Raw genomic sequence first — 144,179 nt, 5'->3', positions numbered from 1 at the left:
TTATTTCTAAGAGTGTAAGGTGGAAATTTTTAATGAATGACTTCAGATTATACTGAAGTTAAGGATGATGACTTTATAAGCTTGTGATTATTACATGCTTTAACTCATCATTCGTTCACAAAGGAAGAATAAATAGAGGGCTTGTGCAGGTGTCGGTTCTTGCCATTCTGGATAGGAGACTCAGTAGCAGCATGCAACCATTTTTTGGTCATATTTTTCTGACAGTTCAGAGCGGATGCTTTTTGCCTTTAATTTCAAATGGGATGCAATCCCCTTGGATCGCCCCTCAAATCGATCCCAGAGCTTACTTGCAAATAACATCATTTTAATAGTATTAAGTGAGTATTATCATGATTTATCATCATTATTTGTTGTTACATACTGTACCATATCCCCTGTCAATAGTTTTGGCTTTATCTTAGACATGAAGGAATGTTGCTGTCTGGCTGCATAGATAGAGAAACAAAGTGTGCTCACCAAATCTATTAAATCACTGGTCTGCCTTTAGCTTATTATTTTTTAAAGGTCAGGTCCGGTAGAACCTCTGTAGCTTCTTAAAGTAACAACTGAACATTTTTGTCAATGTGCAGATGGATACATTTTAGCTTTAAGATGATTTCACATTTAAAACACTGAGGTGAAAACCAAGCAATACGGTTAATCTATTATGATCAGAGAAACAGCCAGAAACATTCATCTGGAAACGATATCTTTAAAATCATTCAACTGCTATCATGTTCATCTTATGGTCTTGTGCATAAGTACATGTTACGAAAAAGGTAAGAAAGAATGTGAAACCAGTAATTTTTGAACTAAGACTCAACCCTGCTCTTTGTGTTGTTACTAGCAGTAAGTTTTACATGCTTAAAAAAACAAGTTTTTCGAGTTCCAATTGTTACAAAAATGCTCAAGAAACGCCGTAACACATAATTTAAAATCACGTGAACTCTCTCAAAAGGGAGATGCTACTATCACAGTCATGTTCTCGAGCAAGAATAAACACAAACACAGAAGGGAGGTAATAAATATTAGTCGTGTTTGATTTGTCAGTGATAAATTAACTCTAGGATGGTTGCGATGAGAAGCAAATGTTGGTCAGTGAGAAACTGACAGATGAATATTTACCAGAGGCAAGGTAAGACCGCCATTGAATTGATTTTGTCTATTAATTGTGAATAGAAATCCAGAATTGTACTTTAAACTCGGCTGGATGTGCATACTGTTAATTCTTTGGCCATAATTATGACACTTTGTTTTGTTAAGTTTGCTGTAAAACATGCAATTGCATTTTAGTTTATATACTGTACATGACCACTGCTTTACAAAAAACTTTCCTTTGATCATGAATACAGCTTTATTATGCACAACTGTGTTTATTATTGACATAAAAAAACAACATAGAAGCATAATTGGTCCGTTTGCTGTAATGATAACTGTAAATAACCTCTTATTACTGTATATTAGGGTCATGCTGTTTATGCCTATTTATGTATATTTCACAAAAAAGCTATTTTATTTTCATTTATAATTAATGTGAGATTTTTCCAATTTACAGATACAGTGAATACGGATACATATGTAGAAGTACACTTAAGGAAAAGAAGTACACTTTAACAGAAAAAAATGGCCGGTGGAGGTACAATATTTCTATATTGCATGTTGCTGTATGTTTAGTTCTGTATGAATTCTGCAGCAATTTTTAGGCACAAGTCGTTGGTCAGTTTAATGACATTTTTCTATTTGATTTCTGGTGTTGTCCAGTGATACAGTAGGAAACGTCCTTGTCCACTTTATCAGAAAAATTAGCTCAGAATCATTTTTGTCACTCTTTGACCTAGATTAAACACACATGTAAAGAGAAATATGTTTTTCAGTATTGCCTTTTCACATGTGACTCATGTTTGTAGACAGCTATATTTTTTATCAGAGCAAATATTTTCTTTGTCTAAAATGATTTGATGGTAACAATGTCTTGTTTCTTCATTTCTCAGAAACGCGCATAATATTAGGTTTACTGGGATTCTCCATAATCCTGCTTGTCTATGTAAGATTGATTTACAATGTTTTATCATTTATAACACACATAAACATACTGTAGAGTACAGTAGTTTGTAACCATAACCAAATCGCATTATCACTTTACATGCTAAATTGTTATATAATATTCATAATAATTATAATAGTGTGTTTGTGATGAATAAATTCTGTCTGTTCTTTTATTGAAATAATAAAATCTTATAATAAAACGTATTGTTTTTATTTTATTCCAGTTAAACACCAGAGGTGAACCACTGACACATAACAAACGTGCAGGTCTGTTTTCATCTCTACTTATACAAACTGTCTTTAATAATACTTTGAGATTATTCACTTTATGAAATTAAAACAGGTGAAGGATATTTTTATATCATTTTTAGAAACCAAACAAAACTCATGCTACATCACTCCACTCGGAATTAACTTATATTTGCATTGTGTGTTTTTTTTTTAATGACCACAGTGATCTTTCATTTCTTTTATTTTATTAAAGACTGTATGTATCCTTTAAATTCAGATAAACTAAAAATGTAAAAAATATTTAACTAAATGTTGCACAGACAGTAAGACATTTGTTTTAAGTAGATCACCGAGAACAAGTCAACTTCAGGGGAAAATATTACGTAAAATCTTAAAAATGTAAAGATCCTTAACATATTTATGACAGCACCAACAAGTGTGTACTATTTAGCAAAATCAGATGTATTCTTACTCTGTAAAAAGTGAAAGCTGCTCTATACTACAACTTACTTTAAGTGGTAACACCTAAAACGTTGTTTTATAAACTTACAATTTCTCACTTAAGTGTAAAACTTAAGGTCAAAAATATTTAAAAATTTTCAACTTAACTTTTTTTTCACTGAAGCATTAACAGTTGAAGTTTTATTTTTTATTTTTTTGATCCAGCTTTTACTTTTTACAGTGTACAAACACAAATAGTCCGTTATGTTTCATTATATATCAAATAAAAAGATTTAAGCCAAATCTTTGGGTTGGCTGAACAAATATGAAGTGAAATGCTTGTATCCTCCGCAAGGAAATACATCTTGCAAAAACACATTTAAACTCTTTAGTTGTATTGATTGTGAAGTTTCTTTTAATTGCTTTCAGTTGGCATTGAATGTCTCAACTCATCTTTGGTTTGTGGGCCAAATGCATATTGTTACAATAACAGTGGAAACTACTCCTGCTCTTGTATGAGTGGATATAATGTTACAAAGATGAATGAATCTATCAACAACAATAACCCATGCACTGGTACGTGTTTAAATCATTTATCAATGTTCGCTAGTAATTTATTGAATATTTGATTAAAGGTGTCAGAGGTATTGAGGTTTTCTGTTAGGAAATGTTTTCGAATGTTTGTTTTTTAATTTTATGTGTCATTCCTGTTACAGATGTGGATGATTGTCAGCGGATTCCATCTGTTTGTGGTTCAAACTCCATCTGCACAAATACAAATGCAGGTTACAGTTGCTCATGTTTAGATGGGTTTATTTTTCCACCTCTCACCATCACCTACAGTATCACATGCATAGGTGGGTTTTGTGTGTTATCTGATCATGAATAATAAAACAAGAATCAGAATTCTGTTTGTGGGCCAAATTCCCCCTGCACAAATGTAAATGGGAGTAATAATTGCTCATGTTTGAAAGGATTTAATGTAACAACCCCAAATCAAGTTATGAAAAAAAAACGTGGCTAATAGACCGAAAATGCGGTATCTTAAAAATATAACATCTTATATATACAACGAAGTTTCTTTGTCTTTCTTCTCCGAGCTCTCCTCCACTTTCTTTGTCGAAGACAGGTCTGCAGATCACGCGTCAGAGTGTAATGTATCTTTTACTTTGTTCTATCTAATACATGCATTAATCTTTCTACTCTAAGTAAAATAATCTAAAATCACACACATGTCTTCTCTTATTTTAAAACATGCAATTTAAGAGTTGTCATGCATATATTTCCAACTCAGTGATTACAATACTTTGCATGAAAGCAACATTAGGAGTATAAAACATTATAGGGAATATAAAAGAATACAGATCTATAACAGCATAAGGAGTATAAAAGAATACAGATTTTTAACAGCATAATGGGTATAAAAGAACCCAACAACAGGTGTTGGTCATATAATTAGAATATCATCCAAAAGTTGATTTATTTCACTAATTCCATTCAAAAAGGGAAATTCGTATATTATATGCATTCATTCATTACACACAGACTGATATATTTCAAATGTTTAATTATTTTACTTTTAATGATTATAACAGACAACTAAGGAAAATCCTAAATCAGTATCTCAGAAAAGTAGAATATTGTGAAAAGGTTTAATATTGAAGACCCCTGGTGCCCCACTCTAATCAGCTAATTAATTCAAAACACCTGCAAAGGCCTTTAAATTGTCTCTCAGTCTAGTTCTGTAGGCTACACAATCATGGGGAAGACTGCTGGCTTGACAGTTGTCCAAAGAGGACCATTGACACCTTGCACAAGGAGGGCAAGACACAAAAGGTCATTGCAAAAGAGGCTGGTAGTTCACAGAGCTCTGTGTTCAAGCACACTAATAGAGAGGCGAAGGGAAGGAAAAGATGTGGTAGAAAAAAGTGCACAAGCAATAGGGATAACCGCACCCTGGAGAGGATTGTGAAACAAAACCCATTCAAAAATGTGGGGGAGATTCACAAAGAGTGGAGTGCAGTTGGAGTCAGTGCTTCAAGAACCACTTCGCACAGACAGTGGGTTTCAGCTGTTGCATTCCTTGTGTCAAGCCACTCTTGAACAACCAACATGATCTCACAAAGTTCCGTGGGATAGTCACGGAATTTTGTGCTCATTTTTCCGTGGCATTCTCACGGATCTCCGCATTTTTCCGTGGCCCTGCTACGGACTGTCTTTTTCCGTGGCATTCTCACGGATTGGTTACTCAACTGCTTTTTCCTATTTTCAAACCATTTTCGCTTCGGTTTAGGGTTAGATTTGGTGTTTGCGTTAGTATGTCACTTTAACTATTGGTTTATACTATTTTTTCTGATTTATTCTTTTATATTTTTATAACTTTAAACAGTTGTCGCCTGGTGTTGGGGTTAGAGTTGGGTTTGGGTAGGGATGTCATTTCATGTAAATCTAACCCTAAACCGAAGCGAAAATGGTAAGAAAATAGGACAAAACAGTTGAGTAACCAATCCGTGAGAATGCCACGGAAAAAGACAGTCCGTAGCAGGGCCACGGAAAAATGCGGAGATCCGTGAGAATGCCACGGAAAAATGAGCACAAAATTCTGTGACTATGCCACGGAAATTCGTGAGATCAGGTTGTGAACAACAGACAGCGTCAGAAGCGTCTGGACTGCTGCTGAGTGGTCTAAAGTTATGTTCTCTGATAAGGGCAGTCAACGAATATTCTAAATTTGAATATATATTCGAATAGTTAAAAAAAACGAATTTCGAATGTGAAAATTTATATATATATTAGGGGTGTGACGAGACACTTAATCCACGAGACGAGACGAAACACGAGATTGGGTTCACGAGAACGAGACGAGACGATATTTTTACACTTTTTAAGAAACCCTCAATGATAAAATAAATGAATAAGAAACTGAAATCACATTATTTTTAAATGTTTAAACTAATCAAGGACTGGCCCTAACAATTATTTTGCTAACTGATAATGAAGTAATTTGTTATTTTGGGGTAATAAAAATAGACCCAAGTGAGCAGTAGCATTTAAAATTACATAATAACGAAGATGCAATAATAATTGGTTCAAATAAAGTGTTAAAACCAAGTTACATTAAACAACATTTTGTGGCCTATAAATAAAAAGCATTATGTATGTATTATAACAAATGCCTGCAGGGGGCGATAGAGGACTCGTCTCGCAGACGCTGTCTTCACTTTCACTTTCACTTTAGACGGAGAGAAATGCTTATTTTAGTCAAACAATGTTTAAATCCATATTAATATTTAATATATGTCCATTTCTTTACAATAGAAATGATACAGACACTGTCATGTTTTGAGCAAGAACATGCAGACATTAAATCATGTAAACTCTGAGTGAGGGCTTAATCTGCTGAGACACATCTGACACTGATCAACAGACAAACACAACGAGTCTCAGACTTCACACAAGCTCCCAAACGAACATTATTAGAAACCCAAACAAAAAAGCAAACGCAGTAAAAGACAAATATAATGCATCCACTGTAAAAGTATCAAACAGAAAGCTGCATCCTTCGGAGGTCGCATATGCAGGCTGCATACGTCATCAAGGTTTATTTCAGATCATTAACTGAGCATTACATTCACAAGTCGTGAGCATATTACAACAAGTTGCGATTAACTAAATAATTATTAAACTTTATAATTGTTAATAGTCTCTAATAAGACAGTAATGAAGTAAATGCAGTTAGACCTCCGAAGGATGCAGTCTTTTATTTGAGAAACGGCCAGCACCTGCACAAGAAATCTCGCGAGACACATGTAATCTCGCAAAACACATTTAATCTCGCGAGATCTCGTCGCACGAGATCTCGTCACACCCCTAATATATATATATATATATATATATATATATATATATATATATATATATTTTTTTTTTTTTTAGAAAAAACGCCCGCTATAGTAGAGGCATGGCTGTCTGCTTTGTAAGTGGGCGCGAGAGATAAAGTTGTTAGCATACCATTCGACCCCTAGCAACATGATGTCACATCTCGAAAATGTGCATCCAAATGAGCATGGCATCCTGTACACTTCAACTTTTAATGCTTAATCCTGTTCTGTACACACACAGTTCAGTAATTTACGGAACTGAAAATCTAAGATCGGACGCAACCCGCCGCTTTTTTGGGGTACAATGAAATAAGGGCTGTAAAGCCCTGACTTCATCTCGGCTGGAGGGACTTGCTCGATCGTGTGCTTCGCCAATAGGACAGTAATCTCTGCATGCAGTACTTGCGCATCGGCAGCCTTCACCGTGGTGAAACGAATGGCTAATTATTTGGGAGGTAGCCCGGCAATTTGAATGCATAACCAAGACGGATCGTGCATAAAAGCAAACGCGACCGGCTGGGAAGCTCTTCCCAGGCCCCCAGATACCGAGGGAGAGGAAATTAATGGCATGATATGTGTACCCGTGGCGAGCGGAGATGGGGAACTCAACGAGGTGTGCTCTTTGGCCGCATTGTGAGACGTTGTGTGTAATGAAACACTCACCCGACACCGCTGATGAATGCAGAGCAAAGGGGTCTCCTTTGTAGATGTCCCGGGACGCTCGACACATCCGCTGGCGAATGAGGAAGAGGAGAACGTAGGGTTTTGAGCCCATCTGAAACTCCTACATGCCTCCGGACACCTGAAGAAGGAAGAGGAATTCGTTCTTTGAGGTTTAGTGGGTGCCGACTGAAGCCGGCAGAACAGACAAAATGAAACCAAGGATTCCCCACCCGGCCCTCCTTCAGGTCGCCCGACTCAGAGCCGCTAGGTTTCATTTTCCACCTCTGTAGCGGGCTGAGTGGGCGGGGTGAACTGCTTAGAAAGGTTCCTCAGAGCTGCCGGGATGGAGGAACGAAAAAAGCCGTGGCAGGACACCCTCGGCAAAAAGCAGACCAATATACTGACGTAACGGAGGGGGCAGCTAGGCTCTGACGTGGCACGTTGCCTCAGTCTGCTCTAGAGTGGCCGAGAATTGTTGGACGCTCTCAGCCGCGTCGCCGAAATGGCTGGTCTAAAATGGAGCATTAGGAGACGATTATTAACAACCTACTTAATGCCCGCAAGACACAACCAGAGATGGCGTTCCTGGATGGCCATAGCACGTCCGACGGCATGTGCGGTGAACCTAAGTTGCTTGTAGCACCAGTTCAGAGCCACCCAGGGTTCTTTAGCCGCCGGACCGTGACCCCGCCTGTGCAGATCCTTCAGTGCCTTAGCCTGGCGGACCTGCAGCAACGTCATGGTGAGCACGGAGGAGGCAGCCTCCCACAAGCCCGTGGGTATGTGAGGGAAGGGTAGCTGGTCGCTTGGAGCAGTGTAACCCTTAGCGGCCCCGTGGGCAGGAGAGGTGAGAGGTGATAACTCAACGGCCCGTTCCGGGAGGAAAAAAGTTTAAACGACATGCACCTCGGGAAATAAAGGCACAGAAGGTTGGGGCTGTTCTTACAGTCCCGAAGTACCAATTATCTAGGCGGGACGGTGTGGGTGGGGGAGGAGTTCTCCACTCCACACAGACCGTCTCCGCGGCCTGAGCGTACATGGCCGCCACTCGGGCGAGCATGGGAGCCCCTACCCTACCCGAAGGCGGGAGTGGGTCCGAGTCTGCTGTGACAGACATAGAATCCTTGTGAGGACTGAAAGAGGACGAGAGCGCGTAGAACACGCACCACCCGTCTCTAACGGCACCTTTGGCTATGGGTGGGGGTGCTGAGAGTCACTGGACGAACCAGCTAACCGATTCAGCACCATATATACGGAGATAAGAATTCCAGAGTTTTGCCACCGCACCTTAAATTTGCCGCATTTAGAAACACGGACGGAAAGACATCTTTAAAAAGATGCTCCTGCCTCAGTGCGAGTGAATGCTGTCTTTAAAAAGACGCAAAACACCGCAATACTCTTTTAGTGGAAACACTCTTTTAATGTGCTGATGTTGATGAAGCAGACAGGGAAACGGCTACGCACACACTCAACTAAGACAAAAGTCAAAAAATTTAACACGCAGAGTTCTCCAAAGAGCAGACGTGAGCAGATTACTCCCAGCTTTCGAAGCGAAAGAGCTAATGATATTGCACCTGATCCTCGTTTAAATACCCGAACGCGGGGCGGCGCCGTCAGATGCAAATATCTGCATGCCAAGTTCATTGGTGTGTTAGTAGTTTCTCGAAGTAGATTGGTCCCGCGAGGCGCGTTCCCAATTCGTCTGTCATGATTTGACGTTGTAGTGAACAACTAAAAGGGAACTCTGATTACACATGAGATTAAGCAAGTATATGGCAAATGTGGGCGTCACTTTTATCATAAACCCTTAAAACGCATTTGCAGCAGGCACTTATTTTGACAAGACGCATTATGCACGAGGTTCACATGATGCGCCGAACACACATTTTGACATGAGGAAACACACTCATGGTGGGCTAAATACATGTTGTGACAAGCTTTGCAACCTTCCCCCCTTGAAAAAGAAGTCATCGGCCGCTGTGATGTGAATTAATGTGTTGAGATTTCTGAGATTTGTGGTCCAAACTCAATCTGCACCAACACTGCTGGGAGTTATATTTGCTCGTGTTTGAGTGGATATAGACCTAAACCTCCCTATAAATATCAGTAACCCATGCACAGGTATGAGTGACAGCTGAAGTGTTTTTTACTATCATGGCTAGGTTTTAAGAAAATGACAAATTTCTGTAAAGGTTTAGTTTTTCTTCGAGATTTATTTTGTTATATTTAGGACCAGATTTACTAAATGGGGCAAATTAGCGCAAGAGCGCAATTCCAAAAAGCGCAGATGGGAGTGGTATATCTGCGGGATATTTATTAGAAAGGTGCAAATTAGCTGATTTTCATAATGACCAACGCAATCTACTAGGAGAAGTGCGAATTAGTTAAGGGTCGCAAATAAGCAGAGCTAATAAGTTGCTGGTGATCTACTAATGCCTGATGTGCTTGAGTTCAGCACCACGGACATCCCAGCTAACAAAGCCATAGTACACTGAATAGAACTAAAGAAAACAAATTAAGGTATACAAGAAGTTTTGAAACACCTGGCATTGTGTGACTTCTCCTAGTGACTCCTCTTTTATTTCCTCCAGCAAATAAAAAAGAACATGGCTTGGCAAACCATGTTTTTGAATAAAATGTTCCTCTAACATTTCAAATAAACTGTTACGTGTGGAAAAATCCTCTGCCTTGTACCATGCACTTTCTGATGTCTGCCAAGCCTTCTCCTATCAGTTACAATTTCTGTGATTTCAGGCACAAAATAATTTAAGATTTTAAATTCAAATTTTTTCGGCGTTAAATAATGGCTCAAATACCAGTCATAACACACTTGCAAACATTAGTAAAAAGTGTTGCGTGAATCATTTAAATATTCTCCTCCCATACATTTTGCATCTGAAAGGGAAACTCATATAAATACATATGCAATAAGGTTGGTCGCAAAAATAACTAGACCACACCTTTTTAGCGTTATATCCACTGCGTGTCTTTAGTAAAACCCGACAGTCTGCAGAGCCGGCGCCAGACCATAACTAACAGGGGGCACTTGGCTTCCAACGGGGGGGGGGGCACGCAATAGCAACAATAACTTGCAAAAACAAGACATTAAAACAAAAAATACAGCAAGCACACACTCATACAACTGGTACAGACTGTCAGCTCATTTCCCGTATAAAGTGCAAAAGACCACAAAATATGCGCAAAACTATTGAACTTCGACCGCGGCGTGAGCGCAAGCTGAGCTCGGCTGCTCGCGCTTTGCTCAACGCAACAACAAGTCGCCCTCGCGCGGCGCAAGCCATAGCGCAGCGCACACCGCGTCCTAGCTTTAAAAGAGCCGCTTTACCATAATCACGTCGTAATGTTGTTACGGTTTATAGCCACACTTCACATTTAAGCTTATGTAATTTAAAACAACGCTAACTTACCTTTAAAATAGCTGAAGACGGCGTGTACGAACATTAAACTTCCTTAAAACAGTGTCCTGTAGATTTGTATATTCCACCTCGACCTCTAATCTCTGAGTTTGAGCCAGTCTGTGTTTGCATGAAGTCAGATGAAGCAGGCGGTGCTGGTTCGTTCTAAATGTTCTAATATCCATATTTTACACAATCCATAAAATGCCGCGAAAAAACACGTTGCTAGTATTAAGTCACAAATATGCTAAAGACGTAAGACGGGTGAGACGAGGCAATACATCCAATCAGAGAAACTGGTCTATTTTAATTAAAGAAAACATATATCAACTATATTTTCCTCATTTGATTATATTAAAAGTCATGAAACATTCAATGTTTAATTTATTTTAATTATTCTTGATATATATATATTAAATTAATATAAAACTTTTTAGGGGTGGCACAACAACCTGTTTGGGGGGCATTGCCCGCGAATGCCTCCCCTTGATGCCGGCCCTGAGTCTGTATTAAAAGCCAAAATGATGGTTTGCACTGTCGCAGTCTATTAGTAAATCTGGCCCTTAAAGTGTCTACTTGGTATAGATTTGGTAAAATTATTAAAGGAAACTGTTTGTGAATTAAGTTAATTAAGTGCACTGTATATTCTGTAGGCACCAAGAAAAAAAACATTCATCTAAAATTGTTTCATGTGTATTTGTGTGATTTATGTGATGTGTGATTGACAGTTGAAGCTCTGACTTTTTGCTACTGTCACTCCAAGGTATTGTTAAATTAAACATTTTAAGTTTTTATAGTTTTTTTCTTTCAAATTTTTTTTCTCATTTTAAGTGTCTTCTTGAAAAAGTTTTTGATCTTATTTAAAATAATTTTGAGCATACAAAAAGTCTTTATGAGTTGTGCTGTATATTTTTTAGATGCCAACAGCAAACTATTTATCTAATATTTTTCTTTTTCTGTAATATAGATGTGAATGAATGTGATGAGATGGAGATCTGTGGTCCAAACTCAATCTGCATCAACACTGCTGGGAGTTACAATTGATCGTGTATGAGTGGATATAATGTAATAGACCTGAACCTCCCTATAAAGATCAGTAACCCATGCAAAGGTACAGTATGACTGACAGCTGAAGCTTTGGATATTCTTTGAACTGCCTGAATCATTTGTAAACATTAACTTATACATTTTCCAATTTTTTTTTTTTTTTCAGATATTAATGAATGTCTTGACCCATCATCAGTGTGTGGGCCGAACGCTTACTGTCACAATTACAATGGAAGTTACTGGTGCTCTTGTTGGGAAGGATATAACATCACTGATGTATCTCAAAATATAAGCAACAGTAACCCATGCATATGTATGTTTTTTAATAGGGTTTCATGATTTCAGGCTTTGTTTTGTGTAAATCATTCACAAACTTGTGATGTTTAGCGTTTTGCATTATTGTTAAATGTCATTAATATCTTTAATTTTTTTCTACCTTGTTTTTGAAGATGTGAATGAATGTGATAAGATACCTGAGGTCTGTGGTCCAAACTCAATCTGCATCAACACTGCTGGGAGTTACAATTGCTCGTGTATGAGTGGATATAATGTAAAAGACCTGAACCTCCATATAAACATCAGTAACCCATGCAAAGGTACACTATGATTTACAGCTGAAGCTTTGGATATTCTTTGAACTGCCTGAATCATTTGTAAACATTAACTTATACATTTTCCAATTTTTTTTTTTTTTCAGATATTAATGAATGTCTTGACCCATCATCAGTGTGTGGGCCGAACGCTTACTGTCACAATTACAATGGAAGTGACTCTTGCTCTTGTTGGGAAGGATATAACATCACTGATGTATCTCAAAATATCAGTAAAAGTAACCCATGCACTGGTATGTTTTTTGATAGGGTTTCATGATTTCAGGCTTTGTTTTGTGGAAACATTTAAAAATGTGTCTTGTTTAGCTTGTTGCATTATTGTTTATTATACCACGGGTCTGTTGAATGCTGCATTCTGATTGGCTGAGAAATGTTCCGTGGGTATGCATTAATTTCTGATAACCGCACACCTAACTTGTAAAGTGTCTTAAAAATAGGCAACAGAGCAATGTTTGTGGTAATCGTGGTATAAGAGGAATAATTGACTCCGGTCCTTTGAATTATAAGAAAATAATGCACACCCGCTTTGCGTCGTGCCGCATTGCACATTGGGTGTGCATTATTTTCTTATAATTCAATGGCCCGTCGTCAATTATTCCTTACATATCCTAAATTTTTCACTCTTTCTTTCTACTTTGTTTTTGAAGATGTGAATGAATGTGTTGAGATTCATGCAGTCTGTGGTCCAAACTCAATCTGCAACAACACTGATGGGAGTTACAATTGCTCGTGTATGAGTGGATATAATGTAACAGACCCAAACCTCCCTATAAACATCAGTAACCCATGCACAGGTATGATTGACAGCTAAAGCTCTACACAGTTTATTATTGTCAATCCTAGGTTTAGCAAAATGAAACATTTGAATATATATATTTTTTTCTTTCAGATTTCTTGTGTCTCATTCACTCTAAAAAAGGCAAGGTTATTTTTAACCCATGCTGTGTAAATATTGGACATAACACACCACTGAGTTAAAATTGACCCAATGTTGGGTTGTTTTAACCAAACTGCCGGGTTATTTTAACCCATGGTTGCATAACAACAACTCAACATTGGGTATTTTTAACTCAGCATGTCTTCTATCTAATATTTGCCAGAATGGGTTAAAAATATCCTAAACATGTTATAGTGTTCAAAGTGTCTTGATAACGTTTTTAACTTCATTTAAAATAATTTTTAACATACATTTAAAGTCTTTGTGAATTGTGTTAGTGTGCTGTATGTAGATGGCAACAGCAAACTATTTTCTTATTTCTGTAATAAAGATGTGAATGAATGTGATGAGATTCCTGAGGTCTGTGGTCCAAACTCAATCTGCAACAACACTGATGGGAGTTACAATTGCTGGTGTATGAGTGGAAATAATGTAACAGACCTGAACCTCCATATAAACATCAGTAACCCATGCACAGGTATGATTGACAGCTGAAGTGCTGGAGAATTTTTACTGTCAGTTCTAGGTTTAGCATAATTAAAAAAATAATAATTCTTTTATGTTTACTTTTTAGTACAAGATGTATTTTTTTTGTACTTCTGCATGCATGCTTTTTTATTCGTGTTAGTTTGCTGAATTTTAGATAAGAAAAGCAAACAGTTTTTCTAACATCTTTGTCCTTTCTGTTTTGAAGATGTGAATGAATGTGTTGAAATTCCTGAGGTCTGTGGTCCAAACTCAATCTGCAACAACACTGCTGGGAGTTACAATTGCTCGTGTATGAGTGGATATAAAGTAACAAACCTGAACCTCCCTATAAACATAAGCAACCCATGCACAGGTATGAGCTGACAGCTGAAGTGCTGGACAATTTTTATTGTCCGTTCTAGGTTTAACATAAGTAAAAACAAATCTTTTATGTTTACTTTTTAGTTCAAGGTGTATTTTTTGTACTTCTGCATGCATGCTTTTTTATTCGTGTTAGTTTGCTGAATTTTAGATTAGAAAAGCAAACAGTTCTTCTAACATTATTGTCCTTTCTGTTATGAAGATGTGAATGAATGTGATGAGATACCTGAGATCTGTGGTCCAAACTCAATCTGCAACAACACTGCTGGGAGTTACAATTGCTCGTGTATGAGTGGATATAATGTAACAGACCTGAACCTCCCTATAAAGATCAGTAACCCATGCAAAGGTACAGTATGACTGACAGCTGAAGCTTTGGATATTCTTTGAACTGCCTGAATCATTTGTAAACATTAACTTATACATTTTCCAATTTTTTTTTTTTTTTTCAGATATTAATGAATGTCTTGACCCATCATCAGTGTGTGGGCCGAACGCTTACTGTCACAATTACAATGGAAGTTACTGGTGCTCTTGTTGGGAAGGATATAACATCACTGATGTATCTCAAAATATAAGCAACAGTAACCCATGCATATGTATGTTTTTTAATAGGGTTTCATGATTTCAGGCTTTGTTTTGTGTAAATCATTCACAAACTTGTGATGTTTAGCGTTTTGCATTATTGTTAAATGTCATTAATATCTTTAATTTTTTTCTACCTTGTTTTTGAAGATGTGAATGAATGTGATAAGATACCTGAGGTCTGTGGTCAAAACTCAATCTGCAACAACACTGCTGGGAGTTACAATTGCTTGTGCATGAGTGGATATAATGTAACAGACCTGAACCTCCCTATAAACATCAGTAACCCCTGCACAGGTATGATTGACAGCTAAAGCTCTACACAGTTTATTATTGTCAATCCAAGGTTTACCAAAATGAATCATTTAAAATATTTACAGTTTTTTCTTTCAGATTTCTTGTGTCTCATTCACTCTAAAAAATGGCTAGGTTATTTTTATTCTATGCTGTGTAAATATTGAACAGAATACACTGCTGGGTTATTATAACCCATGGTTGCATAACAATAACTCAACATTGGGTAATGTTTATTGCAGCATTGGGTCATTTTTAACCCAACATGTCTTCTGTCCAATATCTACCCAGCATGGGTTAAAAAATAACCCAGCCATTTTTAGAGTGTTCAAAGTGTCTTGATAAAGTTTTTGATCTAATTTAAAATAATTTTAAGCATACATAAAAGTCTTTGTAAAATATGTTTGTGCTGTATGTTTGTAGAAGCCAAAAACAAACTATTTATCTAATTTTTTTAATTTCTGCAATGAAGATGTGAATGAATGTGATGAGATTCCTGAGGTCTGTGGTCCAAACTCAATCTGCAACAACACTGCTGGGAGTTACACTTGCTCGTGTATGAGTGGATATAAAGTAACCAACCCGAACCTCCCTATAAACATCAGTAACCCATGCAGAGGTATGACTGACACCTGACATGCTGAACAGTTTATCTTTTATAGATGGTTTCATTGGATGCAAGCACTTTGTTGCGGTTACGTGCCTGAATCAAAGTGAACTTCTGGTCTTGTATTTATTTATCAGTCTGATATTTCTGAAACAAATACCTTGGGGAAAATAAAATGTTTTTGTTTGCTAAAGATGAGGGGAGACGACGAGCATGAATCACCCCTAAGCTGAGAAGTTTGGCAGCTAGGCAATAACCTAAGGATCACCTAACATTGTATACATTAATGTTACACAGTAACATTAGCTTAGTGTAGTAGTTTATTCGTTTTAGATATGATATATGAAAAAAGGTAATTTACTTGTCATTTATTTCCATTATAAGAAAAAACTACTGTAAAAGGACTCTGTTGTCATTGATTCTCCGTAGAAGTACCGGAAGTTGCATTTAGTCCACAAAAGCCTGAAATCGTCTTTACTGCCTAAAAATATAGTTAACTGTAACTTGGGCTATACTCCTGCTTCCTGCTTCGCTACTGTTCGGACGCTTTAACTTGCGCTCTGTGCTTTGCGCTTTTGCTTTTTTGCTTTTATCTTTTGATTCAACTACCAGCAGTTCAGCACAGTGCTCAAACTAAACAATTGGGCACTCACACTAAAACTACAAATTCCTACTAAAACTTTATCGATATTTGGAATGTTCAACAACTTGGGGAATCTGTCATAGCGGTCTACCAGTCTGCTATTGCCGGCAGTTGACAATCCTAAAACAGGACAACACAGCTGCCCACAATCAAACAGAAGAAACTGTTTGAAAGATTGGAAAGATTGGATCTCAATCCACCTGCTGCTCAAACTGCCACAGACTTTTACAAAAGATGGCAGTTCTCGAAACAAAGTAACCTGTGGTGCTGCCGACCCTGCCAGAACATACAGCAGAGCTTCATCGTGGTCCCTCTCAACCTAATGCTGTTGAGTCCTGTGAACTTAATGCTTTTTCAATTCAATTCAATTTTATTTATATAGCGCTTTTCACAATTGTTAATTGTTGCAAAGCAGCTTTACATGAGTAGATGTAGAGGAGAACATTGAAAATCAATACATAGTATAAGAAGTAGAATATAGCGGCTAAGGATAAAAAACCGTGTAAGCGAGCATATTAATAATGTAACGTATACAGTAAAGTGCTAAGTTAAGCCAAAGTTGGCTGACTATCCCTGGGACTAAAAAACCCCCTAGGAGAAAACCCAATGGGAAAAAATCCTAGAAGGACAAAAAACCCTAGGGAGAGATTAATATTTATATTTATAATATATAGACACGGTAGGGATAGGAAGCGTGTAAGCGGATTAAACTGGTTCAGCCGGTGGCCGTTGGTCGCGCATCGGTTGGGCGTCACGTTGAAGGACAGCCAGTTGATTAGTGGTGCGATGACCTTCACAGCAACAGGAACTGGGTCTGTTTGTCTCATTGTCCTCAGAGTCGAGGACGAGACAGGGAGACAAAAACAGAATTCTATTAGCGTAGGGGCCGTTCGCATGTAATGCAAGTGTCATACATTATAGTGGTTTAATTCAGCTCGGTTCCAGACAGGCTAACTATTGCGGCAAGAGTAAATTACCCGTATGAGGTATGTGAGTGCTTTGTTCTAGACAAAATAACTACTGCGGGAAAAGTACATTTACTGGACATTCTATGTGAATGCTTTGTTAAAGAAGAATGTCTTAAGTTTAGATTTAAATTGTTCGACTGTGTCTGATACTCAAACATTATTTGGTAAATCATTCCAGAGCTTAGGGGCTAAGTAGGAAAAGGATCTACCACCTTTAGACACTTTTGATATTCTAGGGATAATTAAGTAACCCGAATTTTGTGATCGCAGTTTACGTGGTGGATTGTATTCTGATAGTAGTTCTTTTATATATGAGGGCGCTAGGCCATTTAAGGCTTTGTAGGTGATTAGTAATATTTTAAATTGTATGCGATATTTAACTGGTAGCCAGTGTAAAGATGCCAGAATTGGACTAATGTGGTCATACTTTTTAGATCGAGTAAGCACTCTTGCGGCGGCGTTTTGAACCAGCTGTAGCTTGTTTACCTGATTTGCATGGCATCCCCCGAGTAACGAGTTACAATAGTCTAATCTAGAGGTCATAAAAGCATGGATAAGCATTTCTGCATCTGATGCAGACAGCATATGGCGTATTTTTGAGATATTTCTAAGATGGAAAAATGCTGTGCGGCAGACGTTGGAGATATGACTATCGAAAGATAGATTGCTGTCAAACATTACGCCTAAATTCTTAACCGTGGAAGATGGCACCACCGTGCAGCCATCTATGGGCAACTTGTAATCTGACATATTATGTTTGGAGCGATTTGGTTCAATAATAAGTATCTCTGTCTTATTGGAGTTTAGCATAAGAAAGTTATGTGCCATCCAGTCCCTAATATCACTAATGCAGTCTGTTAGCTTAGCAAACTGGTGGGTTTCGCTAGGATGTGACGAGATGTAAAGCTGGGTATCATCCGCATAGCAGTGAAAACTTATGTTATGTTTCCTGATAATGTCTCCTAGAGGTAACATATATAACGAGAATAGGATAGGGCCTAGAACTGATCCCTGAGGTACGCCGTATTTAACGGGGGAGTGATGTGACTCTTCCTCATTTACATAAACAAAGTGATATCGATTGGTTAGATACGATCTAAACCAGGCTAACGCCTGACCACTGATGCCAACATAGTTTTCTAGTCTATTGAGTAGGATTCTGTGATCTATTGTGTCAAAGGCTGCACTAAGGTCTAGTAATATAAGGATTGAGATTTCACCACGATCGGATGTTAATAGGAGGTCATTTGTAACTCTAAGCAGCGCTGTTTCTGTGCTATGGTGGGGCCTGAATCCTGATTGGAACTTTTCATATGTATTATTATTCGCTATGAATGTGCGTAGCTGGCTTGCCACTATTTTTTCTAATATTTTAGAAAGAAAAGGTAGATTTGAGATTGGTCTAAAGTTATTAAGATCTCCCTGGTCAAGGTTTGGTTTTTTAATGAGCGGTCTAATAACTGCTAGTTTGAAAGCTGTTGGAACGTATCCTAATTCTAGCGATGAGTTAAAGATATTTAGTACCGAGTCGGACACTACATGAAATACCTCTTTTAGTAATTTTGTGGGAATGGGGTCTAATATACAGGACGATGATTTAGATGACGTTACTAATTTAGAGAGCTCTTCTATTGTAGTAGGTTTAAATGACTCAAGATGTTCGTATGATAATCTAGTGGTAAATGTACTATTGGGTTGAGTGGTGGCTGCTTGCGTAGTTTCTATGTTTTCCCTAATAGAAATAATTTTGTTAGTAAAGAAGTTCATGAAGTCGTTACTATTGTGTTGGAATTTACTATTGGTTTCTGTTTGTTCTTTGTTTCTAGTCAGTTTCGCAACTGTGCTAAAGAGGAAACGAGGGTTGTTATGATTTTCTTTAATAAGCGTACTGAGATAGGTAGATGTGGCGGTTTTAATAGCCTGTCTGTAGTGTTGAACACTCTCTTTCCATGCTGAACGCCATACTTCTAACTTTGTGTTTCGGTAGTTTCTTTCCATTTTTCTAGCTACTTTTTTAAGGGCTGCAGTATGATGGTCATACCATGGAGCTGGCGTTTTTCCTTTGATTCTCTTTTTTCGTATGGGAGCAACGGCATCCATCGTGCTAGAGCAAACGTTGTTCAGGTTTTCTATTATAATATCCAGATCTTCACGGTTATCTGCTACAGGTTTCATTTGAGACAGGTCTGGAAGAGTGCTAATAAAGCTATCTTTAGTGGTGGAAATTATTGTTCTGGCTAATCTGTAGCATGTTGTAGACTGAACGGTCCTATCTAGAAGTATTGTGTATGACACAAGGCAATGGTCTGAAACGGCATCGCTCTGGGGTGATATTTCGATGTCATTAATATTGAGTCCGAGTGACAGAATTAAGTCTAATGTGTGCTTACGAGTATGCGTGGGTCCAGACACGTTTTGTTTAATACCGAGAGAATTTAGAACATCCATAAACGCACGTCCTAATGCATCTTTTGAGTTATCCACATGGATGTTAAAATCACCAACGATAAGAGCTTTGTCTACAGTGACTGTAAGCTCAGATAGGAAGTCTGCTATTTCTTTAAGAAAATCTGTGTGGTGGCCCGGAGGCCTATATATGGTAGCTAAAATGAACGAAAGCTGTTTGTTGTTACGATCAGTTATTTCCATGTTTAACAGTATTATTTCAAACGAATTAAATTTTAGTTCTGATTTATGGTTTACTTTGAACATTTTGTTGTATATTGTAGCTACACCACCCCCTCTCCCTTTTAGGCGAGGAACGTGTTTATAATAATAGTCTTGTGGGGTGGATTCGTTTAAACTGATGTAATCGTCTGCTTTAAGCCAGGTCTCTGTTAAACAGAGTGCATCTAAGTTTTGGTCAGTAATTATTTCATTGATAATAGGTTCTTTATTGGTAAGCGATCTAATGTTAAGAAGGCCGAATTTTAACATTTGAGTTTCATCTTTTAGTGTATTGTGTTCTAATTTTATGTTAATAAGATTTGTACGAGACGAGGTAGACGGTGCTCTGTATTTATTTGTTCGAGGAACAGACACAGTCGAGATGTGTTGGTACTCTGGTAAAAAAGGCTCTATGTGCTGGGATATATGTGATCTTGACATGTCAAGGCAGCTAACAGACTGATGGGTAGGCCGATCTGTCTGTTTCCTGACCTGGGCCCTGGATAGTCAGACTATATCAAAAGTAAGACTATTGGTCAGATTTCTAGAGAGCATAGCACTACCTTCCGGAGACGGATGGAGGCCATCTCTCTTTAGCAGGTCAGGTCTTCCCCGGAAATGCTTCCAATTGTCTATAAACCCTACGTTATGCTGAGGGCACCACTTTGACATCCAGCCATGAAGAGACACTAATCTACTGTAAGTTTCATCCCCCCGGTAGGCGGGGAGGGGACCAGAGCAAATTACATTGTCTGACATTGTTTTTGCAATTTCACACACCTCTTTAATAGTATCTTTGGTGATCTCCGACTGGCGGAGTCTGGTGTCATTCGTGCCGGCGTGAATAACAATCTTAGAAAACTTACGTTTAGCATTAGCCAGCACTTTTAATTTGGATCTAATGTCAGACGCTCTGGCTCCCGGTATACAATCGACTATGGTGGCTGGTGCCTCAATGTCAACGTTCCTGAGTATAGAATCTCCAATAACCAGGGCACTTTTAACAGACGTCTCAGCCGGTGTATTGCTGAGTGGAGAAAATCTGTTTGATATTAAAACAGGAGCGTGATTTGGGTGCCGAATGTGACTATGCCGCCTGACAGTCACCCAGTTAGTCAGCCGCCTTGACTCTGAAGTCGGAACCGAGCCATGTGTATTACGCTTAACACTAGGCGCACCCGAAACAGTGTTTGTAACAATAACATTAGCGGTCTTACTGTCCTCAACTAGCGTTCGGATGCGCGCTTCTAGTTCAGCAACCTTCTCCGTCAGCCTTACTACTTCAATACACTTAGCACATGTAAACCCCTCTATGCTGACGGAAGAAGCTAAACTGTACATGTGGCAAGTAGTGCAGGTTACAATGACAAGCGGAGTCTTACCGTTTTCATGCTGGGCGATGGCGTCTCCGTTCACCTGAACGCGGTCCGTGAAGCTGCATCGAGACGGGTGCTGGCTCGCAGTACGCCTCGGCCGCCTACGAGTGTCTGTGGTCAGGGTGATGTGAGGCATGCTGACTCTGCGAAGGCCGGGCAGCACCTCCTTCACAGCTTCCCGATCTGGTGTGGACAGATCAGAAAAGCATACCTCGGATGAATCCGCCATTAGATCGCCAAAGAAGGCAGGTTTAAGTAAACAGACGGTAAGAAATGCTAGAGGGCTATATGCTAAAACTGGGTGTTACAAGTGATAAAATCGTTTCGCTTAGTAATACAATTCAGTAATCGTCAAGGTAAAGTATTCCTAAGATAAACTAATAAGTTATATTATATAGATAGGAATAAGATAGTGAAAAAAATAGGATTTAGCTGATAAGCTCAACGGAGCTTCGGGCTTGCGACTCCTCTCTTCGTCTTTCTCTCAGCGTCTCTCTCTGCTTTTAAACAGGTCATAGTGAGCTCAGAGAAACCTTAAGTAATTGAGGACACAAATCGATGGCATAAACAGGGTGCGAGACCCAAAAGTGCTCAAGACATGTCACAAGTGTCACAAATTGCTGCATTAGCATCATCTACCCCAAATATGGATACAACTCGAATAGCCAATATTGGTATTCTACCACCCTCTGTACGGCTTGAAAATAGATTTGAAGCACTAATGAGTTTGGGTGAAGAATCTCCAAATGTTAATGGACACTGATCACATCAGCCAGTAGCTTGCAGAGCTAACAGATGCTTAATATCATACAGGCAGCGACACTCCGCTCATACAGCAGCCGAGCCAAACACGCTGATAGTGGGTGACTCTTTTATCAGAAACACTGAAAGCAAGGCTACCCGTACATACTGTTTTCCTCGGGCAAAGGTTTCTGATGTTAACAAGGAACGTCTCGGTTACGGATGTAACCCTCGTTCCCTGAAGGAGGGAACGGAGACGTCACGTCGTGACCGACGAATTGGGAACTCGCTTAGAGAGACCAATCTGCTTCGTATACTACTAAAACGCCAATGAACTTGGCATTGAGATATTTGCATAATGCTGGCGCCGCCCCGCCAGGTGCCTTTATAAGCAGCAGGTGCAAATAGGGAAATTAGCTTCTTTTCGCTGAGAAAGCCGGGAGAAAGTGACCGGTCGATAAACAGCAGGGAGCAGCCCTGTGGCGACGGGACGTGACGTCTCCGTTCCCTCCTTCAGGGAACGAGGGTTACATCCGTAACCGAGACGTTCCCTTTCAGTCGGTCACTACGACGTCACGTCGTGACCGACGAATTGGGAATCCCTACCAAAACGCCACTAGGGGCTGACCTCTTCCAGTGTCTGCGTAAAGCCCTCCGGTTCCACTTAAGGAGGAGGAGATAGGTTTTAAGGCAGAAGGCCGGGCACTAGATGTTCCTTTAACCCCACAGAAGTGCCAGCGACTGGGAAGCGCCCTACCTGAGCGGGATAGGAACGCTGCGGAAGCCACCGCCCGTCTTAAGGGCTAATGGTGGGCGAAGTCAACCGTAGTTGAGGAATAAAGACAACCGTGGCTGTGTAAGCAAAGCAGTGCTCTGCTAAGGGAAACGTGGGCTGGTAGGATTAACCCCACGGAAAAATACTCACAAAGGAACCCGGTGGGACACAATGTGGAGCCCGAGCCAGACACGTAGGTTCGCGAGGATACAGCTAGTGAAAGGCTGACAGCCAATGCTCCGCAACAAAGGCTGCCAAGGCAGCGGAGGAAGAACAATTCAAACCATTACGCATTTTTGTTCTGAAGGCCTTCCATACTGACACAGTTATGAAGCATCAGTTGGAGGCTGCAAGCCGACCTGCGAGACTGCTCTCCGTGCTCCCCCTGGTGAGGAAAGAACACGAGAGGATACAGGCTCGATACGAACACTGTAAAATCTAGTGAACGTATTAGGTGTCGCCCAACCAGCAGCTCTACAGATGTCTGTTAGCGAGGAACCACGAGCTAAAGCCCAAGATGAGGCAACACTCCGTGTGGAGTGCGCTCTCAAATTAAAGGGGCAAGGAATACCCTGAAGATTATAAGCCAGGGCGATAGTATCAACTATCCAATGAGACATCCTCTGCTTAGTGACAGCTTTCCCTTTCTGCTGGCCACCATAACAAACAAAGAGCTGGTCTGAGGTCCTGAGGCTTTGCGTGCGATCCACGTAGAGTCGCAGTGCGCGTACGGGGCACAACAAAGCCATGGTTGGGTCTGCGTCCTCCGGGGGCAGCGCTTGCAAGCTCACCACCTTATCTCTGAAGGGAGTGGTGGGAACTTTGGGCACGTAGCCTGGTCTGGGTCTCAGTGAGACAGCAGGACCAAACTAAAAGCACGAATCGTCAACAGAGAATGCATGTAAATCCCCTACTCTCTTCATGGAGGCCAATGCTATCAGGGTCAGAGTTTTCATTGATAAAAACATCAGACTCGTAGACTGCAAAGGCTCAAAAGGGAGACCTGAAGGCTTCAGCACCATGGACAGGTCTCAGGAGGAAAGAGTGAGGGCGCGAGGGGTTTAGCCTGCGAGCGCCTCTTAAAATGTAATAATTAAATCATGCTGGCCAACTGATCTGCCGTTGATAAGAGAGTGATGAGCAGAAATAGCGGCGATATCAACTTTAATGGCGGAGGGACAGCCTAACATCTAACCTATGTTAAAGATATAAAAGATATCCTCGTCCTGCCTGACTTTGCACAGTGTCTGCGCAATAAAGCTCACTGGAAGGAATGCGTATTTACGCACCCCCCGCGGCCAGCTGTGTGCCAACGCATCCACGCCGAGGCTGCCCTCGGTTAGTGAATAAAATAGGCGACAGTGGGTATCGTCCGGCGACGCAAACAGATCTATCTACGCACAACCGAACTTCTTCCAAATTAGCTGGACCGTCTGGAGGTGGAGTCGCCATTCGCCGGGGGCGCAGCTCGGGAAGCGCGTCTGCCGCTGTATTGAGCGAACCCGGGATGTAAATGGCATGAAGGGACCTCAGATGCTTCTGACTCCAAAGGAGGAGATGACGAGCAAGATGCGACAGGTGACGAGAGCGCAAAACCGCCTTAACGGTAAATAACGCAACAGTCGCAATGTTATTGGTGTCGGCTAATACATCCTTCCCTCGCATCTCCATAGCGGAGCGTACAAGTCCCAGATATACAGCGCACCGCTCGCGGAAGTTGGGGTGCTATGCACACCCCTGAGACTGCAAGCCCGTCATACGTGGCTGATCATCCCGTGCTGAGGGCATTGCAATATACAGAATGCCAGGAGACCCCTCAGGGGCATATCTTCTATCGGAAATGCCGGGTCTACCACAGGGAAAAATTTAAATGACACGCAGGTGCAATGTTTACACGGTGTATGTCGGTGTGCCACGCTCTCCTCGAGACTCGATCGTAAGCCAATGCTGAAGCGGTCTCATATGAAGCAGCCCGGGCGGCGTCACAGCCGCAGCATGCTGTCATATGTCCAGGAGCTTCTGAAATTGTTTCAGAAGGACCGCGTACTTCCCTCGAATTAAACCGAGGCAAGTCAGAACTGACTGGTTGCGCGCTCTTGTTAAACACGCCAATTAGTCGATCGAGTCTTATTTCCATACTGAGAAAAAGGATCCTCTGCACGGGGCAAAGTTGCTCTTTCCCAGTCGACCTGAAGACTTAAACGAGCGAGATGCCGAAGCATTAACTCTCTGTGTTCGCGCACGTCTGCCAAGAACGGGCTATTATAAGTCGACGTAGAAAAAGCAGAATGCGAACAACGCTCTCTCTCTGACATTTTAATGCCGTGACTACACATGGAGACACGGAGAGAGAGAGAGAGACAGCTTGAATGGTGTACTTAGTATTAATATGCCCACCCCACGACGCAGAGCGAAAAACGGTCTAAAGCGAGGGGAGATGGACACATAAAGTACATGTCTTACAGGTCTAAGGCTGCAAACAGATCTGAATATTGAAATACGAGCCTCGGCGTTATCATCCAAAAAGAACACCTTCGTAGAGCCGGTGCGTAAATCAAATCGATCGTAACCCGCCGCGTATTTTGGGTACTATGAGATAAAGGCTGGAAAAACCCTATCATCATCATCTCGGTAAGAGGGACCGGCTCGAACATCCTTCGCCAACAGGATATCGACTTTTGCACGCAGTACATGTGCATCGGACGCTTTCACTACAGTGAAACGAAAGCCCGAATTTTGGGGTGTGCCGGATTCGTAACCGAGGCGGATCGTGCGTAAAACCCAACGAAACAGGCTGGGAACTGAAGCCAAGCACCCAGGCACCGTACGAGGAGAAATAACGACACTATCGAAGTACCCGCGATGGGGCAGCGAAGCGAGACAGGTGGGACTGCCGGTGCGTCTGCTGTGACAGCATAAACATCTACAGTATGTGTGTGTGACACTGACCTGAGCCCGCTGAGGGTAACGGTCGTCTGGTCTCCTCTACGGAGAGCGCAGACTCCGATGAGGGTGCTGGTGGTCCGGTCTCCTCAGCGGAGAGCTCGGACTCCTCAGGTCACCCGCTGGCGATAGAGGAGAGGTAGGGGAGCTGGTGTGTACCCGCTCACGGCTCTTTCGATCCTCCGGAGACCTAGAGAGGGAAGAGGAATCTGGTGTGGACAGATCAGAAAAGTGTGGTTAAGTGGGTACCGGCCGAACAGCCGGTGGAACATATGCAAACCAAGGATTTTCCACCCGACCCTCTATCGGGGGAAGGAGCTCCATCTCCTGAAGAGTGATCCTCTGCCAATCCGGGTCGCCCTTCACTGGCCACTTAAACTCCCGAATTTCACGGGAAGCGGCTAAGCGGGCGGGGCGAGCCTCTGACGACCGGTTCCCCTGCGCTGCCGAGATGGGGTCCGAGGAGGGGAACGGAGGTGGTCGCCGCAGGACGCCGACGGCGAGAGGCAGACTGAGGAGCCGGCGTGGTGGACCAAGGGCAGCTCTCTTCCGCCGGGGCATGACCTAGGAGATCGCCTCAGTCTGCGCAGCGGAGCTGTACGACTCCCCTGGCTCGCCGAAGAGGCCGGTCTGTGAGACAGGAGCATTCAAGTTGTTCTCGTCTGCGTCCGTCATGTCAGCCAGACACAGCCAAAGGTGGCGATCTTGAACCACTGTGGTGGACATCGCACGACTGAAGGTCGCGGCCTCCCTCGTAAATCCTTGGTGAGCCTGCAGCAACGTTATTGCGTGCAGGGCCGAAGCCGCCTCTCCGGCATGCCTGATGGGCAGCGTCCGTAACCGGACGACTGTCTACAAACACGGGAGGGAAGGGTTGGGTGGTCCCTCCAGGAACACATCCCGCTCCACTGAAGGGGTCCCCGCCTTTAGCGGCTCCGTTGGTGAGGGAGGTGAGGGGTGAAAGCTGAACGGCCGGATGGCCGCAAATCACGTCAGCTCTTCGTGCCGTCGGGAAAGAAAGGCACAGGAGGAGAGGACCGAGAGGCCCGAGCAGCTCCGAAGTACCAATCCTGTGGGCGGGACGGTTCGGGCGGAGAGGGGTTAACCTTTCCAACTCTACTGTCTCCGCCGCTCGAGCGGGCACGGCCGCCATCTCCGGAACGACTCTGCCTCGGAGGAAAAATGGACACCCCTCTGATGCTGCAGAAGTGACGGGACCAGAAGGAGGTCCAATGGATTCGGCAGACATCGTAGAACACGACTCTGCAGTCTCCACCGGAGCCTCAACCGGCTGAGGATGAGAAGGCCGGTAGGTGGAGGACGCATCCTCCGTCCTACTCAGCGTAGTGACGCGAAGGGCGCCCTGCGAGCGCTTGACAGCCGCACCATGGCGGCGTCAGCACTGCAAAGGCGCGGACAGCGTTCCCGTAGAAACGACAGTCGTCTCCGCAATCCAAGAGGGTTATGCTCTTACAGAGAGAACAGAAACTCTCCACGAACACAGCCCCGGAGTGCTCGATGCCTGAGCACGAAGACAGCGCTCGTGACCGTCACTGGAACCCTTATACTTCTCGCATCCAAGATCGCACGGGCGAAAAGCTATCCTGAAAAGGACGCTGATCTCCGCATATACGAGAGAGTGGCTGCCTTTAACAAGGCACAAAGCTCTCTCGTATCACTCTTTTAGGGAAATTCACTCAGATGCTTAGTTGATGAGCGCACAGGAAGGCAACGCACACACTAAACTCAAAACAATAAACAGATGTAGAGCCGTGGAATAAGCGAAGCGTCCGCTGTGATACTGCTAGTTCAACCAACTTCAGCAATCAAATCCCAACAGAGTAAAGTAGCTTCTCAGTAGCAGATAAAGCCGGCTTTCGAAGCGAAAAAGCTAATTTCCATATTTGCACCTGCTGCTTATAAAGGCACCTGGCGGGGCGGCGCCAGCATTATGCAAATATCTCAATGCCAAGTTCATTGGCGTTTTAGTAGTATACGAAGCAGATTGGTCTCTCTAAGCGAGTTCCCAATTCGTCGGTCACGACGTGACGTCGTATTGACCGACTGAAAGGGAACTTTGCAACATTCTGATGAAACATAAGTCTGTCAGTCGAATTGTCATACATGTGAGAAAGAATGATATTCGGAAAGAGCAGTCTGAGCTCCTTAAGGGAGATTTCAATTAATTTTTTGAAACAATTGCAAGAATAGTTAAATCATTCATCAGTGGACATCCAAGGATAACACTCTGCAGTCACAAAAACTCTTCACAGACACAGCTCAGGCTGATTCCTGCCCACAGACCTTGCTTAAGCTGATTTTGAATCAACACCCAAGGACGTTTCTGTGGATAAAGACCAGGGAAGGCATGATAACACTCCCCAGCCTTCAGGAATCCCAGAATCACAGCTGATGCCATCACACTCTCTCTCTCTCCCTCTCTCCAACATCACCACTTCTGTGCTTTTCAGAGAAAATGGAGAAACTGGTATTTGTTGGAACAAAGCTCTCCTACTCTATTGCTGCGAGTCCCCAAATATTAACCAAGAAACGCCGTGCTCACCAACCACCCAAACCTTTGGGCCCAGCCCGCCCTCCCCCTCCATCTTAGAGAGCACTCCGACCTCTGCCTCAACGTCAGGGATCACACCAGCCCTCATCTGCAAACAGATATGTGTTGCTACGACAGCAGTAACAATCGTAAATGTTTTCACAACAAGCGGTAGCCCAATGTCCCCTTAGCTTTCCCTATCTCTGTCCTGATATGTGATAGAAAGACGAAGGCCCTCTCTAGCCGCACAGCAATTCTATCTAATCTACTGCCTATTATACGTCATTCTGAGATTGATACAGTGCCAAAACCAGTTACTGTTAAGATAGCACTTCTGCACATCCGTTCACTAAAAAACAAATTATTTTTAGTTACTGATCTTATTACCACTAACAACCTGAACTTTATGTTTCTAAATTAAACCTGGTTAGATGACAGCTGCAGTGCTACAGTCCTCAATGAATCAGCCCCACCAAATTCTACTTTTATAAGTGTCTGTAGAGCTGTTAGAAGAGGTGGAGGAATAGCTGTTTTGTTCAAAGATGCCTTTCAATGCAAGCGTTACTTGGTGATTACCAGTCTTTTGAATTTGTGTATTACTCTAAAAAGGACACCACGCATTATGTTTACAATTATTTATAGGCCTCCCAAATACACCTCAGCATATGTTGATGAATTTACAGAATTTTTATCAACAATTTCCTCTGAATTTAATTATTTTATTATTGCTGGAGATTAGTGTTGCTTTCGTCAACTAAAAGTATGACAAAATATAGTCGTCAACGAACCTTATTTCACGTGACGAAAACGAGACGAGATGCAACGAAAATGCTGGTCATGTGACGATGACTATAATAAAATGTATAATGCAATATTGTTGACGAATAAAACGAGACTAAGAGCGTTTTCACATTAGCACTTTTGGTGCGCACCCGGGTTCGATTGACATCAGAGTTCGGTACATTTGGATGATGTGAACGCTGTCTTCCGAACTCGGGTGCGCACCCGCGAAACGTACTCGAGTCCGCTTAAAAAGGGTGGTCTGGGGTCCGGTTCATGTGAACTCCAGATCGGTTCGCTACTAATGTGAGCGCAATCGTACCAAATCGCGGAAGTGAACCACTGTTAATTACGTATTATATGGAATGTCCCACCAAAACAGACGTGTGTGTTTGTGTGCGTGCACTTACCTTGACAACAAAATGCATAGAATGCTTGCTTGACTTTTGTTCTTATTTTTTTAAACCTTTGGTTTTGTTTTCAAAGAAATAATACAGAAACGCACTTGCGTCTGTCTGCCCCAAACATACTAAAGTCGTTTCGATGACAACGGTCTGTCCGCCGACGTCAATTTTTGCAGAGGCATTCAGAAATCATCTCTCTGCTTGCAGTTCGTCAAACACGCTTGTCGTCTTCTCATTTACAGCGGTTGCCAAGCAACATGAGAACACGCCGGCTGCAGCTTGATGATGCAAGCGTACCGCGGTTCGGATGCAAAAATAATATGTGAACACAGTCCATGGGGGGCATGGGGAGGGGGGAGCAATCGATCTCGGGTTCGGACCAGGCAATCGCACCAAATGTGAAACCGTCCTAAAAGTGGTTTACAAAATAAAAACTAAGCTAAAATGTCTCTTTATTTTCTTTGACCAAAACGAGACGAGACGAAATGTTATAACAAAACATAATTAGCTGAATACTTGAGTATTAAATCAATCAGACACCTGTAGCCTACTATTGAGAACATAACCATACAACTTTGCTTTTCTTAATAGACAACTGCTGTTTTCTTAAAGCTGACTTTTAATTTACTTACAAGAAAAACATTTAGTAATTCTCCAAAATTGCTTGGATTTATACTGACATTTAAGATTAGATTAAGCCAAAGTCCATTAGCTACACTGATACAGATGCAGAATTATAAACTATAATATATAATTGAATATTTGTATGATTATAGTTTGTGCTTGTGTGTGTGTGTGTGTGTGTGTGCGTCAGGGCCGCCTTAACCTAATGTGAGGCCCCGGGGCTAAGAGGTTTTGTAGGCCCCCCTTCCCCTAGATTTATAGTTACAATTTTTTTTTAAAGTGTAATATCTAGGTAATCTACATCACAAAATGCATTAGTTTCTTTCGAGACATACAACAGTGAGTTTTCCCTCTTTGACCCAGAAAACACCATAATATCATTATTAACATATATCACTGAGCCCACTTGAGCATAAACACAAGACACTTCATTTAACAACCACACACAGCAACATGTGGTGATAATAAAACCAAAATGTGTGAGAGTATATATGTTTATAAGCTTTATAGTTTTTGGAATATACAAATTTGCAGAAAATTGCCACTCATTACTAAATGCTCACCACAGTTTTAAAAATATAAGAAGTTAAAGTTAGTTTTAAAGTGAAAATGCATTAATGTTAACAAAAGATAAGTCTTTATAGACAGAATTTTGTTAAATGCATTAATGATAACAAAAGATAAGTCTTTATAGACAGAATCTTGTTTTTTAATCAGTTATTTATTTTGTAGGCTATTGAAGATATAGTATGCATTTTAGTATTTATGCATACTACGCATGTAAAACGACCAAGTATGAATATGCACAAAACAGACAGGGAACATACCTGTATATAAGATCTTTAGATAATGAGATTATAATGGTGCTATCAGGGGATGATCATTTGAGATGGTCTTGTCGCTCTTTACTTTCTTAGACTTGCACCTTTACCGTTGCGTCTCTTTCTCGTCTTTCTAAACCAACAGATGTATGTACTGTGAGCTAACGTCGCGTCAAACATCGCTCCAGCTGCGCACGCGTCACTGATATAAACGCGAGTAAACTTAAAACTTTATAACAACTAACAGCATTATGTGCGGGAACTCCTTTCTTAATTTAGCGGCACAGTATCTTGTGCACGTTTGAAGAGACTTCTGCATGCCAGAGACTCAGACAGCTGCACGAGCACAGGAGAGCGAACGAGCGAGCGCGCGCACGAAAGAGAGAGAAACCTGCACCTCACTAGTGCTTATTATGAAATTTCAGAAATTACTCTTTCATTTGTTGGTGGATTATTTCCTGTTTCTCTGTCATACTCAGTCTAACGTGCAGGAATGTCAAGATGACAACGCGCAATTAATTACATTACGCGGAATAAAAAATATGTTACGTCTAACATTTTATTTAACATTAAGTTACAACGGACCAATCAGCAGCCATGTAACGTGCAATTAGAGTGATTGACAGAAAACCTGACAAGTTACAAAACAATATGACCTTTTCAGCTCAACATGAACGCAAACTTGGGAGGCCCTTGAACTTGGGAGGCCCCTGGGCTTCAGCCCAGGTAAGCCCGTGCATTAAGGCGGCCTTGGTGTGCGTGTGTGTGTGTGTGTGTTTGCTTAGAGTACTTCTGTTTTGATTATGTAGACTTTTATGTAGACTCTTACGAACAGTCAAGTCACTCACTCAGAGGATAGTAAAATAAATATCTATTCAAATCAGAGCATCTTCCATGTCTGGAATGGATGTATTCTTGAGTCTATAAGGTAACAATAATATAACTTTTTGTTTGAAATGGGTTTGGCTAAAAGACAATATTGTTTTGCCTATACTACTACTAGGTCATTATATTATATTATATGGGTTAAATAGAATTGCATTACTAAAAAGACACTAAAATACAATTTCACTGACTAAAACTATACTAAAATGTCATCAGTTTTCGTTGACAAAAACTAGACAAAAATAGTCATGGATAAGTCTGACTAAAATAAGACTAAAATGCCCAGACTTTTAGTCGACTAAAACTTGACTAGACTAAAAGAGTATGAATGTGACTAAAACTAATAAAAACTAAAAAACCAGCTTGACACAAAGACTAGACTAAAACTAAAATTAAAACAACACTACTGGAGATTTCAATATTCATATAGACAATGCAGTAAACAATATAATGCGATATAATGCGATTGAACTGTTTTAAACACTTATATAAAAAACCTTGGAAGAAACAGTACAACATCTTAAAGCATCAACTTGCTGCCTTGACACGCTCCCCACATGTTTTCTCAAAAAGGTACTTAACTGCTAAGAAACTGACCTTTTAAAAATGGTAAATACCTCTCTGATCACAGGCACTTTTCCAGAGTCATTAAAAACAGCAGTTGTAAAGCCTCTCCTAAAAAAGAGTAACCTAGACAAAACCATACTTAGCAACTACAGACCAATCTCAAATCTTCCGTTTATAAGCAAGATCATTGAAAAGGTTGTTTTCAATCAGCTGAACAAATTCTTATACTCCAATGGCTCTTTGGACAATTTTCAATCTGGTTTCCGTCAACATCACAGCACAGAGACAGTGCTGATAAAGATAATAAATGATATTCAATAAAACTCTGATTCAGGTAAAATGTCAGTGCTGGTGCTACTAGATCTTAGTGCTGCCTTTGACACAGTAGATCACACCATACCCTTACATAGACTGGAAAACTGGGTAGGGCTCTCTGGGATGGTCCTCAAATGGTTTAAATCATACCTAAAAGGGAGAGGTTACTATGTGAACATAGGTAACCATAAATCTGAGTGGACATCCATGACATGTGGAGTGTCACAGGGTTCAACTCTTGCACCACTTCTGTTTAATTTGTATATGCTCCCACTTGGTCATATAATGAAAAAGAACCAAATTGCTTCCCACAGCTATGCAGATGACACCCAGATATACTTAGCCCTGTCACCCAATGACTACAGCCCCATTGACTCTCTATGTAAGTGCATTGAGGAAATTAACTGTTGGATGCGTCAAAACTTCCTCCAGTTAAACAAAGACAAAACTGAAGTCATTGTATTTGGAAATAAAGATGAAACTCTCAAGGTTAATACTTACCTCAACTCTAGGGCTCTAAAGACACAAAATAAAGTTAGAAATCTTGGTGTAATTTTGGAGTGTGACCTTAATTTCAGTAGTCACGTGAAAGCAATACGCAAAGCAGCTTACTACCATCTCAGAAATATTGCCAGAATTAGTTGTTTTGTCTCAAGACAGGACTTAGAGAAACTTGTTCATGCTTTCATCACCAGCAGGGTGGATTACTGCAATGGATTCCTTACTGGGATCCCCAAAAAGACCATTAGACAGCTGCAGCTCATACAAAACACTGCTGCCAGAATTCTGACCAGAACCAAAAAATCTAAGCACATTACTCCAGTCCTCAGGTCCTTACACTGGCTTCCGGTTACATTTAGAATAGATTTTAAAGTATTGTTACTCGTTTATAAATCACTTAATGGCTTAGGACCCAAATACATGACAGATATGCTAATTTAATATAAACCCAACAGATTACTCAGATCATTAGGATCCGGTCAGTTATCAATATCAAGGACACAATGACATTATATAGAAAAAAAAACAAGGGGGGAACTGCTGATGGGAGAAAACCAATGATTACTAATAAGCAGGAGAACGAGGGGGCGGGGACAAGAGACAAGACACACACATGACCCAATAAACAAGGCCATGCACCTCCACATAGAGCATGGGACTGCCAGAACCCTGCCATCATGACTAGATATAAATACAAAACAAGACTACTTGGCAGGTTCCTGACATAGGTGTCATGAAGGCAAAATTAGCTATACAGACCTAAAACATTTTTTGTACCAGGCTTTAAACATTTTATTTTCTACTTTAAAGTTGACCATTTTAACATGGAGGTCTATGTGACTCCCTTTTGGAGCCAGCCTCTAGAGGCCAGTCGATGAATTGCAGTTTAAATCACTTCTGTATTGGCTTCATCAGAAAGATCGGAAGGTTGCCCCTCGGTTAATACTCTGTCATATAATTGTATCACAGTGTTATGAATATTTTTCTTGACCTCAACTACAGTAGTACAAATATAATATGTCATTAAAATGAAATTATGTGTTAATACTCTGAATGTATTAATTTCATAATTATGAAAAATACTTCATATACTGTATGTTAAAAGTGTTAAATAAGCTAATGAAATATTTCAAAACGCTGTTTAGTGTCTTTAAGCCTATTTAAGCCTATTTTTTAGGCTTAAATGGAACAGCAGCACCAACAACAACAACAACAACAACAACACAATCAGGTACAAACCATACAGTTAGTAAATTGTGTAAGGGTAATGTTTACCTTTTTAAATCCAGTCAAAATATGTTTGACATTTGGTTTTAATAAGTGCAAAGTTATACTATGAATGTCTTACTGTTTGGTAAAACAAAGTACAGACCCACACATAAACAACAGATCAGTCTTGCTATATGGACACCAGGATTTGGAAAATAAAGTATACAACTACACAACAAAGCATATATCATACTTAATAACTTTATTTCTTGCAGTAATTAAAAAGCCAACGTCAATGTCAATGTCAATGACAATAGCTCAAGTTTTTGATACCAGTCTTGCCAGTGATACTGAAGAGAAGAGAACTCTTTTAAATAAAATTCAACCAATGGTAAGTATGCATGGAAAACCTTTATAACAGTGTACCCATAAATATAAGCTTCTGTGGGGTTTTTTTAACTATGGGGTACTTATTATTAATTTTCCATTCACTTCAACAAATGAAATACAAATATTACATGATATAACATTCACTAAGTTTTTAGGTAAAATCAAATTTTGCTTTAACTTATAAAAATAAGTTACATTTGATAAGTGCTTAATTTGATAAGTGGAAGTACAATCATTTGAAAGAAAAATATATAATAAAATAAATATTGATATTTAAGTTGAAATGACTTAGTTTAATTAGGAAATATCACTAGTTTTAAGTCAATTTAATTTAATTTATATAGCGCTTTTCACAATTGTTAAATGTTTCATAGCAGCTTTACATTAATAGATGCAGGAGAAAACACAGAAAAATCGATGGACAACATAAGCAGCAGAATATGGCTAAGATTAGACCGTAGCGTGGTAGGTAATAATGTAGAAGAGGGTGCTAAGCTAAGCCAATGTCAGCTGACTCCCTAGGGGTTGAAAAAACCCTAGGAGAAAAACCTGGGGGGGAAAGTCCTAGGAGGGAAAAAAATCCTTGAGAAAGAACCAGACACAGCTGATTCTATAGAGGATATTATAGTAAATATAGTATATTTAAGTAAACCGGTTGCATTAGACCATTTAAGTTTTAAAACACATACATTTAAGTACTGTGAACTTGAGTCATGTGAGTGTGAACTTAAATATAAGTGCATAACTGAATATGACTTAATTTGTTTAAGTTCACAGTACTCAAATGTATGTGTTTTAAAACGAATGCAACCGGTTTACTTAAATGGTTTGAGCTGAGTTAACTTTTAGGTTTTACAGTGTGTCTTTAGTCAACTTAAATTGATCAACTTTGTTTGATTCTCAAACATTTTTCGGTAAATCATTCCAGAGCTTAACCAACATGCCTTACTAAAATCATTACTTTTAGTTTTGCATTTTGAGGCAAAAAAGGCCACTTGTGTATTTTAAGATGTCATTGCAAGTTGTTTTCAATTTGGACAGCTCCCCTCTCAATTTGGACAGCTCATATTTCTTAAAGTGCAAGGTTCTTTATTCCCCAAAGTTCTTCCATTATACCTATGAGTACAAACTGTAGTGCATTTGCTTAAGTATATACTTTTGGTTACAGATTGACCAATGTTACAAAACTGTACCAGACTACATTCCTGGGTCTGCAAAAGTCAATAATTTCAGGTGAGGTCTACAATATGTGATGCAGTCAGTAAAAACCTAGCTAAATCATTTTTTGTGATTTACTGTTTTCTACATGAAATCTTCATGCATAAATAACATTCTGTGAAAATATAAAATTAGAAGTAGGGATGCACCGAATCCATTTTCTGGGTCCTGCCGAATACCGAATCCACTGTTTAAGTTTAAGTGGGAAAAACCATTTTTACAATTACCATAAGCCTATGCATAATGAAAGCATTGCAGTGCAACACGCTCGCGTCCGCGAAATGTGACCCGCGCCTAAGGCTCACCGAAAGAAAAAGCTTATCTCCATGTCAGCACCCGATGTGTGTAATCAACGCCTGTGTGACGTCGACCAGCGTAGTGCAAGCCTAGGATTCGGTTTGGTGGGAAAAAAATCTAGGATTCGGCCGAACCCGAACCCCGTCAAAAAGCCCAGTATTCGGCCGAATCCGAATCCTGGATTCGGTGCATCCCTAATTAGAAGACTTTAGCTTGAAAGAGTCACATATGTTTTTTATATGTGAATTCTTTTGGTAAAACTTGTTGACACAGTGATTTCTAATGAATGGGTGTTTTCCATAGGTCTGGGAGCATTATAGTAGACTACACAATTAGTGCAACATCTAGCAGCCCTGATTTTACTTCTGCAAACACACAGCTTGCCAACAATCTCAAGCAGGCAGGACTCCCTGTGGATCCCACCTTATTTGCTGAAAGTGGTAAGGGTAGTGATTTTTTAATTTAGCTATTATGCTACTACTGTCTGATCTAGTTTATTCATTCATAGTTTTTTTGTGCTGTTATGGATCAAAGATTGCTTTTTATTTTTGACGTTCTACAAATGGCACAAATGGCGATCGGTGACTTCTTTTTTGAGGGCGATGCGAAGCTCGTCACAACATGTATTAAAGCAACACTAAAGAGTTTTTGCTCTTTGCTCCCCCTACAGGTTGGAAGTGGAATTGTCCATTACCACTGTCGTAAATAATTTAGCCTGCTGCAGCAAAGCTGGCTCTGATTGGATTGTAGGTCAAAGCAAGTTTTTCTAGTTTTCACTCAAACTACAGGACCGCAACCCGACGGTTGGATACTTCTTTAGTGCGGTTTTGGCCGATAGAGGGCTTCAAAGCAAATGTGAAAGTGCCGTTCACCCTGTTTCGAGTGGATGAACGACTGAAACTTTTTTGGAAACGTTATTTTAAGGTAAAAAAACTCTTTGGTGTTGCTTTAAGGCCGTTGTGTGCGGTTCGTCATTTTAAAATATGTGTTCGGTGCGTAATTTGAACCATGTGCATCAAAATAAATGCCTGCTTCAAAGGGTTTATGATAAAGACGCTCATGTTTGCCAAATACTCAATCTCATGTGTAATCAGAGTTTAGTGTTAAGTGAGTGTCTTGTAGTTTGTGAACATGAGCATCTTTTTTTATCATAAATCCTTTCGAAGTGTGTGCAGCAGGCACATATTTTGACAAGACGCATAATGCACATGGTTTACACTGGAAAAAAATTACTTTCTTAGTATTTTTCTCTTGTTTTCAGTAGAAATATGAAAAATTTCTTAAATTAAGATGCTTTTTCTTGATGAGCAAAAATTCAGAAACATTTTCTAGATTTTATGTTTACCCCATTGGCAGAATTTTTTGCTTGTTTTAGCCTGGTCTAAAAACTAGACTTAATTTCTTGGGTCATTTTGCTCATCAAGAAAAAGAATCTTAATTTAAGAATGTTTAGATATTTTTACTGAAAACAAGTTTTTTTTTCTTGAAAATCATTTTTTGAAGTGTAAAAATACTTTAATGTACTTAAATATTGAATGTAAAACAAAAACGTGTATTTATGAAATTTAATAGAGTAAAAATTATGATAATATGCTTTGGAATGGAAAAACACTCATAAAATACAAATACTTGAAAAATACTTTTAAGTAGAAAGTAAAACCTCTGCTTGATAGCAACTTGTCAACCAACCTGTGGTCTGTGGACATTGGCATGAACAATTAATTAACTTCTCCTTTTGGTGTTTTTTGACAGTCTGTAAAACAAAAGCCCCGAATTTTTGTTAATCTGTTAGTACCGTCTATCGCACAACAGCTTTTTCCCATTAGATGTGTTTTCCCTGTGTTTTCGCTATTACTTTCACCGAAGGTGACGTCACGTGCATACCCTCTATAGATGTGTTCATTTTTCTTTTAGTGCCAGCACTCCTATTCAACACCAAAAATAAAATATATCCTATGCAAAGGCTGGATCTGAGATGTACACGCCCAGCGTCTGTTGCGGGAGCAATAACATGGACCGTGAATAAGATTAATCCTGCACTAGATCCTGTGAGATATTCAATTATTGAAAGTAACACAGGTAGCACTCTCACTGTGAAGAACGCAAGTGAAAGTGACAGTGGTGAGTCCTGTCTATGATATCTTTCATGACAAAATAACAGATAATGGCTGATTTTAGCACAGCAGATTATATGCATTAATTGGTTTAAAAATCAGTTACACAGTTTCTTTTGTTTTAAGTTTAAAAACTTCATAAGCAAAAAAAATTCTTGAATAGATAGATAGACATATGGATGGAGAAACATAATATTAACATAACCTTTATTCACTAATAGGTAGATACTCATGCATCATAAATAGGAACACGATACCTTATATTCAGTGGCAAGACATTGTTATTGAACAACGTCCCAAAATTGAAGTTGACCCTGATCGAGTATTTGAGTGCAAGGATCAGATTGTCCAAATTAAATGTTGTGCTGCGCTCTACAGTATTGAGTGGGACCGGATTCCTGATGGTGATCAATTGGGAAATTCAGGTTGAACATGCAAACAGTCAATATAAATATTTCTACTTATTCATCAAAACATTATAAAAACACTTAGCAATCATTGTATTCTCTGTTTAACCAACCAGAACCTAACTGCATCATATTACAACATAAGCTCCTGAAAATAAATTGTGGGAGTGTGGAAACCTTTACATGTCAACTCAAAGACCTGAAAGAGCTACAAGGTTACAGTTACAGCAGGAAAGGCGTCAGCATTAAAACAAGTGACAAAAGTAAGCTTTTAGATTCTCAGTCTGCAGATCATTGCTTGGGTCATTGTTGCTTCGGATGATGTTTACTAAATTAATATTTTTTGACTGCAGAAATTGACTGTACAAATGAAAAACTTGGAATTGGACAAATAGGTGAACAAGTAAATGGACCGTGTGAAAATGGCAGGATAGGCTTCATAACTTATCAATGTCAATTAGGTGGCTGGAGGGAGATCCAGATCGAATGTGTACTTCCTATTCTTGCATCCCTTCAAAGTGAAGTTCAGGTACTCGATTAATTATGTATTTGTTAGAAGAAGACTTTTCATTTTAAAATATATAATATTTGCAAATTTTTTATGTGGTAATGTAGGTCTTGACTGAGGAAAAAATTCCACGCTTTCTGGAAAGCCTCAGTAACGCCACTGTGCAGAACAGCATCAACATATCACAGTCTGCCTCGGATGTCAAAGCAATTGTTGATATGCTCCATCAATTAACTATCATCTCAACAAACATGACCATTGATAAGACTGTGATGAACGTAATTGATTTTTCTTCTGCCATTTACACATACCTGTATATTTTATTCATATATGGGCAGTTTTACAGTTTTTACAGGATTTCGATTATTTCAGGACTTAATTATAATCAGTTTTTACTAATGCTATCTCATGCCAATTCGTATGTATTTTACGAGGTGGCTTATTTGTACGACCATATTCATAAAGTTTTGTACGATTTCCCTGGACCCCTGTAACATTGGGGTTAGGGGCGGGGTTTCGTTATTGTTTTTATGATAATCATATGTTTTTGCACAATTAACATCGAACTCATTCATACAAATTAGCCAACTCATAAAATATGTATAAATTCTTGTGAAATCAGGCTGTTTTTAACAACAACAAAAAAACAATACTGGTGTGCAACTTGAGACAAAACAATGGCACTGATACAACAGGGAAAATACGTATTTGACACATCAGCATTTTCATCAGTAAGGGGATTTCTAAGTAGGCAAAATATTGAATTCATACAAAGAAATCAAAACATTTAACAAGTATACAAGTTGAGTCATAATAAATAAAGTGAAATGGCACAGGGAATAAGTATTGAACACAAGAAAAGCACAAGGTGTAAAATGGCACAGAAAGCCAGGAGATCACCTGAAATCTGTCAGTATTGAGAGAGAAACCCTGCCCCCATCAGTACTAATTGATACTCGCTGCTTTAGCCTAATTGATGGCCTATAAAGGCTTCTCATTACCCAGGAGGCACACAGGAAAGACTTCATGATGTGTAAAAGCAAAGAACTCTCTCAAGATCTTGGTAATCTTATCGTTGAAAAGCATTTTAATGGGAATGGTTCTAGGCGCATTTCCAGAATGCGGGGGGGCATTATCGGGAAATGGAAATAGCATCACTTCACCATAAACCGGCCACGATCAGATGCTCCACGTAAGATCCCTGTCCGAGGAGTCCAAAGAATAATCAGGAGAGTTCTTCAAGAGCCAAGAACCACTCGGGCTGAACTTTAGGAAGACCTTGCATCAGCAGGTACTGTTGTTTCAAAGAAAACTATAAGCAATGCACTGAACCGCCATGGCATGAATGCACGCTCACCGCACAAGACTAAATTGCTGAACAAAAAGCATGTTGAGGCTCGGTTCAACTTTGCAAAAGAGCATTTGGAAATGCCTTTGGATTATGGGGAGACTATGGTCAGATGAAATCAAAATGGAACGTTTTGGCAGTCATTGTGGAGTTTGGAGAAGAAATACCTCTGCCCACCACCCCAAGAACACCATACCAACAGTTAAGTTTTGGGGTGGAAGTAGGGCTGGGCGATATGAAGTGGAAAATATATCTCGATATATTTTGCTATATCTCGGTGGGCGATATATATCTCAATTGCTTTCCATGGAAAAAAAACTCCCCAAAAAACTACTGCAAAACAAATATGTCAAAATCCACAAGGTCTTTTTTATTGAAGTGCAAAGAGGTAGTTCACATAGGAACAAAGTGCTTCTGCAACATTTAAAAAAAAATATACAAAAATTATACTTTAACTATAAAATAAGAAAATACATATTGTCTTCTTTTTATTCAAAAATAAAACAACTCAGCTTCAGATATTAAGTTTTTGGTAGCGTTGACAATTCTTAGTATTTTTTCTGAAAACCTTCAGGAGATAAGGGTATTTATCCTGGAATAACATAGGTTTTAGGCGTTTTAGGAGTAAATGGGTTAAATATGAAAGAAAACACTGTTGTTGTTGTTGTTGTTGTTGTTACACAGAAAACTACAGAACACGTGCGCTTGCACACCGCATCATAGGGAGAGAGATAGCTCTCACATCAAGAAAACGTGTGTCTGTGCGTGCGTGCGTGCGTGTGTGCGTGTGTGTGTGTGAAGCACTACTGCTAACCTTTGTTTAGTCATGATAAACTGAATCAGTCGTCTTCTCTGTCAGTAACATCCGTGACTGATGACATTTACGCGAAAAAGAAAGTATACGGAGAAACGGACATTAAAGCACTGCCACATTTTCACTGTCACGAGAGAGAGACGTGCGCTGTCGAAGCGCTTCATACAACGAGAGAGAGAGAGAGAGGGGCGCGCTGAGCGCTCGCAACAATGAATTTAAGCCGTTTTAAACAGTAAAATATACATGTAAATGGGAATCATGGAAGATCTATTCGTGGTGGCCAGAGTTGATTCCGTGACGGGCGCCGCCATGTTAAATGAGAAAACACGCGAGGGGAGGGGGAACAAAAGCAAGGATGCGGGGGCGAGCACAGCACACAGAGAAGGCAAAGAAGCAAAGTGGCGAAATCAGAATTTAATATAAACATTATATCGATATATACGATATGTCAAAATCCATTTCGAGTTAAAAAATATATCGATATAGTTTGAATATCGAGATATCGCCCACCCCTAGGTGGAAGCATCATGGTTTGGGGCTGCTTTTCAGCAAGGGGTACTGGCAGACTTCATATTATTGAATGGAGTAATGTACCGGGACATTCTGGATACAAAACCGCTGCCATCTACCAGAAAGCTAAAAATGAAAAGAGGGTGGACATTTCAGCAATACAGTGATCCCAAACACAAGGCCAAGGAAACAATGAAGTGGTTTCAAAGAAATCAATTGCTTGAATGGCCCAGTGCTGAACTGAAGATCAAAGTTCATAAAAGAGGCCCAAGGAACCTAGCCTGTTAATACCATCCTCTGCTATTTTCCTTCGCTTCATAGACCGAGTCTGGCTGGGCATATTGACAATCGTTTTCCTTCTCGTGGGAGGGGCTTGTCTGAAGTTAAAAATCATTGGTCTAAACGTAAGCCAATCACATAACATTTGGATATGATGGCCGTTATGCGCCGGCTCAGCCGCATCAAATTTCTGCTGTTAAACACACGTATGATGTGAAAACAAACCCATCGAGCGAAATACCATGGCTGTGAACGACTTTTGCAGATTATGTAAAGTAAATCGGACCAGAGCTAGTTGAACACTATCATTACGGTGTCTTTTCACTCACGTCTAACCATAACCATATGTAAATTAAATCTTCCTACCTTATTTTCTGGTTAATCAGGAACGTCACCAAAGAATGTTTGCCCACGATTCCTCCACCATTAACTGTGAACAATGAAATTCCCTTCCATGATTTCTTGATCGTTGTGCACGTCAAGCTGTGCTGCACACAGTTTCTCGCTGACGATCGGTAATAGTTGATAAATTAAACTTTTCCCAAAACCTGTCGGGAGTTGGGCAACAACATAATCTCCATTCAAAATGTTTAACAAACACATTGTTCGGGCTTAAATTGGCAAGTGCCGGTTCTCCACAACAGAGCAAATAGCTTTCTGTGCCTCCATGTCCACTACAAACTACAACCGTACATTCGGCGCTTAGCGTCTACGTCACGGCTCTCAGCCCGCCCTCTGTTCGTTGATTGGACGGCCATTTTGAGACCGGAGGAAAACGGTTAGAATGGGAGTTATCTCAGACTGAGTACAGAAGCGTAATGAAATTTAGCAGAAGTACAAAGTCTGACATAGTCAGGCTACAAGTAACTTTCAAGATTTAAAGACCATTAGTGTAGAAGAATTGGCCAGAATCATTCCTGAGCAATGCAGATGACTGGTCTCTCCATACAAGAGGCGTCTAGAAGCTGTAATCACCAACAAAGGCATTTCTACAAAGTATTAAATAAAGTGTGTTCAATACTTATTCCCTGGCTGTGTCATTTCACTTTATTTATTATGACTCAACTTGTATACTTAAATGTTCTTATTTCTTTGTATGAATTCAATATTTGGTTTGCTGGCAACATCTGGTGAAAATTTTGTGTCAGTAGCCCACTTAGAAATCCCCTTACTGATAAAAATGCTGATGTGTCAAATACTTATTTTCTCCGCTGTATATGTTAAGACATGTCAGTGCAAGATGTTTTAAAATTAAAAAAGCACTATAATTGGGTCCCCGTGCTTCTATCAGTCTAGAAAATTTGAAAAAGATCAACCCCGTAACTTAGTTTTGGTAAACCATTATCGCCAAGCATGTGAAAAAATAGGTAATTGAAATTCGGCTCCCCTTGTGATGTCATAAGGGGATTATACTGCCCTTTAATCTCCACTATCCAACCACGGCACTGAGATCAGCTCATTTGCATTTAAAAGGACACACCCAAAATGGCACGTTTTTGCTCACACCTACAAAATGTCAATTTTAACATGCTAATAAATTATTTATATGGTATTTTGAGCTAGAACTTCTTAAAATGTCGTGGATTTTTTCAGGAGAATCAGAGACGGTTGAGATGTAAAATTCTCTTCAAAGTATTTTATTAAAGGATTGTGTCAGACAGCTTGAAACACAATACTGGTCATAGGGTGTACACCTGGTAAAATGATAATGACAATGACCCCGTTCTGAGTTTTTCAGTATATTATATAGTGGTCCAATAGTGGTCCAGTAGCCCTGCCTTTCTTTCACTCTGTACTATCCCAATGCTCAGCAGACTCCTGCCTTTAGGCCCCTTAGCTCCTTCTCATAACTCATGACAACCTGGTGATGCTGTGACTTTATCTCTATAACATTCCAAGCTGGTACATAAATCCTCCCATGGGTGGTAAAACTCAGTGTCTTTGTTCTCTAACACCATCATACAACTATTTCGCTATCCTTACCAAGGACACCCTTATCTCCTCCAGGCCCAGCTATGGACCTACACATTCATGTTCAAGCAACAGAGAAACAACTTAAAACTTAATTCATGTAGACCTTAACCATGAAACATATTAAAAGCATACTATATAAAACATAATACAAATCTGTAAGATAACACACTCAAAATTTCTCTACCATATTTCCCCCCTTCGGAAACTAAATGTTTTCGATAACCACCCTGCAAATATGACTGCCGATACCAGAGAAGCCGGGCTAGGTACTTTAAAGAAAGAATCAAAGAATAAAATACCCCTGACAGTTAGGGCCAGACCCTCAGTCACTTTTCTAGTTTCAACAGTCATTTCACACGGGTTATCCTTTAAATGATAATTAACAACCTGTAAAAAAAGAGTAATGATTAACAACATATAAAAAAATAACATAACATTCAATTTTAAATCTAAAGCAAGCATATCATCTTTTCAAAAAATTATTTTCACTTTCTGGTAAGCCGTGCTAGGTGGATGTTTTACCTCCACCCCCAGGAGATTCCTGGACCATCAGTCACTTACCAGGCTTGTTACACTGTCATCACACCGTGGACAGTGATGCTTAAAACCATCCCTTTCCCTATTTTACACACACTTCAGGTTTGCAACTTGCATTACTAATAAAAGATTATAACTTGTAATGAAAATAATAAATGCAAAAGATAATATATTGTTAATAAATGATAACAAATACAAAAAATGATAAACATTAATAAAAAATAATAAATGCATTAGTATAGGTGACACCCTATGTCCAGTTTAACATGACCATTAACAAAATGATTCTCACATGAGAGTGTTTTGCTCTGGTGGGCAGTCCACACAGAGTCTTTCTAAGAAACATAAATTCTATATGTATATGTGTAGGGTGCATCTTCCAGCTTTCGACGGTCTTCAACCCATGCGCTTTGCACGCGTAGAGGGCCGTGTGAGGGAGGAGGGTACTAGAGCCTCGTTGGTTCCCCATCACACATGGATGTTGTCCTCAAATTTATCTCCCTCGTCGTCCTCATTAATTTGTACCCGTTGGTACATTATCTTACCCATTCCTTTGTCGATAGTTTTCTCAATCAAACCCCTGATACATGGTATGCAACAACAACCACACAATGCAAGGATAGCAACAGCTACAGCAGTTGACATCAGTAAAGAAGTTATCAGTGTACTCCACTTCCCAAACCACTTTTCCATCATTTTTGTAAATGGGTCATCTATTCCAGCGTTCTCAGCCAATTCATTTAACAAGGCGGTCAAACCTTCTAATGCCCTTATAATGCTCTCATCAGGGGCAGTATTATCAAAAATACATTTTCAGCATCCATCATCTATAATTTTTTAAACACCCCCCTTTTCAGGCAACCACATATCTAATGCCAGCCTGTTTTGTTGTGCCATCAGTGACGTTAGTCCCATTTGTTCTGTTATCCCCTTAACGTAATACAATTAATTAATCCAATCCACATTTTTATTTAGGGTTGACCACCAGAAAATAATTTACTCAAAACTTGCAACAATCTGATTTCTCGCTTTGTATTCATCTGGCATCCCCCTTGGAACCCCTATGGCATCTATATACTGTACACTCTTTATACACATATTATCATAAGTTCCACCAGGCAGATTTCTTTTCTGTCTGTTAATACTCTTAACACTTATGTTATCATGTAGGCTCCCAAAATCAGGTAATGAAAACATTTGAAATGGCATTATTAATTGTACAAGGGTACAGGTTCCCTTCCAATTTACTCTTAAACTTGGCCTTAAATTCATGTCAATACACATTCACCATAAGTCTGCCCTTTCTGTGGTCTGGCCTACAAACCAGTTTGCCTTGTATCCCTCTTTATCATTTGTAACATCAATTTCTTTTTGGCACCACCCATCTGTAAAATGGTTATCTTAAAACATTTATAATTACCCTTATAGGCCTGTATATTTGGTGGGAGAAACATTTTCATTATTTTAAACAAATAAACAACATTCATGCAATCGTCATCCTCCATATCCTTAAATGCTTTGATCATACATTACCCATTAATTGTGATCTCCAAATCCAGTTTCTATGGTTCATCACATCACTAAATAATAAGAATCTAAAAAATAAGTTTACAGTGTTTATTTATTATATGGTTATTTCAACATAATGACATAGAGACAGTCGCCGGGGGTCGTCTTCTCTGGTACCTGGAAGCAATGAGTATTATAATACCACAATTTGGAACATTTTACCTTAACAGATGTTGGACCTCATACGAGCCTTCTCGTCTGGGTTCATCCCACTTACGCTTGTAAACTTTAATCTACACCCAGGTTTCTACAGGAAAAGGTGTTGCAGTCTCCAGGTGTCTCTGTGTGCCTGCTTTTAATCTGTAAAATAGCTTTATGTTTTCTCATTAGTTCAGCAATATATTCATTAATTTCATTTTTTAGATCCTCCTCATGCTCCAAATTCAATTCATTTTGGTTAACTTTGAACATTGGTCTCCCAGTTACCATTTCATGAGGGGATAAACGCGTTTCCCTGTTAGTACTAGATCTTATGGCCATGAGCGCTATTGGTAAGGCCTGAACCCAATTTAGTTTAGTCTGTGCACAGATTTTGGCTATTTTTGATTTGATTAAACCATTACACCTCTCAACCGCCCCTTGAGACTGTGGATGATACACTGATCCAAATTTTTGGGTTATTCCTACCCTAGCAAGTGCTTTTCTCAACAGGTTGGCCTGAAATCCTGGTCCATTATCTGCCTGCAATACCTTGGGAAGCCCAAATCTTGGGACCAACTTCCCTCTTAAGTGCTCCAGCCACTGCTTGCGCACTCTGCGTTCACACTGGATTGAAGCTTCTGTCCATCTCTAAAAAACACATTTTCTCCTTAATTGGGTGGATCATATCTACAAAATCCATCACTAGATGCACAAATGGTCCTTCCACACTTGGAAACAGACACATTGGATGTACTGCTGGTTTGACATTTCTTTTCATATACATGTCACACTCTGACAAAAATGACAAAAATTTGCTAATTTTGTTTTGCATATTGATAAACCAGAAACCCTGTTGTCTCAAAATCTTATCTATCATCTCCCCCCTCGCGCAATGTTCACTACCATGCGCGTTCATCATTACCATTTTCTCCATTCTAGATGGAATTACTAATTGTTGATGGTCTGTTCTTCACAAACCTTTTACATTGACAACACCTCTGCTTTGCCACTCCATCTTTTCAATTTGTTACACTGCATTTTGCATGTCTCTGATTTCATCTACAGTTACGTCTGCGGAAATGCTCACCTGTTCACTTTCAGTCTTTTTACCTGACCTTGTCACTACCATGGACATGGTTTCAGCTCGCTCTGGTTTTGCCGCTCCTAATTTTGCTTCCTCATCCGCTTTTTCATTTCCTTTGTCAATAAATGAATCTCCTTTTGTGTGTGCTGCACACTTAATTACATTTACTTTGGCTGGTTTTTGTATTGCCTTGAATAGTTATTTGATCTCTGTAAGATATTTAATTGGGTGGCCATTACTTCTCTTTAACCCATTATACCACATATCAGTATTTACATTGATTTCCAAACCTTTTCCAATTTCACATGCTTCAATTAAAGCCATTAACTCTGCACACTGGGCAGACATGTGCCCATGCCTCATCCTCTTACACCTCAAAACTTTAAATCTGTCAGTCACTGGATCTCCCAGGATCACACTTTATCACATGCAACTCTGACCTATCTCATTTTTATAGCATGAACCATCAACAAACTTGTAACCAGGATCCCCTTCGTAACCCAAATCTGCTCTCAGTTTCATCTCTTCAATGCCTTCTGTCATACAAACCTGCGGTGTGTCTTCTCTACAATATAACAACATCTGTCAGATTTTTTCCCATGTCCTTACATTTTAATTCCCTAAATTACTTGACCCTACTGGCATATTCTGGTAATAACTCTGGTATGAACTACAACACCCTGTGGCTCCCATTAATGCCATCATTTGCTTCACTGTGTTTTTTTTTTTTTTTTTTTTTTTTTTTTTTTTTTTTTGACATGGATAGTCAAGCATGGTTCTGTGGTGTTTGTCACAAATTTAATTTTGCCCTTCAAAGATTACTCTTTTTAGGTATTGTACACTGGTTTTAGCCAATATCAGCTTTTATTTTGATACTTTTTATCCACTGTTCAAAACTGTCTGTTCAAAACTTGTTCTGTCAATTTATCAAACCCCTCTCTATTGTTGTGTGCTATCAAAATATCATCTACATATCAAGCATACTCCCTCTCATCTCTGGCGATAACTAGCTTATCTTTTAGCAATTGGTTAAACAATGCAATTACCTGCTCCTTTGTGCTGCTATCCTGTAAAATTATTTGCTTCTGCTGTATACCTGTCTAAGTCATTTCTAATGGAATTAGATACCAACCTAGCTCCCTGTTCTCCATCCAGCCTTTCTCTCCTTCTTCCCATTCAATGGAATATGACTTTTTCACATGAGGTTCTAGGTCCCTGGCCCTATGATTTCCCCACACCCACACTGTCACATTGGGGTGGCTTCCTTCCACAGCAAAATTATCTAGCTTACAACTGCTGATCCTCACTGCTACTCCAGCCTCACAAACCAACACTCCTTCACTTCTCAACTCAATTTCTTCTCCTAATTTGAATCTTTGTTCATACTTTAAATCCTCTCCTTTGATGCAATATTTCATTGTACAGTGACCCTCAAATCTTGGCTTTCGTCCCTGAAAATCTTTAGTTTTTTTTCTCTGGCAGCCGCCATCATTTTTTTTCTCTAATTTCCCAATCCAATATACTTCTGGTCTAATTAAAGGGGTTAATTTCTGTTTAGTTATTTTGGTTAGACACTGCAATGTTAATCCCTGTGGTGCGGTTTTGATGGTATCATCTAATTTACACAAAATGTCCCTTCCAATTAATGTGATCGGAACCTGAGGTGCCATCAGAAATTGATTTACAACAGTTTTTCCTTTTTCCAGAGAATCCCATTGTTCTAACAGATGATTGTGATGCAACAACCCCAGGTACCAATTTTGGATCAATTGAGCTGCATGTAGCCCCGGTGTCAATTAAACATTCAATTTTCACTCCATTAATTATGCATGTTAATTTAGGTTCTTCCCAATCATTTTCGGAAAATTCTACCTGTTGGTTAACTATGAACACCCCTATTGCTTCCATGGGTTTGTTGGACAGTCACGCCTAGCCTGAGTATTTTCCCCACATCCCCAGCAAACATTGTTTTGCCCGAAATATGGACCCAGATCAGCGGATGCCCTGTTCTGAAAATATCCCCTTCCTCTGCCTCTTGGCCATCTTCAAAAATGAATTCCTCTACTCTGTCCACTAGGTGCCATTACATTAACGGCTTCTGGTTTAGACGGGGCTGCGCCCTGGGGATGCTGCCATGGGTTCTGATTTTGGGTTTGATCCGCAGCTTGTTTTGGCAGATCAGCTACCTGTTCAGATTTGTTAGGAGGGTGTGTTGCAACCTTTTCGCCCTGAGAGTGGCTCGCTGACTCGTATGACCCTGCCCATCCCACTACATAGGTTCCCCTGGGGGCCTTACTAATGTCTTTGTGTCTTTTCTTTTCCTCCAGACTAACTTGAGCCAGCTTTCGTTCAGTCTCTTTAGCTTGTTGCTCTAAGTCTCTTTCGTGTTTCTGGTGTTTGGAAGCATGGTGTTTTAGGGTCTCCACCCACTGGCTGTGTGGCATTGCATCTAGCCCTGGGGTGTCACTCAGTTTGTTTTGCACAGACACTGGCAGTGCATCCAGCAGTTCCTTTCTGAAAAGTCTGGTTTCAAAGTCTCTTGGGTCAGTAGTATCTTTTCTCAGCCCCTGCCCTCTCCAAGTTTGCATGTTTTTAGCAATCCACAGTGCACAGTCCTCCTGACCCAGTGCAGCGGGGGTCAGTTTGGTGCTGTCAAACTTGACAGGAAACTCAGTTCTCAAGGCACCCCAAAGTCTGCCTCTGTAATAGTCAAGAGCCTGGCCGTCAAAATCAGATGAAACCACGCTCTGTCCCATACCTGCTAACCACAACACATCCTCCATTTCTCCTAAACTAGTAATTTTTGCCAGTAAGGCTTTTATGTCACCCACCGCCAATCTTGTACCTTGCGTCTCTTTCTCCAACGCAGCAATCCAGGGACCAGCACCGTCTCTTAAACTTGGCAATAAGTTTATTATAGTCTCTAAATCTCTATGAGCCCATGGAACATACACAGCTGTTTTTCCTTCAATACGCAATGGAAATACACTCACACCTGGCTCATTCATTCCACCTCTAGGGGTACTTTTCAATAATGGGGATCTGTCCTCTATTGGGTCAAAGTCTAAAGCTAATGTGTCCCTATACTCCATATCTCTGTTTCTCTCCTCTACCAACATCTTCGCTCTGTAAGTTCTTAATCCATCGGGTCCTGACATTTTTGTCATATCTATACCACCTTTAGAGGCTGGGTACTCTTGTGCCATTTTCATATTTAGCCAGTCATCAGTTTCTCGCTTTCTCTGTTCCATAGCCTGCAATGCCCTGACCTTTTGTTGCTTAAGCACTCTTTCTTTTGCTATCTCTCTATCCTGCCTTTCTTGCTCCAAAACCATCCTTTCTTCCTCTTGTAATCTTTTACCAAGCTCTCTGTCCTGCGATAGCCCTGCTAAACCCAAAGACTTCACCTCTTTAGTTAATTCTGTTATTTCCTTTGCTCTCTGTTCAATTAGTTGGTCCAGATGTTCTAACTGAGTCCTGGTATACTGACTAGCTCCTCCTGCTGCCTGACTTTGTTCACGGAATGATCCTTCTTTGCCTCTATGCATCTCATCATACAGTTCCACATTTCCCTCAACTTCTACTTCCCCTTTAAGCTGCATAGTTCCTTTAATAACTGGATACAGTGTGCTAGCATTTGGTGAAGCAACAGGGGTGGTTGGGGCTGGTGTGTGAGCAGTGAAGGGAGGGCGACTTTCAGAAAGAGTGGGAAAGGGAGGGTGACTCTCAGAGAGAGTGGGAAAGGGAGGGCAGTTTGTGTGTGTGGTGAATGGGGGACATGGATTGAGGGAGGCAGAGGGCAGTGCATAGGGCGGTGGCTTAACTGTTTTAGTTACCACAGGTAATTGGTTTGCAGTGTCTACTGGCTGTTCTAGCAATCTTGTCTTTTCTGTTCTTTCGTTGTGCTTTGCCAGCTCTTGAACTCTGATGTCTTCTCTATCAGCCATCACTCTTTCAGCTTCCTTACTCCAGCAACCTCTAGCTTTTTCCCACAATTCCATTCCATCTAACAAAGCTTTTCTCTTTTTCTTCTTTCCATCTTTCTTGGTTTTCAAATCCTGATTAGCTATACAATTAGTCATCCAAATTTTCATACTCTTAATTTTTTCTTTATTCCACGTTCCCTGTTCTGGCCAGTGAAAGGGAGGCTGCTCTCCTTTCTTATATTTGTTACTTCTGGTATACCATTTTAGATCATTACACCACTTAGCCAATGCTTTACCATCAAAGCCTTTGTCTTGTAAGTTACACCATTCTACCGGGGCCACAGTGATAGCACGCTCTAATTCTTTGGTTGCTGCTTCCATGTTACACTGAATGGTTGTTTGCTTTATTTATTTAACAATAAGTCAATGCACTTCTCTGCACTATAAAATTTTCCAGTCAGGCAACTGGAATATATCACAAAGGGTCCCACAAGTATGTAAATGATCTCCTTTTCGCCAGTCACTTTATCTGTCACACAACCACTTTTAAGATTTGATTCAAACTTAAACTTAGCTCTTACAATCCTCAGTTCTCTATATCCCACAATTGTCTTTGACACATTAATCTTACAACTGGAAAAACTTCTTATCTCAGGCCAACTAAAACTAACACAAAAGATCTCTCTGATTAATTGGGCTATTTTAAATGCAGACGTAACTGTATTGATCTCAGAGTCTTCTGTTTTAATTGTTAAACTTCCTTCTGTTAACCTTTCTTTTGTCAAATCAAATACACTCAATAATGACTTTTCAATATCAGATAGAGATTTCAGGTTCCACCAAAATTCAATGTTTTCAGTAACAACTGACATTCAATCATGGACAATATTTTTCACACAGGATAACTCTTACCCCTAACTTTCAAAATCAAAATTCTCATATGGGTTTAATAAAATGCAGAAATCCTCTTGGGTTGTTCTAAAACAATTCACTTATGGTAAATCCTTACCATGCAACAATTAATAAACACTTTTTTTAACTTTAAGTTGGACCGAAGCTTTTTCCCTTGTCTCTCCCGTGTTTATTTGATAGAGTAATTTATAGTATCATAGTTCATCGATAAATTACCCTTAAACACTGTGTTCGTCTCAAAGAATACTTTATAGTATCATAGTTCATCGATAAAGCACCCTTGAACACTGTGTCCATATCAGTGAGCTTCTCTATAGTATCACAGTTCATCGATAGAGGCACTCATAAACACTCACTCAAGCAACCCACTGGTTTTTCCCTCACTCCAGACTCTCTCGCTCACCCTCGTCTGCACGTTCTAAGCTCCTTGGAACACAAACTATGCAAACTCTTCATATTTGTTTCACAGAGCAATTTATAGTATCATAGTTCATCGATAAATTACTCTCAAATACTCATTTAAGCAACCCACTGGTTCTCCCTCAACAAAAATCTTCTCTCTTCTCTCACTTTGTTTCGTAACTTAACCAGTTACACCAAGAAACAGCTCACAATCAACCCACTGGTTTTTCTTTCCTTTAAAAAGATATATCCGTACTCATCTCAGATACTCTTATTTAAATCAGCCCACTGGCTTTACAAAATTTTAGTTTCAAAATTAATGTTTTAGTTTGAGTCCATAAAATCAACAAAATTTAGTATAATTAAATGCCCTCTTGGCTATTAACAGTCAACGCCCTCTTGGCTATGTTAATATTATTTTCCATCAACTGTTTCACAGCTGGGTCCTCTTGACCCCCAGATAAGAGTACACTTTACTCGGAAGACCAGGTTTCCCTATTAGAGATAATTTATCTTGTAATATCATCCACAAGTCCCTTCTCATTAATCGCAATACTAGTTCGTTTATGAGTTACAGAGAGAATTAAGGAATTCAAATGAAAACGCCGGGCTGTCTGTGTTTTCCAAACAGAGTCAAAAATCCCATCAATGCAGGTGAAAAAATGCCATAACGCTTTGCTTACCTTAATTTAAGAAGCAAGCGGCTGGCCAGCCTTAGCAGTTTAACACCCACAAAGAAGAAACAATCGACTCAGGATGGCGAACATCTCCCCCCGACCGTGAACGGCCTCTGAACGATCCCACTCGGTTGTCCAATGTTCTCTCTTGTAACCCTGCTCCGCAGCGCCAAAATGTCGTGGATTTTTTCAGGAGAATCAGAGACGGTTGAGATGTAAAATTCTCTTCAAAGTATTTTATTAAAGGATTGTGTCAGACAGCTTGAAACACAATACTGGTCATAGGGTGTACACCTGGTAAAATGATAATGACAATGACCCCGTTCTGAGTTTTTCAGTATATTATATAGTGGTCCAATAGTGGTCCAGTAGCCCTGCCTTTCTTTCACTCTGTACTATCCCAATGCTCAGCAGACTCCTGCCTTTAGGCCCCTTAGCTCCTTCTCATAACTCATGACAACCTGGTGATGCTGTGACTTTATCTCTATAACATTCCAAGCTGGTACATAAATCCTCCCATGGGTGGTAAAACTCAGTGTCTTTGTTCTCTAACACCATCATACAACTATTTCGCTATCCTTACCAAGGACACCCTTATCTCCTCCAGGCCCAGCTATGGACCTACACATTCATGTTCAAGCAACAGAGAAACAACTTAAAACTTAATTCATGTAGACCTTAACCATGAAACATATTAAAAGCATACTATATAAAACATAATACAAATCTGTAAGATAACACACTCAAAATTTCTCTACCATAACGTACTCTGAGGACACCAAAGGTTTATTTGACATCTTAAACAAGTCTTGTGAAATGTCCCCTTTAAATGACCAGAAGTACTGTATTGATTACTCATAAATTCAAAATCATTGTAATTGTAGACAAACATAATGTTTGCACTGTGTGTCCAATGTGATTTTTTTTATTTCAGACAATGTATCAGTGCAGTATAAGCAATTTACTAACTGTATTTTTCTGTATTTGCAGACATATCTTAAAACAGTGGATGTTATTGTATCAGATCAAACTAATAACACATGGGCAGAATTAAACAATGGCAACACAACATCAAATACCAGCACTGCACTTTTGTTTGCTATTGAGGTCACAAGCAATCGTCTGTCAGATGTGAATTTTGCTTTAAATGAATCCTCCATTCAGTTGGAAAGAACCTTAATACGCAACTCATTCAATTCAACTTCACAACAGCCAAACTCAACTACGCAGATCATGTTGTCAAACGTTCCTGAACCGACCTTCGTAACTCTTATATTCTTCTCAAATCTTGACAATGTTCTACCAACTCGTAATACTTCTAAAAATGACACCGGTACATTCGAAAACCAGATCAATGGCGACGTGGTTGTGATAAAGGTTAACCAAACAGTTAATAATATTTCTCTAACTTTTGACATTACAAATGAGCAACTTGTAAATCCTCAATGTGTCTTTTGGAACTTTAATCTGGATCGATGGGATTCCAATGGATGTAAAGTCAAGCACTCAGGGAATGGCAAAGTTACATGTGAATGCAACCACACAACCTCTTTTTCAATCCTCATGTCAAAGAATTTTATGGATGATAAGGCATTGTCCTATATCACATACATTGGTGTAGCTATTTCAATGGCCAGCTTGGTTTTATGTCTCATTATTGAGATTATCGTATGGAAGTCAGTGACAGAAAATGACACGGCGTACATTCGTCATGTCTTTGTAGTTAACATCGCTGTGTCGCTGCTGATCGCAGACATCTGGTTTATCATTGGAGCTGCAATTGCTAAACCAGGAGAGTCTACACCGGTGAATCCCTGCAGTGCAGTGGTTTTCTTCATTCACTTTTTTTACCTGGCTCTTTTCTTCTGGATGTTAACTTCAGCACTTTTGCTCCTTTACCACACTGCCTTGGTCTTTTCTCAGATGTTAATGGCTAAAATGATGCTCATTGCCTTCATGCTTGGTTATTGTGCACCTTTGCTCATAGCGGTTATTACCGTCGCATCCACAGCTGGAGCTGGTAGATATATTTGGACGAGAGATGCATGTTGGCTGAACTGGTCTGAATCTAAGGCCCTGCTGGCATTTGTGATTCCAGCTCTGACCATTGTTGCCTTTAACCTCCTGGTTTTGATTGTGGTTTTATATAAAATAGTTAGGAGAAATGTCAATGCTGCAACTCAAACAGATGAGAAACACACCCTTGTTGTCATTATCCGATGTGTGGCCTTTCTGACTCCTATTTTTGGACTAACATGGGGATTTGGAGTGGGAACCATGGTGTCAAATGTGTATGGCCTTCATGTGGTGTTTGCCATCCTCAATTCATTTCAGGTAACATTTATTGTTTCAGTTTATGTTTTATTATAAAGTTACAGTATGTGTCCTTTATAAGGAAAGTGTATACAGTTTTAAGTATAATCCATTATAAAGTCCTTCCAGAAAAACTCTTTTTTTTTGTGATTGTTTCGGGCAAAAATCCTTGATCTTGCAGCATGTTTTCTTAAAATGCGATGGAATATGAGGGACATTTATGCAATTTTATGCAATGAAATTGCGGGAATTTGCAAAAATTGCGGGAACTTGCAAAAATTGTTTTTAGCTTTTGCAGATTTTCAATGATGTTCACGTCACTTCATAACTTTCCCATGGCAAAAGGGGACATGGCTGCGCTTGTGTGGGGTAAATGCAAAAATTTTCAACTTTCTGCTAAGATGTGATTTTTGCTACAGAAATCATGCAAGTCCCGCATAATTTGCAGACAAATCTGCAATTTATGCTGTGAAAGTGCGCATAAATACAGACTTTGGCTGATTATGCGTGAAATAATGCGATCCCATAATCACGTTTTTTTGGAGGGACTGATTATAATGCATTAAGGATGTTTCATAATGCAGAATACCTTTCTTTTGCTACAGGGTTTCTTTGTTTTAGTGTTTGAAACACTTCTGGACAGCAAGGTATATTCAAAGTCTATTTTTAAATGCCATGATAGGCATTAATCTAAAATAATGGCACAAATATTTATTTTAGTATTAGATTCATTAAGTACTAAATCATATTAATCACATGTACAGTTTTTCATTTGTTGTATCATCTTTTAATGAAGTTAATCCTGTTCCTAAAAAGAAAGGTTCTGTTTAAGAATTAAACAAAGTTGTCTGTTGTTGCAGGTCCGACAGTCACTGGCAGGAAAGTTGAAGGTAAAACTTAATTCTGACCGTACCAGGGTAAAATGCAACACTTCACTCATGAGCTCAATATTAGTCCTTTAATGTTGGCTGATGATTATATCTTATATCTAATATTTCTCAATTACAGAGCACTACTTCTACAGGACCATGTTCTTCAGTCAAACTGGGTTGCTTTGGATGGATGCGGCGTAAACGTAAGTAAAAATTTTTTACCCCTGTGTAGGAATATACTACAAAGATTATATAAAAAACGGCAATTTTACATATTAATTTGAAATCAAAGTAAAAATTTAATATTTTTTAATTAAAAATAGTTTGTAAAACATTATGTAACGCTTAATGTTAACCCCTTAAATACAAACGAATTGTGACACACTCTCTGTTACTCTTTATTTTAAAATAGTTTTTTTTGTAGGCCCCTTCTGCCTCGAAAGACAATGGCTGCGCTTTTATGTTCAGTCAATTATTTTTTTTTGTTGTTGTTGGCAACATCTGGAGTGGCTCAGTAGTCCTATTCGTGCATAGCAGTCTCTGCCACAATTTAGGCAGACAAAGCTGGATGGCAGGTTGGAGTCATGGCTTGATTTCCTCTCCTTCCTGCGACTTCTTTTGTCCTTCAACTGCTGGAGTCTCTTCATTTCTCCCCTTTGGATTCCATCACTTACTATGGTTTTCCATGCACTGCGTTTTTCTGCAAGTGACTCCCAGGTATCAGGGTTTATACCAGTGGCTTTCAAATCACGCTTGAAAACATCCTTGTAACGCAGTGCTGGTCGGCCTACAGGACGGTGTCCTGTTGCTAGTTCACCATATAGTATATCCTTGGGAATACGGCCATCCTTCATACGGCGCACATGACCTATCCATCGGAGCCGCCGTTGAGTGAGCAAAGTGTGCATGCTGTGGGAATTTGTCTGTTCCAGGACAGATGTGTTTGTGATCTTGTCTTCCCAGGTTATACCAAGGATTCGTCGCAGGCAGCGGAGATGGAAACTTTCCAAGCGGTTTTCCTGAATGGCATATGTCGTCCAGGTTTCGCTGCTATACAGCAATGTGTTGAGAACGCATGCTTGGTATACTTTGAGTTTGGTATTCAATGAGATGTTATTGTTGTCCCACACTTTCTTGCTGAGTTTGGACAAAATTATAGCAGCTTTTGCAATACGCATGTCTATTTCTTTATCAAGCGACAAGTGATTGGTGATGGTGGAGCCCAAATACGTGAACTTATCAGTGTTTTCCAGCACATTGTTTTCAATTTTGATTGATGGTGGTGAAGCGACGTTTTGGCTCATGACATTGGTCTTTTTAATGCTGATCGTGAGCCCAAACTCTTTGCAGGCATGGGAAAATTGACTGAGCAGCTGCTGTAGTTCTTCTTCAGTGTGCGCCACCAGGGCTGCATCGTCTGCAAACAGCATCTCTCTAATCAGTACTGAGCGGACTTTAGTCTTGGCTTTCAGGCGGGCCAGATTGAACAACCTTCCGTCACTTCTGGTGTGTAGATGAACACCTTCTGTGGAGTGTCTAAAGGCAAATGTTAACAGCATGGAGAAGAAGATGCCAAACAAGGTTGGGGCAAGGACACATCCCTGTTTGACGCCACTCTTGATGTTGAAGGGTTTAGAAGGTTTGCCATCACAACTTACTATCCCCTTCATGTCATCATGAAAAGAAGCTATGATGTTGAGCAACTGTGGGGGACAACCAATCTTCTGCATCAGCTGGAACAGACCCTTCCTGCTCACAAGGTCAAACGCCTTAGTGAGGTCAATAAAGGCGATGAGGAGTGGCATCCGCTGTTCTCTACATTTTTCTTGAAGCTGACGCACAGAGAATATCATGTCCACTGTACCTCTTTTAGCCCTGAAACCGCATTGTGACTCTGGATAGATGCGGTCAGCAAGGACTTGCAGTCGTTTTAAGATCACTCTAGCAAACACCTTGCCCACCACGCTCAACAGTGAGATGCCCCGGTAGTTATTGCAATCTCTGCGGTCACCCTTGTTTTTATAGAGTGTAATGATCTTAACATTTCGCATATCATGAGGCACCATCCCTTCTCTCCAGCAGAGGCACAAGAGATCATGCAGCGGTCCCAGCAAAGCTGGTTTACCACACTTGATGATTTCCGGTGGTATGCCGTCCTCACCTGGTGCCTTGCCATTGGCTAATTCGTTAATGGCTTTGCTGAGATCTTCTAAAGTTGGCTCAGTGTCCAGGTCATCCAGCACTGGCAGGTTTTCAAAGCTGTCGAGGGCTTCTTGGGTAACAATGTTTTCTTTGGAAAAGAGTTCCAAATAATGCTCAGCCCAACGACATATTTGCTTGTCCCTGTCAGTGATGACATCTCCTGTTTTGGACTTCAGGGGCACAGTTTTTCTTATTGGTATGCCTGTTGCCTGCTTAATCCCCTCATACATTTTCCTAATGTTGCCAGTGTCTGAGGCTTCCTGTATGTTGTCTGAGAGTTGGATCCAGTAATTGTTTGCGCAGCGTCTTGCTGTTCGTTTTGCTTCATTGCGAGCAGTTCTCAGTGCTTGCATATTTTGCAGACTGGGGTTTCGCTTGTAGTTGATCAGTGCATCCCGTTTGGCTTCAATAACTGGCTCCAATTCCATAATGTTGGCCTCAAACCAGTCCGTGCTCTTGTGTTCTTTCTTTCCATATGTCAAGAGTGCAGAGTCAAAGATGGTGTTTCTAAGGAAATTCCATTGATCTTCTGCATTAAGTCCTTCTCTTTTGGCCAAAGTTTCTTCAAGTCGCTTGATGAACTCCTGGTTTTTGTCAGCGTAGGCAGTTTTGCTTGTATCGATCTTTGGTTGAAATTTCTGTTTCTTATGGTGAAGTTTCTTGGGCTTCAGTTTGACCTTGGAGGCTACCAGAGAGTGGTCAGTATCGCAGTCGGCGCTGTGGTATGCTCTGGTGTTACAAACACTGTTCAGGGAGTCCTTCCTAGTAATAATCAGGTCTAGCTGATGCCAGTGTTTTGACCTGGGATGTCTCCAAGATGTTTTGTGACATGCCTTGTTCTGGAAAAAGGTGTTTGTCACGCAGAGGTTGTAATAGCAACAGAGCTCTAAAAGTCTCTGACCATTTTCGTTCATGTTTCCTATGCCTTGATGACCTAAGATGCTTGGCCAAGACTCTCTGTCTGCACCAACCCGAGCATTGAAGTCCCCGAGAAGATAGACTTGTTCTGATGATGGTATGCCCTTGATGATATGGTCTAATAACTCGTAAAACTGGTCTTTGGTCTCAGTTGAGGCTAACTGTGTTGGTGCATAAATACATATAAGATTTATAACACCTTGTACTGTTGAAAGACGTAGGGTAAGGGTTCTCTCTGTACCACCTGTTGGTGGTTCAATCATACTTTGTAGACTGTTCTTGACGGCAAACCCCACCCCATATTCTCTGAATTCCTCTGCACCTTTTCCTTGCCAGAAAAAGGTATAGTTTTTCTCCTTCAATGACCCACTTTTTGGCAGACGCGTTTCCTGCAGAGCTGCTATGTCGATGTTTAGCCTTAGCAATTCACGATCAATTACTGCTGTCTTGCGAGTGCCATCAATGGCTTGAAGGTCTTCGGTCAGTCCAGTACGCATAGTGCGTACATTCCAGCTTGCAATACGAAGAGCTGGAATCTTCGTTTTATCCTTTTTATTTTTGTTTGGTGCAAGGTTAACGGTCAGCTTGTTGAGCGCTGCTCTTATCTCCAGGCACCCACTGGAGCAGGCAGACCGTGGCGTGTCAACACCTAACTGGCCGGGGGCTGCCCGGCTTGAGGCGGGCGGTAGTTGACAAATGGAATACTAAGATCCCTCCCACCATCAAAGACAACCCGTGGCGTCCCACTCTACGCCAATTGAGCAGGGACTTATAACCCGTAACTGCTGTCTTCCGTGTTGTGCTCTCGCCAGATGGCGAGACTGGAGTGGCCTCTCCAGGGCGCAAATAACCTGGGCAAATATATATGGAGGCCTAGTGCTGCCCAAACGACAGAGCCCCCCTCTTGGCTTCACTGGCAGAGTCCAATGGAATGCTATACATTACTTTTGGGGCCAGCTTTGCTGCAGGAGTTGTCGGGTGAAAGCCATTTTTGACATCCACCCGCCTACGGGGCTCCACTCCGGGTTTTGTCTCTGGATATCCTTCCATAGCCTTTTCCATGATTGGATATAGCCACAAGGCAGTGGAGGTTTTAGTATCAAGGTTTTCCTTCCCCTAGACGAATTGCCTTCCTAGGCTTATGAGCTCCGTCTGCCCTAAGCAACTGGTTTTAAGGCGCCAGTGATCCGCCTACGACCCTTCTCCTGTTAGTTGAAACAGTTCCGCCGAGCTTAGAAATCAAGCCACACGTGAAGGCCAGGAGCTGGACTTTGGTTGTCAGAGGCTATTAGAGACGCACGCCATAGGAAGCATTTTTTAGGTAGTGGGAGCTTGTCCCCACTACCACCTCCTGGCTGTAACAACCTTTTGGAACCGAAATAGTATGCTATAATAGTATGCTATAATAATTCACATGGTCATTGTAATAGTATGCTATAATAGTATGCTATAATAGTATGCTATAATAATTCACATGGTCATTGTAATTTTTCATATTTTTTAAATAAAAAATGTACTGAGGAAAAGGAAATGTTCATGCTGCATAATCTTAATTATTCACATTGTTGATAATATATTAAGGTTAGATATTCTAAGTTACTGTTTTTTTTTTCAAGAGAGTGAAAGCATTTGTCACTGCAATAGTGCACTTGTGATCCTTGTATTATTTAGGTAAACGGTTGAATAGACTGTCGGTACTGCCAACAAATAATAGTAATAGAGTGAATAACATACAGTATAAATTACCATTTTCAGATGTTTACCACGTATCTGATCCCAACCATTTCTCAAGACCATCATCAAACAAGACAGGAGTCTCATCAAGTTAATAAACTTTCCCCACCATTGACCAGTTATCTCGCCAATTAAGAGAAAACATTTGTATGAAAAAACGTGTTCCTGATGAGGTTTCATGGTTATCTGTAATACCGTGATTATGAGATTATCCAATTTATTAAAAAAAACTGAAGCAAAAAATAATTTCTTAATTTTGTACTCTGTGCATGTTTTGATAATCATTCTGAATCTGTTCTCTAACAAATTCCTTCACAAAAATGCAATTATTTCAGCTTTTTGCTAAATAAATATTTTTCAAGAAAAATACCAATATTTAAGAGTTTATAAGCAGAGAAAAAATATAGATAGGATGAAAGTTTTTTTTCCTGTTTTTTGTTTGTTTGTTTATTGTTTGTTTGAAAGCAAAGGGTTTGTTCTTTCATTTTTGTACATCTTTATATTTTTAGAAGAAAATTTTCCTGAAAGGCATTTTGTGAAACAAAAAATGCTGGTGGGGAATGAGTTAAAAATAGGGTTACAATGTTATATATTGTGTGAAAGAAAAATGAAAATTGGTGTGTTGCATATGTTGCACTGCATCTATGATACTTCTTGAATAAACTATATCAATTAAATTTGGTTAAAATCATTACCCATTTTGTTATCCATCTTCATTCTTTTTCCTTTGTTCTAAAAAGTTCAAATATAGTTTAATATATAATAAAACATTAAGTTTTGCATGTCAATGTTATCACTTTACCAATAGTGTCATGTCTCTTCATATTATCCTCATTGTTTAACAACAGTTTGAAATGGTCTTAAAACAGCCATTTAAAGCAACACTATGTAGTTTCCATGTAAAAATGACTTACAGCTCCCCCATGTGGTTGAAAAGCGCAACAGTGCCTGGTATCAGACACTCTTCCACAGGCAGGGGGAGGGGCGGGGCTGTGTTTCCTACCCTCCACCGCCACTTTCAGAGTGTGCTTGTAGCAGCTAGGAGGTTGCACAGGTTGCAGTAACAGTACAATTTGTCCAGTTAAAAGTTGTTCTATCACTGAAATAATTTTAGAGACATTATTTAAAGGTAAAAAAACTACATAGTGTTGCTTTAAAACTATAGATCTGTATACTGTATAGTGACCTACAGTGTTGGGGGTAACGCATTACAAGTAACGTGCATTACGTAATAATATTACTTTTCTGAAGTAATAAGTAAAGTAACGCATTACTTTATAAATGTACACATGAATATTTGAGTTACTTTTTAAAAAAAGTAATGCGAGTTACTTTTCAGTTTAATTAATTCAATTTAAAAATTAAATAATGTACTAAATTAAACTAAACATATTAACGTAGAATTACGCTCTCTGTGCGCCTGAGGTGGAACAGTTTAAATCAGAAACGGAAATGGCAGGCCAGAGCTTGACATTTTTGCGATCATAAAAACACCTGAAAGGCCTGAAAGAGATCAAGCCTCAGCCAAGTAAGAAAAAGTAACGCAAAAGTAATGCAAAAGTAACGTAAGCATTACTTTCCATGAAAAGTAACTAAGTAACGCAATTAGTTACTTTTTTGGGGAGTAACTTAATATTGTAATGCATTACTTTTAAAAGTAACTTTCCCCAACACTGGTGACCTATACATAAGGTCATACATAAGTATCGAACCTACCAGCTAAAATGTGATCCAGTCTGTGAAACCCAGCTAAATCTTCTTACATAATGTAAATAAAAAAAATTGTGTGAATATAACCGTGATATCTTTAACATTGACTGTGTTAGGTCATGTCAAAGATTAAGATTAAAGTAAAATGAATCCTTGAGATCAAACTTTGATGCTCCTAATCTCATAATACGATATGAGACTTTTTATTAATTAATATTTCATTATTATTTTATAAGAATAATAATATTTATATTGCATTAATAATAATTAATTACATTATTATTATTATTTAGTGTTGTTAGTGCTGTGTCTATTGCACCATGCTATTAGACACAAATATACAGTATGTGACTGTCACAATACATGGACAAATTAATCATAATAATCATATTACTCTACAGTTTTTATATGTGTGATGTCTGTGACATCCAGGCTAACGTCTCATAAAATTTTATTTTAATCACTGATTTCCTATTGATTTTAACCTCTGACTTCCCCTTACTTACTCAATGGTAATTGAATTAATAATTTAAATGTATTTATATAGGGGGTTTCACAAACAGAGTACAGAAAAATCAACAACGAAAGCATTGCAATTTTACAATATGGATTAAACTGTAAAAAGGTTTGTTGGCCCAACCCCAAAGATATTTAGGTTATACTTACATAAAATGATTTTTATGTTGGATGATTTTGTGCAGAAAAATAAATAAAAAATGATTATTTACAGGCTAAGTCACTATTTCATTCAATTTTTTTGCAATGTCATGATTTGGCCAGAAGAGGGCATTGTTAATCTGATGTTTTAGTCTCAAGAAAAACTTTAAAGGCAAATGACTAAGAACAAGCCACAAGAAATTAAAGCTAACAAAATAGCATCACACAAGTTTAGAGTTTTTTCTTTAAGACCTCTTATAGCAAGGAGAGTGTAGCCTATCCTAAAATCTTTCATAAAATTAAGAACAAATCTTGTGCAGGCGTCCTACCGATTCTTGCCTTTCTGGATAGGATCCTCAGAACGTGGTTGATCTATAGAACCTTTTTAAAGGGTACTGACCCAGTAACAGCTTGTGTTGTGACAATTTTTTCTGACATTTCTTAGTTGATGCTTTTGTCTTTTTTTTAAAGGGGGGGATGCGATCGCCCCTCAAATCGATCACAGAGCTTACTTGCAAATAACATAATTTTAATACTATTAAGTGGTCTATTTTTTAAACACACAGTACATAGCTTTAGAGATTAGGCTACAAGTACAATACTCTGTACTAGTGGAGTATACACAACTTATCATGATCTATCATCATTACTTGTTGTTACATACCATATCCCCTGCCAATAGTTTTGGCTTTATCTTAGACATGAAGGAATGTTGCTTTCTGGCTGCATAGATACAGAAACAAAGTGTGCTCACCACATCTTTATATAGCTTTTTATTATTTATTATTATTATTATTTAAGTCAGGTCCGGTAGAAGCTCTCTAGCTCCTTAAAGTAACAACTAAACTTTTTGTCAATGTGCAGATGGACAAAGTACTGTATAGCTTTTTACCTTTAAAACACTGAGGTGAAAACCAAGCACTACGTTTAATCTATTATGATCAGCGAAACAGCCAGATCCACTCATCTTTAAAATCATTCAACTGCTATCATGTTCATCTGTTATGGTCTCGTGCATAAGTACAGTGTCACGAAAAATGTAAGAAAGAATGTGAAACAACTGATTTTAAACTGAACTAAGACTCAACCGTGCTCTTTGTGTTGTAACTATAAGTATTACATGCTTAAAAAAAAGCATTTTTTTGATTTCCCATTGTTACAAACATGCTCACGAAATAACACAAGTTCATTAAAATGACCTGAACTCTCTCAAAAGGGGATGCTACTATCACAGTCATGTTCTCAAACAAGAATAAACACCGGGTCACACATAGAGGTTATGAAACAAGGAAGAAGGAAGGTAATAAATACTAGTCGTGTTTGATTTGTCAGTGATAAATTAACTCTAGGATGGTTGCGATAAGAAGCAAATGTTGGTCAGTGAGAAACTGACAGATGAATATTTACCAGAGGCAAGGTAAGACCGCCAATGAATAGATTTTGTTTATGAATTGTTCATAGAAATCCAGAATTGTACTTTAAACTCTGTTGGGTGGTGATCTTCTGTGCATACTTTTAATTCTTTGGCCATAATTATGACACTTTGTTTTGTTAAGTTTGCTGTAAAACATGCAATTGCATTTTAGTTTATATACTGTACATGACCACTGCTTTACAAAAAACTTTCCTTTGATCATGAATACAGCTTTATTATGCACAACTGTCTTTATTATTGACATAAAAGGCATCATAGACGCATATTTGGTCCGTTTGCTGTAATGATAACTGTAAATAACCTCTTATTACTGTATATTAGGGTCATGCTGTTTATGCCTATTTATGTATATTTCACAAAAAAAGCCATTTTATTTTCATTTATAATTAATGTGAGATTTTTCCAATTTACAGATACAGTGAATACGGATACATATGTAGAAGAACGCTCAAGGAATTTTTCTTCACACTTTAACAGAAAAACATGGCCGGTGGAGGTACAATATTTCTATATTGCATGTTGCTGTATGTTTAGTTCTGTATGAATTCTACAGCAATTTTTCGGCACAAGTCTTTTGTCAGTTTAATGACATTTTTATATATGATTTCTGGTGTTGTCCAGTGATACAGTAGAAAACATCCTTGTCCACTTTATTTGAAAAATTAGCTCAGAATGATTTTTGTCACTCTTTGACCTAGATTAAACACACATGTAAAGGGGAAATAAGTTTTTCAGTAGCCTTAATATAGGTATTGCCTTTTCACATGTGACTCACGTTTGTGGACAGCTATATTTTTTATCAGAGCAAATATTTTCTTTGTCTAAAATGATTTGATTGTAACAATGTCTTCATTTCTCAGAAACCCGCATAATATTAGGTTTACTGGGATTCTCCATAATCCTGCTTGTCTATGTAAGATTGATTTACAATGTTTTATCATTTATAACACACATAAACATAGAGTACAGTAGTCTGTAACCATAACCAAATACTGTGGCATTATCACTTTACATGCTAAATTGTTATATAATAATCATAATAATTATAATAGTGTGTTTGTGATTAATAAATTCCGTCTATGTTTTTTTATTGAAATAATAAAATCTTATAATAAAACGTATTGTTTTTATTTTATTCCAGTTAAACACCAGAGGTGAACCACTGACACATAACAAACGTGCAGGTCTGTTTTCATCTCTACTTATACAAACTGTCTTAAAAAATACTTTGAGATTATTCACTTTATGAAATCACAACAGGTGAAGGATATTTTTATATCATTTTTAGAAACCAAACAAAACTCATGCGCTACATCACTCCACTCGGAATTAACTTATTTTTGCATTGTGTTTTTTATTTTTAATGACCGCAGTGATCTTTTATTTCTTTTATTCTATTAAAGAATGTATGCTTAAAAACACAATGTAAAAAATATTAAACACAATGTTGCACAGGCAATAAAACCATTTTTTAAGTAGGTCACCAGGAACAAGTCAACATCAGGGGAAATCTTATGTAAAATCTTACAAATGTAAAGATCCTTAACATATTTATGACAGCACCAACAAGTGTGTACTATTTAGCAAAATCAGATGTATTCTTACTCTGTAAAAAGTGAAAGCTGCTCTATACTATAACTTACTTTAAGTGGTAACACCTAAAAACGTTGTTTTATAAACTTACAATTTCTCACTTAAGTGAAAAACTTAAGGTCAAAAAAACAAAAATATTTAAACATTTTCAACTTACATTTTTCCAGCATTAACAATTTAAGTTTTTTTTTTTTTTTTTAGTTGATCCAGCTTTTATTTTTTACAGTGTACAAACACAAATAGTCAGTTATGTTTCATTATATATCAGTTTTAGTAACCCAAATAAAAAGATTTAAGCCAAATCTTTGGGTTGGCTGAACAAATATGAAGTGAAATGCTTGTGTCCTCCAAAAGGAAATAGATCTTGCAAAAACACATTTAAACTCATAGTTGTATTGATTGTGAAGTTTTTTTAATTGCTTTCAGTTATTGAATGTCTCGACTCATCTTTGGTTTGTGGGCCAAATGCATATTGTTACAATAACAGTGGAAACTACTCCTGTTCTTGTTGGAGTGGATATAATGTTACAAGGATGAATGAATCTGTCAACAACAGTAACCCATGCACTGGTACGTGTTTAAATCATTTATCAATGTTCGCTGGTAATTTATTGAATATTTGATTAAAGGTGTCAGAGGTATTGAGGTTTTCTGTTAGGAAATGTTTTTGAATGTTTGTTTTTTAATTTTATGTGTCATTTCTGTTACAGATGTGGATGAATGTCAGCTGATTCCATCTGTTTGTGGTCCAAACACCATCTGCACAAATATAAATGGAAGTTACAGTTGCTCATGTTTAGAAGGGTATATTGCACCATATCTCAACATCGGCATCAATAACACATGCATAGGTGGGTTTTGTGTGTTATCTGATCATGAATCATAAAACTAGATTCAGTTTTCAGTATGACAGTAACTGGTAAAGTTGTAAACAGTCAGTTTCTATTTGATCTAAATGATTTATTGTTGGCAGTATTCATGCTAATAGCAAGAGAAATAAATATTATAAGTTATTGTTTTAGAGGTGTGAGGCTGTATTTGCCAGAGGTGTAAAGTACTTGAGTAAATGTACTTCGTTACTGTACTTAAGTATTTTTTGGGCTACTTTGTACTTGTACTGAGTATCAAAAATATAGGCAACTTTTACTCTCTACTCAATTACATTTTTGATTGGGTATTTGTACTCTTTACTCCACTACATTTGAAATGACACTTAACGTTACTCGCTACATTGTTTATTCGTCAAATAAAAACGAGACGAAAGTGTCAGAGGGTGATGATAGATAGAATCTGTGGTCGCGAGGTTACACGCACACACACAACTGAGGGACTTCATTTGGCGCTGCGCAGAGCAATCGTATGAAAACAAAGTACTGCGAGAGCGAATCAAATGCATATGGAGAAGTCTGGTCTCGCGGTACTTTGATGTCAAACGCTGAATGGCTTGCGTTGAGCCACCGTAGCGGGACATCTGCGTGCTGCGCATGTCATAAACTTTAGAGAAAAGTTCGCGTCTGGTCTGAGAGAAGAGATAAAGAGCAAACATATGGATGCATATCACATTTGCTTCTGTCAAGGGACCCTTTGTTAAACATGTGATGCTACAATCAAAACAAAAGTGATGCGCGATTGCAGGAGGGTCATCCCGCAACTCAAAGGCAAGCACAAATTTTTATGCTACTTTATCAGCTAACCTGAGCTGTTAAGTTACATAACTTGATATAACTTACTATATAAGCCAAAATAAACCAGCGATGTCCTGTACTGATTGCCCGATTAACTTAAGTACATTATAAGATTGTTAATAAGTGTACAATTTCACTGTCCTCACATTTAATCAAGTATGCTGTAATGTATTTACTGTAAAGAGGGATGCATGACGGAAGAAATGTAGTGCACTTAATGATAGTGGTGTTACGTACTACATGTGTTTACAATTAATCTTTCAAATGAACAACTTCACGTTTTAATATGCATTATCATATATCTGTTAGTGTAACTTTAGTTTACTGGAATTTTTTAATAATGGATAGGCCTATATAAGAATATTTGGTAACACTTTACAATAAGGTTCATTAGTTAACAGTAGTTAATGTATTAACCAACTTGAACAAACCATGAGAAATACATTTGTTACATTATTTATTCATCTTTGTTAATGTTTGTTAATAAAAATTTAAGCTTTAATTGTTTGTTCATGTTAGTTCAGAGTGCATTAACTAATGTTAACAAGATTTTAATAAAGTATTAGTAATTGTTGAAATTAACATTAACAAAGATGAATAAATGCTGTATAAGTGCAGTTCATTATTAGTTCATGTTAACTAATGTAGCTAACTAATGTTAACTAATTAACCTTATTGTTAAGTGTTACCATATATTTATATCACAAAGTTAGGCTATATATTTTTCAGCATGGCACATTCAAGTACACAATGACACTAGACTAAAATTAAATGGGTTTAAATTTAATGTAGATTTCTAGACTGAAATCTCATGGCATTTAGTTGAATAAAATTAGACTAAAACTAAATCAATTCAGATGACAAAAATATGAATAAAACTAAATAAAATTTTAGTCAAAAGACTATGACTATGTTTAATCTGTGTTTGTTCTGCCAGGTCAAAATTTTGAGGTGTTTGATTTCTTTTCTATTAGGAAATAAAACATCATAAATAAACTTTCTTAGTTTTCACTGCCCAGACCTACAATTTTTTTTTGTGCATCTTTGAGCCAACATTCAGTACGAGTAAAAATACTTGAGTACTTTTAAATTGGGTTACTTTAATACTTTTACTCAAGTCGTATTTAAATTGGTGACTTGTAACTTGTAGTGGAGTAATTTTTACAGTAAGGAATTTGTACTTTTACTCAAGTATGGCTTTCAGCTACTCTTTACACCTCTGGTATTTGCTATTTAAACAACGTGGCGCTAAACGTAAAAATGATCATTGTGCCAGGTTGAAACTAGCAAAAGACACTTGCGTTGCCCATTGCGATTCATTGTGTCGGGAGTATGATGCAGCCCCCACAGTTTCTGTTTTTATAGGCCTACATAAAACAACATAAATCAAATGATGAACATGTGTTTTTTTTTATTCAAGTCTTTTACATTTGTAGGGATTTATGCTTTTTTTTATATAAGAAATAATCTTAAGATATAATTAATTTTAAATATATAAAATAAACTTTATTAGTCTTAAAGTATATACTGTATAGATAATTTTATTTTATTTTACCTCACAGACAATAGTTAAGCGATCTTCTTACTATTTTTTAAATGTATGTAGAGTAAGAGTATGTATATATTTGAAGATTTACCATATCTAATGAACTATGAACACTGTTAGTAAATGTAACTGAGAGGTTTTTGATTAAGCCTATTGTTATAACAAATGCTGAGTCTGTTAAATTGCAGTCAATGTTAGCCAAAGATAACTAATTACAAGCATTCATGCAAATATCTGTTTGAAACATCTAGATTTTTGTATTTTTTTTTATTTACTTACATTGCAGTTTTATTGTTTAGATGTAACAAGCTGTGTTATATATATATATATATATAGGCTACATATTTAAATTAAAAAATACAGTAATAAAATATTAATACAGTAATAACAGAAAGTCTTTTACAGAAAAAAAATAATGCATATTAATTTTATCCTCCGTGTGAGAGACCATGTGATATTTTTTTTATTAAATAACAATGGATAAACAGGTTTCAATATGTATATATATATATATATATATATATATATATATATATATATATATATATATATATATATATATATATATATATATATATATATATATATATATATATATATATATATCTCCCAAGGGTTTTTTCCTCCTAGGACTTTTTTTTTACTTCCCCGGCTAAAATTCCAGGTTTTTTTTCTCCTAGGGGGTTTTTCAACCCGGGGAGGCAGCCTTTTTGGGCTTAACTTCTATACGTTACATTAGTAATACGTTTGCTTATAATGTTGATTTATAGCCGCAGCAAATTTAGCTGCTTGTGCTATCGTGTATTATGTTGTGCTATCTGTCGATTTTCTGTGCTTTTCACTACATCTATTATGTAAAGCTGCTTTGATACAATTACCAAATTGTGAAAAGCGCTATATAAATAAAATTGAATTGAATTGAATTGAAAAAAAAACAATGTTCGTAATGTGTCAGTTGGTTGTTGAACGTTCCAACGGAGTTCAATGTGGCGCCACAATTAATTTATAGGAATCATAAAGTTACGTTGCTGAAATATTTTTGGTATGTTGTGAAAGAAAATGGTACTGTTTAGATACTGTGTAACTATATTAGGTACTTGATTTAAAAAAGTTCCAAAAGTCTTGCGTTTTTTTTCTGTTTTGGAAATGTTTTGAACAGTGTATTTATTCAATGTGTCATTCCCTTTCCAGATGTGGATGAATGTCAGGTGAATCCATCTGTTTGTGGGCCAAATTCCAACTGCACAAATGTAAATGGAGGTTACAATTGCTCGTGTTTGAAAGGGTTTAATGCAACATCCCCAAATCTGAAAATCAGTATCAATAACACATGCACAGGTGAGATCTGGCTTCATTCTTGTTTGTTTGTTTTTTAATCATGAATAATAAATTTATATTAATTTATATTTTTTGTTTTTTTTTATTTGTCATCTCCTTTCCAGATGTGGATGAATGTCAGCTGTATCCACCTGTTTGTGGTCCAAACTCCATCTGCACAAATATAAATGGAAGTTACAGTTGCTCATGTTTAGAAGGGTTTATTGCACCATATCTCAACATCGGCATCAATAACACATGCAGAGGTGGGTTTTGTTTGTTATCTGATCATGAATAATACAACTAGATTTCGTTTTTAATGTGACAGTATCTGGTAAAGTTGTAAACAGTCAGTTGTTGTTTTAATGGTATGAGGCCGCGGTTACAGTACTAGACCTTGTGTGGGCTAAAGTTCTTTGGATTCTGCAATAAGCAGGATATTTTGAGCTCTACAGTTTCTGTTTTTTTATAATAGGCCAACATAATACCACATAAATCAAATGATGAACATGTGTTTAAACTATTTGGTATGTCGCTGAACGAAAATGGTACTGCTCCGATATTTGGTCTCAACTTAACTGTGTTACTGCATATTGAGTAAATGTTCCAAAAGCCTTTTTGTTTTTCTCTTTTGGAAATGTTTCAATGTGTTATTCTCTTTGCAGATGTAGATGAATGTCAGGTGAATCCATTTGTTTGTGGGCCAAATTCCAACTGCACAAATGTAAATGGAAGTTATAATTGCTCGTGTTTAAAAGGATTTAATGCAACATTCCCACATCTGAAAATCAGCATCAATAACACATGCACAGGTGAGATCTGGCTTCATACTTGTTTGTTTGTTTTTTAATAATGAATAATTAATATACATTTAATTACATGTACATTAAAGGGACATTCCACTTGAAATATTTTCATATTTTCAAAAAAGTAGAATGTCCCTTTAAGGTTTTCAGCTGACTCAAAAATGTGTTATATTTAGGCCTTTAGACGTTTGTGATTGTGATTTTCACATCTCCATATATTTTATCTTAAAAATATGACAAACTATACTTTTGTGTTGTTGAATCACATCGTGTTCACTAAGTAATGCCAGAAATGTATGTAATTTTTTTTGTATTTAATTATTCTCTTTGCAGATGTGGATGAATGTCAGCTGATTCCTTCTGTTTGTGGTCCAAATGCCACCTGCACAAATGTAAATGGAAGTTACAGTTGCTCATGTATGGATGGATTTAATGCAACATTACCGTATCTCCCCATCAGCATCAATAACACATGCACAGGTGAGATCTGCATTTAGATCATTGTGTTCTCTGTTGAAAGTATTTTTTTACTGTTGTAGCTAATTTGGCTCATACACTCTAAAAAATGCTGGGTTATTTTTAACGCTGGGTAGTAATTTAACTAGGGCTGTCAAAATGAATGCGTTAATAACGCATTAACGCAAATTCATTTTGACACTACTAATTTTATAAACGTGCGATTAATGCAACACGCTATTTCTGTTTAAACTTTGGTCTAGCTCATAGTTGGATAAATTAAGATGCAGCCTTAGACAGTAAATGTAACAAAGCTGTCTAAATGAGTCGGAGGTTTTCGTAAAAATAAGAACATTAAAGGACAAGTTCGGTATTTTACACTTAAAGCCCTGTTTTCAGATTAGGGTTAGATGAAATAGAATGGTTTTGACTGAAATTTGGACATATGCGTCAGCCCCGAGATTTTTATGGTGTTTGTGTTTCACCTCCCACCTTTACAATGGGTTTAATGGTGCACTGGAACAATCCTTCCTAAAATGCATTAAACTTTCGTTTACAAAGACGTGAAACTCACCGAGTGGTCAGGGGTGTTCACTGATATGCTCACACAAAAATCGCTGCAAAATACGCATTCCAACGTGTTTTATCGTAGTTTTTGCCAACTCCATTGACTTGTATTAGATGTCCTGTGAGGTACGGTATTACTCCGCGCCGGGAACTTTGTTTCTATTCTTGCAATTGGCAAAGGCGGATTAGCGCCACCACCTGGGCTGGAGTGTTTATTATTCAAGCTCTAAGCGGAAGAATGTACGGGTGTGAGGCGTTTGGAAAAATAGGTCCACAAGTTAACAACGAATGCTAAAACAACTGTTGGAAAGCACCTTTTGCAGCGATTTTTGTATGAGCATATCAGTGAACACCCCTAACCACTCGGTGAGTTTCACGCCTTTGTAAACGAAAGTTTAATGCATTTTAGGAAGGATTGTTCCAGTGCACCATTAAACCCATTGTAGAGGTGTGAGGTGAAACACAAACACGCGAAAATTCTCAAGGCAGCCGCATATGTCGACATTTCAGTCAAAACCATTCTATTTCACCATAAACAATCTGAAAACAGGGCTTTAAGTGTAAAATACTGAACTTGTCCTTTAAGCTCTTGTCTAGCGATCCCAATGCTCTAAATGGTCATTGAACATCTAAGATGATATTTTTGTACGATTTCTAAGAGGTGTACTTTCCTCAATGCTTAACTAATACACAAAGGATGCGTGTCCATCAACTTCCCCATCTGAGATTTTGGTTTCGGTTTTAAAACATGCAGGAAGGAGACATTAAAGTGCAGGACTTGCTTGATGGTAAAATAATTATTAAGAGAGATAAAGTTTGCCACCTGACTAATGTTAAAAGAGTTATTAAGAGCGACAAGACTCGAAAACGATTTTCCTCACGCTGACTGACACATCTGAACCGCATGCACACATTCAAAAAAATATTTTAATTTTAACAAAAAATTGCGTGGAACCTGTTGACATAATATTTTTAAGTAATCTCAACAAACAATAATTTGTTCATTTTACAAAAGAAGTATAAGTAAACTCAACAAACCTTAGTAGAGTCAACAAATAAAAATTGAGTTTATTGTACATAAAATATGCAATTAATGATGACAAAAATTTGAACAATGCCATTTTATAAACTACACACCCTTTTATAACCAAGATAACAAATGTTATTTGTAATATCAATGTTGTGCTGAATGATTCATGTAAATCTTAAGCACCAAACTAACGGAGAGGTACTCTTGGTAAAGATGGTAAAAAGGCTTGTCCTGAAAACGTATGCAACTTAAACCTGTACATATTAAATTTGATCATGATGGCAACAAGATGCGGTTTATCGCATTTACACTGGGACCTGTACTTTTTTGCTTGGACCTAATGCTTTTCATCAACCTTCTTAACAATAAAATTATTAATATAACCCTCCAATGCATAGTTAGAGCCCTTTTTGTGACTTCGAAATTATATATAGTCTCCAAAAATCATCAATTGCCTTCTGTGAAATGTCTTGTACTGTGACAGCTGCCATAGCGCCTATCATCGAATGTTTGTCCGAGTTAGTGGAGGGGTGTGGCTTACCCATAGGTCAATTACCCATAGCACACTGCAAAATCCTCAGCCAATGAGATGCAAGTCTGTATTGGTTTTATTAATCTGTTACTTTTATGCAACAATGTTATGTTGGCTGAACAAATTCGTTTTAAGTAAAGCTGACAAGACATATTTTTTTGTTGAATGAACTAGATTAAATTAAGTTCACATTGTTCAATTGATTTTTAAGTTATTACAACATAAAAGAATTAAGTAAAATTGGCAAAAGTGAACGGTAAATTTTTGAGTGCACCCGATATTTAAACACATTCTCAGAATTACAGTTTTCAAAATATCTGTTTTGACAAGAATTCACGCTTCATGTTTTAAGTGAATGTTTGATTAACTGTTGAGGAAAAATATATGATGTGTAACATTATATAAGATCCTTGCATTATAGTAGATCTTAAAGCTGTTTGTATCAATTTCAATCAAACAATAAAAATGTTTAACACATATTGATATTGTTTTTGACTTTGTGTGTGCCAAATGATAAGCAACACATCTGTATTTGAATTTCTGACTAACTGTCGTTAAATTATGCGTCTGATGTAACACGGATCACAAAATGCTAATGCTTCTAAACAGGCTGGTGTAAACAAAGATTTGCATATGTCCACCACCAATGTTGAAAAGTCTTAAAGTAAATTTAGAAAAGATAAAAATGTGTGATTCATTTGCGATTCATTGCGATTGAAACTATGAAACTACTCATGCTCAGTTTGAGGAGTATATACAGGAATGTTACAAATATGAATCTGTTAATGAACCAGTTAAGTTGTAAATGTTTGAGTCATACATAGTTTTTTACATTCTCTTTGCAGATGTGGATGAATGTCAGCTGATTCCATCTGTTTGTGGGCCAAATTCCAACTGCACAAATGTAAATGGAAGTTATAATTGCTCATGTTTAAGAGGATTTAATGCAACATTCCCACATCTCAAAATCAGCATCAATAACACATGCACAGGTGAGATCTGATTTCACATCTGTTTGTTTGTTCTCTAATCACGAATAATAAATCTACATTTAAATACAGACTTAATTACAAAAATATGTTATATTTAGGCCTTTAGACAGTTTGTGCTTGTGATTTTCACATCTCCATATACTTTATCTTAAAAATATGACAAACTATACTTTTGTGTTGTTGAAGTTAATTGTGTTCACTTAGTATTGCCAGAAATGTATAAAAAAATTTATGTGATATACCTTTTGCAGATGTGGATGAATGTCAGCTGATTCCATCTGTCTGTGGGCCAAATTCCAACTGCACAAATGTAAATGGAAGTTATAATTGCTCGTGTTTTAAAGGATTTAATGCAACATTACTAAATCTCCCCATCGGCATCAATAACACATGCACAGGTGAGATCTGATTTCACGTCTGTTTGTTTGTTCTCTAATCACGAATAATAAATCTACATTTAAATACAGACTTAATTACAAAAATATGTTATATTTAGGCCTTTAGACAGTTTGTGCTTGTGATTTTCACATGTCCATTTACAAACTACTTTTGTGTTGTTGAAGCTAATTGTGTTCACTTAGTATTACCAGAGATGTATTTAATTTTTTATGTGTTATTCTCTTTCCAGATGTGGATGAATGTCAGCTGAATCCATCTGTCTGTGGGCCAAATTCAAACTGCACAAATGTAAATGGAAGTTACAGTTGCTCGTGTTTGGATGGATTTAATGCAACGTTACTAAATCTCCCCATCGGCATCAATAACACATGCACAGGTGAGTTCTGGCTTTAGATCTTTGGGTAACACTTTATTTGAAGGGGTGTTGATAAGACTGACATGATACCTTCATAATCATGACATGACACGTGCCGTGAACATGAAGGAGATTTTATGCACGTTTATGACACCTGTCGTTAAGTGTCATTTGTTTAATTATATCATTTTTAATGCAAAGATGACATTGTTTGAGATATCTTGACATTACCAAGACAACATAACTGAGCACTTTTTACCAGTCATACAAATTGAATTCGTCATTAAAATGTCATTAAGTCAAATAGTTTTATAACAGTGTTATGAACATTCTTCAGTTCATAATGTCTTTTTTTTAAGTTTCCTCCATGTGTTTGATAAAATTGATACAATTTTATTTTACCTAAAATTAAACGAAAACAATACCGGTTAAGCCATGCAGCGGTGGCTCCATAACTAGATTTAGTTTTAAGTATGGTTAACAGGCAAGTAAACACACTCAAAAAAAATATTTTTGCACCTTGTTTAATTTACTTAAATGAAACAAGTTAATACAACACAATTTTTTATTTTTTTTGTCTCAACCTATTTTTATAATGTTCAATCTGCTTAAATGTAAAAAAAATTACATGAACTCAATAATTTTATATTGGGACCACATTAATGATTTTTGTTGCTATTACTTACTGGGCCGTGAATCTGTATTTCCCAGCATGCTTTGCATGCAACTGCCTTTGGAGAGTATTTTTTTAAATTAAGTGTTATTTTATGCATTTTTAGGTAAAGAGAAAGACTTTATAGTGTTTAATGTTGGTTTATCTTATTGATTTAGAATATATTGTGTTATATTTTTACGAATTGTTTGGTTACCATCGTACAGAAGAGTGGCGCTTGTGGTTAAGTTGTGGATGTGACATACGTACTTATTTTAAAAAGCACTAACTGTGTTAATGACTGTTTGAAGATCAGTCTCTTTTCACATGTTCATCCAATGTGTCATTAGCATGCTAACGTGTGCTTATGCTAATTAGTATTATATAGAAACTGACAATTGGTTTAACTAGACTTTTTTGCTTGAATGAACTTGTTTTGTTTTTGTTGAACAGACCAGAAATAATTACGTGGAAAAGTTTTCCTTAACTGAATTTAGTTTATTGAACAAGATATTTTTATGACCAATATAAATATATTTATTAAGTTGGTGCAACAAAAGATTATTTGTTTAAATTAACTTATTGTATTCTTGTTGTACAAGCCTAATCTAATTTCGTGGAAAAGTTTTCCTTAATTCAATTATGTTGATTGAACAAACAATTTTTTTGAGTGCAGTCAGACCTTCATGATTTGTACTTTTCATTTTTTTTTTACATTTTTCATATAATTGATTTTAAAATGATAAAGGACACTACTTTTTGTATTGTTGTAGTAAATTTGGTTCATGTAGAGGAGAACCGGGGCAAAGGTAACGTGGGGCAAAAGTAACGTGGGACGAAAGTAACAAAAAGATTTTCTCCGAGCCCTGATAACATTTGCATTCCAAATTATGACGGCATTTTTAACACACAAACCCTGACAGAGCTGACAAATACCGCATTATTTACTCACAGTTTTCCGCGTATAGATCCAGATGATAAGTAAATTCCTAAAGCAGTCATTTTTTTTATTTTATTTCATTTTCATAGCGTTCATACTGTTGAAAAAATGTTTTATTCTCAACCATTTAAGTTTGTACTAATTGGTTACTTTTGAAACATTTGATAAAACAGAAATTTAAAATGAAATGTAATTTCATAATTTTTTACAAAGATAAATAAAAAAATATGTTTGCAGTTACATATTAACGAGAGCATAGTTATGTATATTTAATAAAAACATGTGTGACACAAAAATCTATCTTGTTTTGTTGTGTTACTTTCGTCCCTGCAGGTGGGGTCAAAAGTAACAATTCACTACTTAAGTTTAAAGTAAAATTATAGTGAAGTTGTTTTACATTTTTACAAAATTCCATCTGATATTGATAGACCACACTTGTGAGTTACTGACCACAGCAAAAATATATCTCTGTCTAGAACGTTATCTTTTAAAATTATGTTTTCTGAAAAATGGTACTTTCGCCCCTGCTCTCCCCTATAGGATTTTAATGTCTTGATAACTGAACTGGTGCATGAGGTGCAGTGAGAATTGTCTTGACTGTCCTCAGTATGTGATGTTTTTTATTATTAATTTCATTTCAGATATCAATAAATGTCTCAACTCATCTTTAGTTTGTGGGTCAAATGCATATTGTTACAACAACGGTAGAAACTACTCGTGCTCTTGTTGGAGTGGATATAATGTTACAAGGAAAAATGAACCCGTTAGCAGCAGTAACCCATGTACTGGTAAGTGTTTGAATCGTTTAAATGTTCTCTGTTTGGAAATGTATTTCATATTTTTTCAAAGTGTTTTTCTCTTTGCAGATGTGGATGAATGTCAGCTGTATCCATCTGTTTGTGGACCAAATTCAAACTGCACAAATGTAAATGGAGGTTACAATTGCTCATGTTTAAATGGATTTAATGCAACATTACTTAATCTCCCCATCAGCATCAAAAACACATGCACAAGTGAGTTCTGGCTTTAGATCTTTGTGTTCTCTGATCATTAATAATACATTTAGTTTTTAGTGTGGTTTTAATTTTTGTTTTTACAATAGTATTGTCATCTTTTTATAACTAAACTGGTGCATGAGAAGCAGTTGTCTTGACTGTCCTCAGTATGTGATGTTTTTCATAATTAATTTTATTTCAGATATCAGTAAATGTCTCAACTCGTCTTTGGTTTGTGGGCCAAATGCATATTGCTACAATAACTACTCGTGCTCTTGTTTGAGTGGATACAATGTTGCAAGGAAGAATGAACTTGTTAGTAGCAGTAACCCATGTACTGGTAAGTGTCATAAATATTCTCTGTTTGGAAATGTATTGAATATTTTTTTTCAAAGTGTTATTCTTTTTCCAGATGTGAATGAATGTCAGCTGAATCCATTTGTTTGTGGGCCAAATTCCAACTGCACAAATGTAAATGGAGGTTACAATTGCTCATGTTTGCATGGATTTAATGCAACATTCCCACATCTTACCATTGGCATCAATAACACATGCACAGGTGAGATTTGGCTTTAGATCTTTGTGTTGTTTGATCATAAATAATAAACCTAGATTTAGTTTTTTTTGTGTGTGTTTAACATGTCTGTACATGTGGGAATGTTGTAAACAGTCAACAATAATTCAATTTCAGATACTGTTTCAGTAAATTTCTATTGTTTATTTATTGTTTTTTCTCGAAAATGCTACATCAACATCAGCTAGTATGTACACTACACAGCAATCTATGAAATCATTTGCACATATTTAATGTATTGTATGTATTTACAAAAATGAAGTACAGATACAAAGAATTGCAAAGAATTGAAAAAAATGTTCAATAAGGTTCTATTTATTAACATTAGTTAATGTGTAGCTAACTTCTATTAACAAAAACAATATATTTTTACCATGTTTTTTGTTATTAATGTTATTACACAGTTGTCTGGATTACTTCATTCTGATTCTGACTGCGAGTAATCTTGATTAATACTTCATATATGTTAAAAGTGTTAAATGAGCTAATGAAATATTTCAAAACGCTATTAGTGTCTAATTATGTAGCCGTCTAGGTTTACATTGCAATAACATGTGGCTGGAGAAAGTGTTGCAAAACATGGACCACACATTCATATGAACTGTAAGGCCTTCATTTTTTCAGGCTTAAACGGAACAGCGGCACCACCAACAACAACACAATCAGGTACAAACCATACAGTTAGTAAATCGTGTAAGGGTAATGTTTACCTTTTTAAATCCTGTCAAAAATATGTTTGACATTTAGTTTTAATATTGCAAAGTTATTCTATGAATGTCTTACTGTTTAGTAAAATAAAAAGTACAGACCCACACATAAACAACAGATCAGTCTTGCAATATGTACACCAGGATTTGGAAAATAAAGTATACAACTACACAACAAAGCATAGATCATACTTAATAACTTTATTTCTTGCAGTAATTAAAATGTCAATGTCAATGACAATAGTTCAAGTTTTCGATACCAGTCTTGCCAGTGATACTGAAGAGAGGAGAGCTCTTTTAAATATAATTCAACCAATGGTAAGTATGCATGGAAAACCTTTATAACAGTGTACCCATAAATATAAGCTTCTGTGGGGTTTTTTTAACTATGGGGTACTTATTATTAATTTTCCATTCACTTCAACAAATGAAATACAAATATTACAAGTTTTAGGTAAAATCAAATTTTGCTTTAACTTATAAAAATAAGTTACATTTTAGACAAGTGCTTTATTTGATAAGTGGAAGTCCAATCATTTGAAAGAAAAATATATATAAAATAAAATAAATATTGAAACTTAAGTTGAAATGACCCAGTTTGATTGTACTTCTGGGGTGGTTTCCCGGACAGGGATTATCTTAAACCAGGACTAGGGCTTAGTTTAATAAGGAAATATAACTAATTTTAATTCAATTACATTTTATTTATATAGCGCCTTTCACAATTGTTAATTGTTTCATAGCAGCTTTACATTAATAGATGCAGGAGAAAACACAGAAAAATCGATGGACAACATAAGCAGCAGAATACATTGGCTAAGATTAAACTGTACTAGCGAGCGTAGTAATAATGTAATGTAGAAGAGGGTGCTAAGTTAAGCCAATGTCAGCTGACTCCCCAGGGGTTGAAAAAAGTCCTAGGAGGGAAAAAAATCCTTGAGAAAGAGCCAGACACAGCTGATTCAATAGAGGATATACTATATATATATATATATTAGGGCTGTGAATCTTTGGGTAGACTGCGAATCGATTCGATTCACGATTCAAAGGTTTCCGATTCGATTCAAAAACGATTTTTGCTAACCAGAACGATTCAATTCGATTCGATTAGCAATAAAATTTGATTTGATTCGAATATTAACGATTCTGTTCTATAAATTAGTATACATCTGCATCTGAGCAAATAAAAGAAATATTTGGGAAATTCATGACCATTTAATAGATTTTCATTAACTAGATTCAGGACTTTAGTTTAATAGCTTAACTTCTTAGGACTCAAAATACATTAAAGCAAGTAAACCAAGAAAAATAATACTACTTCTACATATTCAATGCACCATAAACGTTTATTGTAAACATTGCATACATTTCCTGAACATTTAGGAAATACAGCAAAGTGTGTAAATACAGCAAAGTGTGTAAAGGAGTAGCACTTCTCACGTCTGACCCTAAAATACTAGCTGCTTTAAGTGCAGGTATGTCTATCTTAATGGCATGGCATCTGCGGAGATGGTTGCTAATAAGGTTCGTTGTATTTCCAATGTATTTTAACTCAGATTTACAATGTCTGCAAACTGCAACGGACTTCGGACAGTCTTTCAATTTACTTCGTGAAAACTGAAGTAATCCCAAACCTTTGATCTCATGTTGGCTGGTGCGTTGTTCTCCTTCGTGTCCCTCCATTTGTGCACTGTCTGCTGTGTTTATTCAAATGACAGCAAACAGGCGCGCCGCAAATTGAAGAGTAGTGACGTAATCCACTGCTCATTTTACGTCGCAGATGTAACTAATTTAAAATTTATTTATATATTTTTTATTATCCATCATATTCGTTATATAATCACGATTCATTCGATTGTTAAATATAAAATCGAAACAAACGATTCACGATTCAAAAATCCAGGTTTCAAGATCGATGCATATGCATCGGCAGGATTTGTAATCGATGCATCGAGAAAACGAATGAATCGTTACACCCCTAATATATATATATATATATATATATATATATACACACACACACACACACACACACACACACAGATGAGTAGACTAAACTGGGGTAGCTGGTCGTCGTTGGTCAGACATCAGCTGGGCATCACGTTGAAGGAAGGCCAATAGATCAGTGGTATGATGACCTTCATGGCAGCAGGAACTGGGTCTGTTTGTCTCATTGTTCTCGGGATCAAGATGGGGAAAGTGAAATAAAATCCTATTAGCATAGGGGCCGTTCTCATGTAATGCAACTGTCATACAGTATTGTGGTTTAATTTCTGCTCGGTTCCAGACAGGCTAACTATTGCGACATAAGTATATTACCCAGACGAGTTATGTGTATGCTTTGTTCCGGACAAGCGTACAATTGCGGGATCAGTACATTTACTAGACAAATTATGTGAATGCTTTGTAAAAGAAAAATGTCTTTAGTTTAGACTTAAATTGATTGACTGTGTCTGATTCTCGAACATTTTTCAGTTAATCATTCCAGAGCTTAACCAACATGCCTTACTAAAATCATTACTTGTGTGCATTTTGAAGCAAAACAAAGGGCACTGATGTGTTTTAAGATATGTCATGTACAATTTTTTAGTCTAGGACTTGATTAATCCCTGTCCGGGAAACCACCTGTCAAAGTTTAAGGCATCATATTTCTTAAAGTGCAAGGTTCTTTATTCCCCAAAGTTCTTCCATTATACCTATGAGTACTGTAGTACATTTCCTTAAGTATATACTTTTGGTTACAGATTGACCAAAGTTACAAAACTGTACCTGACTACATTCCTGGTTCCGCAAAAGTCAATAATTTCAGGTGAGGTCTACAATATGTGATGCAGTCAGTAAAACTCCAGCTAAAGCTGGGCGTACACGGTGCGAATTCTGACGGTCGGAACGTCGTGAGCTCTCGCACACGACACGAGTGAGTTTATACGAAAATAATTCGGACGCAGTCACACACGACAAGATTTTACTGTACGACTTGACGAATTCTGACGTAAGCATTTTCACACCTGTGAGGATGAAAGGGGGTTCCTTTCGTTGTGGCAGAATGTACAAAAAAATAAAACAAAAAGAATAGGGTTAAGATATTGGCTTAGTATATAAAACAGCCTGGAATTTCTGTTCTTTTGTATTTCTATTTATGCATTCCGAAATTGCAATATAGGTCTAGTTCTGTGGCGGTGAAGGAATTTCTCTGGCAGTGATTGTTCGTGCTTGCGCATATGCGGTTTTACCGTCTTAATATATCATGTTTGTAATGCCTAGTAAATATCTATATTGCTATTATTAATGTTACATATATTGTTGCTTTTTTATAAATATGACCGTTCAAAAAACACATTCAGTGGGCCTATTTATTTATTTGTAAATGCAGAATGAGGAGCAATGAGGTAAAACGCAAGCATACGTTACACGTCTTTCCCTTTATAATTAAATTATTAAGACAACACATCTATAGCCAAATATTAATTTGTAAAACGAAAATAATTAAATTTAATATAAAGCACATTGTCTAGGCTTGTTATGTGCAAATGTTCGGTCAATGCGGTGTCTTGAAGTAAAAGTGAGACCGCAGCATTTATGCTGTAACTGCACAAAAATAAATGCCATACAGAAGGCATTGCATATTAATATAGTGCATTTTCACAGTAGGCCTATATGTAAATTAATACATAGCAATACAAATATAGTATGAAAACAAATTAATCATTATTTAAATAAAGTTTCAGAGATAGCCTACATTTTTAGTCATTTAAATGTTCTCATCATTTCAAAACAAGGCTACCATATAACTTACACTGGGCTATATCTTTTGTTCCTTTGGTCGAAAATATGTAAAAGAATATATATGTGGGTAAAAATACCGAACAAGCTCAGTTGTTAAAGCAGAAGCTCCATAATAAGATTGGAAACATCGTCTCCGCATATGATCATCATGTTTATGTACTCTCTCAATAAATGCATATCTTAGCCTATTAAACATGGACATTCCGTTGCTTTTTTCTGTCGCGACAGCTCTTTTAATATCCAATCATTTATGAAACTACAGCAACTTTGGCACAGCTTGGATTACACAAAAATTGCGACATTCTTTGTACATCCTGTACTATTTGGTCTCTGCACGGAGTCTTATAATTTTTAAATGTATTTATTACATAATTTAGTTGGCTTATTTTATGTTTACATTGTAAATAATGATAAAACATATTAACAAGTAAAGAAAAATCAACAAGTAAAACAAAAAAGTTTTAATATCAAAAAGCCTCGTTTAATGCATTGTGGTAGCACTTATCAGAACAGCGGTATAGCCTAAAACAACTACACTCTCTCCTGTTTCCACACACATCCAAAGCTGTGACCCGACATCACAAAAACACATATGACAGGTTTTTTTCAGGCAAATAAGCTGATCAAGAGGTCGTCACTGAAAGGACCTGTACATATTTGTCATGATGTCCGGTCACCGGAGTGTGTATGTGCGCGAAACATAGCCAGCTATAGAGTAGTCATCAATATTTGAGGTAGCAGTGCTACATATGTCTTTCTTCTTCTGCGTTTTGTACATTCTGATTGGTCAACTTCAAGTGCTTTGCCAGATCGTCTCGTACACCCGCACCAACACTACGAATTTATACCGACAGCTCCCGAACTTTTTTGACATGTTTAAAAATTATCGGGAGGTCGTAAGGTGCTCGTAACCTGCTCGGCTCGGCTCGTAATTCCTCTCACACGGTGCGAGCCGCGACCATACGAGCATGAACGATTTTCTCCCGAGGAAAAAAAATCGCATGCGAGCCCCTACGACAGCAAAAATCGCACCGTGTACGCCCGCCTTAAAGTCAGTTTTTGTAATTTACTGTTTTCTACATGAAATCTTCATGCATAAATAACATTCTGTGAAAATATAATATAATTAGATAAGACAACTTTAACTTGACTGAGTCACACATGTTTTTTTTATATGTGCAAATATTTTGGTAAAACTTCTTATGAACATTTCTTATGAATGTGTGTTTTACATAGGTCTGGTAGCATTATAGTAGACTACACAATTACTGCAACATCTAGCAGCCCTGATTTTACTTCTGCAAACACACAACTTGCCAACGGTCTAAAGCAGGCAGGACTCCCTGTGGATCCCAATTCTTTTGCTGAAAGTGGTAAGGGTAGTGATTTTCTTAGCTATTATGCTACTACTGAATGATCTAGTTTATTAATTTATAGTTTTTTGTGCTGTTACGTAGGCTATCAAAGATTGCTTGTTATTTTTGACCTTCTATAGATGGCACCAGTGGCAGCTGGTGACTTCTTTTTTGAGGATGCATGATGCGAAGCTCTTCACAACATGTATTTATACACTTGTCATGTTTGTGGTTTGTCATTTTAAAATATGTGTTAGGCATGTCATGTGAACCATTTGCATCAAAAATCAAAATAAGTGCCTGCTGCATACGCGTCTAAAGCGTTTATGATAAAAGAGACGCTCGCATCTGCCAAATACTCACTTACAGTAATCTCTTCTGTAATCAGAGTTTAGTGTGAGTGTCTTGCAAGTATTTTGTGAACGTGAGCATCTTTTTTATCATAAACCCTTTAAAAGTGTGTGCAGCAGGCACATATTTTGACAGGACGCATGGTTCACATGATACTCCGAACACATATTTTGAATTTGCGCCCCTCAGAAGAGAAGTCACCAGCTGCCACTGGACATGAGCATAAAGATTGAAGATGGGTGACATGTTTTGGATATATTTCAACTAGCAGTGTTTATTTTTCTTTTAGTGCCAGCACTCCTCGCCAACACTACAAATAAAATATATCCAATGCAAAGGCTGGATCTGAGATGTACACGCCCAGCGTCCGTTGCGGGAGCAATAACATGGACCGTAAATAAGATTAATCCTGCACTAGATCCTATGAGATATTCAATTATTGAAAGTAACACAGGTAGCACTCTCACTGTGAAGAACGCAAGTGAAAGTGACAGTGGTGAGTCCTGTCTATGATATCTTTCATGACAAAATAACAGATAATGGCTGATTTTAGCACTTTTATATGCAGTTATTGGTATCAAAATCAGGTTTAAAAACTTTATAAACAAATAAACTGATTATTAAATGAAAATTATTGGATTGATAGATGGACGGACAGACATAATATTAACATAACATTTATCCACTAATAGGAAGATACTCATGCACCATAAATAGGAACACTATACCTTATATTCAGTGGCAAGACATTGTTATTGAACAACGTCCCAGAATTGAAGTTGACGCTGATCGAGTATTTGAGTGCAAGGATCAGATTGTCCGAATTAAATGTTGTGCTGCGCTCTACAGTATTGAGTGGGACCGGATTCCTGATGGTGATCAATTGGGAAATTCAGGTTGAACATGCAAACAGTCAATATAAATATTTCTACTTATTCATCAAAACATTATAAAAACACTTATCAATCATTGTATTCCCTGTTTACCCAACCAGAACCTAACTGCATCATATTACAACATAAGCTCCTGAAAAAAAATTGTGGGAGTGTGGAAACCTTTACATGTCAACTCAAAGACCTGAAAGAGCTACAAGGTTACAGTTACAGCAGGAAAAGCGTCACCATTCAAACAAGTGACAAAAGTGAGCTTTTAGTTTCTCAGTCTTCAGATCATTGCTTGTGTCATTGTTGCTTCGGATGATGTTTACTATATTAATATTTTTCGACTGCAGGAATTGACTGTACAAATGAAACACTTGGAATTGGACAAATAGGTGAACAAGTAAATGGACTGTGTGACAATGGCAGGATAGGCTTCATAACTTATCAATGTCAATCAGGTGGCTGGAGGAAGATACAGATCGAATGTGTACTTCCTATTCTTGCATCCCTTCAAAGTGAAGTTCAGGTACTCGATTAATTATGTATTTGTTAGAAGAAGACTTTTCATTTTAAAATGTATAATATATGCAAATTTTTTATATGGTAATGTAGGTCTTGACTGAGGAAAAAATTCCCGGGTTTATGGCAAGCCTCAGTAACGCTACTGTGCAGAACAGCATTGAGATATCACAGTCTGCCTCGGATGTCAAAGCAATTGTTGATATGCTCCTCCAAATAACTTACATTTCACCAAACATGACCATTGATAAGACTGTGATGAACGTAATTCATTTTTCTTCTACCATTTACACATACCTGTATATTGTATTCATATATGGGCGGTTTTCCTGACAGTATTTCAATTATTTCAGGACTTAATATAATCAGTTTTTACCAATGCTATCTCATACCAATTCGTACATATTTTACGAGGTGGCCAATTTTATGATTTCCTTGGACCCCTATGACATTGGGGTTAGGGGCGGGGTTTCGATATTGTTTTTATGAAAATCGTTTTTTTTCTGTACGATTAACATCGTACTGTAGCAACCTCGAAAAATATGTACAAATTCTTGTGAAATCAGGCTGATTTTTACAAACAACCCTTACAAAAAACAATACTGGTGTGCATCTTGAGACAAAACAATGGCACTGATATATGTTAAGACATGTCAGTGCAAGATGTTTTTAAATTAAAGCAGCTTAAACATGCATTTTAGTCTAGGATAAGCTTTTTTCAGGAAACCGCCCCTTTATGTTTGCTGTATTCATTGAGTTTTATCCTCTACATGTACCGTAGAAGAAAACTTTAAAGGGGACATATCATGAAAATCTGACTTTTCCACATTTAAGTGCTATAATTGGGTCCCCCGTTCCATCAACATAGAAAATGTGAAAAAGATCAACCCAGTAGTTTTCGTAACCAATTCTTGGCAAGCATGTGAAAAAATAGGTCATTGAAATTTGCCTCCTTTGTGTCAGAAGGGGATTTTATATATATATATATATATATATATATATATATATATATATATATATATATATATATATTCGCACTCGGAAAGCGTCTTTGCAGGTTGGAATGAGCGCTCACTCGACTCTCTCTATGCTCTCACAGCTGCACCACAAGTGCTCACTCAATCAAGATGACTTTGGGGGCGGGACATTTACTGGTGTCTTCATGCCTATGATTGGTTAGTTGATTTAATCATTAATACGCATAATCACCTCAATTTGTATCCAGTCAATCTAGTTAGAGATTTAATGTGACCATTATGTCGGAGTACGTAATTTTAAAACATTAGTCTTGTTTGATCCATGCAATAGGCTGCAAACCAAACAATAATGCCAATTTTGTTATATATTTTGTTAACTGTTTATCATCTTGCAATATATACTGAGGCTACATGTTGACATTGTCAGGTCACAGAGTTGGTTCAGACTTAGCATTAGCAAACTTTAGTATAGTCATGTACAAAACTTTATAAAAAAAGTGATATTATCCAAAAGTTTTAATTTTAGTGTACTTTATCAAAAATACTTTACATTTAGAAATAGAGGTAAGATAGTGAAAAATGTCATTTTTTATATACAAAGCAAAATAGTATAGTGTAAAGTATTGTGTAAACAAAGATTACCAGAAATTACACTCACCTAAAGGATTATTAGGAACACATGTTATATTTCTCATTAATGCAATAATCTAATCAACCAATCACATGGCAGTTGCTTCAATGCATTTAGGGGTGTGGTCCTGGTCAAGACAATCACCTGAACTCCAAACTGAATCTCAGAATGGAAAAGAAAAGTGATTTAAGCAATTTTGAGCGTGACATGGTTGTTGGTGCCAGACGAAAATGCCTTGTTGATGCTAGATGTCAAAGGAGAATAGGCCGACTGATTCAATCTGATAGAAGAGCAACTTTGAGTGAAATAGCCACTCGTTACAACCGAGGTATGCAGCAAAGCATTTGTGAAGCCACAACACGCACAACCTTGAGGCGGAAGGGCTACAACAGCAGAAGACCCCACCGGGTACCTCTCATCTCTACTACAAATAGGAAAAAGAGACCACAATTTGCACAAGCTATCCAAAATTAGACAGTTGAAGACTGGAAAAATGTTGCCTGGTCTGATGGGTCTAGTACAGCCATTTAATGCAGAAATCAGCTCATTTGCATTTAAAAGGCACTTTTGTTCACACCTACAAAATGACAATTTTAACATCTATATTTTGAGCTAGAACTTTTTATACGTACTCTGGGGACACCAAAGATTTATTTGACATTTTAAAAAAGTCTTGTGAAATGTCCCCTTTAAATGACCAGAAGTACTGCATTGATTACTCATAAATTCAAAATCATTGTAATTGTAGACAAACATAATGTTTGCACTGTGTGTGCAATGTGATTTTTTTATTTCAGACAATGTATTAGTGCAGTATAAGCAATTTACTAACTGTATTTTTCTGTATTTGCAGACATATCTTAAAACAGTGGATGTTATTGTATCAGATCAAACTAATAACACATGGGCAGAATTAAACAATGGCAACACAACATCAAATACCAGCACTGCACTTTTGTTTGCTATTGAGGTCACAAGCAATCGTCTGTCAGATGTGAATTTTGCTTTAAATGAATCCTCCATTCAGTTGGAAAGAACCTTAATACGCAACTCATTCAATTCAACTTCACAACAGTCAAACTCAACTACGCAGATCATGTTTTCAAACGTTCCTGAACCGACCTTCGTAACTCTTATATTCTTCTCAAATCTTGACAATGTTCTACCAACTCGTAATACTTCTAAAAATGACACCAGTACATTCGAAAACCAGATCAATGGCGACGTGGTTGTGATAAAGGTTAACCAAACAGTTAATAATATTTCTCTAACTTTTGACATTACAAATGAGCAACTGGGAAATCCTCAATGTGTCTTTTGGAACTTTAATCTGGATCGATGGGATTCCAATGGATGTAAAGTCAAGCACTCAGGGAATGGCAAAGTTACATGTGAATGCAACCACACAACCTCTTTTTCAATCCTCATGTCACCATTTTTCATGAATGATAAAGCGTTGGCCTATATCACATACATTGGTGTAGCTATTTCAATGGCCAGCTTGGTTTTATGTCTCATTATTGAGATTATCGTATGGAAGTCAGTGACAGGAAATGACACGGCGTACATGCGTCATGTCTTTGTAGTTAACATCGCTGTGTCGCTGCTGATCGCAGACATCTGGTTTATCATTGGAGCTGCAATTGCTAAACCAGGAGAGTCTACACCGGTGAATCCCTGCAGTGCAGTGGTTTTCTTCATTCACTTTTTTTACCTGGCTCTTTTCTTCTGGATGTTAACTTCAGCACTTTTGCTCCTTTACCGCACTGCCATGGTCTTTTCTCAGATGTCAAGGGCTAAAATGATAGGCATTGCGATCACTGTTGGTTATTGTGCACCTTTGCTCATAGCGGTTATTACCGTCGCATCCACAGCTGGAGCTGGTAGATATATTTGGACGAGAGATGTATGTTGGCTGAACTGGTCTGAATCTAAGGCCCTGCTGGCATTTGTGATTCCAGCTCTGACCATTGTTGCCTTTAATCTTGTGGTTTTGATTGTGGTTTTATATAAAATAGTTAGGAGAAATGTCAATGCTGCAACTCAAACAGATGAGAAACACACCCTTGTTGTCATTGTCCGATGTGTGGCCTTTCTGACTCCTATTTTTGGACTAACATGGGGATTTGGAGTGGGAACCATGGTGTCAAATGTGTATGGCCTTCATGTGGTGTTTGCCATCCTCAATTCATTTCAGGTAACATTTATTGTTTCAGTTTATGTTTATTATAAAGTTACAGTATGTGTCCTTTATAAGGAAAGTGTATACAGTTGTAAGTATTATCTATTATTATACATTAATGATGTTTTGTAATGCAAAAAAATTTCTTTTGCTACAGGGTTTCTTTGTTTTAGTGTTTGGAACACTTCTGGACAGCAAGGTATATTCAAAGTTTATTTTTAAATGCCATGATAGGCATTAATCTAAAATATTGGCACAAATATTTGTAGAGTTTGGTTCCAAAACGCAATAAATCCATTTTGACAAATTTCAGTAAAAACGTGTTTTTTATACCAAGAAAGTGACAAGATGAAAACCACTATTTTCTGTTACAAACTTACACATAGCATCTTTAGGTTATAAAAACATAAAAAATTCAAATCCATAACTTGATTTTCAATGATTTATTATAAAAACTAATTATTTTTTCCACTAAATGCAATAAATCCATGACACTTTTTTTCAAAATTCTATGAATCTATTCAATCAATGTATAAATGTGCATTCATTTTTGCCATTTTATATTCATTAAGTTGAACAGTTGTACAGAATGATGTAAAAAATAAACATTCTTGGCATTAATCAGAACACTTACTTTGTCCTATTAGGAACACTGTCATTGCTGCGCGGTTATACTTGACATCGTCGCTTAACATTTTTCACAGCGATCAGCTGTGATTCTCGTTGACTTTGAGAAAAATTATGGAAAGTTTTTCATAAGATCCCCTGAGGTCAATGTTTTAGCTATGAGTGAAGCTAGATGCTGTCGGGAGAACAAGCGATCGTCTCCCGAGTGCCTCTCGCGTAAATTATTAGATGTTGATGTCTTACATTTCTTTCCTGTCACAGAAAGCCACCACAGGTTTATCAATGCTATTAAAGTATTATTTTGTTTTTGTTTGTTTGTTGATCACGAAGTACAAAGTAGATGAGGAAAACTAGGACTCTGTGTACTCAACGCGCCACCATTGTTTGTTTACATTGCGTGGAATGGTGCGCTGTAATTTGTGGAACGGATTTATTGCGTTCTGTAAAAAGGGAGGAGTGGCGTTTATTGCGTTTTGGGAAAAAAGGGAGAAAAGATGACAGAATAAAACAGCGGATATTGGATTTTGCGTAAAATTAAGAATTTACTTTTAAATACTGACCTGATATAATACTGATTTTGGCAGTAACTCATTTTTTTCAAAAATGGCGTTTATTGCGTTTTGGAGCCAAACTCTTCATTTATTTTAGTATTAGATTCATTAAGTACTAAATCATATTAATCACATGTGCAGTTTTTCATTTGTTGTATTTTTTTTTTAAGAAAGGCTTTTTTTAAGGATTAAACAAAGTTGTCTGTGGTTGCAGGTCCGACAGTCACTGGCAGGAAAGTTGAAGCTAAAACTTAATTCTGACCGTACCAAGGTAAAATGCAACACTTCACTCATGAGCTTAATATTAGTCCTTTAATGTTGGCTGATTATTATATTATATCTAATATTTCTCAATTACAGAGCACTACTTCTACAGGACCATCTTCTTCAGTCAAACTGGGTTGCTTTGGAAGGATGCGGCGTAAACGTAAGTAAAAAATGTTTAAAACTGTGTAGGAATATACTACAAAGATAATATAAAAAACTGCAATTTTATGTATTAATTTTAAATCAAAGTAAAAATAAAATATTTTTGTTTTAAAAATAGTAAAACATGATGTAAAGTTTAAAGGAACAGTATGTAGGATTGTGGCCAAAATTTATATTGCAATCACAAAACTTGTGGCCAAAACTGGTACTGCAATCACACAACTGGCGGCCAATACACAACATGACAACATAAACATCAGTTGAAGGCTGCAACTCCACTTTTTAAATGACAATATTCTGGCCAGACCACAGTTGTCAGTGATATAAGTATTTGAAATGAAAAAAAATTCTTAATGTCTAGTGACATATCAGGGCCATTTTATGATTCATTTACATACATTTTTTACATACTGTTCCTTTAATGTTAACCCCTTAAATAAATTGTAACACACTCTTTGTTGAGTTACAAACTTTTAATTTTAAAATAGTATGCTATAATAATTCACATGGTCATTGTAATTTTTCATATTTTTTTAAATAAAACATTTACTGAGGAAAAGGAAATGTTCATGCTGCATATTCTTAATTATTCACATTGTTGATAATATATTAGGTATTCTAAGTTACTGTTTTTTTTTAAGAGAGTGACAGCATTTGTCACTGCAATAGTGCAATTTTGATACTTGTATTATTTAGGTAAACGTTTAAATAGACTGTCAGTACTGCCAACAATAATAGTAATCGAGTGAATAACATACAGTATAAATTACCATTTTCAGATGTTTACCACGTATCTGATCCCAACCATTTCTCAAGACCATCATCAAACAAGACAGGAGTCTCATCAAGTTAATAAACTATATCCTACTGTATGTTCTGTTACTGATTTTGGCTTACAAAAGTTTCTCTGTTCAAAAATAATTGCTTTAAATCGTTCCCCGCCATTGACGAGTTATCTCGTCAATTAAGAGAAAACATTTGCATTAAAAAATAACGTGCTCTTTATGAGGTTTCATGGTTATCTGTAATACCGCGATTATCCATAAGATTACCCAATTTGTAAAAAAAAAACTGAAGCAAAAAAGTATTTATTAATTTTATACTCTTTGTATGTTTTGATAATTGTTCTGAATCTGATCTCTAAAAATTCCTTCACAAAAATGCAATTATTTCAGCTTTTTGCTACAACAAATATGGTAACACTTTATTTTACAGTGTCTTTGTTACACATGTTACATGTAATTATTATAGTAATAACAGTTAATTATGCATAATTACATAAAACTAATCCTAAACCAAACCCTACATAAGTACATGTTGTTGGTGATTATTACTTAGTACTTAAATATATAATTACATGTAACAGTGACGCCTTACAATAAAGTGTAACCAAAAATATGCATATTTAAGAGTTTATAAGCAGAGAAATGATATAGATAGGATGAAACGTTTTTTTCCCGTTTTGTTTCTTTGTTTATTGTTTGTTTGAAAGCAAAGGGTTTGTTCTTTCATTTGATATATTTGTATGTTTATATATTTTTAGAAGAAAATTTTCCTGAAAAGCATTTTGTGGAACTTTTGTGAAAATCACAAAAAAATGCTGGCGGGCAACTTTTTAAAAAAGGCTGGCGGGGAATGAGTTGAAAATTGGTGGTATGTTTTACTGCATCTACAGTATGATACTTGAATAAACTATACACTGTAAAAAATTAGCTGTAATTATGCAGTTGGTTGCCAGTAACTTACTGTAGAAAATAAAGACTGAATATGTTTCATGTTCATTTAACTTTGAACAAACTGTTGCCAGTAAATAACATAAATGTAAAATCTACAGTAAGTTACTGGCAGCTGGTTGCCAGTAATAACCAGTGATACTGTAATTTCCACAGAATTTTTTTACAGTGTATTCATTGTGTTTTGTTAAAATCATTACCCATTTTGTTGTCCATCTTATTTTTTTCTTTTGTTCTAAAAAGTTCAAATACAGTTTAATATATAATAAAGTTATAAAGTTCTGCATGTTAATGTTATCACTTTACAATTAATGTCATGTCTCTTCATATTAACCTAATTGTATAACAATAGTTTAAAACGGTCTTAAAACAGCATTTTTTTATAGATCTGTATACTGTATAGATTAAGACCTGTCAGTCTGCTTGAGGAAATATCAACATAGGCTACATAAGTACCGAGTGTTTTTTTTTTGACATATGTTACCCACCGTAAATACATTGTATCATTTTTAGTTAGTACGGTCCGTGTTCACATATATATTTTTTTACTGTACTCGAAATGCCGCACCGTACATCATGTTACAACGGTCAGCGCTGTCATTGGTCTCTGACAGCTCTTACCGTCTCATGACCACCCCCACGTTTCCACGACAACCAGCCTGACAGGGAGAGCGTAGCTATGAAGATGTGGAGATAAACGATGCACGTCTTAACGCGAAATTGCGTAGCTGTTCTATTAAAGTTTTTCTTACGGACCCGTTTGCTAAAAAGCCCGTAATGTCAGTATTTGTGTATGGAGGACAGCTATGCATTTATAAAATCATCAGCTCAAACGTAAAGGAGACTGCGAATCTCTGCAACGGACCAGGATTGGCTTGTTAAGGGCGATTTATAGTCGTGCGTAGGTCCTACGGCGTAGCAGCGACGGCGTAGGTTCCGCGTCGGTTTTCATTTTTACTTGTGCGTCGCCGTCCGCGTCGACGTGCAAACACACGCGAAACCGCTGGTTGGCAGTAATCACGCGTGTAACCACAGTAGCAGCAGAAGTCGTCAGAGAAGAAGAAGCTAAGCAAGTTAACCCACAAACGAAGAAGAAATAGCAACTTGTTGTGTATAATTTGAGAAGACCAGCAATGACGGAAGTAAATAAACAGCGACTTATGTTGCAGTTTGAGTTAAATCACTCCTCAACTTGGCTCATCTTTGTTTTCACCGTCTCAACCGGAAATACATATGACGCAGTTTTTTTACCTGACGGGAGGGGTTCTGGTGGACCAATCACAGAGCTTGCGGTCCGCGTAGAGCCGACGCGCTGTTAGGAATTTTGTGAGGTGCGCGTCAGGCTACGCAGAGCTACGCACAGGCTACGGATAGCCTACGCCGTAGCTACGCCGTAGGACCTACGCACGACTATAAATCGCCCTTTAATGTTAACCCACAATATAACACCCGGCTCACGTCACGACGGAAGCCCAGTGGCTTAAACATGTGGAGAACTTCCTGTATTTGGTTCGGCCCGATGTCCAGCAGTGTTCACACCACAGGTGGGTCGCCCCAGAGTTCGGCGAAAGCCGCTCCGAGACCACCTGTTTAGAGCGGTCTCGTAGCGGCCGTTTAGTGCGCACCCGAGTGCGGCTGTTGTGTTCACAATGACCCAAACGAACCTACTCGGAGCGACACGTCATTTGGGCCGACCTAAACAGTGTATATGTGAAAAGATACCAGCTAAAATGTGATCCAGTCTGTGAAACCCAGCTAAAGTCATTATTTGTGTTTTTTACAAATCTTCCTACATAATGTAAAAAATGTGTGATAATATAACCTTGATATCCTTAATATTGACTGCGTAAGGTCATGTCAAAGATTAAAAATAAATTAAAATTAATCATTGAGATCAAACTTTGATGCTCCTTATCTCATAATAGAATTTGAGACTTTTTATTCATTACTATTTCATTATTATTTTATAAGATAATAATATTAATAATAAATTAATAATAATTAATTAAATTATTATTATTATCATTATTTAATGTTGTTAGTGCTGTGTGTCTATTTCACCATGTTAAAAAAACTAAATCCAAAATGATTATTCACAGGCTAAGTCACTGTTTTATTTTTTTGCAATGTCGTGATTTGGCCAGAAGAGGGCATTGTTAATCTGATTTATTTTTAGTCTCAAAAAAAAACTTTAAGCCATAAGAAATTAAAGCAGAATAGCATCACACAAGTTTTGAGTTTTTTCTTTAAGACCTCTTATAGCAAGGAAAAGTGTATCCCAAAATCTGAAAATGTTACTGTCTGTTTGTGTTAATAAAAGTGAAAGATACTGCTGATTTGTCCCCATGCAAAACATCCTGCGATTTTTACCCTTCTATGCCTACATTTGTCCATCATAGCTGATGTAACACATCCTGCGTTAATGTGTGTTTCCTCTTTTGTTTAGCAGTCATAAATCTGTCAAACTGCTGACTTTTGTCCCAGTGACAGGCACGTCCTTTGGCAACAATTCATTCATGTAGTGCCCTCTAGTGATGTGATGCTTAACAGATACATATACCACTTGTATCTAAAAAGCTTTGCATTAATTTTTCACCATATTATTGTATCAAGATGACCTTCTATTTAAACAATTCAATTACGCACACAAGGACAGGAAAATATAAAGAGATAAATAATCTAAGCACAATTGTAATGGTAAACGGTTAAAGGTCAAAAGTCTTTATGTGTAAATTAGAATAAAAAGTGGTTAGATGAAATGAACACACACACACCTTTGCTGCTGTTGTGAGTTTTGAGACTGGCATTACTTTTAAACATGGGAAAAGTGCCAAACAATTGTTTACATTAATGCAATTATGCAGATTATTAAGATCCAGAGAAGCTATTATACTGATTGACAATAGATTATAGCTGTTATTAGACTGAGAACCCCAAAGCCAACAATAATAACCCACCCAAGTTGTTGGCCATCCGTGGCTGCCTTTTCTCCTTCAATGCAAAATAATGCAAATGTTACGTGAGGATCTTATAGTCTAAAAACCCCAAGTGGTCAGATTGTAATTTTAAATGCAATTAAATCTTTAGAATACAATATAAAATATATATTAAATACTTGAAATTATTGTTTCTCAAAAATTATATTTTGCAACTGCAAATAAATAAAAATAATAAATGTGTTTAGGATTCACCTTACTGTTTTTTTTTTTATTAACTTAATTCAAAATAATGTTGTACAGATTTTTGTATTTGTTGTTTTATTTAATTTGAATATGACTACACTGTGTGAATTTTGCATATGTCTCACACATGAGTCACATGTGACCTCCTCACGTAGGTGATAATGCCTCTTCAGAAACAGTGAGGAGACATTTTTAAAAAAGGTGGCCAGGGGCTGTCCAAGGCTACTTTAGGGGGTCCATAGTCCAAGGAAAAAATGTGTACCCATGTATCAAAAAAGAATGAATGAATCTCATGATCCCTGATTAGGACTACTTTATCTCCCCACATTAGATAAATATTTCAAACTGAATGCATTACTAGATGTTAACATAATGTAATGGTGAATTTTAAACCTTACTATTTCTCATCTGATTTACTGTCTGTTAATGAAGCAAAATATTATAAGTTTTGTAAAAGTTGATCAGGAAATCTAAACTCAATGATCAACCTTAAACTTACTTAGAATTACAGAAGTTATTTCCTTCTTTTTCGTTATGTAAATAACTTTAATGACAGAAACTTATTTATAAGGAACGAATGCAGTAAAATGTTTATTCGTTTAGGGCATACAGTTCCAGAAATTGTTCGTAAAATAGGCAGAGAGCCTTCTGTGTGAACACAAACACGCTCATTAAATGTTCTTGGATCACTCGCATAAAGGGGACCTAGTAACATTGCCGTAACATTCACGGAAAGCATTCTGTTACAGCAGTCACATGCTCTCATACAGATTTTTATGCTGAAGGAAATCAAGGATTCAACTGGAATTTTGCCTTCAAAATCAGTCATGGCATACATTACAGTCATTGCAGTTTTAGGCGGGACAGATTGAATAGTGTTTCGTGACTCTGTGTTAAGCTGGATAACGCTTGCGAGAATTTTTTTCCGTTAGGTTTGAAACTGCTGGGGGTAAATCCGATCAAATGACGCGAAAATGCTGACGCCATTGAAGGACTGCTAGATTATGCCAGTGACACCAACTCGAAATGTAATTGCTTAATACGATGATTTCATTGCCATTTATCCTAATCTGAAGGCGCCCACACTGCTTATTATTAAGGCCTAGGCAGATTTCTTTGATCCTGGCAACACATGATGTCAGCTGCTGGCTGAAATATGATTGGATAAATTCTCTATCAGAATATACACTAATGGAAGCAGTGCAAACAAGAGAAAAGCTATGAAATAAAGAAATAGACTATAATGGATGTTAGGATTTTACCGTGGGATAGGAGGCAAAAGTGACACAGAAGCGGCTTGGATTCAGGTGAAGGGTGATTTATTAACAACACATGTGTTAACAATCCCCAACACATGGTGTAAAAATAGAAAACTAATCAAAAAGAAAATAAACTATACAAAATATACACTATATACTAGTGATGGGCGATTTCGAAGCAAGCTTCATGAGGCTTCGAAACATTTACGAATCTTTTGTTTCGAATCATTACGTCATAACTGTTTCGAAATGTTTTGAAAAACCGACGATTCACCACTAGGGGGAGTTGATCACAAATGACCAGTGTAGGTGAACTCGGGTCAGTTTTATTATAAAAGTTCATAAAACATTCATCCTTCTGACTAATAACACTACTATTTGTTCTACTTTTTGTTTATAGACAGATTTAATGACAAAAATGTGCATAATAAAAAAGGGAGCTCGTTTTAATGATTTGTTTGCCATAAATAAAACTAAAAACACAGAATACCCCTTTAAATATGTCTTTAATTAAATAATTATTTTTTTAAACATATTTTTAGAACAATCTTGCCATTATTTTGTAAAATGTTTGGACAGATCTTGCTGCTTTTACACTATTTTGACCAGCAGGTGTCGCCAACGAGTATGGTGTTTCGAACGCTTCGAAAAACTGAATCAATTTGCGAAGCAATTGGTTCATCACTACTACATACAAGGTTTTTAAACGCAAGTTCGGCTAAATCAACTGCTCCGAACTGCATCAGCAATTCACTTTGTACACAGTCAAAACACAAACTCCTACAACAACCAACACTGACTGACTGTGTGGGAGCCATTTTATATTCTTAGCTCCGCCCCTGGACCAAACCATTTTGAAATTGGTGGGGGTTTCTCCTCTGACTATAAAAACATACATGAGCAACAAAAATACATTAATGAAAATAAATAAGTACAAACACAAAATTCCACACACATATCAAACAACCATTAAGACTTTAAAGGACAAGTTCGGTATTTTACACTTAAAGCCCTGTTTTCAGATTGTTTATGATAAAATAGAACGGTTTTGACTGAAATTTCGACATATGCGGCTGTCCCGAGAATTTTCGGGTATTTGTTGTATCACCTCCCACCTCTATAATGGCTATATAGGTGCACAGGAACAATCCTTCCTAAAATGCATTAAACTTTCGTTTACAAAGACGTGAAACTCACTGAGTGGTCAGGGGTGTTCACTGGTATGCTCACACAAAAATTGCTGCAAAAGCTTTCCATCAGGTGTTTTAGCATTCGTTGTAAACTTTTGGACCTCTTTTTCCAAATGCCTCACACCCGTACATTCTTCTGTTGAGGGCTTGAATAATAGACACTCCAGCCCAGTTGGTGGCGATAATCCGCCTTTGCCAATTGCAAGAATACAAAGAAGGTTCCCGGCGCGGAGTAATACCGTACCTCACAGCACATCTAATACAAGTCAATGGAGTTGGAAAAAACTACTATAAAACCTGTTGGAATGCATCTTTTGCAGCGATTTTTGTGTGAGCATATCAGTGAACTGACCACTCGGTGAGTTTCACGTCTTTGTAAACGAAAGTTTAATGCATTTTAGAAATGATTGTTCCAGTGCACCTATAAAGCCATTATAGAGGTGGGAGGTTATACAAGAAACACCCAAAAATTCTCGGGCCAGCATCATATGTCCAAATTTTAGTCAAAACCGTTCTATTTCATCATAAACAATCTGAAAACAGGGCTATCAAGCCCTAAAGCTGTTTGTACTCAAAAGTAAAGCAATCATGACTTAAATCTTGCATTCTGGATCCTTAACAATTGATGGGACATATAAACTGTTGTTAGTAAAATTTCTTAAGGGTTTAACATTCTTTCTATCATTATTTATGTTTTTTTGTAAAATATAGTTTTTGGTGAAGTCACCGTTCAAGTGATCAGTGTTTCCTTTGGTATGCATGCAACCACTTTCAACTCATTGTATTTTTCTCACTATAATAGATACATGTGAACAGTGCAGTTTGTTGTGTGCTTTGGTGGAGAATTAAGTTTGATTGACATAGTCAGCCCTGAATTCCTTTCATTAACACAGTATAAAATTAAATGACAATTTAAGTTCAGTCTTTATGAACACCAAGTGAACTTAATTGTTTAAGTGTGATGTACAAACTCCAAGTTTGATTAACTTAACAACTCAAGTTTAGTCTCTGTGGCCACCAAGGTTAGTGAACTTAAATATAGTTTAATTCATTAATATAGTTTAATTGAGTATAGATGGTTTCACAGCATTTGTGGCCCAAAATTGTACAGGTAGACTTCTGCATAGAATCAATAATAACAGTTTATTTTTGATAACAAGCAAATTAAATGACAAAGCTGCAAGCAGCGATGGAAGGGCCCTCACACGCATGTGCACCGCCACCCAATGAAGTTCGGAAAACAGTGAACTGTGGGTAAATATATGTGGATATTCAATAGTTTTTATGTGCCACAGCTCCTGTCGGCAGCAGGTGGCGCTATGACTGTAATTGATGTGTTATGTTGATGTGTTCGGCTCGGGACCCTTGTCAAACGTATGAAGTCTGGGACCTGTCGGACAATGTATGCATGAGTTACAACAGCTTTCTATGTCATGGTGAAATATTAAAAGTTGCCAGGTTGCCACGGACACACCCTTTAAGGAAAATTCAAGATATTTGCTCATTATCATTGCAATGTACTTAAGATCAGTTTGACCAAATATGATGATGATCTGATTAATTTTCTATGAGCCGTAAATGTAAGTTTAAAACATGCCATTACCTGCTGCCAGCAGGTGGCGCTATGATTACCGCATTTTGTACCTGCCATGTGTGTAAAATTTAATGACTTTTTAAGGTTGTTTAGGCCATCAAAAATGTGATTCATTTCACCATACATTCATCATCATAAAAGGCCTTATTAGACTGACCAAATATGATGTTGATATAGTTAAATCTCTGAGAGCAGTGAATCACATTGTAAAACATGGTATTTCCCGCTGCCTCTAGGTGGCGCTATGACTGTAACTAAATATTGCCATGTTGATGCGTTCAGGCAAGGACACTTATCAAACATAATAAAGCCTGGGTCAGACTGGACATTTAAAGCCTGAGTTAGAACAACTTCCTGTTTCATGATGAAACAGAAATTTGGCAGGATGCCACGGGCACACCCTCCAATGAAAAGTCAAGATGTTCACAATTTGTTATCACAAAGGGCTTAAGATCAGTCTAACCAAATATGATGGTGTTCTGAGTTAATCTCTATCAGCAGTAAATCACAGCATAAAATATGGCATTTCCTGCTGCCTCTAGCTAGCGCTATGACTGTAGCTGAATATTCCCTTACGAAAATTAACCATGGTTACTTTAGTAAAACCATGATAACCACAAAATAACCATGGTTATGACAACCATGGTCTCAAAAACCATAGTTAAACCATGGTTAGTGTAGTAAAATCATGGTTTTGCTGATAGTGATCAATACACCAAAAAAACATGGTTACTAAACTTTTTCCACAATAAAACCATTAAATTTTGTAAGGGTTGCCATGTTAATGTGTTCAGGCCAAGACCCTTATCAAACATGTGAAGCGTGGGGCAGATTTGACATTGTAAGCCTGAGTTAGAACAACTTCGTGTTTTATGGCGAAAACGGCAAAATTTGTCAGGCTGCCAAGGACACACCCTCCAATGAAAAGTCAAGATCTTGGCAATTTAGCATAGCAAAGGGCTTTAGAAATATGATGATGATCTGATAAAATCTCTAGGAAGAGTTTGTTAAAGTATGAAACCTGGAAATGCCAAAATTTACACAGAAATCACAGCGAAAATTCAAAATGGCCGACTTCCTGTGGGGTTCAGAACTGCAGAACTATTTTCAACTCTGCATTGGGTCAAAAGGGATGAGCCTAGCACCGTTGGGTTGTAATTTAACCCATGCTGGGTTGTTTTAACCCAAATGCTGGGTTGTTTTAACCCATTGTTGGGTCACATACTGTATAGATCCTTGAATTTTTGCTTGGCTGCCAAACCTTTCCACACAGCAGTGATCCATCTTTGCTGTCTTACCCCATCTTTAAGAAACTGAAACATTTTATTTTCAACAAGGTAACAGCGGTCAGCTTAGCCACTTGCCAGACTGATGAATAAACAGACCGGAAGTTAACTTCGGACCAGCCGTATAACCACAGCAACGTGCATACGTCCTATGAACTGGCCTATATTATACGTTTTTGGAAGACCCATTACTTAATTGAATTGAGGGAACGTCTTTACTCAATCAAATGAGTTCAGTCAACTTATTAGGCTATTTAATGTTCCAGCCTATGCTGAAATCATGTAGTATTAGCAATGTACATTAATATTCTCCTGATATTTGCGCTGCCACATGTCGAAATAAACACAGCGATTAATGAGAAGTGAATTACTGAGGGCATGATAGTAGTGCGGGGTGGCACCCAAGGTGGCCAGTCTCTGGCTCCGCCACTGTTCACAAGCTGAACATAACCAGTCACAAAGGTTCACTCACAAGTCTGAATAAATTATTATTTTGTTTTGTGTATTTTTGTTGATTGCTCTCTTACAGTTATTGTTATCCTTGTTCCTTAATATACCAAAAAAGATTTTGCTATGGCAAATATTGAATATAAATGATTTAATTCAGATTAATATTTTTCTTGGAAAACATATACCACTGTTAAATATATAGTCTGAACACACATTTTGTTTTATAGATATTTTCATTGTGTAGCACCTCTAATGTAAAATAAAATAATTTATTATTACATAATGGCAATGAAATTATTCTAGTACTAAACATTTTAAACAAATGTAAAGACTTCACTCTGTGTCTCCTCTATGGAACTGAAGTTCAACATTTTCTCCTCAAGAACATCTTCTCATTTTGAATGGCCATGCAAAACAGATAAATTTCCATGGATGCTTATTTAACAAACAAATACATTTGGAGAAAACAAGTGACTACATTTGCAAACGCGTTTCCTTTCAATTAAATCTTGAAATCTTTAAAACCTTTATCTTCTCAATAACATAAAAAATCCACAGTTTCACACACATTTGATTTGATTAAATTTATTGCATTTGTAAAACCATACAAACTTAACTTTAGTAAAGTGTTTTTATTTCACCTTTACTGAAGATTTCAATAATGTTTTTTTTTAATGAATATTTTGAGAGATATCCAAAAGTTAAATCTTTCCATCTGCACTTTCCCAACATTGCATTGCTTTTAAGGTGAACTACAGTTTATAACAACAGAAACCACATCCAAATGATGAGGTTGAGTTTAACCTCAAGTTAAATAAACAGTCAGTGTAGATTTCACAGTGTGTTACCACATATTACCATACTCATAGGTGGGTTATGGGAGCTGTCTGCAGTAGTGGCCAGTGTAGCGGGAAACATGACCACATCTATGCCAATAATTAAGAAGAAACCAGTTTTGAATCATATTTCAAATTACACAATAAAACCATGACATCACACTTACCTAAAACCCGAGGGAATTACATTTCAATTTAGATTTTTGTTATTATTATTTATTCATTTATTGAAATGCAGTAGATTATAGATTCTGCTGTTGGCATCTGGGGTTAAAAGTCAACTGGAATGTGTTATGTAAGCACAGACATAATAACCAAAAAAGTAAATGCTATTTACTGTAACACTAAAATGGTATTTTATATCACTCCAAAACAGCAAATTATTTCAGATGATTAGAATTCAGAAATTACTAAAAGTTTTATCTGGAATGTTCTTAATCGGCCACAAATGACAAACTAGCCAATCATGGTAAGACAAGGCATGCTGAGTCGAGCTGTATTTGTTAGACAAATTTCAATGGAAAGTCTGAAGGTAAAACTCTGTGTGCTAACTTATCCAGGTGGCCTGTGGAATCAAGGGAACGTAAAATGCAAATGGGAGAGAAAGCTTTGTAAATTTGCTTTTGCCACCCCCACTGAATTCATCACCTTTCTCTAATTCTCATTCACTTGCCAATTTCACTTTGGAAACAGGTTCTTCACAGGCAACATTTGTTATGACTTAGGATTGCTTTTCAAACTTGTTGATCCTCTCTCTTCAAAATGAACATTAAAAGGTCGGTATTTTTGCTTTTCTATATCTTCTGGGTTATTATTAAAGTTAAACAGCTTATTAGATTATTTAGATAAAAAAATTAAAATCAATCCTGTCTTTACGTTGAATACAATGAACATGCTTATAACATTACAATAGGGCTGGAAAGAAGCCCAGCACTTATTTGTACTTACACTTTCCTCATGGTTTTAAAGATATAAGTTGTTAATAATATTATTTTAACTATAAGCATTATAAATTAAAAGTTATTTATAATGTATGTAGTTGTTTATTATGTTATTTGATTAAGGGTTTTTGTTTGTTTTATTTTTAATTATAAACATTACAAAACACTTTAGTAACATTATAATAATTCAGAAAATCATCCCGTCATTACCCAGGTGAAAAAGTAAATACAATTCATTTAAGTACACTTAGTAAATGCATTACATTGTAAAAAGTTAAATTAGCTTTAAAAAAAGTCAACTTAAATTTTCTCACTTTAATTGGAACATTTAAGTTGAATACGCTTACATTTTTAGGTGTTACCAATTGTATTTTTTTCTAAATGTTTTCACCTTTAATTTCTCACTTAAGATTAAAGTTGACAAAACTTTTTTTAAATGTTATCAATTGAAGTCATTTGTTTAAGTAGATCCAACTTTCATTTTTACAGTTTAATTTTGTACGTAATATAAAATGAGGTTTTAGTACTCATTAAGATGACCATAAGGACATCTAAGTGTACATTGTAAAAATATGCTGGATTTACTTAAAAATATAGTGCATCATTTTTGCATCCACTTTTTTTAGGTAAGTTTTACTTGAAATTTGCATAAATTCCTTAAAATTTAATGTAATACTAACTTAAAAAATGGATGCAAAAATTATGTAAATCCAGCCTATATTTTTTCAGTGTAGCCTTCTCAACTGTGCTAGTTTGATATTTATTTCAATACACTAAAAATCTAAAGTTTTAGTGGTATTTAATAATCTATACTTTTCAAGTACACTAAGGTACAACTGAAGCAGATCTATACCTTTAATTATTATATTTGTAGTGTATAACCTTTACACTTTTATTTAAAACAAAAATGGCCATATACGAAAATGTACTTGCTAGTAAATTTTTCCCAGCTATTTTTTTTCATATTTTTGTACATTTATGTGTTCTTTATTACTTGCGTCCATTTGGCAAACTGTTGAAGACTGAAGGTCTGATCCTGGATTTGTAAATTACGCGAATTCTGCTTCAAGTAGGCTATTTAGAGTATACAGTGTCCATGTATATATTGATAAACAGTATTTAAAATAAGTAAAGCAGTGTTTTATGTGTTTTTATGTGTTAAGACTTAATGTCAGTAGCACAGATATAATTAAAGCTAAATGTAATGTGTCTGTGGGATCAGGTATCTTTCTGTTACAAAGATAAAAAGTATTTTTGTGTATTTTAAATATTAAATATATTACATAAAAGGATGGTTTCCCAGACAGGGATTAGTTTTAGCCAGGATTAGGCCTTAGATTCATTTGAAAATATGCAAACAAACATGCCATACTAAAGAAATTAGCGTGCATACTGAGGTAAAACAAAGGGCACTGATGTATTTTAAGATAGGTAAGTGCAAGTTGTTTTCAGTTTGGACAGCTCTTACATTTATTTTAGTCTAGGACTAGTCTAATCCCTGTCTGGGAAACTGCCCCTATATGTTTATTGGCTGCTGCATAGCATTATAATTCATTTAGACCTAGAGAAATATTACATTGCCAACAATATCAATGATGTATCTTACTTTTAGGGTCAAGAAGCTGTCTCAGGCAGGCATGCTGTTTTTTGCTGCACTTTTCATTTTTAGCCAGGTAAGATTATAAAGTTAATAAAAAGCAGATTTAAACACAGCTTTTAACTTTTTATAAGTATTAGTATACATTTTTCTGCTCTTTTCTTATCGTAATACAATACAACAATACATATAACTCTCTATATAATAATAGATTTATGACAGACCACTGAATTATAACTACAATAAACAATCTGATAACATACCTTTTGTTTTCTTTATCTGTATCCCAACAGGTTTCACATGTGGGTAAGTTTGATTTCACCAGACCTTTGTAAAATAAATCTATTGGAAAACAAATTTTTTCGGTTCATGATTGGATAAATCCCACAAAACAATGAGTAACAACAAATTCTGTAAATCTATTGTTTCCCATCCATACAGACACTGAGAAACAATGTTTTAAAACAGAATAAAACATGCAGCAAGTTTACAGTTATACAATTGCACATTTAAAGTAAAACAAACTCATTAAATTTAATATATAGCCTATGCTACACTGTAAAAAAATTCCGTAGAAATTGCAGCTGGGTTGCCGGTAATTTACCGTAGATTTACATTTATGTTATCTACTGGCAAGAGTTTGTTCAAAGTTAAATGAACATTAGACATTTACAAGTCTTTGTCTTTACAGAGTAAAACTAAAAAAACAGCATCAAGCTAAACATTCTGGGAAACAAAATCTGAAGCAAAAACAGAAAAAGGTTGATGATGATTTCTGGTTCCCAGAATGCTTTGCATGAGGCTGTTATTGTATAGTTTTATTCTGTAAAGATAAAGACTTGTTAATATTTAAAATTTATTTAACTTTGAACAAACTCTTGCCAGTAAATAACATAACTGTAAATCTACGGTAAATTACCGGCAACCCAGCTGCAATAACATTGAATTTTTTTTTTTACAGTGTATATAAGAAGAGAAACAATATGTCTCATTGGTGTTCTGATCCATTTTTTTGTTTTACAGAGTCTACAGACGTCACCTACTGGGCAGAGGTCATGATTGAGGGGAACAAAACCTTAAATGTTGCAAGTCTTCTTCCAGATTTAATAGGAGTTCTTGACCCAACATCAGGTGTGACTATCATAAATGCAGAAATAGCAGCAGGTAAGTCAAACGCATTATAATGCGTAAAATCTGTTATTTTTAAGCTTGCAAACAAGTAGAAAATGCCCCCTAAAGCTTTAATTGACATTTCATAACTGCTTATAATAATATTTGTTGTTGCAGAATGTGAAATAATTGGCCGAAATACAACATGCTGGTGTGGAACGGGCTACGTTTGGAGCAACAATGTTTGTGACAATGTAAACGCATGCTGCAATGCGGCCGTTTGTGTGGCAAACATATCAGACTTCACTCCTCTGTGCCTTCCCAAAGTAAATGGTGAGCATTTCATCAGTAAACACCAACAATAGATCGAATTTTAATGCATGTCAGTTTACTGGATGACAAAACGCTGCTAATTGTTTAAATGCTGTATCTTTATAGTTTCTCTCATTGGCACAATGACTGGTAGTGCTTCCACTTTGCCTCTTAATGTAAGTATGGATCTCCTTTTGATTGATTATTACTGTTTTCCTAAATAAAATAAATCATATATTTGGTCCAAGAAACTATTAAACTGAAATACAAAGAGCTTGGTTATTGATTAAGTAGCCTAATGACAGAACTATTATTCAAACACTGCAAAAAATGACTTTCTTACTTAGTATTTTGGTCTTGTTTTCAGCAGAAATATCAAAAAATTCTTAAATCAAGATGTATTTTCTTGATAAGCAAAATGACCTAAGAAAATAAGTCTGGTTCTTAGACAAAAAATATACAAATTAAGTGAATTTGTGCTTAAAACAAGCAAAATTATCTGCCAATGGGGTAAGAAAATTTTGCTTGAATTAAGTGTTTAGAATGTTTTTTTCTGTCATACTTTCTCTGTCTACTTTCATCAAGAAAACGCATCTTAATTTAAGAATTTTTAGATATTTCTACTGAAAACAAGACAAAAATACTAAGTAATAAAAATTCTTAGTATTTTAGTATTGTTTTCAGAAAAAATATCTAAGAATTCTTAAATTAAGATGCTTTTTTGATGAGCAAAATGACCCAAGATAATAAGTCTAGTTTTAAACCAAAAAAATATCAAATTTAAGTGAAAAAAAAATTAAGCAAAAAAATCTTGAACATTTTTCTCCTGAACACTAAATTCAATGAAATGCAATAAATATTTGCTTAACCCATTGGCAGATTTTTTTGCTTGTTTTATGCACAAAATCACTTAAATTTGATATTTTTGGTCTAAAAACTAGACTTATTTTCTTGTTTTGCTCATCAAGAAAAAGCATCTTAATTTAAGAATTTTTAGATATTTTTACTAAAAACAAGACAAAAATACTAATCATTTTTTGCAGTGTGTAAAGTTAAAATGTCAGACCACATACTTGTACCATACAGAAACAATCATACGACACATTTGCTTTTCAGATTGAGCCTGCTTTCCGTGTGCTTAATGCCTTCAATGCGTTTAACGGAACTGGCAGCGTGTGAGATTTATTTCCTTATCAATATTGTTTCATTAACGTTTGCCATTTTTATGAAAGTTAATGAATTCATTTAAAAGATTTTGTTTCTTTATTTTGAATAAAAGTTTTTGAAATGATTTAACCGAAACTTTTCCTGTCTTCCATCAAACAGTCTCACAGGATTGAATACCTACCAGCACAATTTCACAGTGACTCTGTTTTCGGTGTTTTCCACTGCCAAAGTGCAAGGCATAGTCAGTACACTGCTTACTAATGCGACCTTTTATTCTCTCAACCTTAAGACACTAGGTAAACACCACATCCATTGGTTCACCAATCAGTTGGTTCATTTATCACTTCACTGTCACGGTACTACGTTTTATCATTTACAGGAATGGTTTACATCGAAGCACCCGAAGAAAAGTTGTGCTATAACGCGAGACAGCAACTGAACTGTACCTGTATAGAACAAATGGACTCATGTATGTGGCAAATGACCAGGGATAGTGAAAGTCCAATGACCCTGGGACCAGGAAGCCAAGTCATGCTATCAGATGTATGTACCACCACTTCAACAGTCACACTTCTATCGACAAATGGATTTTGGTCAGGTAAGTCATAGCAATCATCAAAGTGCTACAGGACGGCATGTATTTTATTGTTTCGTTACCGTAATCACCCGTTTTCTTGATATTTCAGGAACGTACAGTTGCCTTTTCACCACTAAAAACATAGCTCACATGGCCCTGGCACCCATTTCCATCGCACTGTTGCCAGAAGTTATTAATGTGACGGCTACCGCACCAACAGCAGACTGCACTTCGACCCCAACCGCCACTATTGTCCTTAACTGTACGATTGAGACAAGCATAGAAACATATACAGCTAAACTAAAAATTGGAGCTGAGGAACAAGTACCAACTACACAAGGTATGAGCATTTTATGAACACCTCATCTGTGAAATTCAGGCTAAAGTTGTATAATGTCATGATGAGATTAGGAGCATCAAAGTGTGATTTCACTGTTTTCTAGCACCATCTATTGTTTTAATTTGGTTAAAGAAAGTACTCATGTTGTTACACTGGCAATGATACTGGATCCAGTCAAAGAAAATGGCTTAACAACATGCCTGGGAAAACCCAGAACATTTGGTGAAAATCCATCTTGTTTATATACAGTACAGTATAAGGTCATGTGTGAGGTGGAAGGTCATGTCAATTGAAATGAAAGTGAAATTTTATGCTTGAAACCAAACATATTAAATAATTAGATTATGAGACTTCATCCTGGATTTCACAGAGAGGATCGCATATTAATATGCTTACTTCTTAATTTATTTCTTAAAATATTTTGTTATGAAATGAATCTGCATATTTACCTTTAAGTACCTTTTGGGACCACTGTGCATTTTATATATGTATGCTGCACCTACCCAAAACCCACAACCTTAGCCATGAAGTGCAAATATATTAAGTTTTTCTAAGCAAACACTGCTAACAGTGCTTATCTTGTTTTGCAGTGAGCAATGGCATCATCATGTATACCGCATCATTCAGTATCGATTGCGCAGCGGCTACTAAACCACGTTCATACGATGCTTCCTGTACATTAGAGAACACGCGGAGTCAGCTACGCAATCGCACGATAAAATTACCAGTAATATACCGTAAGTATTACAAAACCAAGAAGGATATGTGATTGCAAGTTTGCAGATCCAACAAATTCTCCCTTTGATGCTACAATAAATTTGTAAAATCACATTTGATTTGATTTTCAGCTGGTGACGGGTTTTGCGCCCAGGAAGTGATTGCAGACAGAACGTGGCCGAAAACGAAGGATAATGAAACGGCAACTCTATTTTGTACTGAAGTAGGAAAACAGGGAATGTATACACGCAAGTGCAATGGAAATACGTGGGCGGAAGAAATCTCCTTGTGTGTCAAAGCAGTTTTGAACACAATCACCTCGCAAGCATCGGTATGTAAACCTTGAACAGATCTAATGACTCTAATGATGTGGAAACAATCAGTCTAACAGTCTCAATTTATTTCTCTTCAGGATTTTGAAAAAGGACTTGGGGCGACCCAAGAAATCGCCTCCTATATCTTTGAGAGTTTGAGAAACAACACTGCTGAAGAGGGCGGAAACGGTATCGGTGACGTCCAGGCTGCCGTATCTGTTTTCAAAACTATGAAAAGTGCATCAGCAAACATGCCGCTGGGCGAGAACCTTGTGGAAGTAAGCACCTTCCTTTCACTGACATTATATAAAAGCAAGCATTTCTCGTTTTCAAAGTAATCATTTCTTTTCTTCTTCTCAAGAATTTCCTCGAGTCAGCCAGCAGTATGTTGAATATAAGCTGGGATGTAGGAGACCCACAGGTGACCAACAGCCTGGCCACTCAATATCTGGCATCCGTGGAAAATCTCATGTACAGCATCCGGATCAATAACAGCAATGGTTACAATTCTTCCAACATTCAGCTAGGAATTTGCAAAGCTGGCTCGTCTTGCAACCAAAGCGTTTTCAACGTGGAAGTCGGCCTGAACGCCACTGCAGATTTGGTAAAAACCATGGGAATACAGAACTTGGCGGAGCGCATGCCAAAAGTGGGCTTTGAAAATGCGTTGTTTCCTAGCATAGTCGTGTCCACCACCGCTGAGAACAGGAGTTCGTCGGCAGTAAACATCAAAATGGCTTTCCAAACCGAGGAGTCTGGTGATATGCATTGCGTGTTCTGGAACGTCACCGAGGAGAGATGGTCGACCGACGGCTGCGAGTACGTGAAAAGTGCCACAGGAACCGCCTACTGCGAATGCAACCATCTCACCTCATTCGCCATGCTCATGTCCAAGTTTGCCGTCAGCTTGCCTTTTATGGATCAGCTCACTTACATCGGACTGGGGGTTTCAATCTGCTCTCTGATTGTCTACATCATTATCGAGGCTTTGGTCTGGAAGACCGTGGTCAAGTCCAGCTTGTCCCATTTCCGGCACACGGCCCTCATCAACATCTCCATGTGTCTGCTCTTGGCCGACATCTGCTTCCTGGCTTCCGCTTTCCCATCCATTTTGAGTGAAACCGCATGTCTTATTTTGGTGGTGGCGAAGCATTACTTCTTCCTGGCCATGTTCTTCTGGATGCTTTCTCTCAGCATCATGTTGGCCTACCAGCTCATTTTTGTGTTCAGCCACATTTCGAAAAAGGTGTACATGATCATAGGATACACGCTCGGCTACGTCTGTCCGACGTTGACTGTGGCGGCTACGTACGTGTACTACGATCAGACCAAACAGGTTGAATACTTCAGCACGAAGACCTGCTGGCTTACCTATCAGTCAGCAATGGTTGGATCCATCTACGCGTTCCTCTTTCCAGTTGGGTTCATTGTGTTCGCAAACATGTGTTCCATGGTGGTGGTCATCGCGACGGTCTTAAAGCCGTCTGGAGCGGAAGCCGACAAAAAGGCGGACAAAGAGGCAGCGAAAGCCGTAATCAAAGTCGTTCTCTTCCTCACACCCGTTTTTGGAGGAACTTGGGTTCTGGGATTCCTGGTTTTCATAATGGACGACTTCACACAGTTTACTACCATCCTCGTTCAGTATGCCTTCACTATAGTCAACTCCCTTCAGGTATTCATTCACACCAACGATAACACTTTCAATGAAATGTAACCGTGAAACTGGTGTGTTTAATAACTCGTACAATTTCTTTCAGGGTTTCTTCATCTTGTTGACGGGATGTTTTGCAGAGAAGAGGGTACGTTCCTTTTGGTACTGATATTGCATCTGTTCAGTCTGGTTACAACCACAGACCACTAATGTTTTTTTTTTTCGTTCCAGGTCCGAGATGAAATATTGAGAATAATTATGGGGGTAAGGAAACGGCGAGTTCAGTCCCAGACAGCAAGAGACTACCGGGCGGATATGAATCCGCCTCGTAGTCTACTGCCAGTTGGGGTGTTTTGAAGCATGTAAAACAGCAGTGTTACCAAACAATTTTATTTAAATTGATACATTTTCATTGTATGTTTTCATTCAGAAACCAGCCAAAGATGGAAAATAAATGATCTGTACAAGGAAAACACAGACACAAGGTATACATTTACATTCAACCTAATTCCCTTGTTATGTTTACAACCAGCTGAAGGTAAATTTAAATCAAACATTGTTTAATTCCTTTAATTTACATTGTGTATTACAGTACGAGCATGTAAAACAATGAAGGACATGGATAGACCTCAAAAGCTACAGCGGCAGCAGAGGCAACAAAAATAGGGGAGGGGAGAGTTTGATGAAGATCCAAAAGGACTTTTGTACTTTCAAAGGCCTAAAATCTGTGGCAGAAAGAATAGGCTGCGGTCGTCCCTTTAACATACTTAAATTTTAGGAACACAGAGTGAGAAACAGAGACAAATATATATTTATCCAAGTGCACTAATTTATAATAGTTGTTTGTATATTTTAAAAGAACAATGAAAGAGCTATTGTACATATCTGCAATTTATCTGTAGTGTTTCTACGCTTGTTTATTTAAAATAACATCTCATGGCGATTTGTCTTTTGCTCTTAAATGCAATGTAAAAATTGTGTTGTTCTTATCTCATATCAATGTGATCTGCCTCAGTTGTAATAACAATGACCACTATACCACTATGTTTTACTATTTTAGCTCTGCTTGAATTTCTATGTGCTGTTTTACCATTTAAATAATAGTTTTGTCACTTTGGGCAAAATATATTGTACATTTAAACCATTTCATTTAACATGTCTAAGCGCTCATAAATATGGATATATTTTTCAAATGACTGATAGATAGATATAGAGATATGTATTGTATACATTCCATATAGAAAGCTAGGGTGAATTAGCAGTCAGACATTCAAAACCATACAGTACAAAGAGCAGACCACATGTAATACAATAAATACAGAAAAATGCTTCTTTAACACTGTAAACTAAACACTGTTTATACAAAAATAACTGATGGTTGTGACTAATAGTTAGGATTGCAAAAATATCAAGGGAGCTTAAATAATTTTGCTCATAAGTTTTGCTTCTTCTTTTTGTAAAGTACACACATTTGAGTATAAATTGAAAATAAATTGTAAGATGATTCATCAATAAAATACTTTGCATATCATAAAGTGATTTTATTTAGATATAAGTCAAATTTGATCAATTAAATACTAATGTTGTAACTTGAATGTTATACTAACTACATTAATTACTGTCCCATTCATAGCATTATAAAGTTTTCTACTGTCTGTAGATAACAGCAATAATACTAACAGTAAGTGTTAACGTGCCTGCAACCCCCCCTATCAAAACACCCAGAATTCCTCCATCAATCTGCTGTTTCTCACAGTTATCGCCCATGTATACAATGGCTTGTCCAGATATACACCTGCAGAGAAGATACAGTGTATTTGTCATCATACAAATGTTATATAATCATCATAATGCTCCTATTCAGTCATGTGACCTTTTACGTCAGTTGCCTGCCGCCATCTTGAGTACCTCCCGAGTACCAGTAGGCTACTGACAAGCATTGACTAGCTTGCTACGATTTACGGATTTCTTATCTTTTACTGCCTATGATTCTTACGGATACGGGAAACTCGACTGTCATGAAAAAAAAAATCTTGGTTAGGGTGTGATGATGCCTACTCGATCCCTGATGCGCTCTTCCACCCGCTGCTAACAAACTACCACTATTTTTACAACACTAAGAAGGCACGACACAACATGAAACTTTGCTCACCTAGTATCACCTGGATCTCTACACATGAACTCGAACATTGAGAACATTGTTTGTGTACACAGAGTTTACTAAAAAGAAAGGTTTTGAACAACTGACTTTGGCTGTTTTGGTGTCTGCTCACCGTCTATGCCAGACATAAAAATCCATTTCCGAATGCGAATGAATGAATCTCATATGAGGCTCTTTTTCCAACCACAAGGTCAATATTGTTTTTCACTTGCGACAAAACAATGAATTATCTGTGCATTTATATAGAAATATGCTTTAGGAGCTATCCATCTTTAATCTCCTATCTCCTTACGTTGCATTCGGAGATCGATACATCTTGACTGGCAAGATGGCGGCGAGCAGTGGACACCAAACAACCAAAGTCAGTTGTTCAAAACCTTCTTTTTAGTAAACTCTGTTAACACAAACAATGTTCTCAAAACTCGAGTTCACGTGTAGAGAAACAGGTGATACTTTGAGCAAAGTCTGATGTTGTGTCGAGCCTTCTTAGTAGGGTAGCCATTCGTGCCAGTTCCGCCGGACATGTCCTGAACATGTTTTCTGGTTCGTTCTCCCGAAGTCGCGTTGGTCGACCGCATACGTCATCAAGGGTTAATACTTAGGATTTAATTTAAAAAACGCAACCGTTACATTTCAAGGTAAAAATGAAACTACAATGATTGTATGTCTTAAAATAAATAAATATTAATTTTCTAATGTATTTTAACTGAAATGTGAGAACCTTGATGACGCATATGCGGTCAAGCAACGCGACTTTCGGAGAACGAACCCAAAAACATGTTCGGGACGTGTCCGGCGGAACTGGCACGAATGGCCACCCTACTTCTTAGTGTTGTAAAAATAGTGATTTTGATGCTCACAACCAGGCCCGGAGTGGGTAATCGGGAGAACCGGGAGAATTCCCGGTGGGCCGCTTCACTTTTGGGCCGGTCGAGTGTTTTTTTTTTTTTTTTACATTTGTCACGTTAGTGAGTCTATCTTCTCTTAAAAAACATTTCACACGTTTCGCATTGACACTGCAGCGCGCAGCCTCTGCATGGGTTGTACCATGTGAGGGAGTTTTCCCCTCCCCTCCCATAGAGTTGGTTCGGTCCATAGCACGTCCAAGAAAACTTTTCTCCGGTAGGCTGGGCCTGTGTTGTGTCGAAGTCAGTTCCCCCTATGTTTCCCTTTAGTGTAGTGCTTTTATAGCGTTTTCATCACATTACATTTAGAAAGATTAAAGATTTGAATTGGTTATACTAAAAAGGCATAATATCATGTATTTTATAATACAATTTATTAAATATTTCATACATTTGACAGTTTTCTATTAGGGTATTTCTTTTAAAATATAGCCTGTCTTTTTCTTTTTTTCCCTTTACTGGTTGTTTTAAAAATGTAATGTTTGCATACATAATTAAATAAATATTATACATATAATATGATTCATACTGTAAAAATAATTGACTTACCATTAAGAACAATACAGATACATTACAGAAATGCACACATATACATCTCAGTAGCCATTAAAACTTTAAATATATAAATAATAAAACCTATAACGTGATAAAAACGCCATAAAAACACTACACTGAAGGGAAAAATAGGGGGAACATAGGGGGAACAGACTTCGACACAACACCGGCCCTACCATAACAATACCGTCTGAGAGGAGGAGGGCGTAAAAAACAGGTTGAAGAAAAAATCCATTAGACTAGGATGATGCTGCCAAATGTGCCAAACTTACAGATTTATTTTCAAGAGGACAACAACAGGTAACTTAAAGAGAAATAAGCCTAGTAATGATTAGCATTAGCAACGTAATTATTCGGCTAATACCGATGTCAAACTATTTACAAGCCAACATTTTTTTTTAAGTTAAAATATTAGCCTTTTGTGTATACCTGACGATTCATAGACTTTGCAAATATTATGCAAGCAGCTTCTGAGCAGCAGATAAGCCAGTTCCCCGCTGAAAATGAGGAGGCAATGACTAAACAATATGAATTAAAGTTATGTAACAATCAGGTTGTGTTCATATAACGCCTTTTGTGTCCCCAGTCAAAAATGACCAGCCGAAAAAAGCTTATAAATCATTTGTTATGCTATATATTTACCCAATATTGGATTCAATATTTTTGTCAAATTGTTTTCTTTTTTAATTCGGACTGGGTTTTGTGTTTCTATTTGCATCTGATTAATCATAGCCCTCATAGCATTAGCAATGCTAATAATTTATCAACCTTTTCTTGTGGAATAGACTCCAAAAAGGGCTGGATTATTTTTGACCCATAATGTGTAAATATTGGACAGAAAAACCGCTGCTGGGTTAAAATTGACCCAATGCTGGGTTGTTTTAACCCAACTGTTGGGTTATTATAATCCATGGTTGCATAACAACAATCCAACATTGGGTTATTTTTAACCCAGCATGTGTTCTGTCCAATATTTACCCATTATGGGTAAAAAAATAACACAGCCTTTTTTAGAGTGTAGAGGAATATTTTTGTTAACTTCTCATCTTAAGTGAAATATTATTTAACTTTTACTTTATTTGTTTAACCATGATATTAATAGAAACTATAGTAAGAGCTGAACTGTTGCTTTATTTATCCAATTTGAAAAAAGTGCTAATTTAGAATAACACTTTGGAAAAAGTGGGCCGGTCTTGGGTATGAAACTCCCGGGCTGAAAAGTGGCCCCACTCCGGCCCTGCTCACAACATATTGAAGGCATAGCTTCTAGTTCTTTTGCGACCACTTCAGGTACTCAAAATTAGGGTTGCCACCTGTCCCGGTTTTACCGGGATTGTCCTTCTTTTTAATAACCTGTCCCGGGAAATTTATCAACTCTCCCGGGACACTGAATGTCCCGGTTTTCGAAAAGCTATGTGAATATGAAATTTAGCGCGCGCACGGCAGAGAGGGAGACCTTGCGTCTGTGTGTGTGTTTGCCTCATTTAGCGCATGTAAGACAGAGAGCATCCTGATTGGCCTGTTTCAGGACATCAACCAATCAATTGTCAGTGTGGGCGGGCTTTTATCTCTTCTCCCGAACCAAACTAATCAGTGTATCTAGAAACAGGAGCGCCATGGCAGAGGGAGAGTGCCCCAAAAGCGAAAATATAAGACACATTTTACACTAGACTACACGAAAGTGTATCCCTGTCTTAAAATAGTTAAAATCTTGCATGGTGTAGAGTTTGTAACAGTGACTTCAGCTTTTCCCATGGCGGGTTAAATGATTGTAAAATACATGTTGAGGTGAGTTCAACAAGTTTAATTTCATGTGCATATTTGCTAGATGCTATTTAGACCTGTTTAGAGTTGCAATGGAATATAAATAAAAACAGTTTACATAAATAGTATAAGCAGCTTTAATAAATTGTAAACTTGATTTACATATTTTAACATAATGAACAAATAATTGGGTAACACTTTACAATAAGGTTCATTAGTTAACACTTGAACTAATAATAAACTGCACTTATAGCATAAAGCAATTTTTTTATCTTTGTTAATGTTAATAATACATTTATTTAAATCTTGTTAACATTAGTTAATGCACTGTGAACTAACATGAATAAACCATGAACAGCTGTATTTTTATTTACTAACGTTATCAAAGATTAACAAATACAGTAACAAATGTACTGCTCACGGTTAGTTAACAAATAAGAATTGAAAAAAAAAGAGAATTGTAAAGTGTTGCCAATAATGGCATAGGCCTATAGAAATATTATGCTATGGGGGGATGGCGGCTTGTGAGCAAACCAATTGGCCGGGTCATCATCGATATGTCCAGGTTTTTTATCAGACATGGGTGGCAACCCTACTCAAAATGGCGGAAGACAAGTTTGAGATGTGAGTGACGTCAGCTGATATTGAATAGCTTATCTGGTAGCTGAGCATATTACCAATACAAAGTAATACATAGTATGTATAGATTGAATGCATAAATATAATTAATGTTAATTGAAGTCACTGTTAGAAATCAAACACATCCGGTGTCTTTTTTATGCAGTTTCTAAAAAAGCTGTAATAATTGTCAGGTGTAGGTGAGCTAACCTGCATGTCGCTTTCCCTTGAATATTGACACATGCGCCTCCATTATAGCAAGGATTGGGTTGACATGGGTCGACGAGTGCACGTGCCCTCCGAACTTTTGGGTTCCCAATGCTTTCCTCTACAGTTTGGCTGAAAATTGAAAGTTTGGGCTTGACTGGTACTTCTGATTTTATGAGATGTGTCAAATCTGGTGGGGAAAAAGACCGCATTATTAACACGTACACTCAATATTATATAATAGATTTGAATATTTTTTAAGTGTACCCTTAAGGGTTCAAATCATATTGACGGGGCAACACAACCGTCTTAAATGAATTATCATGTATTTTTTACAATGTCACTGGGACAGTTCCCTTTAGAAAGGTCTAAGAAATAAAGAAATAAAGGTGCTTCATGATGCCATTGAAGAACCTTCTCTTTCTAAATGGTTCTTTAAAGAACCTTTAACATCTTAAGAGATTTTCTGTTTCACAAAAGGTTTTTTAAGGTAAAAAAGGTTCTTCAGATTATAAAAAATGTATGGAAGAAATGTTTCTTTAAAAAAACTTTGATTAAATGGTTCTTTGTTAAAGATAAAGGTGTACGTTTTCAAAGGGTACCACCCCAATGACAGCTAGGGACCCTTTCTGGCTATTTTTCTGACAGCGTATCAAATCAAAATGATTTTTACCATCAAAATCAGCAGTAATGATTAGGTCATCATTCTTGATAAAGTCTTTTCTGTGAAGCTGATCATGTGAGATGAAAGTACTCCATCCAAACTCTGGTCCTCTGTAACAATTGCAGTCCTCGTCCCATTCTTCACCAGTAGATGGTTTCCTCCACAACGTGCCATCATCTGAGTTAGTGATCCGTTATTTTTATGGGGAGAATATGTTAACTTTAAATCTATGCCTTGTAAATTGTTTTTTTATAATTGTAAACATCTTCTTAAAGATTGTTCTGCTCTGCTATCTTTAATTTGTACTGATTTTGAAGCACAGAAAGAACAAAAGAAAGAATAAAAGAAAAATGAAAGAAAGAAAGAACGAACGAAAGAAAGAAAGAAAGAAAAAACACACGGAAGAAAGAAAGAACGAAGGAAACAAAGAAAGAAAGAAAGAAAGAAAAAAACTAAAGAAAGAAAGAACAAAGGAAAGAAAGAACCAAAGAACGAACGAAAGAACGAACTAAAAAAAGAATGAAAGAACAAATGAAAGAACGAACGGACAGAAGAAAGAATGACAAACAAAAGAACGAACGAAAGAGCGAGCAAACGAAAGAAAGAATGAACAAACGAAATAAAGAACGAATGAAAGAACGAACGAACAAAAGAAAGAACAACCGAAAGAAAGAACGAACCAACCAAAAAAATTTGCAAACGAAATAAAGAATGAAAGAAAGAAAAAATAAAAGAAAGAAAAAACAAAAGAAAGAAAGAACAAATGAAAGAACAAACAAAAGAACGAACGAAAGAGCGAGCAAACGAAAGAAAGAACGAACGAAAGAGCGAGCAAACAAAAGAACAAACAAACAAAATAAAGAATGAAAGAACGAATAACCAAAAGAAAGAACAAACGAAAGAAAGAACGAACAACCCAAAAAAAACGAGCAAACGAAGAAAGAACGAACGAAAGAAAGAATGAAAGAAAGAAAGAACAAAAGAAAGAAAGAACAAATGAAAGAACAAATGAAAGAACAAACAAAAGAACGAACGAAAGAGCGAGCAAACGAAAGAAAGAACGAACAAAAGAAAAAACAAACGAAAGAAAGAATGAAAGAACGAACCAACCCAAAAAAATAGCAAATGAAATGAAGAACGAACAAAAGAAAGAACAAAAAAAGGACAAACCAAAGAACAAACAAAAGTGCGAGCAAATGAAAGAAAGAACAAACAAACAAAATAAAGAATGAAAGAACGAACGAACAAAAGAAAGAACAAATGGAAAAAAGAACGAACAAACCAAAAAACCGATCAAACGAAAGAAAGAACGAACGAATAAAGAATAAAAAAATGAAAAAATGAAAGAAAGAACAAAAGAAAGAAAGAACAAACAAAAGAACAAACAAAAGAACGAACGAAAGAAAGAGCAAATGAAAGAAAGAACAAACGAAAGAAAGAACGAACAAACCAAAAAAACAAGCAAACGACAGAAAGAACGAACGAAATAAAGAAAGAAAGGAAAATGAAAGAAAGAAAGAAAGAAAGAAAGAAAGAAAGAAAGAACAAATGAATAAAAGAAAGAATGAACGACCGAACAAATTATAATTGATTGCTAGGGTTTACACTTACTAATAAAATGCATAGCATGAGTGACTTTGAGAAAAATCTGTTTACACGCACCAGTGGTGAAACTTCTGCTGTTAGACATTCGAAGCAATGCATCTGGATTCTGATCCAGAGTCGTGATTGTGACCTGTCGATTCATTGCTGGCCACTCCAAGACTGCATCATTCTCACCACTGAAGAGATGAAAGGTGATCCCGACAAACTCCTCAGATGAGTTTAGCCTGCCATTCGGATAGACAGTAATTCCAAACGGATAACCCTCAGAGTTATTAAACGGTTTGCTCTGAATTCCGTCACCATGTGAAGTCGTTTTAAGCAGGTTGGTGAAGTTCTGGATCCTCCAGACAGCAGTTGGGCAAGATGTCTCAGTCAGAGTAATGTCATCTATAAAGATTCCTCCCCCAGGTTTGGTGGAGTTTGCAATACCCTGGAAGAAGTATCTGAACTTTTCCTCAACATTTAGAGTGACATGTGCAATCTTCCATGATTCATCATCATCCCCTTAAAAAAACAAAGGTCATTCAGTTAAATATACGCACACAATACAGTACGCAGATGTAACATATAATGTAATATGATACCCTTTTCATGAAATCCAGTATCTAGTAATGAGTTTAGGAGCATCAAAGTTTGATTTCATTTGTTGACATGGACTTAGTCAATATTAAAGATTTCATGAATATATTTCGGAAAAGAAAAATTATTAAATTTTTTACATTAAAACATTTTTACATTATGAGGATGAAATAACTATACATGAGTTTGCACATATTGGATCACAACCATTGTTATTTTAGTTGTTTTGGAGTCAGCAGTGACATCATTGTTGATATTAATGTACACATCCGGAAAAAAAAGGTATGATATATTTTGGCAAGTTGTTAACTTTTGTACCTTTTTTCGTAGAGTGTAAAACAATGGACAAGCAGTAGCATCAAGACAAAACTGACCTCTGATTGTGTGAACTCTATTGACTTTGTGAACAGATCCGGTTCCATCATCCGTTCTAACCCAAATGGCGAGTTGGACCTCGGGGCCTCCACTTATCCTGTAGAAGAACTGAAGGCATTGTCTGTTCCTCTTGGGATACAGAATCCGTGACTCCAACAGAGCACTGTGGCCCTCAGTTTTGTTAGCAGTTTCAAATTTCATGTAATATCCGGCATCTATCAACAAATATTAAACAATAGATAATGATAAAACATTAAAGCGGACATATCATGAAATCTGACTTTTCCATGTTTAAGTGCTATAGTTGTGTCCATGGGACTTCTATCAAGTTAGAAAATGTGAAAAAGAACAACCCAGTAACTTAGTTTTGGTAAACCATTCTCTGTAAGAATGTGAAAAAATAGGTCATAGAAATTTGGCTCCCCTTGTGATGTCAAAAGGGGATAATACCGCCTCTTAATCTGCACTGTCTAACCAAGTCACTGCCAATTAGTGCAGAGATCAACTCATTTGCATTTTAAAGGACAGGCCCAAAACGGCACATTTTGCTCACACCTACAAAGTGGCGATTTTAACAAGGTATAATAAATTATCTAGATAGTATTTTGAGATTTTAAACTTCACATACGCACTCTGGGGACACCAAAAAATTATTTTTTATCTTTAAAAAAGTCTTGTGAAATGTCCCCTTTAAATTGTGGGAAAATAAAGGTGCTTAAAAGGTTCTTTCACAGTGATGCCAAAGAACAGGGATTTGCAAACGTTTTACCAAGTGTTACTGTCTTTTCTTACCTCGGCATTGTCCTGAAAGAGTGTGGTCTTTAATTTCTGTTGAACCTAAAGTGTGGACCCAGTCTGCATCGTCGTCTTCATACTGAATCATTCCACAAATGTTGATCTGTTCAAAGGCACACTGGTCCAGAAGAGTGTGTGTTGCAGCTAAAAACAAAGCAAATTTGACAAGACTGCAAATACAGAAGGTCTTTATTATTCAAAGCAAAATCTACATGTGAGAGGAGGATGAATTATTGATTTATCAACGCTATCTGTAATTTCATGACTTACTGCAGTCATACATGCGGTTGAGTCTTTCCAGATCAAGAGCGCTGAAGTCTAAGCGTTGTCCGATCACGTTATTGAAAGAAGGGATGCTGGTGGTTATGGTGGGAATATCAGGCTCCTTATTAAAAGATAAAGGTCTGTAGTGCATGATGGACTCATAGTCATAGGGTGTGTTCAAATCTGTTATAAAATCGTCCTCATACTTATTGAAATTGTGCTCCTTTCCTGCAAAAGGCGTGTGGAAAACAGTATCAATTTTATGCAAATTTTGTGTTTTTACAATGCATTTTTCTCCTTTAAATAATGTTACTAACCTGGAATTATTTGGTCCCACCAGATTTTAACATAGTCATCCCTGTCTGAACGGGACTGCTCGTGGTAGAAACCCAACGCGTGGAGAAGTTCATGTTCTACAATGGCTTTGGTGTCACATCTATCTCCTATGGAGACATTCTGACCCGTCTTTAAATCTCCCACAAATGACCAACATCTGTAACCATGACAATTCACATTTTAACACTATACCCGAGAAAAAAATATAGCTTTACCTGACGTTACACAAAATGAAAAACATTTACTTACCCGTCAAGCTTGGTGAAAGAAATATAGGAACTTTCTCCTTCGTAGGGCTTAAAGTCCACACAAGACTTAAGACGATACATTTCAAATGCTTGAAGGATCACTCCTTTTGCATTAAGATCTAAAGAGGTAAAACTCAATACAGTATTCTCATTATAGAAGTAAGTTTGTTGACTCGCAGTTAAGTAAGGAATAATTGATGACGGGCCATTGAATTATTAGAAAATAATGCACACCCAAGGCAGCACGACGCAAATTTATCAAATAATTCAAAAGACCGGAGTCAATTATTCTACTTATACCTGTACCACGGTTACTACAAACAAAATGCTTTGGTGGTTATTTTTAAGATATTTAACAGATTAGATGCGTGGTTATTGAAAAATAATGCATACCCATGGAACATTTCTCAACCAATCAGAATAAAGCATTAAACAGCCCCATGGTATAAAATAAGATAATCGCACCCAAACTGTCTGTGAGGATGTATGGAATGGGAAATATCCATCTTTTTGTTTCATCCAGTATGGCATTTCTTCTTGGCTGGAAGATAAATGTTTATGTAAGGAGTATTTTAAATCTTGAAGACCAAACAATCAATATAAAAACAATGGCAATGCTTTAAAATAAGGTTGTATTTATTATTAATAATAATAAATATTAACTTACAATGAGCAATATGGTTTTTCAGCATTAATCATTCTTTGTTCATGTTAGTTAATGCCCATAAAATGTTTGTTCATTGCAAATTAGCTAATGGTAACAATTACAGCTTTTATTTTACATTTTGATTCCGTGTTGGTTAATATTAACTAATGTTAACAATTTATTGTAAAAACAACAATAAAAATATAATTTACATATTGTTAGAGTAGATGAGATTTTTGTTTTTAGAAAGATGATGTTTACTTACATCCCCAGCAATATCTCCCTCAAACAAATCTCTTTGGGATTCTGAAATAATAAATTAAAAACAAACTCTTTGAATTTTTTTATCTTACTAAATTGGCAAAGCAATATATGTGTTAACTTTACAAATTCAAATGAGTTTACACTGACCTAAATTAATTTCAAGAATGTCCTCCCGTAATTCACCTGCATCTGCATCTTTACCTAACATTTACATAAAATATGAGTATTTAAAAGAGTTTTTAAACACTTTAATAAAAAATATTAAATGTTCAAAGCAGTATACCATATTCCGCTGGAAGTGTGTGTGCCTGCAATGTTAGAGTTAAATTTTACAGGTTTATACACCGAAGGGTCTGTTTGCTGTGACTACAAATGTCAAAAACTTTTAAAACTATCAAAATAAATAATGAATTTAGTTTGAAATACCTTTGGTGTGAGGAGCACTGTAAAGAGGATTATTTGCCCTAAGGAGCCCATGTTAACTAAACTTAGTAGAGTTGAACAGGTGTTTAGCTCAGTAAAGCCAGTGTTTGTTTGGTACTTTGATCTGATAACCAAAGACAACTGGACGAAGTTTGTGGCCTTCAAGTCATGTGTATTCTGAAGTTCAGCACTTCAACACTCATTTATCTTTTTTACACAGAGATTTATGACAGCCATATCAGGGGGAAAATCTGTTACTCTGTGACTAAAGTGAAGGGCTCATGATCAGCAAAGCAATATCCACTCAAATCTAGGGCTTAATTTATATAATGCTACGTAAAAACATGTCTAAATTTGATTTTGTGTGAAAAGTGCGTACATGTGATTCATATAATAAAAGTGTGCACAAAAGCGCACGTATGCCACACTTTCAGATGTGAAATCTGTAAATCTGATCTTAAAATTGTGTGGAGATGGTTTCAGATTTTCACTTTTAAACATTGCCTATGTCATTGACATACAGTATAAAACAGCATATGTTTATGTCAATGTTTAAATCTTTTTCAAGCAGCAAGAATGGCTTTCCAATAACCTGCAGCATCGGACAAGCAAAAGTATGTATGTCTGCTCAAATGCTGATGTGCCGCTAAGCACTTTCCAATGTCAAAGACAGTTTTTTATATTTAGTTCAATTTTATTTATATAGCACTATTTACAATTGTTCAATTGTTTCAAATCAGCTTTATGTTAATGGACGTAAACGGTACTAGTGAGCGTAGTAATAATGTAATGTATAGAAGAGAGTTCTAGAAGACAGTTCTAAGTCAAGCAAATGTCAGCTGACTCCCTATAGGGGTTGAAAAAAATGATTTTTTTAAATGAAAAAAAGTCCTTTGGAGAAAAAACCTTGAAAGAGAGCCATAGATAGCTGATTCTATAAAATATACTATATATTACACTGTAAAAATTTCCGTAGAAATTGCAGCTGGGTTGCCGGTAATTTACCGTAGATTTAAATTTATGTTTTTTACTGGCAACATTTTTGTTCAAAGTTAAATGAACATTAAGTCTTTGTCTTTACAGAGTAAAAGTAAAAAAAACAGCATCAAGCAAATCATTCTGGGAAACAAAATTTGAAGCAAAAAACAGAAAAAGGTTGATGATGATTTCTGGTTCCCAGAATGCTTTGCATGAGGCTGTTATAGTATAGTTTTATTCTGTAAAGATAAAGACTTGTTAATATTTAAAATATATTTAACTTTGAACAAACTCTTGCCAGTAAATAACATACATTTAAATCTACGGTAAATTACTGGCAACCCAGCTGCAATAACATTGTAATTTCTACGGATTTTTTTTACAGTGTAGATAATAATACTTTTTTTACGTTGCCGTGGATTTTTGCATATCCATACTCTACAATCAAATTTCTGCATACAAACACCTTATACACGCTCCCTGATGCTTACAAATGTATACCTTAAATTTGCTTTGGATAAAAGGTTTTTTCACTTTCACTTTTAGAAAAAATTATCAAAATGAAAAAAAAAGAAATGTAATTTTCTCAGAGCCCTGACTACATTTGTATTCCAAGCTATGACAGCATGTTCAGCATGCAACCCTTGAGGAAGCTGCCAGATACATATATATATAAAACTCAGCTGCATACCATAAATCTGTGGTTCTTTGTTGACCATTGGGTGGGGTATGTACAGATTATATCACCACCACAAATCTTTAACCATGTTGGAATTAACTATGTTAAGTTTGCCAACTCTCCCAAAGATATTAGATCTTCTGGGACTTTGAACCAAAGTTTTTAGAGCATATAAAGCTTAAGTGTCAATGGGCATGTATTTGTTTCACTCATATCATATCACAGAAAGATTACAGATAAGATTAAAGTGTATCATGTTTTCAAACATAAAGTGTACTTTTTATCATGCAGGTGTAATATTACAAACATGAGTATGTGTAACATACTTTAATTTTCTTTGTATTTGATTATTTAGTTTGTCAGTAGTTTTATTATAAATGACAGTAAGGCAAAGTTTTAATTTGAGACTTTATTAGAAATGTTAAAAATTATATGTTATATAAAAAGAAAGAAGTTATATCAAAGAGGGTTATTATAGTACTTAATTTTTTTTACAGGAAACAAATGTTTTTGATGGCATTCTCCACAATAAACACTCTCTGTATTCTTCTTTCTTCTTCTTTCTTGAGACTTTAAAAACTTGTACCTGTTAGAAAAAGTTACAGTTCTCTCATGCAGTGCATCCAAATGTTGCATATGTAAATTTTCAATCGACTGATCATCAATAACCAATTAATTATTGGTGTCATAAAGAGAAAATCGATTGTATTTAAATGAAATAAAGAAGCTTTCTTACATCATCAAACCTTCGGTGCAACCGGGACTTCGCTGTTTATCAAGCTTGTCAAGTCTTTAAAAAAAACAACAACACACAAACAATTTAGCCTTTTGACATTAACTTCAAGAGAGCATCATTGAATGTGTACACACCTTCAAAGTCTATGAAGATGATGAGGTCATCATTTTTCAAGTAATTACGTCTGTGCAGGTCATAGTGTTTGATGAAAGTATTAAATCCCTTTGACTCCCCTCGATAACAACTGCACTGTTTGTCATAAGTCCCAACTTTCCTTGGATTGTCCCATAGTAGTTTGCCTTCAGACACTAGAGAAAAGAAAAAAACATAGAAACATAAAACGTAAGATTCTACAAAAGGTTCTTCACACCGATGTGATAAAAGAACCAATTAAGAACCATTTGTTCAAAGGTTCCTGTAGGAACCATTTCTTTCTTAACTTACTATAATTTAAAAAAAAAACTTTTTTCACTACAAACCACCTTTTGTGAAACCTTTATTTTTAAGATTGTAATAAGTCTTTTTTATTTACGTTAGAACCGTTCATAATACACACAACATACTGGCCAAGTCAGTGGTGATGCTACGGGCAGAAGACATCCTTAGTTTAATATCTGGATCCTGGTCCATCACCACCATTGTGGCCTGGCGATTAACAGCAGGCCACTGCATTACAACATCATTTTCACCACTGAACAGATGGAAATATAGGCTGGTGTAGTTGCCTGTGTAGTCAGAGTAGCTGGAGAACGGACGAACTTGAATGCCATAACCGTAACCCTCAGGACTGTAGAAACGAGGGCTGTTCAGGACTGTGTCATAATCAGCTGTCTGCAGGATGTTAGAGAAGTTTTGGATGCGCCAGACAGAGGCTGGACAGCGAGTCTCTGTCAGGCTGATGTCATCGATGAATATGCCTCCTGTAGAGTTTGTGGATTCTCCATTCACCGCCTGGAAGGCATAGCGAAATTTGACCCCAATTTCCATAGAAACGTGAGCAATCTTCCATGTCTTGTCCTCGTTGGCTGGGAAAAAGAAGGTCTTTAGTTATCATAACTTTCACTGTTTGATAAATGATGAATTGTTTTAGTGTATTTTTCAGAAATACAAAAAATTAAAGGGGACAGAGAATGAAAAACCATTTTTACCTTGTCTTTGTTGAATAATGGTAGTCTACCCGCATTCACAAACATACAAAAAGTGCTAGATATGCTAAAAATCTCAATCTCATAGAAATTCCTCTTTTAGAAATGTCAGCCAGAAAACGGCCCAATCTGAAAAACTGATGCTTATGACATCACAGGCATCTCACTGCCCCTCCACTTTAAAATAATTGGCTACATTTTTTGAGTGGCAGCAAAGTCAGCCAATCAGTAATGAGATTGCAAGTTAAGCCAGTAGGGGGGGCCAAATAGGTTCAAAACCACTTGTTTAAAATCCCCCACCCTAATAGAGCTATCTGAGAGAGGTTTTTAGGAAGCTTCTAAGGCATTACAGACCCAAACAAAACATTTTTTGTCTACATGTCACATCACAGAGTAAGGATAAATACCCCGTTCAATCATTCTATGTCACCTTTAACCTTTAGACAAAATGCGTACCCTCTTTTCCGGCCTATAACTCGCACTTTTTTATGGTTTGGCTGGTCCTGCGACTTCTAGTCAGGTGGGAATTATGTCAAAACTAATTCATTTGAACCAGTGGCGGCTGGTGACTTCTTTTTTTGAGGGCGCACGATGCGAAGTTCGTCACGACATGTATGTAGCTTGTCATGTGTGTGGTTCGTAATTTCAAAATATGTGTTCTGCGCTTTGAGAAATCGTGTGTGCATCACGTGTCATGCCAAAATAAGTGCCTGCTGCAGACGCGTCTAAAGGGTTTATGATAAAAGAGACGCTTGCATTTGCCAGATACTTGCATAATCTCATGCGAAATCAGAGTTTACTGTTATGGAAGTGTCTAGCGTGTATTTTGGGAATGTGAGCGTCTCTTTTATCATAAACGGTTTTTGACGTTATTTTGACAAAACACGTGATGAACACAGGATCTCTCGACACGCAGGAAACATATTTTGGAAAAGGGAACCACACTCATGACAATCTGAACACTTATTTTGAATTAGGGCATCGTCGGATGAGCAGTCACGAGCCGCCACTGATATGAACCAAGAGAAACCATTACAGTCTACCTGCGAGAGTCCGCTCTATGCTGCTCCTGTATTTATCTAATTCAATGGATTCAGTGATGTGAAATTACTTCGGGACCTTTTTGAACTTGATTTGACTTGTCGTGTTAATTTAGCAAATTTAGCCTTCCATGTATGTTCGATGGAGGATAAATGATAATGTTACGTTAACATGTACAGACACCTGTTCAGCCTGCTGTGTGTGCTATTGTTTAGTTGAATAACTTGCCTTTCCAGATTAAATGTCTGGTCATGGGCTTGGAATTTGTGAAATCATTTTCTAAATAAATGTGACGTATAGTCCAGTGCAACTTATATATATTTTTTCCTCTTCGAAATGCATTTTTGACTGATGCGAGTTATACTTCGGAGCGACTTATAGTCCGGAAAATATGGTAAGTGTCTGCTTAAATAAATACATGTAAATGTAAGCTTAAACGTTTTGTGTCCCGGCAAGCATTTTTAACGTTGCTATTGCGTGTTGTTTTAAACGTCTCACTTTCAACATGTGGTCTTACTGTCAATGGCAAATTAACGTTGAAATATGCATTGATTAATTAAATCAATATTTATATTGTTTTTAGCATTAACCGTTGTTTTTATGTTCAGAAATATCAACAGACATTATTTCAACCAAATTTCAACATTGATACAATGTTGTATCAATATGAAACATGCTACTGACATTATTTCAACCATATTTTAACGTTGAGGGTCGGTTATGTGCCAGCTAGGGTCTTTTTAATTGAATTTATTTTGTAAGCATAAATAAGATTACATAAAATCACAGTCAATGAACAATTTCCTGTTACAATGCACAATGAGGACTTATGTACTGTAGTATACCAGTAGCTTAAAAAGAAAAAAAAAACAATTACCCCAGATTGTCTGTACTTTCTTTAGTTTACGCACTGTTCCTGTTCCATCATCCATCTTGGCCCATATTACCAGCTTGTCCTTTGTACTTCCGGTCATTTTGTAGAAAAACTGGAGGCATTGCATCTTCCTCTTTGGATAGAGGATGCGAGACTCAAGAAGAGCAGATTGATTTGCCATTACAGTGGCAGTGTTAAAGTGCATTGTGTGACCTAAATCTAAAAAAAAAAAAAATGATCAAACTGCATGCAGCCATTATGGAAAGTATTCATATTTTGAGATTTTTAACCTCTGCTTTTTCCACTGATGGTATGATCCTCAAATCCTGGAGAACTCTTAAGATGCACCCAGTCGGCATCATCAGTCGAACTCTGTACCATCCCACAAATATTCATGTTTTCAAAAGTGCACTGGTCCAGCAGGGTAAGACTAGAGGCTGAAAAGACACCACAAATCTGTATGTATATCTTTTAACCATTTTAAAACATAATTATATCCTATGAACAAACATATAAAACATAAAAATGTATTTATAGCTTGCAATAAATTTTACTGATAATTAAAGCAAAAAATAAATGAGGGCACCTACAGCAGTTATACATTCGATTCAGTCGAACGATATCCATCTCACTAAAGTCCAGGTATTGCCCTATGATCTTAAAGAACTCCGGGATGTTGGTTGTGATGCTGGGAATAGCGGGGTCTTTGTTGAAAGCGAATGGACGATAATGCATTATAGACTCGTAATCATAGGGCGTATTTAAATCTGTGACAAAACTGTCATCATATTTGTTAAAGTTATGCTCCAGGCCTGCAAAAAGAGAACGTTGTGTTATTTACATTGATGCACAGTGCTGTTTAGAAATGTGGCATCTGTCAATGTGTAGACCTTGAAAACAACTAACCTTCAATGACCTGATCAAGCCAGATCTTCACATAGTCATCTCGGTCCTGGCGAGACTGCATGTGATAAAAGCCCAAGGCATGCAGTAGTTCATGTTCAATCACAGCCTTATGGTCGCAGCCTGGTCCCAGAGAAAGCACCTGACCATTCTGAAGATCTCCAACATAAGACCAGCACCTACCAGCAAGTGTTATATGAATTGTCTGATTGCTTACTGTGTTTATTTAGCAAAGCTTTATGATGGTCAACATGGTGATAATAGTTGTCGCAGAAATCAGCAATATTTGGCTTCAAACGTACCCATCTCCTTTCTCAAATTTTATGTATGTTTTCTCTCCCTCATAGGGTTTAAAATCAACACATGACTTCAGACGGTACATTTCAAATGCTTGATGGATGGCACCTTTTGCATTAAGGTCTGTGTAAAAGAGGGGTTATTCAAATTATTCCATAGAAAAAAAATGTTTTATGCATTTGTTGGTTTTGTAGTTGATTTTGTAAGAAAGGATTTGCCAAGTGAAAATGTTAATTTTTATTTTATCCAGGTTATATGTTTGTGGATGGATCATAACATTTTATTAAAATACAGAAATCATAAAATCACGAACCCAGGCTGTCAGACAGAATGTATGGTATAGGGAACTTCCATCTGTATGTTGTGTTAATAAGACCGACTCGACCATACTGTAAGAGAAGAAGGTTTTCAAAGTCTCAAAAACAGTATCATTAAGAAGATTATATATGTACATATACACTATTTGAAAACCTTTCATAAAAGTCCTAAAACCAAAATGTGTACCCATTCTTGTCATAGGACAACTTTGATTAACTTTTTTGATCTACTTCAAATGTTGACTATTACATGCTCTATACAGTACGTACAGGTATGGCGATGTCTCCTTCGATCAGCTTGGTTTTTGCACCTACAGAACAGGTTAAAAAATATGTGTTAGTGAATTTGCCACAATTTTTTGTACATTATTCCGAAACCAATAGTAATTCTTTAATAACAAATTAAAGAAATGTTAAGATACAACTCTTTGTCTTACAATTTTGTCATTATATAAAAAAGTTGTTACCAAGGTTGATGAATGGGTTAAAATCGGGCTCATCCTCAACCTCTGTATAATAGAAAATGTTATATACATACATTAAGATAGATAAATATAAGTTATTTACAGTCCTCATAAAAATTTAAATCATTAGCGACTTACCATGAATACGAGTTGAAACTGGAATCTGAAAGTTATGGGAGAAACAGAGTTAATCCCAATGCATTTATAATAGCCCATCAATATAGATATTTAAATAAATGTACTGTATGATGAAAACTGAACACTTAGATCATATAAATGTTCAATTCTGATCTTCATTCACTCACAGCATGAAGTGCTACTGCCAGCACTGTACAGATGAAAAGCCTCAGTAAAAGCATACTGATATTATGTGAGATAACAGAAGTTACAGTCTTTTAAAGTGGCATAAAGCGAACTTTAGCCTTTGCTTTGACTATGTTTATAGGCGCAGCGTCCTTCAAATCAGAGAAGACTCAAGGCACACGTGTCTCCCATAATGCAGTGTTTGTAAATACACCTTATGATATGCAGCATTTATTCTACACAACCCAATATGCTGAATTTTTCATGTACAAAAAGCAGTTTATTTAAGAAACATATCTATGCGGTTTGTGGTTCTGGGTTATTGCTAGACGGTTATGTCACAGGAGTGACGATCTTTTAGGCGGAACCAAAAATTGGGAAAGTTTGGTTCCGCCCGGATGTTTCCGCCCGGACCGGTAAGAGAAAACACCGGACATCCGGTAGCGTCGCGAACGCTGTAATCAGCCGAATTACATACAGCTGAGAGTCATTAAGAGGAGCGCCGGGTGATTGGACGATGGCAACACTCAGGAGAGTATTTTAGAGCAGTTTAAACCACAGTTGGTGTGCTTATTATTCCTGTTGGTGGTGTGTATCGTAGCGTTGAGTTGGGCTCACGGGTACGCTATTTTGGATTGCTGTATTGCTCTCTCTCCCGTTTGGATTATAGACTTACATTGATGAAGATACCGAAGACCTTATAGGTAGAAGAATTAAACGAATACTGACCTTGGATGCAAGAAACGAAGAAAGTACAGCAGCTGTAAGTAACGGAGTCTCCTTATGGATGTGTTGTGCATGTGTTTGACCTGTATATCTCTTTGAGTGTTTTCAAAAGAGAGTGGGTGGCCCTACCCCTGAACCAGCGCGGTGGGTGAGCCAAAGGGTCTTTGTGCTGAAACAGCTCCAGTGACGAAAACAAACTCTAGGCCAAGTTACCATCTCCATATTCTTCGTCCAGAGTGAGGTGAAGAAAGACGGGCGTCTATTGTAAAGCACTGAGCGTGGTGGGTGAGTCTTGGATGTAGAAATTTTTCACTTGAAGTGGTGCTGTGTAATGCTGTGTATTGCAGTGAGATTGCTGTTGTCTTGTCTGACGTACCCCCGCCTCCAGTCACTCGTTCTTGAGACGACGAAGAGGAAGAACGGTTCTAGAGTAAGAACCTGTACATGAATATGCTGTGAGTGTGTTTCAGTCTTAAAATCACGGAGTGGCGTCTCGAAGTATTTTCCCAGCCAAACGCTCGGCGGACTTGAGTTTAGGAGTGGCGGTGAAGAACTGTGCTATTGACGGTGTGTGAGTATTGCCTATAATATTGCTACCTTACCTGTGTCCTTTTATCATCACAGAGTTGGAGGCGAAGGAGATCCGCCGCCCCGAGGTCTCGACGAAAGGGCGCCCCGGTCCAGTTTTCGATTGACCAACGGGTCTCGAGGAAAGGGCAGCGCTCGACCCGGTGTGCCGGCGTGACGTTCTCGCCCCTCTGTAGACCAACGAGCTCGCCGAGAGGGTTTTGGCCCCCGGCGTCACATAGGAAACCACTGTCTAGCTGACGCATCGCGCAGCCAGTTACCGTAAGTCCGCCACCCTGTTAAAGTAATATATGACCTGTTAAAACTGCCAAATCAACAGGGAAGAGGAGTGTGTTGTGAGAGCTGTGCAGAGAGCCATACCTACCTCGAAGCGGTAGCCAGCAGTCATCTGGAGAGAGAGAGAGAGAGAGCCAGCGTGAGCACTGAGATACTGAACTGTGAAGAGAGCCATACCTACCCAAAGCTGTAGTCAGCGCAGAGGTGAGAGAACCATTGGAACCCGATTCATTGTGCCTTTGTGTACCAGCAGTCATCTGTGGAGAGAGAGAGAGAGAGCCAGCGTGAGCACTGAGATACTGAACTGTGAAGAGAGCCATACCTACCCAAAGCTGTAGTCAGCGCAGAGGTGAGAGAACCATTGGAACCCGATTCATTGTGCCTTTGTGTCCCAGCAGTCATCTGTGGAGAGAGAGAGAGAGAGCCAGCGTGAGCACTGAGATACTGAACTGTGAAGAGAGCCATACCTACCCAAAGCTGTAGTCAGCGCAGAGGTGAGAGAACCATTGGAACCCGATTCATTGTGCCTTTGTGTCCCAGCAGTCATCTGTGGCGAGAGAGAGAGAGAGCCAGCGTGAGCACTGAGATACTGAACTGTGAAGAGAGCCATACCTACCCATAGCTGTAGTCAGCGCCGAGGTGAGGGAACCATTGGAAACCGATTCATTGTGCCTTTGTGTCCCAGCAGTCATCTGTGGAGAGAGAGAGAGAAAGAGCCAGCGTGAACGCTGAGATATCGAATTGTGAAGAGAGAGCCATACCTACCCAAAGCTGTAGTCAGCGCAGAGGTGAGAGAAACATTGGAAGCCGATTCATTGTGCCTTTGTGTCCCAGCAGTCATCTGTGGAGAGAGAGAGGAAGAGCCAGCGTGAATGCTGAGATACCGAACTGTGAAGAGAGAGCCATACCTACCCAAAGCTGTAGTCAGCGCAGAGTCCTCTGTGGAGAGGGAGAGACAGAGTCAGCATGACCGCTGAGATATTAAGCCGTTCAGGAAAGCCCAACGCACCAGAAGCTGTAGTCAGCGACGAGGTGAGAGAAACCATTGGAAACCGATTCACAGTGCCTTTGTGTCCCCAGTAGTTATCTGTGGAGGAGTAGAGAGAACCCGTGTGAGTGTAAAGGAACGGTAAGGAAGGAAAACCCATACTTACCAAGAGCCGCAGTCGGTGAAGAGGTGAGAGAACCCTCGGAGGTCGATCCATCGTGTCCCCGTGTCCCGGCGGTCGTCTGTGGAGAAAGAGAGAACAGGGAAGGAGAGTGAGTCGACAAGCAAGGAGCTGTGTGAGATAGGCGGTGAACCGCCTCGAGCTAGCTACAGGTACACGGATAAGAAAAAGTCTATACCAACACTGATTTGATTTATTCTGCCTCCAGGAAGGAAGAGGAGCGCGCCACGGGCAGAGGGAACCAGAGGCGGGAGCCCGTTCCCCGACGCAACCCCCACCCCCCTGTCACTCGCTTGCTCGTGGCCCCCTGGAGGACAGATTCGGGCAATTAGTTTTTAATTCCCCTTTCCCCAAATCCCCAGTATCTTTTAAATATTTAAACAAATAAAGAATATTTTTTTATACTTACCTGTTCCTCGTTGTTGTTTGGTCATTGGGTTGGTTTTGGGGACCTCCTCGAGGTGGGAATTGAGAAGGGGCGTGGCTTAACCACTAGCAGCCAGCCCCTGGCTTGTGACAGATTTTGGCGTAGTCGGCAGGGCCCCACCTCGAGTTGAGTAACCAGACTAGCCCAATGACCGACAACGCGGGGCCCGCAGCCCAACCCCGTGCGGTGCCTGTCTTTATGGGCAGCCCTTGGGTCCAAAAGTATGGAGGGATAGAGTCGGGAATACGACTAACGGAATGGAAGGCCCAGTTGGAGTATTTAGCCGACCTGCAAAGCCTTAGTGTAGCCCAGCGGCTCCAGTTCGTGTTAAACTCCCTAGAGGGAGAAGCGCGGCGAGAAGTACAGGCCGCCCCTGAAGCTGTCCGAGCCAGTGCCCAAACTATATTTCAGTTCCTTACCGAGCAATATGGTGACCACACCCCCGTAGCTGTCCTCCGTTCCCAATTCTTCAATAGTAAACAAGGCCCCCGACAACCCATTAGAGCTTTTGCCCTGAGACTGCGAGAGCAGTTCACCCGGCTACAGGCCCGCCGCGACCATGGATTGGGAGATGGCGAGACTTTGCTGCGCGACCAATTCCTCCTGGGGATGAAAGAGGGCCCCGTGAGACAGAGTTTGAGGGTCCAGTTTCGCAGAGACCCCGACCTCACATTTGAAGATCTAAGGAAGGAGGCGTTAGCCTTGGAGGGCGACGAGGTCGAGGTGAGTGAGACCCCAGTATGTGCAGCGGTAAACGAAAGTGTGCCACCAGAGCGCACGGATTGGAAGCAGGCTCTAAAAGTAGAACTGTTGAAGGATGTCCGGGAGCAGATGTCAGAATTATCCAAAACTCTTCTGGGAGAGCTGCGCCAAGGTAGGGCGCGGGAGGAGCCAAGGCCGGCACCCCGAGAGCGAGTATACTCGGAGAGGAGCCGAGAGCCGCCGGGACGCCCAAACCGTTATAATCGACCCCGTTTTGAATGGGATGACCAGGGACGACCAATTTGCAATCGTTGTGGTGAGCCTGGACATTACAGTCGTCAGTGTGGGCCTCGCAGGGCATCTGAAGGGGGTTTTTAGGACGACCGGCCACAGTGGGTCGTGTGGCCGGGACCCCTCGAGAAGACCCGGGAAGAAGGGACAGCTCTAGGCAGCAGATGATCGGGCATAGCCCGGTGGCAGAAGTAAAAGTGTGTGGCAAATGGATTCAGTGCCTGGTAGACACGGGCTCACAGGTAACGATGTTCGCAGAAAGCCTCTCCAAGGAGATATTCGGACAGGAAGGAACACGAGGAACGGAGGCCCCCTGGCTGACGTTGAAGGGCGCTAACGGCCTAGAAATCCCCTACATTGGCTATCGCCTGGCGGATCTTGAAGTGCATGGGGTAGTCGTCCCCCAGAAAGGTGTGATCATTGTTGAAGATAGGTGTTTGGGCGCCCACCGAGCCCTATTGGGCATGAATGTCCTCTCCGAATGCTGGGAGGAGATATTCCAGGCTAGGCCTGGTCCGAGGATTTCACCCACCGAGAGACCCAAGTGGGAGCGTGTAGTGGCCGACTGCCGTCGGGTCCAAATGAACCAGGTGCGTAGAAATCGGGAGGAAGTGGGAAGAGTAATGTGTCGTTTTGCTTTGTCTATTCCCCCTAGGAGTGAGGCTATCGTATGGGCAAGAGTGCCCCTTCGAGGAGCGAGCCCAGAGGAGTGGGTGTTAGTAGAGCCACATACAGACGGGGTAGCACGGGGACTAGCGGCGGTCCACCGGGGGAGAATCCCGGTAAGGGTACGAAACGAGCACCCCTATGCAGTACAGCTACACCGGCATCAACGACTGGCCCGGCTGACGACGGTCACACCCCACCAGGTGAGGGAAGAGAGGGACGTCAGTTTTCGTCAGGTGTGCCCCACTGTGATCGAGGTGGCCCTGACCCAGTTGGATGCCCCGGCGAGTAACCAGGAGAGAGGTGTGCCAAGACACCTAGCGGGTGAGTCACTACAAGGGGACGACCTGGGACAGGTACAGACACAGAAACTGCAGGCACTCCTTCGGAAGTGGCAACATGTGTTTGCGAGGCACGATGAGGACTACGGGTGCACCAGGGTGGTGGAACACCACATCCCCACTGGGGATGCAGGGCCAAGTAGGGAGAGATATCGACCGATCCCACCTACCTTGTATGCGGAAGTACGTACACTCCTGCAGGGCATGTTGGGCCGGGGCATTGTCCGAGAGAGTAGCAGTCCCTGGGCGGCCCCCATCGTGCTCGTACAAAAGAAGACGGGAGCCTGGAGGTTCTGTGTGGACTATCGCAAGCTGAACCTGGTAACCAAGAAAGACGCCTTCCCCTTACCACGAATCGAAGACTCCCTTGCTAGCCTCACGCAGTCAGCCTGGTACTCCACCTTAGATCTGGCCAGTGGATATTGGCAGGTGCAAGTAGCCGAGGCCGACCGGGAGAAGACCGCCTTCACGACCCCGTTCGGACTATTCGAATGGGACCGGATGCCCTTCGGACTCTGCAACGCTCCGGCCACCTTCCAACGCTTGATGCAACGTTGTCTTGGAGGTCAGTTGATGGAGTCAGTATTGGTATATCTGGATGATGTGATTGTGTATTCCCCAGATTTCGATTCCCACCTCCGGCACCTAGAGGAAGTCTTCCGAGCCATGGAAAGGTACGGGCTGAAGCTGCAGCCGGACAAATGCCACCTGCTGCGGCGAGAAGTGAAGTTCCTGGGCCATGTGGTCAGCGCAGCGGGGGTGGCCGTGGACCCCGAGAAAGTCTCGGCAGTGAAGGAGTGGGACGCGCCTAAGACTGTGAGGCAAGTACGATCCTTTCTGGGATTCGTGGGATATTATAGGCGATTTATTAAGAACTTCTCGAAGATTGCCAAGCCCCTTAACCAGTTGCTGGTCGGCACGGGACGAAGCCGGGGCCGTGGGTCGCCCTCTATTAACTGGGACAATGATTGTGAGATGGCTTTTCAGAGGCTGAAGCAGGAGTTGTTACAGGCCCCCATCTTGGCGTATGCTGATTTTTCTGAACCTTTTGTCTTATATACAGACGCGAGCAACCTGGGATTGGGGGCAGTATTGGCCCAACGGCAAGAAGGAACAGAGCGGGTGATCGCTTATGCGAGCCGGAGTCTCCATCCGGCAGAGAGGAACGACGCAAATTACAGCTCCTTCAAGCTGGAACTGCTGGCCCTGAAGTGGGCCCTGAGCGAAAAGTTCAAGGACTACCTTTGGGGAGCTAAGGTAACAGTCATCACAGATAACAACCCTCTAGTACATTTACAGACGGCGAAGCTGGGGGCCGTGGAACAGCGATGGGTGGCTCAGCTGGCCAACTTCGATTACAAGCTGCAGTATCGGCCTGGACGAGAGCACACGAACGCGGACGTCCTCTCAAGACTGCCCGAGGGAAAGAGCCCCAGACGCCAGGGGTATCGAAGGGAGAATAGCCGTGAGGAGGGCTACATGATAGGGGCCGTGGAGGCGCCAGGAGGCCAGCAGGAGGCTGCACCAGGGAATTGGGGGTGGGACCCCCGCCGGTGGATAGAAAGGCAGGCCCAGGACCGGGACGTGTGCCAAGTGAAGACGTGGGTAGAGCAGGGCCGACGGCCCACGTCGGTGGAAAGGCTAGCCCAGACGGAGACTGGGAAGAAGTTACTGGGACAGTGGGAGAAGCTGGAGCTACAGGAGGGGGTGCTCTGTAGGAAGACCCGCGATCCGAAAGTGGGCGAGGAAGTGTGCCAGATCGTGGTGCCTGCCAACCAGGTAAACGCATTGGTCTCAGCCTATCATGACCAGTTGGGACACCAAGGACAGGAGAGGACCGTATCCCTACTGCGTAGATTCTTCTACTGGCCGGGATTGGAGGCGTCTGTGCACAACTTAATTCAAGCTTGCCCCCGGTGCATGCTGTTTAAATCTAGACGAGAGGCCCGAGCACCGATGGTACCCATCCACGCGAAAGCCCCCCTCCACATAATGGCAATGGACTTCCTGACGCTGGGCCGCCCTCAGGACCGGTATCAAAATATTCTGGTAATCACTGACCTATTTACCAAATACGCCTGGGCAGTCCCGACGCTCGATCAGACAGCCAACACCACCGCCACAGCTCTATGGCGAAATGTGTTCCAGACATTTGGATGTCCCGAGTTTTTGCACTCCGACCAGGGGGCAAATTTTGAATCCAAGGTAATCCGTGAGTTATGCCAGTTGTATGGATGTACCAAAACCCACACCACGTCGTACCATCCCCAGGGAAATGGAAGCTGTGAGAGGTTCAATCAGACCCTATTGGGGCTACTGGGGACCTTAGATCAACGACAGCAGAGTGATTGGGTGAGTGCTTTACCAAACCTTTTGCAAGCATATAACAACAGTGTTCATAGCACGACGGGGTATGCCCCTACTTACCTGATGTTCGGCAGGCACGTACGGATGCCCACTGACCTGGTCCTGGGAGTAGCAGCAGACCGGGAAGAAGTGAGTGTGACGGAGTGGGTGGGGCGCCATCACCAGCGCTTACACTTTGCGTACGAACAAGTTTCTAGGAAGATACAGACGGCAGGAGAAAGGAACAAACGATTGTATGATCGGACTGCTCGAGATGCCCCCCTGTTACCAGGTGAGAGGGTCCTGGCAAGGGATAACCGGCGGCAAGGAAAGGGAAAGCTGAGCGACCGCTGGGAGGCTATCCCGTATGTGGTTTGCAAGCAGCAGAGACCGGGACAGCCGGTGTACACCATCCGGCCCGAGGGAAAACCTGGCCCCGAACGTGTAGTACATCGGAACATGCTTCGCCCCTGCCCGAATTACCCCGAGGCTGTGATAGAGGGGCCCACAGAGCCAGTGCCAGCGGCCCCCTGGATGGAAGGATGGGCTGTGGTACCAGATCGACCCGTGGCGGCGCTACCCCCGGCCGCCCAGATACAGCCAGAGATAGCACCCGAGCCAGCTGAACCCCCAGTGGCCCAGATACCGCCTGAGTTGGCACCTGGGCCGGTTGAACCTCCGGCGGCCCAGATGCAACCAGAGGTAGTACCCGAGCCAGTCGAATCCGATTCACCCGTGAGACGCTCCCAACGGGAGAGCCGAGGACGCCCCCCTGCCCGATACGGTGAGTGGACAACGCCGAGGCATTCCAGGGACTAGAATGCATTGGCGGGGGAGGATGTCACAGGAGTGACGATCTTTTAGGCGGAACCAAAAATTGGGAAAGTTTGGTTCCGCCCGGATGTTTCCGCCCGGACCGGTAAGAGAAAACACCGGACATCCGGTAGCGTCGCGAACGCTGTAATCAGCCGAATTACATACAGCTGAGAGTCATTAAGAGGAGCGCCGGGTGATTGGACGATGGCAACACTCAGGAGAGTATTTTAGAGCAGTTTAAACCACAGTTGGTGTGCTTATTATTCCTGTTGGTGGTGTGTATCGTAGCGTTGAGTTGGGCTCACGGGTACGCTATTTTGGATTGCTGTATTGCTCTCTCTCCCGTTTGGATTATAGACTTACATTGATGAAGATACCGAAGACCTTATAGGTAGAAGAATTAAACGAATACTGACCTTGGATGCAAGAAACGAAGAAAGTACAGCAGCTGTAAGTAACGGAGTCTCCTTATGGATGTGTTGTGCATGTGTTTGACCTGTATATCTCTTTGAGTGTTTTCAAAAGAGAGCGGGTGGCCCTACCCCTGAACCAGCGCGGTGGGTGAGCCAAAGGGTCTTTGTGCTGAAACAGCTCCAGTGACGAAAACAAACACTAGGCCAAGTTACCATCTCCATATTCTTCGTCCAGAGTGAGGTGAAGGAAGACGGGCGTCTATTGTAAAGCACTGAGCGTGGTGGGTGAGTCTTGGATGTAGAAATTTTTCACTTGAAGTGGTGCTGTGTAATGCTGTGTATTGCAGTGAGATTGCTGTTGTCTTGTCTGACGTACCCCCGCCTCCAGTCACTCGTTCTTGAGACGACGAAGAGGAAGAACGGTTCTAGAGTAAGAACCTGTACATGAATATGCTGTGAGTGTGTTTCAGTCTTAAAATCACGGAGTGGCGTCTCGAAGTATTTTCCCAGCCAAACGCTCGGCGGACTTGAGTTTAGGAGTGGCGGTGAAGAACTGTGCTATTGACGGTGTGTGAGTATTGCCTATAATATTGCTACCTTACCTGTGTCCTTTTATCATCACAGAGTTGGAGGCGAAGGAGATCCGCCGCCCGAGGTCTCGACGAAAGGGCGCCCCGGTCCAGTTTTCGATTGACCAACGGGTCTCGAGGAAAGGGCAGCGCTCGACCCGGTGTGCCGGCGTGACGTTCTCGCCCCTCTGTAGACCAACGAGCTCGCCGAGAGGGTTTTGGCCCCCGGCGTCACATAGGAAACCACTGTCTAGCTGACGCATCGCGCAGCCAGTTACCGTAAGTCCGCCACCCTGTTAAAGTAATATATGACCTGTTAAAACTGCCAAATCAACAGGGAAGAGGAGTGTGTTGTGAGAGCTGTGCAGAGAGCCATACCTACCTCGAAGCGGTAGCCAGCAGTCATCTGGAGAGAGAGAGAGAGAGAGCCAGCGTGAGCACTGAGATACTGAACTGTGAAGAGAGCCATACCTACCCAAAGCTGTAGTCAGCGCAGAGGTGAGAGAACCATTGGAACCCGATTCATTGTGCCTTTGTGTCCCAGCAGTCATCTGTGGCGAGAGAGAGAGAGAGCCAGCGTGAGCACTGAGATACTGAACTGTGAAGAGAGCCATACCTACCCATAGCTGTAGTCAGCGCCGAGGTGAGGGAACCATTGGAAACCGATTCATTGTGCCTTTGTGTCCCAGCAGTCATCTGTGGAGAGAGAGAGAGAAAGAGCCAGCGTGAACGCTGAGATATCGAATTGTGAAGAGAGAGCCATACCTACCCAAAGCTGTAGTCAGCGCAGAGGTGAGAGAAACATTGGAAGCCGATTCATTGTGCCTTTGTGTCCCAGCAGTCATCTGTGGAGAGAGAGAGGAAGAGCCAGCGTGAATGCTGAGATACCGAACTGTGAAGAGAGAGCCATACCTACCCAAAGCTGTAGTCAGCGCAGAGTCCTCTGTGGAGAGGGAGAGACAGAGTCAGCGTGACCGCTGAGATATTAAGCCGTTCAGGAAAGCCCAACGCACCAGAAGCTGTAGTCAGCGACGAGGTGAGAGAAACCATTGGAAACCGATTCACAGTGCCTTTGTGTCCCCAGTAGTTATCTGTGGAGGAGTAGAGAGAACCCGTGTGAGTGTAAAGGAACGGTAAGGAAGGAAAACCCATACTTACCAAGAGCCGCAGTCGGTGAAGAGGTGAGAGAACCCTCGGAGGTCGATCCATCGTGTCCCCGTGTCCCGGCGGTAGTCTGTGGAGAAAGAGAGAACAGGGAAGGAGAGTGAGTCGACAAGCAAGGAGCTGTGTGAGATAGGCGGTGAACCGCCTCGAGCTAGCTACAGGTACACGGATAAGAAAAAGTCTATACCAACACTGATTTGATTTATTCTGCCTCCAGGAAGGAAGAGGAGCGCGCCACGGGCAGAGGGAACCAGAGGCGGGAGCCCGTTCCCCGACGCAACCCCCACCCCCCTGTCACTCGCTTGCTCGTGGCCCCCTGGAGGACAGATTCGGGCAATTAGTTTTTAATTCCCCTTTCCCCAAATCCCCAGTATCTTTTAAATATTTAAACAAATAAAGAATATTTTTTTATACTTACCTGTTCCTCGTTGTTGTTTGGTCATTGGGTTGGTTTTGGGGACCTCCTCGAGGTGGGAATTGAGAAGGGGCGTGGCTTAACCACTAGCAGCCAGCCCCTGGCTT

The 144,179-nt window shown here is 38.3% G+C and overlaps 5 protein-coding genes and 1 long non-coding RNA gene across 8 annotated transcripts; 4 read left to right on the top strand and 2 right to left on the bottom strand.

Annotated features, from left to right (window-relative positions):
• Positions 1-1,555: 1,555 nt before the first annotated feature.
• On the top strand, positions 1,556-3,275 carry LOC135749732 (uncharacterized). Its single transcript, XR_010532462.2, has 4 exons — positions 1,556-1,636; positions 1,992-2,044; positions 2,271-2,313; positions 3,148-3,275. It is a non-coding gene; the product is annotated as an uncharacterized lncRNA (long non-coding RNA).
• A 33,315-nt stretch (positions 3,276-36,590) lies between these two features.
• LOC135749733 (adhesion G protein-coupled receptor F4-like) lies at positions 36,591-61,912 on the top strand. The gene is made up of 11 exons (XM_065268381.1): positions 36,591-36,723; positions 38,198-38,404; positions 38,619-38,822; positions 38,921-39,067; positions 39,158-39,333; positions 39,420-39,590; positions 54,476-55,819; positions 56,404-56,445; positions 56,659-56,688; positions 56,807-56,873; positions 61,546-61,912. The coding sequence occupies exons 2-11, from the start codon at positions 38,239-38,241 to the stop codon at positions 61,617-61,619; spliced, it is 2,421 nt and encodes an 806-aa protein (XP_065124453.1). The 5' UTR covers positions 36,591-36,723; positions 38,198-38,238; the 3' UTR covers positions 61,620-61,912.
• Positions 61,913-65,160: 3,248 nt separating this feature from the next.
• On the top strand, positions 65,161-95,199 carry LOC135738158 (uncharacterized). Of its 2 annotated transcripts, XM_073816328.1 has the most exons (31): positions 65,161-65,308; positions 65,740-65,822; positions 66,187-66,239; positions 66,468-66,510; positions 67,346-67,489; positions 67,630-67,770; positions 71,342-71,488; positions 71,593-71,733; positions 72,133-72,279; positions 72,607-72,753; positions 75,704-75,850; positions 76,102-76,248; positions 76,479-76,625; positions 78,838-78,984; positions 79,063-79,209; positions 79,394-79,531; positions 79,604-79,750; positions 80,390-80,431; positions 80,687-80,790; positions 83,217-83,281; positions 85,495-85,631; positions 86,254-86,460; positions 86,657-86,860; positions 86,959-87,105; positions 87,196-87,371; positions 87,458-87,628; positions 89,826-91,169; positions 91,312-91,353; positions 92,547-92,603; positions 92,693-92,759; positions 93,541-95,199. In XM_073816328.1, exons 2-31 carry the CDS (start codon positions 65,810-65,812, stop codon positions 93,612-93,614), a joined length of 4,833 nt encoding a protein of 1,610 aa, XP_073672429.1. In that variant the 5' UTR covers positions 65,161-65,308; positions 65,740-65,809; the 3' UTR covers positions 93,615-95,199. The 2 variants fall into 2 exon arrangements, with proteins under 2 accessions (XP_073672429.1, XP_073672430.1); XM_073816329.1 differs by lacking the exon at positions 76,479-76,625.
• A 176-nt stretch (positions 95,200-95,375) lies between these two features.
• On the top strand, positions 95,376-114,529 carry adgrf3b (adhesion G protein-coupled receptor F3b). Of its 2 annotated transcripts, none has more exons than XM_065256083.2 (18): positions 95,376-96,038; positions 106,845-106,905; positions 107,123-107,135; positions 107,853-107,993; positions 108,117-108,272; positions 108,378-108,427; positions 109,368-109,426; positions 109,578-109,714; positions 109,798-110,016; positions 110,105-110,335; positions 110,926-111,072; positions 111,184-111,383; positions 111,465-111,644; positions 111,728-113,038; positions 113,124-113,165; positions 113,249-113,281; positions 113,448-113,502; positions 113,610-114,529. In XM_065256083.2, exons 2-17 carry the CDS (start codon positions 106,870-106,872, stop codon positions 113,469-113,471), a joined length of 2,979 nt encoding a protein of 992 aa, XP_065112155.2. In that variant the 5' UTR covers positions 95,376-96,038; positions 106,845-106,869; the 3' UTR covers positions 113,472-113,502; positions 113,610-114,529. The 2 variants fall into 2 exon arrangements, with proteins under 2 accessions (XP_065112155.2, XP_065112154.2); XM_065256082.2 differs by lacking the exon at positions 95,376-96,038 and adding an exon at positions 104,969-105,067.
• A 124-nt stretch (positions 114,530-114,653) lies between these two features.
• mep1a.2 (meprin A, alpha (PABA peptide hydrolase), tandem duplicate 2) lies at positions 114,654-125,489 on the bottom strand. Its single transcript, XM_065268275.2, has 14 exons — positions 125,430-125,489; positions 125,287-125,311; positions 125,151-125,204; positions 125,005-125,045; positions 124,559-124,634; positions 124,095-124,212; positions 123,827-124,002; positions 123,516-123,737; positions 123,243-123,389; positions 122,450-122,665; positions 121,554-122,000; positions 119,901-120,068; positions 119,231-119,417; positions 114,654-114,812 (listed from the first exon to the last, which is right to left on the bottom strand). The coding sequence occupies exons 1-14, from the start codon at positions 125,478-125,480 to the stop codon at positions 114,665-114,667; spliced, it is 2,076 nt and encodes a 691-aa protein (XP_065124347.1). The 5' UTR covers positions 125,481-125,489; the 3' UTR covers positions 114,654-114,664.
• A 1,965-nt stretch (positions 125,490-127,454) lies between these two features.
• Positions 127,455-133,234, bottom strand: mep1a.1 (meprin A, alpha (PABA peptide hydrolase), tandem duplicate 1). The gene is made up of 14 exons (XM_065268276.2): positions 133,166-133,234; positions 132,999-133,023; positions 132,864-132,905; positions 132,667-132,707; positions 132,393-132,468; positions 132,085-132,202; positions 131,786-131,961; positions 131,470-131,691; positions 131,170-131,316; positions 130,883-131,098; positions 128,383-128,844; positions 127,954-128,127; positions 127,820-127,873; positions 127,455-127,669 (listed from the first exon to the last, which is right to left on the bottom strand). The coding sequence occupies exons 1-13, from the start codon at positions 133,217-133,219 to the stop codon at positions 127,824-127,826; spliced, it is 1,803 nt and encodes a 600-aa protein (XP_065124348.1). The 5' UTR covers positions 133,220-133,234; the 3' UTR covers positions 127,455-127,669; positions 127,820-127,823.
• Between the last annotated feature and the right edge of the window lie 10,945 nt (positions 133,235-144,179).

Source organism: Paramisgurnus dabryanus, chromosome 12, assembly GCF_030506205.2.
Source record: "Paramisgurnus dabryanus chromosome 12, PD_genome_1.1, whole genome shotgun sequence".
Lineage (NCBI taxonomy): Eukaryota > Metazoa > Chordata > Actinopteri > Cypriniformes > Cobitidae > Paramisgurnus > Paramisgurnus dabryanus.
Note: the sequence above shows the minus strand (reverse complement) of the source record. Positions and strands in the feature narration are given on the sequence as shown.

What these genes read in the sequence shown, in the direction of transcription:
- LOC135738158 (XM_073816328.1), top strand. An exon ending in CATCAATAACACATGCACAG is followed by an intron (nt 75,851 to 76,101) that starts GTGAGATCTGAT and finishes TACCTTTTGCAG; the next exon opens with ATGTGGATGAATGTCAGCTG. An exon ending in CAGCAGTAACCCATGTACTG is followed by an intron (nt 78,985 to 79,062) that starts GTAAGTGTTTGA and finishes TTCTCTTTGCAG; the next exon opens with ATGTGGATGAATGTCAGCTG.
- LOC135749733 (XM_065268381.1), top strand. Translation starts at nt 38,239, where the DNA reads ATGCAAAGGCTGGATCTGAGATGTACACGCCCAGCGTCTGTTGCGGGA. An exon ending in CCCTTCAAAGTGAAGTTCAG is followed by an intron (nt 39,334 to 39,419) that starts GTACTCGATTAA and finishes GTGGTAATGTAG; the next exon opens with GTCTTGACTGAGGAAAAAAT. An exon ending in CACTGGCAGGAAAGTTGAAG is followed by an intron (nt 56,689 to 56,806) that starts GTAAAACTTAAT and finishes TCTCAATTACAG; the next exon opens with AGCACTACTTCTACAGGACC.
- mep1a.1 (XM_065268276.2), bottom strand. Translation starts at nt 133,219, where the DNA reads ATGCTTTTACTGAGGCTTTTCATCTGTACAGTGCTGGCAGTAGCACTT. An exon ending in AAATTTGAGAAAGGAGATGG is followed by an intron (nt 131,962 to 132,084) that starts GTACGTTTGAAG and finishes ACTTGCTGGTAG; the next exon opens with GTGCTGGTCTTATGTTGGAG. An exon ending in CATCTTCATAGACTTTGAAG is followed by an intron (nt 127,874 to 127,953) that starts GTGTGTACACAT and finishes TTTTTTTTAAAG; the next exon opens with ACTTGACAAGCTTGATAAAC.
- mep1a.2 (XM_065268275.2), bottom strand. Translation starts at nt 125,480, where the DNA reads ATGGGCTCCTTAGGGCAAATAATCCTCTTTACAGTGCTCCTCACACCA. An exon ending in CATCCTCACAGACAGTTTGG is followed by an intron (nt 124,213 to 124,558) that starts GTGCGATTATCT and finishes TTACCTCTTTAG; the next exon opens with ATCTTAATGCAAAAGGAGTG. An exon ending in CAAGGGAAAGCGACATGCAG is followed by an intron (nt 114,813 to 119,230) that starts GTTAGCTCACCT and finishes TCTTCTCTGCAG; the next exon opens with GTGTATATCTGGACAAGCCA.
- adgrf3b (XM_065256082.2), top strand. An exon ending in TTTAACGGAACTGGCAGCGT is followed by an intron (nt 109,427 to 109,577) that starts GTGAGATTTATT and finishes TCCATCAAACAG; the next exon opens with TCTCACAGGATTGAATACCT. An exon ending in GACAAATGGATTTTGGTCAG is followed by an intron (nt 110,017 to 110,104) that starts GTAAGTCATAGC and finishes TTGATATTTCAG; the next exon opens with GAACGTACAGTTGCCTTTTC.